Genomic DNA, 140,000 nt, shown 5'->3' with positions numbered 1-140,000 from the left:
AGCGCTAAAATAAAACTAAATGCATGGCTGAAAGAAATCAAAAATTGGCATGCCGACAAATTATCTCTTTTTGTCGCACTCACAAATTTAGATCAGACGGGCTGAACTACCTAAAATAGCGTTTCTTTCAAGCCCTTTTTTCTTAAATGACAACTTTCAGATCTTCTTCTTATAATTTGATAGAACTTCTATTAAAATCTCTGAAATTTTATTTCACCTGTACCCAATTCCACGTTCTTCCCAATTAGCTTTATAAACTTAAAAACTTTTTTTCTCCACGAGCAAGGCAAAATCTACTTATATTCCGGTTTCCGTTTGTCTTCAGTAGGTTGGTTCATAATGCCGATCATTTATTTGGGGAATTTAAGTAGCGGCAAAGGCAACGCCAACGAAAACATCAATTGAAAATACAAATTCCTGTGTTTTAGAAAGCTGTCGACATCAAAGAATCGAATCAAAATTGACGAGTCCAATCAGAGGGCGTTCATTCAAACAGTACAGCTGCGCGTATCAGCTCCATTCTTGCCCACATTGGTGAGCATGCAGTTTTCATGGACTATTTTTTTTTATTAAAAACTGGATCATTGTATAATGCAATTCCAGGGTTTTGATTGGCTTAGCGGCCATGGTATATTAGCCATTATACCATGCCCGAGAAGTAGCGACCATAACTTGTTTTCTGGTTGCTCTTGAAAAGGACATCAGCAAGGCCTACTAATATTACTTGATTGTCTTTAATAAAACAATTATTCCACTCGCGCTTGTTGGATATGAGATGATTATAGCCAACTCGGCGCTACGCGCCTCGTTGGCTATCTATCATCTCATATCCAACGCGCGCCTGTGGAATAATTGTTAAATAGGCAGTAATAATATCCAACGAATGAGAACCGGAGTTTTTGTTATTGTCCTGATAACTTTTTAGTTAATAATTAGGAGTCGAGGAGAAAATTTTCAGGTCAAGCACAAGATTCTAGTTTCTTTACAAAATCACATAACTTGTGATGAATTTTTGCTTACCCATATCAGTACTTCGTTGCTAATATTTCATTGAACTGATGTTGTATATTTGAACTAGCTGCCTGGCTCCGCTAGCCCCTATGGTTATTCCAGGCAGCCAGTACTCTAATTATGTTTCCAATATTTTTGCAATGAACTTCACATAAGGCAAGAGTACAAATAAAGATTGTTGTTGTTGTTGTTAACCGCCTTAACGGCCGTTGCGTTTCAGTTGCCTTCAGTCCATCTGTTAAAACCGATTGATTGATTCCTTGTGGTCAATGTAAGATTCTAGACTATCTGGTGATGAAACGAAGAACTGTTTGTAGTCTTTCCTTTTCTTTGGTAAAAGGTCCTCTTTTTCGTTCATGTAAGCAGCGCCTTTACCGGTACCGTTTCAGTTGTATCTGAGATGTATTTTTTTAAACTCTTTTGAGCAACTGTGCGTACAACCCCTGAAGTTTGAATACTTTTTCAAACAGAGAAAGAGAACCAATAGAATTTTCAGTGCTGCCACGAAATTCTTCGATATGTTAGTAATTTTGCACTAAATTAACGGCGGGACTAAAGGCATTTGGAGCAAGGAAGTACATTTAAAAGGAAAAACATTGCATAGGTTGATTTCAGAGTAGCTGAACGTGATTTAAGCCAGAGAGTGACGTTCAAAACAAGGAAAAAATGTGAAAACTTACGATTTGTATTCTCCGTTCCCCAAAGGCCACTGTTAAATATGACAAACTTAGATCTGCCTTTTAACCGTTCCTTTAAATAAGACAGTTCAGTTACGTTTTGCACAGTTTGTAAAAGCCAAAACAGTTGTTTGCAGTCGTTATAATAAGAATTTCAGTCTAAAACTTAGAACCAAATTTTTGCTGCTAGCTAATAACAAAAAGGGAATTGATAGTCACCTCGTACCAGGTTCAAGGGTGCGCACTGCTTGAATGTGAACATCAAATAATATTTTGTTTGTCGAGATTGCTGTCTAAATGGCTATTCAAAAAAAAAAATAGAGCTTTTGTTTTCAGTGAAATAATAGGATGATTTAATTATCGTTTTAATGAAAAAAGGGCCACTTTGAAAACAACAAATAAAGCAGAAATTAACAGTGTGGTTTTAAATGAAGTTTAGCTTTTACGAATGACGCGCGAAAATTTCTTTCGTGGGGGCGTTTTATAAATGATGGGTGAATGCAGGTTGATAGGCGCCTGGTGAATGTGCGCCTATTGTGCGGATCGTTAAAAAATCGTTTGAGTAGTCATTCACTCAGTGTTGCAAAGAGTGAAACTAATTTTGCAAATGTTTACTTACTTCTCTCAAAAGGTGCGAAAAGAACCCCGGGCAGAACATTTGCAAGTCTCTTTTGTGCTGTTAACTTGACAGTAAGGTCATATAATAACTCCTTATTGACCAAGCTTGTTCTGTCAAGATGTAGAGGATATTACACGGCGGCGCGAATATATGAATGTTATTTTCGAGTGGTGAAATATTGTTTTTAACACGAAGAAAATAAAATTCATATCTTCAAGCCACTTAGCCACCTTGTAATTTTCTTTTTTATTATATAGACAAATCCATCACTCGCCATCTTTTTACTGCCTGTTTGCATGTACAGACAACCGTGAAAAAGCGGGAAATGACGTCATAAGTGAGGATACGGAAAATACGCCACTCGGATCGCGGATGTAGTTTCGTATGAATTTTATGAGTGGTGTATTTTCCAGTAAAACACTCGTGTCTATATAATAAAACAATTCATTACAGAGATCCTCGCAGATTCCTTTGCCGCCTCTTTCATGTTACTGTACATGAAGTAAGAGTAAGTTTCTATGGTGATACCGCTGGTAGATACACCACAGGCTCTATATGACGAGCATCGAAATCGGTCTCGAAGAGTTGGTCCAAAGAGAAGCGAAGAGAAGCAGGGATTTGAAGAATCTTTTGTCGATTTTCAACGTGTTAGAACGTTTCCTGATTGCCTTAAGATGTCTCTGTTTGCCTGTACTAATTGCAACAGCCGTCATCCATTCGAACAACTTTCTAAGGGTGACCAGCTCTGCAAGGTAAGTAAGCTTAAGCTTATGTCAAAAAGCTTAGTTAACGAAGATGTTCAATTAAGCTTATGAGTGATTAAATTATGCGACATCGTCTTGAAGATTGGGTCTGATAAATTCGACCTTTAGTTTAATGTCAAATGCTGTGAAACGCCATTTTCGCTGTAAAATCTAGATTTCTTGGTGACTTACGTAATGCAAATTAAGCTACATGTAAGTTATAAAAAAAACTTTTCTTCATGTCCGTTAATTGAGCTTATGCTTTGGACACTCTTTATGATCGAATCGATACTTAAGCTTCAGTATATATAACGAACTAAAAACGCATAATTTTGTAATTCAGCCGTCATGTAGCTGTTGAATTTGCCATTTTTTGAATATTGATATCTATACCTGACTGTCTTGTAAGACCTCTTTGCTTAGCTTGTGTTGTGAAAAATGAACTTGACTTGCCTGGTGTTACCGACTCTACGAGGAATGAAATTCTTGCTTTCTTGCTGTTAATTTGTTTTTGTAGCTATTTTTAATCACTAAGTACAATGTAGGAAGCCGCTTCGTTTCTAATCACAGCCCTTATTTATAAACAGGAATAAGAAATTTAATATATTATTAAGTACGTAGAAAAGGTTTTGGTGTGAATCTCAGCAGAACAAAGTTTTGAAAATTATGAGCCACTCAATTTCTTATGTCACTGTTTTTTTTACATTACCTGGTACATGCATGTGAATATCTAACCTTGACCGTGGTTACATGAAAACACCATAAGTTTTCTCCCGGGATGAGTTTCTTCTAGGAATTAATTTTTTTTGTTTACTAGTGTGGTTTCATAGTGGGATTCCAAGACAAAATCATCTTTCCTCCGGGAACATTAACTTCATCGCACTCAAGATGAAATTCATCAAAGAACACTGCATCCGTTAAAGTTGAGAATAACACATAGTCAGTTACTAATAGGTTGAATATTTCTTTGTGGTTCCTCGGTATAACGTATTGTTTACTGATGCAGATGGAAATAAAACAATTGATGTGTTTGCCAAAGTTTCATCCTGGGACAAGTAAGTTAGTATTGCGGTTACATCAGTGAAGGTTTTCTCTTTTTTGTCCCCATGGTGTCAAGACAGGCCTGGGATGAAATTATTCCGGAAGAAACGTGTTTCACCTTAGAATTACAGTATGTAATTATGAGATCATCCATGTAAAGAGGCCCTCATTTTTCAGTGATCCACTACACAGGATATAATAACTATATCTGCAAATTATTGTGATATAGATTGCTCCAAAATTAATTCATTGGAACTATGAACTGTTGTCAGTGGTGTTTTTTCTAATGAATTTATTTCTTTTTGGATAGGTATGCCGGAAGACATATCCCTTGGTGACATGTACTTACTGTCGTTTGGAATTTCATCTTTTGAGGTCAGATATAATTTTTTTTATTTTCCATGTAGGTTCAAAAGGTCGGCGCATGCCTCCTTCTGCTTCTGTGCACGTGTTCTGCACCTATATCTCAGGATAGTCTGAGAAACTAAGGGTTTCTTAAGCCAGCTTAGGCCCATGTAAGGTATTTTTGTGTGGTTTATGACTTTCTGGGAGAAACAGGTCTCAGTGATGGTTATTGAATAAAATCCAAGAAGAAAATTAATGGTAACTGCTCATTTGTGAGAGATTTACCTTCAATTTCGAAAAAAATGCTATACGTTATTATGCGTTTTAAATCTTTTTAGAATTCTTGTTGCTAAATTATCTCTTAAAAAAATATATGTGGTTGTCTAGTCCAGTTTTCTTTCAGGCTGTAATTATACAGTCGTCAGACAGTATTGGGAGGCAATGGCCTTAAGGAATCACTATTGTTCTGTAAATGGACAGTCTGAAGTGTCAGCTTGCTTGCTCCTTGATCTAATCAGACGTAATTAATCAACGATCAATGAAATCAATGAGTAATCGATGATCAATCCATGGGTAATCAATGTAAATCGACGAACAAAACTTTACTGGCCTTTCGATTACTCATCAATGTCATTTAATTGGTTTCTAGGAACACTGAGAAGGACCCAGTCTGTAAGAAGTGTAGTTATAACTTCAAAATGTATGGCCAGGTAATGTGGAATGTATTCATTAGGTGATGTTTTTATCTAGAGCATCTCATACCCAACACATACTCCTAGATAAATGTTAATTATCATTAAAAGCAATAATTATTATCACTAAAAGCATTCTTGAGTAATGACTGCCTGAAAGTGCCCCTAACCCTTCAATTTGTTTTCTTTTGGTAGATTTCCATTTCTGTGAAGAACTCATTTTCGAAAGTTTTTTTCAGAAATATTGAATCCTTTTATTTTTACGAGCGCTAAAAGTTACGGAAATTTTAAAATTTTTGCGCGCTTAAAGCCCCGCTGGACAAATTTTTGTCTCGTGGGCTCATTAGGAACGAGCCAATGAGAAGCGACACTTTTTTAGCTGTGACGTAAGAAAAGGCCTCGGGTCGTTATCAGAAGGAATCTTATGCATGCTGATTCCTTTCTTTACATTTCAAAAGTTGCTGCATCTAAAAACCACACATTTTCCAACCATTTTCTCTGTTTACAATTGAAGCATTACCGCGAATCTTCGGATATTTTTGCACGATGTCCTTTTCTTACGTCACGCTCCATATTTGGCCGAGCAGGGGACTAATGCGAACGACAGGTGAAAATATCAGCAAGACTGCCTTCACTTCTAGCGTTTGTAAAAACAAAAGGATTCAATATTTCTCAAGATTTTTTTCGAAAATGAGTTCTTGAAAGATATGGAAATCTACCAAAAGAAAACGAATTGAAGGGTTAGGGGCACTTGAAGTAAATAGACAGAAGAATGTAATTGACTGCAGAGCAGAAGCATATTATATTCTGCCAGAGAGTTTTGTTCGACTGTTGCAATGTCGAGATAAAAAGCTACGATTTTAACTGTTGTTTGAGGGAGTGGGGCTGTAGGAGGAAGTTCATTTGAAGTTTTTATGCCTGAAAGGAGGCTTACATGTATAAGAAGGGGTTTAATAAAAAGGTTAAATAGAGGAGATATGATATACTAGAATGAGCCATGCCTATTGGCTAATGCAAGGTTTGCCATTGGCTAAAAATCTGTCATCATAAGGTTACCCGATACCTTCAGAGGTGTCTGGGCTTAAGCGATGTAGCGCGTCCAGTTTAAACTGTAGATACCTAAACCCCTATATCAAATTAAAGCTTATAGAGCTGACTATCAAACCATACCAAGAATTTTGAAATAAAATAAATTGCCGAATTTTTCATGACCCCTAATTGCGAGCGTCCAAATCACCTTTTTAAAGCTACAAGTCGAAGTGAATTTTGTTTTTTGCTAATTTAATTTGCTCCTCAGTTTCCGGACCCAAAGCACTAAAAAATGTGTCTGCGTTTTGCCATATTCAATCGCAGTGAAAAGTTAAAGAGCATTTTCGAAATAGGATGAAAAAAATGTGGAGTAATCGTACCAAAATCGCTCTCAGAGAAAAAATATTTTGAAAGAAAAAATTCGCAGACACGTTGTTGTTGTATATATGTTAAACTAGCTACTGTCTAAATTTGAAAGCAAACGAACAAATTCCTTTTGAGTTTTAGCTCGTTGAAGTGGCTCCTCCAAGTGAAAAAAATTTATTTGAGAAAACAGCGCAAAAAATTCGGCAATTCATGTTATTTCAAAATTCTTGGTTTAGTTGGATAGCCAGCTCTACATGTATAAGCTTTAATTTGATATAAGGGTTCAGGTATCTACAGTTTAAACCGGACGCGCTACATCGCTTGGGCTGTGAAATTGTGCAGTTCCAGAAAAATTTAAAATGTTCATACTGTCCCCACAGAAGGTTCTTTTATTTTTCACCCCCACTCCTCCCAGGAAATTCCAGTTTAGCTTCACACTTTGCTTCTACAATTTTGGCTTGCGAGACTCCCTCCCCCTAGGTATTTCAGATGACCTTCCTTAGGGTGAGTATGGATTTTTTTCTGGAACTGTACATTCATATTTTGAGGTATTCACAATTTGGCATTCATTGCTCAGGAAAAAAAGCCCCTGCCTCTCAAATAAGTCACTTTTCACTTAGTATCTAAGTACCCTGGTCATGGTAGAATGGTCATGGTTTCTCTGTTGATTGCACTGAGGTATAATTTCCTTAGGAACTCAGCTAATAGGCTACATGTATGTCCTGGCTATCTAACATACATTATCCACTTGAAGCCACTTTACAAGTTTGTAACAGTTGTTTTCATTTGTCTCTGTCATCAGCCGTCATGTTGTGAGTATTGTAACATAAGAGCAGCATTTGATGGAAGTAAATGTTCCAGGTAAATGGAATTTAGTTATTATTTTGTCAATGATCAATGTTTCTAGTGAGATTCTTTTTGGTGATCTTATTAATAAATACATTTTATTGTAATATACCTAGACTTTCGCTTAACAAAATGAGCACTGTGATTGGTTGATTCTTGGTCACGTGCCCCTGATCAAATACAAATGTATCCCGACCGCGATACAATTCCGCAGTTGCCGCCAGAGCTCAGTTGTTTGTTTACTTTGCTGTGATTGTTGAAGGAAAAGGCTAAATATATAACAAAGCACTTAATGTATGGTCCCTCGGGAAACTAGTTAGTTTTGTTTTCCCTCGAGTCCTGATGCAATGACTTTGTCTCAGGAAACATCAGGACTCTCGCGAAAACAAAACTAACTGTTTCCCTGGGGACCATACATTAAGTGTATGCTATTAAAATTATAAAGCATAGTTCTATATGTAAAAAACTTTCAAATGATGCTGTTTTCTTTGGAATTTACCCAAATTTACCATTATTAGATTATAATTGAAGGGGTGCCTGGAAAAAAGCCCTAAGTGACTTCTGATAAATAGTAAGATTCTCCTTCCAAATTTCATTGTATTCACTTGTGAAACAAAAGGAGAATTTAACCTTAAATTAGAAGTCACTTAGGGCCTTATTCCACCTGGCACCCCTTCAATTATTACCTTGAATGATCCTCCACCATCCTATATAGTTACACTGTACAAGTCCAGCTTCTTGGTAGTCCTAGTTCAAACATAGCCTACTAATACAGCTGAAGCTTAACACAGTTCCATTATGAAGCAACTAGGTGTATTCATTTGCTACTTGGACTCCCCCTTGGATGGGATGCTAGTCCATTGTAGGGTATGAAATGTTCTGGAACAGGAACCTATTTATATTGTGAAATTTGCTTGTTTAATAAATAATTTTGCCTACAGGTGTGTTAGTTCAGAGAAAAAGTATGGTCCACCAGTGTCCTGTGAACAGTGTAAGCTGAGTTGTGCCTTTGAGAAGCCTATGGAGGCCAGAGATAAGGTATCATTAGTTTTAAGTACCAATTAGAACACAGGGTTTTCTTAGAAATTTGCTTACAAGACAGTGATGCCCCTTTGGTTTCTGTTTTGAGATTCTACCTTGCCTTGAAGTAATTTTCACAGAAAAAGGTGCCCAAGATATTTCAGCTTTTCATATGGTCACTACGGAACATAAGAATAAATTAAAATATGGGTATAATGAAGAAACTGTGGTGCTACAGCGGTGGGGAGTCAGGTATGAATAGGGAGCTTAAGCAACGACGACGGCAGCGACAACGCCGCAAAACAATAGGTTTAATGAGCAAAAACAATTGCTCTGCATGTGCATTTTACATTTTGGTGTACATTTGTTTTTCGTCCTCTGCAAAACAACAACGTGAAATGACCACATTCAAGGTTTTGTGGAGAATGTGAACGCACGGCAGTGAATTTTTCATTTTCTTTGTTAACTTGTACACCGCTCCTACCAATTTGGTTCCTGGATAGTTTGCCACTTTTGTAAAAGTTGAGCGAGTTGAAATAATTGTGAAATAGCACAAATGAAGTAAAGTTATATTTCCAGTTGACGTTTTTGTTGCTGTTGCCGTTGCCGTCATCGCTGCTTAAGCTCCCTAATGCTTGGTTTTATCAACAGAGTTAATAACTAAAGGTAATTTGACGAACATAAAGAGATTTGAGTGCTGACGTTTTGAGAATTAGCTAGCTCTTCTTTGATTCACTCTGACGAAGGGCTAAGGCTTGAAACATCAGCACTCGAATCCCTTTATGATGCCAGGCCAAATTACCTTAATTTGAGTTATCAAGAACTCTGTTGAAACCAAAACCAAACATTCTCCTGTTTGTTTTTTACAATCATTTTTGTTTTGTCTAAAGGTGGATGGGAAAACCCTTTGCTTACTGTGTACATTATCATACAAGCGAATTCTACACAAAGCAAAGAAAGGAGAGAAAAGGACAATTGAACCAGACCAACACAGAAAAGATAGGTATGTGCATGGAATACAGACTCTGCAGTGGGAAGACGTCCACCCCACAACTCCCCCATCTTTTTTTTTTACTGAAAAGAAAATTATATGAAAATTATGTATTAATTAATCAGCAAATGACATAGGCATACTCGGAAAAAAATCCGAGTGCTCCTATCAGGAGTCGAACCTAAGACCTTCTGATCACTAGTTTAGATGCTCTACCACTGAGCTACAGGAGAAAATTATAATAGCCAGTCTAGATTAGGGCTACATTTTTTAATTTCTGAACATTTTCACCTTCCCCCACCCTTCCTCTGTTCAGTGTTCTAGGTGTGGCACCTGGGGCAAGCTGCCAACAAATTCAAGTTGTTACGTTGCTAATAATTATATTGAATCAGATTAATGGAAGACCAACTTTTTTTCCAAAATACAGTCATGTAAATTTGTGCTCTATATAAAACGGATTAATTTTTTTTTCTAAATATGTGAAGTCCAGATTTTCAAGAACAATTCCAGGATATGTTTATTTTTAATTAATAATTCTTTTGTTCTGTTACATTCTTGATGATGGTGCCAAGGTGACACTGAAACGTTGTTCCGTTTTTTTCACTTATTTTTGTAGTCAACTGTATTAAATTTAATGTTATTAGAATTCTTTTATTGTTCCATATAATATCTCAATTTTGTAAAACAGGAAATCAAAACATGCTAAAATTTTAAAGACTGAAAACACTGACAGCTCCAAAGAGGGAAAACCACCATCAATTGCTGCCGCTGCATTGGAAAGAATTGGAAGCAATAGAAGCAGCCCGCTTACCATTGGACTGTACAGTAGCATGACCAAGTGAGTTCTTGTTTTTGCTATGATTGTCTAAATTCCCTTTAATTCTCCAATAATTTTATCCTTGAAAACAGTTAAAAATTATAGGCATCCAAAAAACATTTTCATTTGATTTATTCCCACATTCTGTAGGTTGCCTTATCCAGGGGATACTTCAGTATCCTTTACCTACTTGAAATTCTCTGGCAATGATCTGATCATTCTCATATTTCTTGGCCTTTTATGCATAATAAAGTTTTTATTTATTTTGTAAATTATAATAAGTAGCAATCACTTGAACGTACAGCATTTAGTAACAAACTTTAGATTGAAGTGGTTTCAATCACTGTCATTACAAGAAAGGGCTTAGTAAATTCCTTGTGAAAATCTCAACTTGTAATGTACAGTTCCAGAAAATATCCAGGCATACTCCCCCCATGGGAGGTTTTTTGTTTTGCATCCCCCCCCCTCCCCTCAGGAAAGCTTCACATTTTGTTTCTAAAATTTTGGCTTTTAAGACCCCCCCCCCACCTAGGAATTTCCAATGACCTTCCTACGCAATATCACCGAAACTGAAACATAATGACTGATACTTCATTTTTAATTATATTTAAGTGCTCTGTGATTGTTTTAATTGATATAAACAGTGATGCTGAACCCCTTGCTCTGGAGTCACACATAACTGAACTTACAGAACTCAAAGAACAGGTATGAGTAAAGTCTTGTGCTTTAACCTTATCTTTGACCACATGTTGTTGCTGGCAACCATTTAGTCAACTGTGTAGTCAGAGGCAAAACAGTGTCTGGAAATGAAAACAACCCACTGTTCATCGTAACAAAAAAATTTGACTTGGAGTCCCCAGCAGGAATTTTACAATTATAACTGTCAAAATTCCCGCACGCTGATTGGCTCGTAGCTATTGGGCCAGTTATTAAAAGACAGTTTAGACAGTGTTTAACAAAGCCACGTTCCAAGCCATAATTTTTCAATTTTGTCAACAGTCATATCTAAGCAGTTTCTTCTGCTGACAGTAGCAAGAAGGCTTGCATCCCAGACTAGAAAACTATTTAATATCTACTTAAAATAAACCACTTATAAATAAATTTGGAGGCCCACTGATTGTTTTAAGCCACAGCCTAAGTTAAACTCTGTTAAATAACTGGCCCATTGTCTATAAGAGCACAGACAAAAATGACCTCAGACGTGCACTTACTCAACAGAAAATAAATCCAATTCCGCTGGTACATGTTCTTTTTCCATGTTAATGTAAAATGCAAATTGATAGCAGTTTGTTTTCTATGGTCTATACTCCTACAGACCATGAAATGTACACACCTTGGCAGTGGAACCACTCGCCTGCGGCTCATGGTTCCACTCGCGTTTTGAGCATTTTATGGTGTCATTTTATGGTCTGTAAGAGTATAGACCATAGAAAACTGCCTTTGATATCAGCGATTCTGTTAATTGAACCCAGTATCTTCTGCATGTAAAGCAGTTGGATAATTCCTCTACCTTGGAGGTATTGGAGACTCGTGGGAACCTAAGCCATTTTAATACTAGATTAATAGGACACATATTTTGAATACTGTAGGGACCGCCAATGTTGAAAACCCCCTGTAATGCTTACAATTAGTGATAATTATTAATTATTATAATAATAACAGTAAGTAGTTACTACTGTAGTAATAATAATTCGTAAAAATGCGTCCTCCATTGAAGACAGGGACTTGTCAAATGTCATAATGAACAGGTTAATGAACAGGGTAATAAAACTTAAACAACAGAAAACTACTGTGAGTCCTACTGTACTGAATTTTCTAATCAAGACACTTAATGGAAAAAATTCTTCCAATAAGGATTACCTTTGATATTTATTTGTTATAAATGGGGTACATTTTACATTTGGGCTTCTGGATTGTGCTTGTTATATCGAGGTTCTGTTCCATACATTGTATTGTAACTAATTGACCGGGCTGAAGAATATTGTTTGTTATACAGAGAGCTTTGTTGTATAGAGGTTCCTTAAATCGAGGTTCCACTGTAATGATGTAATTAGTAATACTTAATGTGATAATTAAAAAATAATAATCGCTATTTGAACCAAAGTTATGTATTTAATTTTTCTTCTTCATCAGGTGTTGAATCTCAAAAAACAAGTTCAACAGAAAGAGCAAGCAATGATTGAAAAGGAAAAAAAGGTAATTGGATTAAAATCCTTTGGCCAGTGCATGCTCTCGAGCCTCTTCAGGAAAACATTTATTAAATAAATTATTTATTACTAATGGAATGTGTTAAAATGTATGATTATGGGCAAGATGTCCATTTTTATCACAAAATGAAGCACAAAGCAGCAGATAAAATTTTGGGTCAATGTTTTCTGAAGGAATTGAAGCTAAACTTCACAACAAACACAACATTAAAAGCACTATACTGTATGTTGGTTAATGCCTTGTGCCCTTCAACACGCTGTAAGAAGTAGAAGTCAGTTGATGTTCAAATAATGCTGACAGTAATAAATAATTGTAGAACTTGGACGATTGTTTATTCAGGGTTCGTACTCTTTTGAGCTTTTAAAATTCCATGACTTTCCGTGACCTTTTCTATGACTTCTCCAAGTTTTCCATGACCTAAATTTGACCATTTTCTTGAAAATCATCTTTCATTTTGGGTATGTTTTTACTATTTTCTTCACAGAAAAAAAACAATTTATTTTGTACTTTTTTTAATTAACATCATTTTCCATGACTTTCCATGACCCACGTGTACCTAAACTCCATGACTTTCCAGGCCTGGAAAATGATAATTTCTAAAATTCCATTACTTTCCAGGTTTTCCATGACCCATACGAACCCTGTTTATTACTTCAAATAATAACACAAGGCCATATTTTGTGCAACTAAAAATGCTTTTAAAAGGACATTAATTATAGCCCCCTTTATTAAGAGTGAAAATATTTTCTTCTGCTTGAAAATTCTAGATAACTGAACTCAAAGCTGAACACTGGGAGAAAGAGAAAGAACTTCGGCAGAAGATTACCCAAATGCAGAAGACTCAATCAGAGCGGTTGGAAGGTCTACAGGTTTGTAATGCCATTTCTGGCACACTCTTGTTCTAGTTTCATCCCTTGTGTCTTTATTGTTAAGAGTTCCAAATGGTTTCAATCCTCAAGTTAGTTGAAAGCGTGTAAATTATTGATTGAAAATATTCAAAATGGCCACCGCTTGCAGAAAAGATGGGACGAACAAAGAACAACAAGGTTTAAATTTTATTGTATATTTTCATAACTGATGTGAGAGCCCAGACCTGTGACTAACAGCTAAAAATTGTCAGAAATTAAAAAAAAAACCAAACAAACAAACAAAAAAAAAAACAAAAAAGACAAGTGAGGCTTAAATGGTCCTACGATCACTCAACCTGCCAATCCTCTTTCAATACAGTGGGTAGTACTGGGGAGATGAAGTGAGGCTTAAATGGCCAACCACAAGAGATGTGTCCCCCATTACGCTAAACAGTGTGTAAGGTCATGTTGTTGTTTTGTCTGCTCAATATATATTGTTCTTAATCTCGTTTTAAATGTGGAGCAGTGACATGTAACTAGTTTTAATAGCTTAGTTATTTTGTTTCTTTTCAGTAAGTGCTTTTCTTAGTTTACTGAACTTTGAATTTCTTTATCACATGTTTTGATTATTTAGTTTATTTATAGATGTAGAGCATAGAGACTCTTGTATTACATGTATGGTCTGAATACTTACAATTATTAATTATGCAGCAGTGTAAACATCTATATGCTGATGAAGCTAAAAAGGCACTCTAGGACGCTATAGCAATATAACCTAAAGGCCGTTGTGAAATTTCTCCTGACCAGTGAAAAATTTAAAATTACTTCAGTTGATAGATAAAATTAACTGAAACCTAATAATCTGTAAAAAAAAAAACCTTGTAGCATGTGAAAATGCTAAAATGCTAAAAATAATACTAATCCCATTCCTAATTAAAATAGTCGTATCGTTGTTTCTGACTAGGGATCCACTGTTTATGGCGTAAAAGTTTTCAGATAATAATAATAATCTTTATTGAGATGACTTTTTCATATAAAATATGGTTTTCAAAAAGGATCTCAAAAAAAAAAAAATACAAAATACATACAATTCGCAAAGACATTAAAAATCTACAGATATCAACTGAAATTCATTTAAATTACAAAGTTAAAAAGATTACGTTTAAAAATATTCAAAATCACGGATTGACTGATTGCCTGGCTAAGGGACTCAAAATCCTTGATGGCAGGAACTTCATTTAAATTACAAATTTAAAAAGATTACGAAACAAGATCATCACTTTGAAATGGCATGCTAATATTGGTAAGGCTACTTGGGAGGATGGCCTTGTCTTTAGTAGTACCTCTTTGCTTTATTGTAATTATAATAATTATTATTATTATAATTATTATTATTAATAAATCTTGTGACTCTTTTGTATTCATTTCAGGTAGAAAACAGAAACCTGAAACGGCAGGTGGCATTGCTCTCAAAAGCGGGAAAAGACAAGCCTGCTGCCACCTCTGGCTGATTGAATGTTCAGTTTATATTAAGCTTATCAATCCTTTTTTTTAATTATTACTTTTTAATTTTCTTCTGTGGGAGGTTTTTTAACACAAATATTTTGAGGAAAGTCTAGTCTGTAAATTATTGATAATTTGAATATTTTACACTCAGGAATGGATCCCTAGAGATATTAGCTTTACTAACAGACTGTGTGTATAAAATTGGTTGTCTTGAACTTCTTTTTAAATCTATTTTGAAATTATGTCCATTTTACAATGTAGATCATCCACTTTAATCTTCCAAGTAGTTCAATCACTTGAACCAGTATATGTGAAAGGTTTAGTGAAACACTGAGGTATAAATTAAAACAACAATTTGGTTCTCTAAAATAATTGACATTTATTCGTCAGTCATGCAGACTGGTCATCATGTGTACACATGTACTGTGAGATTAGCAGTTCTAAGTTATTTATTTTTTGTCTTTAATTTGGCCTGAATTTGACCAATTGGCTTATATGCTTTTTGCATGCCTGCTGGAACGTTTACATAAATCAGCCTGACCTTTTATCTAAAGATTGTTTTTTTTTTGTAATAAGAAAGGAAAAAAATCAATCTAAAGATTGTTATTAATACCGATTATTTGTACCAAGCACAGGCCTTTAAATCTTGATCTTAAAATGCAGTGTTAGCTGTATTCTGTCAGTTCACGAAACCTTATTTTATGGCATTTTATATCAGTTTAGCAGAGTTCATCAGAAATACGTAAATTAGATTCTGCTATAAAGGGCTTGCTCTTCCTTCATTTCACACCTGCTAGCTGTAGGCAAGGAAATGTACACCTGTAGTACATACTGCAAATTGTGACAACATCTTTCAGATGTGACACATTGATTTTTGAAGCATCCCTGAAATAAGTATATTTAATGATTCAAAATCTGTTTCATAAAAACCAAAAGATCGTCACGACAATATACACAGGTGTATTATAATTCTTATAACGTAACAAGGTTTGTCCAGAAGATTATTTAGAATTTAATTATCATTTGTGGTTGCAAAATGAATCTGTCAGATGGTCAGGTCAGTATTTATGTACACTCTAGCGGTTAATTGAGAATGCAAGTGGCCAGATTAAAGCTCTTTTCTACCAGAACTTCCTGAAAAAAATCCATGCTCCTCCCAACAGGTTTTTGTTTTGCACTCCCCCCCCCCCCCCTTCCCGAGGAAATTCCAGTTAAGCTTCATACTTTGTTTTCTGCTAGCAGAGGTTACATTGATCAGATTGAATAAAGTATAATTATTATTATTATTATTATTATTATTATTATTGTCATTGTTATCATTCTTCTTCTTCGTCTTATTATTATTATTATTATTATAATTATTATTATTATTATTATTAGAGGTCTCTGACAGCTAGAAGGGAGAGAGACCTCTGCTGGCCCCCGATGCATTCTCTCGTGTAGCTGCCGACCAGATTTTTGGTCGAAACTGACCGGTTGAAACCAAAACCGGTTACCGTTAATGTGCAATGTGCATACTCTGTTCAGATTGTGCGCTGGAAATTTCCGAGCCCACAGTTGTTATGGCTTCCGCTGGTTTACACGATGGGTTTACACAAGTTTCGCACTTCAGTTATTTCACGTTTGCCATCCTCAAAGTCCTTACTTCGCTTGATTAATGATTCCACTTTGCGAAAGCATTCCTTACAGAGCGGTGAAGATTCCTTTTGAAAGTTAGCAGTGCTCTCCAACAAACCGCAAACTACAGCTTATCAATCGCTTGTCTTTAGCGATCGCCAGGTGTTCTGGCCGCTTAACTTGAAATTTACTCGGCTAGCTATCAGTAATTTCACACATCGCCCTACCGCGGCTGCTATTCGTGCGAAAACTGGTTTGCGAAGCTCGTGTTACGTGTGGCTAAAATGTCACTCGTTGCTACCAAACCCTAGCGCATGCGCCACAGAAGATTTGTCGGGGGCCGGCAGAGGTCTCTCTCCCTTCTTGCCGTCAGAGACCTCCGCTAGCAGGGAACATACTTTGTTTCTAAAATTTTGGTTTTTAAGACACCCCTCCCCTAGGAATTTCTGATGACCTTCCATGGGGTGGGTATGGATTTTTTTCTGGAACTGCACAACACCAACAAACAGACCTTTGGTATTGACAGTCTCTGAAAATTGTTTAATAGTGATTTAATTTATTATTTATTGGTATTGCTACAGTTATCATTTTTATTTTAATTATTATTCTACACTTTCTTATTTTTATAAATGCTTTTTTAATTATTATTTTTCTAATAATAATATTATTAAAAGTTGGCATATTATTATTAATTAATGATATTCAAGAGTGTACATGCATTTGTGAAGTCAACAAAATTATTAACTAATTAAAAGTGAATCTTTTTGACTGGTTTTATAATTAAATTTACTGCAGTTACAATTTTCACAGTTGCGTGGCATCGATGGTCCATGAAAATACATACACTGTAAATGTAGTTAATTAATTTAGTTCTCAAACTCACTGTCTAATAACTATTAATATTTATAACTAAAAGTTTGTATATTGTAATATTTAAATGATTTTCACGCATGTACATGCATTATTTTGTGAAGTCAACATTAACTATTAACTTAATTTTTGGCAGGTATTATCAAATTCACTGCAGCTGCAGTTTTCACATAATTATGGTAATTAGGCAATAATATTATGTGATTGTATATATCTTAGTTAATTCAGTTCTCAAACATGGTGTTATCTTAATTCTGGTATGGGTCACACAAACTTGTAGCCAAATTACCCAGGTCTTGCATCAATTCTTGTGTTTTGAGTGGTATTCTGCATCTCAGAATTATTATTAAGTATTATTTATTTCAAAAGTCTTATTTTTTTTCAAGTTCTCTTGAGATTTTTTTGTGACGGCCAAGCCCAAGTTAAGATGTCTCCTAGACTTGCTTACAAGAGCTCAGAGAGCGTGAGGCGCAATCATCAGTAATATATAGTGAGTGAGCGCCGAGCACAAGAAATTTGGGAGAAGAAAGAGACTGTTTGCAGTCTAGAAAACAACTTTACATCAAAGACAAAAAGTCATCAAATTTCATCCCAGTCAAATCTTGTTTTAGTGTTGTATATTTTCCTATCAATAAAATAAACTGTCACAGGCCTTAATGCTAGTGTTTGCAATATTATTGTGGCATCTTGTGGCATCTAGTAGTATATGGAAGAATGCATGTACACTAATGAATAACCAAGTGTTGGTACAATAAAATGGGTGACACTTCTGTCAGCAGTTGTGTTGAGAAATTTCTAAATTAAAAGATGATTAAAGTAATATAATTACTATTAATGGTAACTTGTATACAGTTCTAAAGGAAGAAGGAATTTTAAGAGTGTTATATGGCTCTTGATAGCACCAGAGAAAAGGCTTCATATTGTATTCAAATGTCAGGTGCTGTGAATCTCGTACACATCCTTTCAAGAAAAAGTGGGACAGTGAAAAGGGTAAAACATGATTTTGGCCTTAAAATCTGCAATTGAAAGGATTTATTATTATTATTATTATTATTATTATTATTATTATTATTATTATTATTATTATTATTATTATTAAAACAACATATTGCTCTGAGAGTTTTTTTATTATGACATAAGCATGGGCAGTAGCATGAATTACATCAAGGGAAAAAGGGCAAACATTAGCAAAAGCAGAAACAGAAGAAAAAGGAAAATTGGTGTTTGTGTTTATTCTCGTTTCAGGTTTGTTTCTATGTTGATGAGATAATCATATTACATGCTTTTATGCTTCAACTTTTATGCTTATGTTCAAAACAGGCTGAGAAATAATTGTGAGATTGATATTATGGACCAAACTAAATGTAAAATAAAACCAGGCAATGAACTGAGAACAAAAATGGAATATTAATTAATAAAAAGAAAACTATCAGGGAAATGTACAGTAAACTTGTCTTACTAGTAAAACTGGTTATTTTTAAAGTTCTTTAAGTTTTACTTTAAAAGTGACAACAAAGAAGTTTCTTTTTAAGCTTTCATCCAAGTTTTTCCAGTCATGGACAGATTGTTAAAGAAATGTCTGCTTTCCCCACTTACATTATGTAATTTTAAGCTAAGAAGAAAAAAGAAAAAACAAGAATGATGAGAGTTCATCACAATTGATGATAGCTCTCCGTGTGTTTGAATTAGTCAGAACTCCTTTTCAGTACAGGAGCTTGAGGGAAGTCTCGTGTCCTGTGATGAACATTTTAGTCAAATTACACGGCCGGTCTTGTAATCATGATTTTCATTTAGATTATACAGCTATCTTAGAGTCTCATTCTTCTGCTAGGCTTAAAAAGCCCCGGGCTCGCACTCAGAAACATTGCTAGACAGTGCAAGTGTCCCAGTCTCACAAAGTTTTGCAATTACCATTTGCTGCCACTCCTCATATTACGTGTAGCCTTGTACTCTCCAAGACTTGCAATTGCATTCATCCAGAGAGTAAGCTGAATTTGCTCATAAATATCCAGTAGCATCCGGATAGCCGCAGTTAAAGTTCGTTAGTACTCACATGTGTATGACAACAACCTATTTTCCATTTTCACTGACTCTCATTATGCATTGTCCTTGCAAAGTCACTGGAGTGTGAACTTTCAACTTCTTTCAAGTTGACAGTAAGCTGCCTGTTGATGTTTCACTGTTGAGATGTTGCCAGGAATCGCCTGCTTCTGACTTCCCTGTCCTGAAGAGTTTTAATTTGCGCATCTTTTCGTTTTATCTCCTCGCGTGCAGTAAGGTACAAGCTTGAAATGTTCTTCCTAAGTACAAGGTTTTCATCTCTTAGTTTTTGACTCTGAAATTACAATCCAAAATGTCCTTAGTAAACTAATATCAAAATGATACTAAATGATGTAAAACAAATACAGAAAAACCCTTGTCATGAACCTAACATTACCTTAGTTTAGATCTCTTTTATTCTGAGCTCAGTCACTCTAATCTAAAAGCTATTTACCACTGATGAGTGGCAATCCTAGAGAATAGATAGGCAAATTGCCATGACGGTAATGATTAAATTGCCTTAGGGCGTTTTAAATTAAACATGGTTCAAAATCCTACGATGTATCATTTTTCTGTTGTGTAATAATTTACATGAAACAATTCAAATATAATTTATTTTAGGCTAGTTGGCACACTGCATACAGCAAAGTCATCCTGTCAAATCAAATTCTTTTTACTGATTAGTAACGTTGGCTTTTCAGATATTTTGTCTCTAGCACCTCAGTTGCACTCATGAGTGAAAGTAAGTACTTGCTTGGAGAATTTCATTGAAGACTTTTTTCTCCTGGGGTTAGGACTCTCATATATATGAAAGGGGCGGGGATGCTGGGGCTGGGATGCTCGTTGGAAATTTTGAATTAAACCCCTAAAGGAGGCCGATCTGGGCGTGGCCCAAGCTTTTCTTGACCCCTAAATGAGACCTGCATTTTAAACACATATATTTTTATATTTCTTTGCGTGCAACCCTAAATGAGACCTTCACGGCTAAATATAATGGAGTTTTGCCAGAAGACCCTAAGTGAGACCAAAATCAGAAATTGACACCCGTCAGCAAGACATAAGCATCCCCGCCCCTTTCATATGCAAGAGAGTCGCCCCCCCCCCCCACCCCCGGGTTATTTTCTCTTTTAATGACCATTTCCTTTACTCTCACATGCATGACCTGTTTATTGTTTAATTAAATGTAGTGATGTTTTCAGTAAGATTCTGGTCAACATTGGAGCTTAGACTTACCTCAGCTTCAAGCTTTTTTATTGTTTGCAGACTGTCTTCATAGAGTTTTTTCAACTAAGGATAAACAAAGCTGAACATAAATTGAAGGGCTCTGGGCAAGAACTTCCTCCTTGATGTTTGGTTGTTTTTTATTTACATGCTCAAAAGTAACTGAAATTTAACACATGGACTTCAATTCAGTTAATAAACATTGCTCTCTTTTTTTCTGCTGGTTTCCACTTTGTTTTCAAGAAATAATGTAAAACTGTGCAAAAAAACCAAATTCTGCTGTTGCGCCTTGTGGAAATCGTTTGTTGATTCAGAAACAAAAAAAAACTTTTGGATATGTCTCTCTGGATAAGTATTGTCTGAGTCATTTAGGGCTCAGGCCTTGCAGTACATTCTAGGAGATGTACTCTCCACTCAACTTGATCAATAGGCTAATTGACTTGAGCAGGATACATTTACAATAGTTACAGTGAGTTTTAAGTGTAAAAAATATGAATATTTATTGATACACTTTTAAAACTCACCGTTTAAGCCAGATTAGCTATATGACCCAATTAGCATTAAGCAACTAAGAGTTTTGTCACTACTTTTTGTGGGTGGATGAATACTAGGCTATTGCAGGGTTACCCCCAAGTGAAGAGAAATGATATGGAGTGAAGCTTCTTGTGTAAGGTTATACATGCAGACATGAAAATGTAACATGACAATGCAAGAACTAGCCTAGCCTAGAAACAGTCCATTTGAAATGAGTCGTCCCATCTTCTGACAAAAAGTCAAAATTGAAATGTGCATTGTGCATTTAAAACCAATAGTTTCGATATACATGAACTAAGAATTTAATTTAGATGAAAATAATAATATGACAATAATGCTAGAATTTTGGGGCATTTTTCAAATAATTTATTATTAAAACCTAACGTTACCTCAGGGTAAGTCATTTCTTGGTTGAGGTCCACAGATAGGTCTCCATATAGATCGAAATCCAAGGAATCTAGGCATGCATTATGAAAACACAGAACTCAACATCAATAATATAATATTAAACACACTTCTTTTGACACAGTCTGGTTTGCAAATGTATGTTTGGCTTTATGCCAAGATATCTACTATAACAATGCACTTCACCAAGTGCATTAAGGCATGTTCTAGGAATGCCTTTGCCTGTTTGAGATCCAGTCCAGTTAGGCCACACTCTGCAGACTGGGAACTGGGCTTATTAAGAATTTTTCCTTAATAGAGCCACCAAAATATGGAAATTATGGGCTGGAGCTATAGTTACAACTGTGAAAATCTGTTAACGTCTTCGGGAGACTTCTCAAGTGCAACCTCTTAAACGAATTTTTAGAATAATTTTCTTTTATTAAGCTTATATTATTTAAATCGGACTGTCAAAACATTTTATCTGCTTTTAAAATTGCATGTGCAACTATTAACTTTAAATTTCTAGCATAATTTTAATTAACAACTTCCCATTGAAAGCTGACTCTGGTCTGGTTTATCTAAGTATATATGTTCATGTAAAGAAATCCACAATTTTTTGCAAGCCTGTGTTCAACATGTCCCCTTGCAAATTTTGCAATCTAAAAGCATTTTAAAATTAATAGCAAGCATCTCTACATCCTAACCTTCGTCTTTGACAAGGAAAGAAGAATTGTCCTTACTATCCTTTTCCTCTTTTTCCTCGAGACAACCCTCGCTAACTTCCATTTTCCTTGATCAACCCTGGTATCCGTTTGAAGCAGGCAGAAAAACGACAGGCGTTCCAACAACCTCGTTCCCAGGACGGCCCTGGGAACGAGGTTGGCGTTCCAATTGTCAGGAGTAACCTCGTCTTGGGGTCGAGGTTGCCCATTCTGTTTTTTTTGGTAGGCGGAGAAGACCTGGGACAAGGTGTCTTGAGGAGTGGACTTTTTGCGGCATATATGGCTGAAAAATAAATGTTTTGGGAGTAACAGATACTCAACGGAAACTCCAGCAGGAATGCACTCAAGGAAAGCTCCACCTTACGTTCCAGTGAACCTCGGATTAGCTCGTGCGACCTCGGTTCTAATCCCGCTGTTCGGCGCCACAAATGTCAGGGTTTCCACGTTGCTTCCGTGTTTTGCAGCAGTTGTGAACTGTAGCTATGAAAGCTAATACACCAAACATGCACGGACATTACGAATATGTGTATTCGAGGTCTCCTGACGCACGAGATTTGAAAACGAGCGAGGTTAACTTGAAGAAGCTCTCTCCCAACTTCCGCTTCGCCCGCGACAATACTCCCGGCCAAAACCCGTGGTCGCGAACAGCCGTATTGAATGGAGATTTTATTTTGATCGCTGAATTCGCTGAGAATGAAGGGCCCAAACCTGTGGTGAGTACATAACCTTTTTTTTAATTGAAAAACAGCTTTTATGTGTAACGCATTGTTATGTTCTAGCTTGTAAAGGTTTGCACGTTTGTGTCGCGTGACTAAAGTATGCCCGGCTATTAGAATGCTTGTATTGTGTCTGAATAAACTTGCTGAGTAATTAATCCCAAACAAATAACTTAATTGTATTGATGGTTTGCATGTTACGTTGTGGCGGCCATGTTGGTGGACAGGAACAACGAGTTACCTGCCATTTTTATGCAAACTTTGTGAACAAATTTCCTCTTGTTTTGTCCACCAAAATGGTGGCGGTGCAAACCAGCTATAGCACTGAATTTTACCCTTATTCTCAGAATCAGGTTTATCAGGCAGGCAGGCGAGGCTCATTGCGTCCCTTTTAGAGATTTAAATTTTAGTGGTCCTGTGGTCCTAAAATTAAGGGAGCAAGAAATTTAAACTTCTCATCCACAGCTTTAGATGTTGATTTAAAAGTTTATATCATTTTAAAAATATCAAACGTTTAATAGAAGCTCACAGTAACGTAACTTTTCCATGTTGTAGTGAAACAACTGTAAAATGATTTCAAGTTTGAAAGTTAAATTCTGTTCAAAAAAAGTTATTCAGTTGTTAAACTTTTAAACCACCATTCGCTGTGGATTTTAAAGCTTCAATGGTCAAATCAGTTGCCAGACAACCTGTCTTGGGGAGGGGCATTTCACTATCAAACCCAGCACTAGAGAATGGCATTGGAACCCAACTCCCAATTTTGGCCTAGGGTGGTGAACACACTGATCTTCAAAAGTTTAAATGGTAGAGTGGAGGGTGGGGGTGTTCATGATGCTGCATTTCAAGAGTAAATCCTGCTTAAGATTTTGTTTCAAGATCCCAGTTCAAGTACAGTTAACTAATTAATTAGTGTAGTATCAGCTCAACAGTATTGGTTCTTGTGAAGTTTGTCTTTCATTAGCATCCCAGTGCAGCTTATTACCTTCACCTTCACCTATCCACTTCGTGCCATGTGGCACATAAGGCCTCAACACAACTCCACCACTCAGCTCTGTCAGCCGCTGCGATTTGTACCTCACTCCAATTCTTCCATTCAGCCTTTTCCCTTTCCCTCTCCGCCGTCCTCCTCCATGTTGTCCTTGGTCTGCCCCGTTTTCGTCGCCCTTCTGGTGTCCAGGTTAATGCAGTCCTGCAGTCATTATTCGGTTCTTTCCTCATGATGTGGCCGATGAATTTCCATCTCCGCCTTCGCACGTCCTCACTGAGATTTTACATCTCAGCCATCATCAGGACTTCTTTGTTTGTAATTCTTTCCTGCCAGCGTATCTTAAATATCCGTCTAAGACATCTGCTTTGGAAGATGTCGATTTTGTTTTCATCACTTTTATTCATCTTCCACGTCTCGCAGCCATACATCAAGACTGGCTTTACCAGTGTCTTATATAGCCTGACTTTGGTTCGTCGACTGATGCTGTTGCTACTCCAAATCTTTTTCAATCTCAAGAATACCCCTCTTACTTTGACTACTCTGTTGTGGATGTCTTCAGTGCCTCCGCCCTCTTTGAAAACTGTAGCACCCAAGTACACAAATCTATCAACATCCTCTATTCCTCATCCATTTACTTCCACCACATCGTTGTTCCGCAAATTTATTCGTAGCAGTTTACATTTGTCTACATTGACTTTCATTCCCACTCTTTCTGCTTCATGGGCCAACTTATCGGTCTTGGTCTGAATGTGCTGCCTGGTTGATGACAAAAGGGCTATATCATCTGTAAAGTCTGAATCCTTGAGCTTTGTGGTGAACTAATCCATCTTATACCGGTGTTCCCCTCTTGCAAGGTATTTCTCATTACCCAGTCAACGACTAGAAGGAATAGTAAACCTGACAAATTGTTACAGCCCTGTTTCACTCCAGTTTTGATCTTAAACCATTCCGTTGTATCCTGGCCATCCACTACTGCGCACTGAAAGTCATCATAAAGCGCTTTCACCATGCTGATTATCTTGAATGGTATGCCGTAGCTTCTCATAATCGACCATAGGCTATCCCTGTGGACTGAATCGAACGCTTTCTCGAAATCTATGAAGTAAACGTACAATGATGACTGCCACTCTATTGACTGTTCGATGATATTTCTCAATATGAAAATTTGCTCAGTAGTTCCTCTACCTGGTCGAAAACCTGCTTGTTCCTTTTTTGAGCTTCGACTCTACCCCCATTCGTATCCTGTCAATCACAATTCTCCCCATGACCTTACTGACAACTGACAGCAGCGTAATTCCACGCCAGTTCTTACATTCCTTCAGATTTCCTTTTTTCGGCAGTTTGACAATCAGTCCTTTTCTCCATTTTCTTGGTGTCTTCTCATCTCTCCACACTATGTCTATGATCTCCCTGACTTTAGTGGTAGCATAGTCAATGTCAGCTATAAGCAGCTCTGCTTGTAAGTTGTCAATTCCCGGTGCTTTTCCATTTTTCAGATGCCCTATTGCCTTCCTTACTTCGATCCTGCTGGGTTCAGATGTATCAATTTCTTCTATTTCATCCGGCAGTTCTGTCTCAATTTCGCTTACTGGATTGCTAGGGTTCTCCCTATTTAGTACTTCAGAGAAATGCTCCAGCTTTCGTTTAGGTTTTACTTTCTTTATCATTAAGGATCTTGCCGTTTTGTCTATACAACTGCAGCACTCTGCCTTGGCCTTTCGTTGCTTAATACTTTTGTCAGGGTATACAGTGTTTTCATGTGTTGTTGTTTAGCCGCATTTTCAGCTTCTTCTGCAATCTCTTCTGTCCATCTTCTTTTATCCACCCTAACCTGTCTTCTAACTTCTCTATCCTTCTGTAGGTATTCATCTTGCCATCTCTTTTTTTGCCTCTCTGATCTTGCACCAATTAACTCCTGTTTGATGGCTTTCGTTTGGTCTATCAGAGTCCAAGCTTCCTGGCTTAACCATGGCTTGTTTTTCTTTTTCCTATACCCTAGGAAGCTACTGACATTTAAGGCAATTGGCTGTAATTGGCTACTTCCTAAATTTGAAGCTACAGCTGTAGCTCTCATTACAGCGTAATTTGGCAGCTCTGTTCATTTAGAGTTTCAAATAATTTGAAACTCTACAATTGTTGTACAATTATTGTACCTTTAACATTCAATCAAGAGAAAATTAATGTACAGAGACCTTGGTCTCTAAGAGTTTACTACTGTAGATACATGTGGCACTGTACATGTTCACGATGCTTAGGGTTGATTAAAAAACTGAATGGTTGAAGGCCTTGGGTTGAATTAATACAAGTTTTATGGATGTTTTACACCAGGCATGAGTTGATATTTATAATAGTCTTATCTCATAACTTAATCAGATGACAATTCCCAAGAACGGAGGAGGCAATTTCGACATTAATGCTTTTGCTGTTCACGTAATGTCTGTGGATTATACACAAGCAAGGTAATATTTTTTTTATTGTATAAATTACCTTTTGGCTGTTAGTTTTTCTGAAAACTAATTGTACAGCTGCCCACGTCGACTTTGAACCTCAGTCTATAACTTTTTTAATATTTGAGCAACGGCCGCCAAGCCTCTTCATTTTTTTGTAAGTTTACCTGGAAACAATTTCATTGGTGTAGGTCAGTGTTCACCAAATTTGTTGTCGCCATGGCAATGAAAGTTCGACAGGTAGTTTTCTCAGGAATAGGAAATTTCCAGTTTTAAATTTAAAACACACCTCCACCCCCCAGTCCCAGAAAACCAAAAAAAAAAAAAATAATAATAATAAATAAAGCACCTGGTCTAAATAGCCAGCTGAGGGTAATTTAACTTCAGATTTCACGAGACAAAAGTTATAAGCTTTGTTTCTATTTCAGCGGCACTAATTTCTCTATTGTTGAAGATACGCAGTTGCTTTTGTCAGAGAAGAAGGAGGGCATTTACGCTTATGTAAGTAAACTACACGTACAGGTACTATGTTATTAATAGCTTTTTGAGCTTGGGAAGTGGCCCCTTGGCCATCCCACAGGTGATGCACATACCACCATGGAGGTGAAGATTGACATGCTATAATCAAATATCCTAAATACATTTATACCTATCGTTACTTTGTTATTCATAATTTCTTTTGCAGGTTCATCATTTCACGCTTTACGACATCCATGCTCGTGGTTTTGTGAGACCATTTTGTATGTGCTATATTTCCCAGTGTAAAAGGTATGAATTAAGTAAATTTATTCACTCAGGCTACTTCCAGTTCAATTGTTGGTTTATCCTGAAGCTCTTTTAATTATTAATTTTTATGAAAGTTGTGACCTTTTTTAAGGAAAACATGTTTCAGATAAAACTTTATGCATCTTCAGTACGAAGCCCACTAGTGGGTGCATGAAGTAATACAAGAAGTATACAACATTATATAGCTATTAATAATTAAGTAGATTTTGTACTGAAGATGGATGGAGTTTCATCTGAAACATGTTTACTTCAAAAATGTTGTAACTTTCATAAAAAAATTATTTCATACGATACCTGCTGACTCTATGAAAATTAATTTTGGTTAACATCTATTAATAAATGAATATTCCACATTTTTCTTGCCAGGTTTTTTACTGTCCACAGTTAAGTCACTGCAGAAAAGTTACAAAATGATACCTTTCTGTTTTCCTGCTCTTCTAGCATGTTTTTACTGTTCTGTATGTATACTGTCTGCAAATACAGTGTGAAATAAATAATATACACTTTTTAGTTAGTACTCTGATCTCTAGGTGAAATAAATTATTTAATATGTTTGTTAAAATAACTTATTCAATATCTTATAAGTTTCAAATTTTTGATAATTTGCAGAAAAATGTATTCTTTTCTTGATCACCTAATGGATGAGTTTACCAAGGTAATGGAAATTTGAAAACCTTTCAGGTATACTTAACAGCATTAATTTAGATTTTGTTAAATTTGAATATTTTCTAAATAACTTGAAAATGATTTATTATTTAATTAATATTTATTTATCATTTTCTTTTTGTTAAAATGGTCTAAATGAGTGCAAGGTCCGAACTCTGTTCAGTGCAAGAGAGTTTTAACTTAAATGTCAACTGAACAACAATCTTACAATGACAACAACTACAACGTACAGCAATTTATTGCACAATATCACTCAGTGCAGGCAAACTTGACTGATGTCTTCACAGGTTTCAAGGCTTTTTAGACACGGTAACAGGATAACATTCATACGGGATCTTGAGCAGCGACTGTCTGAGATCTTGGCCATGAAAGACTCGTATACCTGTAAGTTTATAGCTACATGTTTGTGTTCTAATATTAGGGATTTACCCGGTAATAAGCAGATACGATAACAACTGTAACGGGAATGCATCAAACAATAAGATTTATTGAGCAAAACAATGCGCTGCACATGTGTTATAAAGTTTGGTACATTTCTTTGCCATCCTCAGCAAAACAACAACGTGAAATGACTAAATTTAAGGTTTTGTGGAGAAGGTGAGCACATGACGGCAAATTTTGCATTCTCTGTCACACCTTGAACGCCGTTACTACTTTTCCAGGATAGTTCAAGTACATTTCACAAGTTGAGCGAATTGGAAACTGCGAAGTACTGCAAGTAACGCAGGTCTGTGACGTTTTTGTTGGCGTTGAAATCGTGGTTGCTTAAAGTCCCTATTGTTAGACATGTAACCTTCCAATTTATGAGTCAATGAAGATTTCAATGACAGACTAAGACTTTTTGATAATGGTGGTGGAGTGGTGCCAGGGTGTGGTGCGGGGAGGATTGATTTGCAATCGTGCTTGTGTTTTAGTATTTCACATTGTTTTTGGAGAGAGAGAAGAGAATTAATGACAGATTGAAGCAGCTGTTCCCCTCCACCTGTCCTGGAAATGCCCCACTCTTCTGATTCTATCTGTCCAGCTTCATTCCTTGTTGTTTACTGCCGTCTACTACATGTACCGCTCTGATGCTAAACTCTGACAGCATCAGTGTCTGAAGCCACTATTGGGATCTTCTGTCTTACTTTGATTCCTACAATAAGAGGTTTGACACAACTTCCTCTTTGTTGGGTGGAACATGAAGCTCTTGCTGCATCCATTGACCCTTTTGAGATGAGTTTATGAAATTTATCCCAGTTAACAACCAGCTGACTGCATAGTTTACCTGTTTTGTCCTGTTTTTTTAGTACATGCGTAAGATATACACAAAATAGTGTTAGAATTTTTTTCTTTTTTTTCTTTTTTCCATTTAGAAAGCTAAGCAATGCAAATGGCTCCATAGAATTTCAAAAGTCAAGAATAAATTAAAATTAATTTAAAAAATTCAAAATCTTAAGCACATAACAGCAAATACACCAGCCACACAAAGAAGGCTAGGCAAGAGGGATTGCTCTGTAGTTAGTGAAGTAAACTCTCAGTTTAACTCACTGGGAAGTGAATTTGGAGGTAATGGTGAATTTTATTTACTAGGAAATCCTCTAAAAATTGGGGTGAAAGCAAAAGCATGTGGTTGCCTACTGCAGCTGAAAAAGCCAAATGCATTGAAAGATTGACGACAGTGCACAGTTTATTTCCACATTTATGGCTGTGTTTCTGAAGTTTATTTCCCATACAAAGCTTATACATCAACATCGGGTTGCTGCTATCAGATACTGAGCTTGGACTGCCTCTGATTATACGCTGACAGTGCGATGAAAAAAATAACTTTTTCTGGCCTGAGTGGGAGGGGTGGGGAGGGACGGGGAATCCTTATCCCAGGTTAGGGACACACGCAGGAGAAATGCTAAAAACGCCTGGCAGGCATATACAATTGGGAACAATTTTAGCTGCTTATTAAGCCTTATACCTTGTAATGCTTATTCTTGTTCAATTTTGTGTTGTATTCAGTTTTAAAGTCAAGTATGGAAGAACCTGTTGGCCAGAAAGGGGAGGTAACTAATAATGCTTTTTAATTATTCTTATAAATCAAGTTTCAAATCATTGTATACTCTTTGACAACAAAATTATTCTCGCCTGATCCGTCTCTGCAGGGAGATGCAAGCTTAGGTAGTCTTTTAGTTAATATAAATTGCTCCAAGTGATGCCTTTCAGGAGAATCAGTCTGATGTTTAACTGTGTCAGAGTTTTGCATCACAGCTACTTTCACAGGCTGAAGGCCTGTTATAATATTATTGATTTGAATTAAGTCTCCATTCTTGCTAGGGTTATTAGCTTCCAGTGGGTCTCTAAATTATAGTCGTAAGCTTATTTTATTAATAAAATTATATAATTATTTATACTTCATATTTACGCTGTGAAACATAGGTTCTTTAAAAGGTCTCATGTTACTCGTTTTGGAATTGAAAGAATGGCATTGTTCCAGACAAGAACAGAAACAAATTCAAAATCAAATTTGTGTACTTAGAATCAAAACACCCCATTGCAAATTAATCCATTATTCAAACTGAAGCACCATTATTAATTAATAGCATTAAGTTTTTTTTACCTCACTTTGAATAAAAAATCAACTGTTTCATGTTAATGTATCACTGATAACTCACTCACTCACCCTCCTGGCCCCCATGAGGCATAAGCTATTCTGATCTACTTCCATCTGTCTCCATCTTTGCTACTTACATATGTTCCAAGGAAACTAAATTTCCAGGGCCCAGTTGTTCAAAGCCAAATTAAGCTGATCGTGAGATAGTACCGCGCCTTTCAATAACGTGCAGACTCTGAAGCTTAAAATTCAACTAACCGTTACGCTTTTCACTGCCGTCAATCGCTGCAGTGGACTTCTTACAGGGGTTTCATTAAGTTTTGAAGTAGGGGGGCACCTATAGGAGAGTAACTGGGCAGAAAATTACACTTGAAGCGAATTTCTTTATGTTCAGTTTGAAAGTAGGCAGGTACTGAGTACTGACTCTTGTGTATCCTGGTACTGGTACCCGGGTCCCGCCTTATAATGACAACCCTGCTCTTAGGAAGCAAAAACGCTTGGCTTAACAGGGTCAAAAGGCCATGTTCGTGCACTGCGATTGGTAGATTTCGATCCACTTTGTCGGTTACTGTATTATTGCGTTCTACCAGTTGTTGCCGTAATTATGATTGACAGCAGTAAAACATGCAACTTGTTAGCTGGGGTTGAACTTCAGAGTCTGTGTGTTAGGTGCAGTAACGTGAACTCTGATAATTTTGAGTTTAATTTACTAATTAATGAAGACTCTTCAAAAAGATTTTTGTTCCTGACTTAAACTTTTCTTTACCACTAGCTTAAAATTGGCTTTTAAAAGTACTTTTGATAAGCGGGATGAAAACCTCAGCAAATTCTTTTTATCACAAATTAGTGTAATCGGCTATTGAACAATTATCTGGCCCAGGATTGTTTATTTGTTATGAGAAAATTCTGTCAGTATGTAAGGGGTGTTAAATCAAGATGGGCATTAAAATAAGAGGAGGCTTGCATGCTTTTGAGTGTTTTATTATTATTTGCCAGTCAATGGTTTATTGTTTACAAAATAAAACCACAGTAAACACATAAAATGTACAGCAACTGTGTTATGAATAAATACATTTTTATAGGTCACGGAAAAATCAAAGACCAGTAGCGTTAATGAGGAATATGAATACATCTTGAATGAGACCAAGAAGTTAATAGAAGTCCTCAAACCCTACATGGTAAGTCCAGTCCAAGGGTTTATTGGTCCATTACATCAATAGCCCACTTTGAAAAAGAGTGATGGCCTGGGTCGAGAGTAGCTGCCCAAGCGATTGTGGGAAGGTTTGGGGGGACGTTGGCTATTATCTTCGCATTTTTGCGTCCCCCCAAACAATCCCACAATCACTTGGGCAGTTACTCTCGACCCAGGCCATCACTCATTTTCAAAGTGGGCTATGACACATTGACTGCTAGCTAGTACTTTTGAGTAACTCTCAGTGAGTAAGACACTGGACTTTCATTGTAGGTTTAGTGTTAATCAAAAAAATCAAAAGTCTGGTGAAAAAGAGATACATTGTATATAGCGCTCTGGGGCCCTTTGTTTTGTGTTATTTAGTAAATAAATCCCTTCAGGCGGCTGTTATGTTGGAGGATAATGCCCAAAGCTGAAAGGTTGTCTGAAAAATGAACAGATAGCTAAGAAGCAAAGCGTAGAAGGTACAAGGACAATCTTTAAGCCAAAGGCATTATCATCCGATAACATGTACAATGTACCAGCAATCTGGAAAGGGGTTTACAGGTAATAATTTAACAACCCTCCAATCAATTTCTGAAATGCACACGCTTTACTGTGGAAAAGACAAAACAGCCAGTGATTGCTACAATGTGATTGCAGCCAAATTAACACAAGCTAACTAGATTTTATTAAACTGTGATTGGATTACAACAACTAAGACCTAAAACTGTTACATTCTTTCTTTTTTTTTCTCTTAAAAAAATCGGATGATCGTCATCAAATCAGATAACTGTTGTTATGAAATAACAGTGACGTGTTTTGTCCAACGACTATAAGCTATGTTACCATAATTTTTTTTTAATTTACAGAGCAAATTTGAACCTAGCCTAGCAATTAGTATACTTGGCTCGAGTAATTAACAGTTATTGGCATTGCTACCAGCTCATGCCTTGCGAGCAGTGGTTTCTCATAGCATAGTGTCCACAGGCTCACTGCTATGATATTTAAAAAAAAAACCACTCAGAAAACAGAGTCTAGCCTCACATGCAGGTTGAGTAATGGAGTTGTGTATTACCTTCCTCTCGACTCCCTTATAACCACTGTATATATGGTTAACAAAAGTGGAGCCATGAAATTATGCGCACCTCTAGTGGGCATCCTGAATGTGATATAATAATAAAGTTATCTTATCTTATCTTATCTTATCTTATCTTATCTTATCTTATCTTATCTTATCTTATCTTATCTTATCTTATCTTATCTTATCTTATCTTATCTTATCTTATCTTATCTTATCTTATCTTATCCTGTCTTATCTTATAACCTACAGCTTTAATGCCTGCCTCTCCTTTCACAGGAACACTTATGCACACCTGAAAAATGTCTTCTTCTTGAAAGTTTTTATATGATGCCAGCCCAGTTACTGCTTCTTTCTAAAAATGACGACAACAAACTCATTTTAAAATGTCCAGGGAAGCATTTATTAGTATTTCTGCTCTTATGTGCGGCACTTATTTAAGTTCCGCACTTCTTTGGTGAGGGGCGTTTTGAGTAAATAGAGGCGTAGAAATCTTACTGTGCTTTGTGGTGTTTGTCAGCATGATGCCATGATAGTGGAACAATTTAAGAGACTAGAGAGCCTAGCAGAGGGGAGAAGTCGCAGCTTCACTGATACAGCTGAGTCCTGTCTTATTAAACAACTAAATCTGAGTGATCATAAGATGTCATCCATTGTTAAACAACAGCTTCCCTTGCGAAGAGGTACAAATTTTATATATGGAGTTGTTCAAAGCCTGACTAAGCTAATCCTGGGTTGACGTGAACTTTTATTCAAGTAAAATTACTGATCAATAGAGATTCTTCAAAACGATTTTTCCCTTCAGTTTTGATTTAGGATTTTCTTTACCATTAGCTTAAAAAAAGTCCCTGAGTAAAAAACTGTTTATCTACTTAAAATAAACCACTTAGAAACAGATTTGTAGGCCCGTTGATTGTCTTAAGCCACGGCCTAAGTTAGACTGTTTAAATAACTGGCCCAATGTTTTTGGGCTCAACAAAAGCTAATTCCATTAAATAGGTGAAAACTGGCTGCATAGTGGAAAGTGTTGTCTTGTTTGGAGGCATAGTATCAGTAGTATTTATTTGGACTTAGGATTATCAACAGCAAGTATTAGTTTACAAGTACATTTATTTCGTTAAATTTGTTTTGCAGCTCTTTCACTCCCAGATATGAAAGATCTTCTGAGTGTACAAAAGGAAGTACATGTAAGTTGTAAACTGATGGATGTGAGTTCAGGGGGAAATTTGTGTTTCAAATTGTATTGGGTTTAACAAAAAGAACAGCTTGAAAGACGAAGCTAACAGCCTAAAACATCTTAGCATGTGAAGGCGCTGTTACGCTAAGCAATTTGTCTTGCCACTTGTCTCGTAATTTCGTTGCGCCGTTGTATCATCATCGTCATATCATAATATATTATATCTTTATTTACCCTCGGATTTAAGAGTAGCTTATATATGCATCTAATATCTCCGAGCATTTACCCACCCAACCATGAGAGTATACACACAAAGACCAGACCACAACACCGGGAACTACGTTCCCTACTCCTTACGAACAGTGAGTGGGTTCTTTAACGTCACACAGTTATTTACAAACAAGGGTTGCGAGATGGGGCCTACGGTTTATCGCCCTTATCCGAGAAGACTAGAAAGTCTAACCATTTGCAGATGTCAGAGCAAAGGCAGCACTTTTTCCTCAGTTATTTAAAGACCCTGAGTGGTGGTCCGGCCGGGTAACACAAGTTTTACAAATTTTTGTGTAGCGTAACATGCCCTGAAATGAGCACGTCTCAATGATCTTGTTACAGTCACCGCTGCACAAAGTAGAACCTACTTCTACTTTGAGCAACGGTTTCGACAACAAAATACACGTTCATTTCAGGGCACGTTACACTAGGCAACGACTCGGGCAACTTGTGTCACAACAAAATTGAGAATCAAGTTGCAAGAAAAATTGTCTAGTGTAACAGCGCCTTAATCCTGACAGTACATGGTTTTTTTTTTTTTGGAGTTCTTACTATTGGAAGGAGACAACAAGAGACTTGGGGGTGGGGTCTAATTTTGGGTGGGTTTATTTTCATCGGGGTGACATGCTGTTGGATGTTCTTTTCTCAATTGCCATGCAGATATTTCATTGATAGTATTAATACTCAGTCGCATTTGCATCTACTCTTCATTTTTCAGCTGAAACCCAAGTCTTGTTTACCTTCGTATCTCAACAGCATTAAACACTTAAGGTAGGATTCGTTTCAAAACCAGCACTGAAAACGCTTAATTAATGTGCAAAAAGGAGGAATGAAAGGTAAATTCAAGAGTCCACTTTATGATATGGTGAGAGCAGTTATTTTTCGGCTTTCATAGCCTTCTGAAACAATTTGGACTATGCGACAGCTTTCTTACAAGAAATCAAGACAGCGAAACCTGTGAAATTTCACTAAAATTGCGAGACACGTTTTTTGAAAGAGAAAAAGAGAAACAGTTGAAAATCCTTGGCTATATTGAAGCCTGGAGTAGTAGATCGATTATTAAACCTTTCAGTACCTATATATTTTAAAGGTTAAAGAGACCTATAATAACAAAGCTTCTCTAACTGAAAAATCCCGAGTAAAAATCAGTGAATGGCAGTTGACTCTTTTATGTTTGTTCTTGCCTTTCAACAGTCCAATGCCTGGAGCTAGGGAGCTATGATCAGGCTAGCAAATTCAGTGGCCGCTTTAACTATCCTGACCGAGTTAGCCTCGGCATCCCTCACACGCAATCCATTTTATGCAGTAACTCGCAGTAACTCATGTTTGTAGTGATAGAGCGGTTTCCAATTGAGTGTCGTAAAACCAAAACCAAAGTAATTTCTCTGGCCAATCAGAACAGATGTAAACAACACAACGAGCCAATCAGAATTCGAAGCAAATACATGTAACTGGCGCCAAGCGCGGGAAAATACGTGCGAGCGAGGCACGATTGCTTTTGGTTTTACATCTTATTGGTTGAGAACGTGGCGCGAGTTTTATCAACCAATCACAGCGCATAGTAATGCAAAACCAAAGCAAAAACGCAATTACTTTCGACACGCAATTGAAAACCACTCTATTGTACTTACTGGTGTTTCTTTCTTTTTGTTTACCAGACATCTTCATGAGCTGTGCGAGTGGGGAGCTAAAGAAGGGCTCAACAGATTGCGGACCATCGTGAAGGTACAGTATTGTATGTGCCACAAACTCCATTCGAATGTGACCATGTTAACCTTGTATTTGCCGCTCGCTGTTTCCAGTTTCTCAGTAAATTTGAGTAGTTTTGGGTTCCTATCAAAGGCCAGAATTATTTTGCAGTATTCACATCTATGTACTTCCACAGTTTTTTTTTCTAGAAAACACAAACGCCAATCCCACAGTTGCCGTAAAGGCGATTCTAAATCTTTCTAATGTTAAAGTTATTGCGATGTATTTAATACTCAAAAGTTGTGTAATATGTTTATTTCAATATGGTTTGTATAACCCACACGCCACTGTTTATCGAATACACAAATTTCATTAAAAGAAAACGTTGTACACACAAGATGTCATGAAGTCTTATTTTTGTTTCTGTTTTCATTGCTTGACTGTGCAGCATTACAGCAGAGAAACTGCAGCACTGCTAATAGAGCAGACCGAGAAGAGCCATCTTGGTAAGAATCAATAGATGTTTGATTTATCAGGTATTTGGTAGCCACATGAGTTTGTATAATATCTGTAACATGTATTTCTCCAAGCTGGTGGTGGGACTGGCCTCATCGTTTCCCAAAAATTGAAACGCTCTCTCTTTATCTTCTGTCTTCACAACGTGTATTCTAATCTGTCTTATGTCCTTTACTCTAGAGCGTTTTCCTTCACTTCTAACAATTGGTCGGAGTGTAGTGTGTAATGTTCTTCACAAGATTAACATGTAAGTCCATTCACGTTTCATCGGGGACAAAAGGGAAATTTAGCAACGGCGACGGCAGCGAGAACGTCACTATTAACTTGAATTCGCATTGTTTCAAACGTCGCAATTATTCCAACTTGTCAAATATAGGTGAAATTTTCTGGAGATGAATTCTTGGAGACCGCACCCAAGTTTAGAAAGAGTAAGAAAACTCTCCGTCGTGTGTTCACGTCATCGGGAAATTTCACGTCCTAGTCGTGCAGTGACGGCAATGAAATGTACTAAAAAGTGTAATGCACATGCAGAGTTGTTGTTTTGGTTACAAAACCTATTGCTCTTTTGACGTTCTTGTTGCCGTTGCCGTCGCCGTCGCGTTGCTAAAACTCCCTAAGGTGGGTTCTGGGAACACTCACGGGCCATACTAGTTACTTAGGAATAATGATTTTCAGCCCATTAAAGAATTAAAGAATAGGTGTGCTTCTAAAGCGAAACAACCAAACAGCCACTAAATGTGTACCCGATTCAAGATTGTTTTGTTGTTTGAGGGTAAGCTGCAACCGCTTCAATCTCGTCAAAAACATGCAAATAAGCCCACAGCTAAGAAAGTTAAGATAGGTTGTCTCTTTGTTTGAAAGTAGTACATTTTATTAAAGACGAATAACCCTGTGAAGTTACTGTGTTCAAGAGTGTGATGCGTCAGACTATCAGCCTCAAATCTGGTGGTACATGTAGCTCACGCACGACTCTTATCTTATTCCACGCTAGAGTTTGTAAGCCTGTCAATCGTGTTTGTTTTTTCATAGTTTAGTACTACAGCTTTCAAATTCTTATTATTTTCGGAAACGGAACGACATAGAAATAGTTTCTTACCAAGGGCTATAAGGCTTTGATCGTGAATAAATTTGTTGTTGTTGTTTTTTTTTTTTGCGAATACGGCTAGATATTTTTATATAATTTTCGTATGTTACATTCATATTTAACTGCTCTATGATCCTTCAGTGATTCTCGTTTCTTTGTGCTGCGTGAAGCGCTAGCCGTGTGACTGCTACAGTTGTGTTCTTAAACCTTGGCTGAACGTGCGGCCAAATGTCATCTAACGTCGCCCCCATCATAGTTAAATGATGGTCAAAGTGTTTGATCAAAAGCAAGAAGTTAATCCGGCAAAAACTAACATGGGATACTAAATGGTCTAAGATTGTTGAACGAACAAAATGTTGTACAGCAATAACGTTTAGCCGGGAATCCAGACTTAACTATAGCAGCTGTAATGATGTTAGTGCTGGCTGTTGTTGAGAAAAGTCATTAAGCAGATGCGAAACTACATTTGCCACTCAATTAAAAACCACTCTGAAAACCTGCTTTGTTGCCTGACTTGATCTGGCTGGTAGTTAATGAAGATGGACAAGCAGATTAAAATCCTCTTGAGCTTTGAAAACTTCTGTGGTCTAAAAACGTCTCACTTTATGAACAATGTTGTAACTGAAAGGAAATGTGATGTAGTATTTTAAGCCTGGTGAACAAGTGAGAATGATGTATTATTCAGTAATGACACAGGCAAACTCGGAAAAAGGAATTCCGAGTGCTCCTAGCCTGAGACCTTCCGATTACTAGTTCGGATGCTCTACCACTGAGCTACGGGAGACTCGTTGTAGCTAAGGCCATTTTTGTCCTATGAAAGTTTTTCCCATGAACCTAGTTTAATGGCCTTAGCTCCCACGAGTCTCCTGTAGCTTAGTGGTAGAGAAGCCGAACTAGTTATCGGAAGGTCTTAGTTTAGTCTGTTTAGTAGTACTCGGAATTTCTTTTTCCGAGTTTGCCTTTGTCATTACTGAATAATACATCATTCTCAATGTTGTAGCTCATTGCTTTTTTTTGTTGGTGTTGTTGTTGTTGTTTTCACTCTGTCTATAGGAAGTGTGCGAGCAACCAGTGGACTAACGAAACTTATTCCAATCCTGCAATCCAAGGATGTGTTACTAGACATTCGTCGGTATGCAAAGATATCATAATTTCGCTTTTCTATAAAGTAACACTTATAATAAGAGTCTGTTACGACTGACAAACCTGTGGCCCTCAGATTCCGGATCGAATTGGAATTTCGAAATGTTTGTTTTTGGGGAGAAGGGAAAACCGGAGTACCCGAGGAAAAACCTCTTGGAGCAAGGACGAGAACCAACAACAAACCTGCTCCCCCCTTGAAATAACTGTTTGTGATGGGGTTTTTTCGCAGCGTGTGTGTAAAAGGCTAGGAACGATTAATTAACAGTTATTGGATGAGGTTGAGCAAAATATCGGATATTTTGCGATAACAGAGTTCAACAATTGTTTTATCATTCGATCACCGAGTTAGTTTTTAGTAATTATTTTATCTGACTGTTCAGGGAAGCGATCTGCTATTTTCACACAAGAGCGTGGTTTCAATTACGGATGAGCAGAATATTATTTGCAGCAAAACATTAGCAAAACACAGTTGGACAGTATTACGCATGAGCAGACCATTATTTGCAGGCAGTTATTTGCAGGTCAGGTGGTTTGCTCTCGGCCAATGAAAAGGAAGAACAAAATGCATCGAATGATAATTTGTCCTGCTGTAGGTGACGTTTTGAAGAGTTTCTTTGTTTATTTCAGAATGGTAGCTTGTACAGCTTGGAATCGTTTCAGTCGTGCTTAGAAGATGAATTGGTTGGGTCTGCAAGATCAAGTGACGGAATTGTCTCACCATTTTCTCCGTCGTGAGTAATGTTTTTTACGTTTTCTTCTTGCCCAGTGAATAGAGGTTACACTTTTTTGTGGCTCAATTCTAAAAGAAAAAACCACCAAAAAAATATGAAATTAAACCCTTTGTTGGTTGGTAGCAGAAACGATGCTTTGGTGACCAAGGAAGTATTAATTTAAGCTTATTATGGTATGTGCATCTGTACGTGTGATATATGAGGTTTAAATAATTGAGACCGTTATTCACTGTTCTCTTTAAAATAAATCACTTTATTTAAGTGTAAAATGTATTTAGCGAAGAGCGCTAATTGGGGACTCTATCCAGATCGAATTGGAGTTTGGAAATGTTGGTTTTTGAGGAGAGGAGAAAAACGGAGAACCAAGCACAAAACCTGTCGCAGCAAGGATGAAAACCAACAATAAACCTATCCCAGATATGATGTGAGTTCGAGAATCGACCTCTGGGCACATTGGTAGGAGACAAGTGCCCTCACCACTTTCCCTTATCCGTTGACTGATGTCTTTTGTGGGGGAGGCAGCAAACTGGATGACCCTTTCACAATCAAACACGAAACGGTGAAGTTTTAATGAGATTGCTCGGTTAAACATCAGTTGAACAAAGTTTAGTTTTACTGTTGGTGGCCATTGGCAAAACATCATTTTGAACACGCTTTTCTTGCCGTTAGGTCTTCATTCCATGCAGATCTGCAAGGAGGAGATTCCTTAAGTTGTGGCAGCTCCGAAGATTCCAGAGTAGAGAGCAGCGATGTCATGTCCGTTCATTCAGATACGACTCTTGCTGCAACAAAGGAGAGGTTGTCTTTAGCGGAGTATGCCTTGATGGACGAGGATGCTTTGTCAGACTACAGTGATGTACGCTTTAGTAGACAATCAAGTGCATTTTCAGAAGCAAACCATAGTTTGCAATATAGCCAAAGCAGTGGGATAAGTCGAAGTTTGGAGACTGTTAACACAACATCCACAGACATTGGAAGTACAAGATATCACAAGCGCTTGAGGAAAGTGGATCATCCAATTTTGAGGAGGTCAAATCCAGTCACATTTGCAAAAAGCGAGAAGGTGACCAATAGCTGCTATCTAGAAGTGCCTCATAGAACTACAAGCAACAGAAAAAAATCGTCTGGTAAAAATACACTGAGGAGATCAAAAAGTGATGGAGCTTCTGGAAGATGTACATCGAGTGAAGAGGACAAGTTGCATCAAAAAAGGTCACCTTCCAACTTCAGGTTAGAGATCAAAACCTTCAAAGCTGGACCCTGTCATTCCCACTGTTCAATGGTAATCTTCAATGGGGTCACCATTTTAAACCAGTTTTGTTACTGATCAGTCAAGTTTTGTACTTTCCCTCTGACATACGAAAATTTGCAGTTTGGATTGTCCGTGAGAAATGCACTTGTAAATTTGATTGAAACGTTAGGTTACATGCTCTCCATTCAATCTAGGATACGATTAAGAGCAGGTCGTGATCTTCTTTTGCTGAGAATAGCTACAAAAACTGGGTTTGGTTTCTGTTTTTTCTAACCGTTTGTGTTTCATGGTAATTTCCTAACAGATGATGATGGTTCTTGGTAACTTTAAAACCAAAGCCCAAATGATATACGTTGCCAATCACTAGTTTTTGCTGTACTTGAAAAGGTTGGGTTGTGTTTTGCAAGGTCTGAGTTGAAAGATCAAGAACATGAAAGCTTTTATTGACTGTTTGTTTTTACCAATATTTTGGAATTTGCGATGTGCTTAGTAGATGGTTTCTTTTAGACCAGAAAGGATCAGACTTCGATGCTTTGCAGAGGAAGTTTCCCAATCACTAGAAGCATACACAGGTAACAGAATGCTTAACAAGTAATGGTTAGAAATAGTGAAATAAATATTTTTTGAGGCATTGTTGGGTGGTCCGTTGCAATGTGCTTTAGATTTGAAGGTTTCTGTTTAAATAGATTTGTGGATATAATACAGTATTATGAACTTAAGCATTGTCATATTACCTTACCAGGTTCTAATGTGTTGTTGCTGCGAAACAGCTTAAGCTGTGGTGTTCATTTGCTCTATGCTCTTCTTTGTGGGAGACCAGTAGTTGTCCTAGCTGAGCCCCGTAACGAAAGGTTTGTATCCTAGTCTTATCCTTTAAGGCATAGCTAAGTGACACCAGTAAGAGAAAGGTGGCTGTTTATTACACGATGGAAGGAATTAAGCGCTTCTAAAGTGTGTCAACCATTTTGTAAAGTGGGTTCTCAAACCAAAACTAATGCTAGCCGACGTTTCGGTTATACTACCATCATTATCAAGGTAAAGTGAGTTGTCAGTAAATCTCTAATTATACGAGGTTCTCAAACTCAATAACAATTCAAGGGGAAAAAGGAAATCACCACCATGAAAACGTGATCTTAATTCTTTGATCATAAAATTTGGTCAACGTTTGCTTTGAATTTCTCTAACGATTATTAATGGAATCAGAAGCTTTTTGAAACACTCAAAAGAGTGTTTCATTCGATTTTCAAACACCTCGAAGTGGGTTAAAAAAATCGGCTACGCCTCATTTTTCAATCCACTTCTCCGCGTTTGGAAATCGGATGAAACACTCTTCCTTGTGTTTTATATATTACGTGAAAGAGGATTACTACTGAGCAAAAAGAGGTTGGATGCGCCTGGTTTTGTGTTGACTTCAGAATCTTCAATCCTTTACAAGGAAGGGTTCCTTCTTTCCATGTGTTCATTATATTCTGGACTGAAAGAGTGGGACGCTTTGGTTAAGATTTGTTATCGGTTGGACAGAGTAATGGTTTTTAGGGTATCCCATGGTCTGCGCTAATTTTGTCGCATGCCATTTGGCTTGTGTCATGCCGAAGCTCATTCCACTGGGGGCTATTTGAACAGGCCGAAATTGTGCAAGTTTGTCTCTATAATATTGGATAATTTTGCCTCTTGTAAAAAACGTTTTTTTAAAATTTGCAAAGACCTAATAACAGTCAAGTTCTCCTATCTTAAATCTTTATCTGAAAGAGCTTATTATTGGGGTTAGGGTTTTTGTTAAGTATTTGATTAGGAGGGACCAAATTTAACCTAGCAGGGACCACATGGTAGATTTGCTCTCACCTTTTGTATGCAGTGTCAAAAAAGCCAGGATGACGCATATGATAGGCAAGTAATGGTCCCTGTATACCTTCTCTAACAAAAATCCTGGCGGTTATTATTTTCCTTCTTCAGGGATGTGCGAATAGTCATTTCCGCCCTGTGGATGTTTGTACCAGAAAATATGAGGTTTGTTTATTATTGAATATACAGCAATGTGTTCTTGTTCATGGAATGGAGGGAACACGCTGTCAAACTTTTCTAATGCGAAAGTTAGTAACTGATTACGGGGAAAACGTTTTTGAGTCTGCAGTCCCGAGGGTTTGGAAACTTTTGGAATCAAGTGTAAATGCCTTTAGAAATGGTTGGCCACAACCGACCGGTCGATAATTTTAACGCGAAGAATAGCATTCTAATCAAGTACTTCTTTTCTTTGCTCCTGTTCATCCTTGAATTTGTCGCAAGGGGCATTTTTAAAGATTTGACAACGTTCTCTTATAGAACTCTTATCGGGTTATGGTCAATGTAGATCTTCACTCCCCGTACTACTTTTCGTAGTGGTAATCCACATATTTTGTGTTATACTTTTGTGTATGTATTGTATGTAATACAGTCAACTCCCTTTATTGCGGACACCCTCGGGACCGTGAATTAGAGTCCTTAATAGCGAGAGTCCGTTATAGCGGGAATTTATTTCAGTCAAACTTCTGTCATTTATTTTTGCTGGGAATTTAGCGGCTGTCCGTATTATTGGGGTGTCCGTGATAGCGAGGAGTCCGCAAGGCGAGAGTTCACTGTAATACTTATTACCGGTATAACTTGTCAGGACGCTTTTTATCAAGTTTCGTTTCGCTACCCGCCTTGATTAGCTTGTCAGCTATTTGCAGGTAACATCTTAAACAATTAATGTAAAATTAAGATGAAAAATAAAGTTGTTGTTGTTGTTGTTGTAGTCATGGAAAGGCAGTAGTTCCTTGGAGAACCAAACCCCTGCAGATTGCTGATCTTGCATGGTAAGTAGACATAATTACGTGTTTCTTGTATAATTAATAAATACCACCATCACGGCAGCTAGTATATCGGATAATGATGCCCAAGGCTGAAAGATTGTCAAAATTAACAGTACTTGGCCGAGAAGCAAAGCCTCGAGGGCAACTTTGAAATTTTGAGGACAATCTTTAAGCCAAGGGCATCATCATCTGATATACCAGCAGACCGGGAAGGGGTTTATTTATTTTATAACCCTCCGATTAATTTCTGGAACGCGCGTGCTTTACTGTCATTGTGGAAAGGGTCGTCGCAAAACAGTCAGTGATATGCAATCCAACTAGTTTGCTAGATTTTATGAAACTGTGATTGGATCACAACAACTAAGACCTAAAACTTTGACGACCTTTCTTTATTTTTCTCGTCGAAAAACAATCGGGCGACAGTGATACAGTGATATTGTTCCCAACAGGTTGAAGCTGGTTGGTCTTGCGAAGACCAAAAACACGAACATGGTACCCAAGTCTGTTAAGGTGAGATGACTGACATGGTTTGTGTTTTATGAAAAAAGTAGTGATGACACACAAGAAAGTTGTCTGTTCAACACAATGAGTAAAATTATTTTTTTAAGGACGGTACCTACTTTTGTTACTGCGCATACGTTCTGCGCATCTCGAGATACTCGGGTTTCCTATGGGTGGTGCCTACTAATACAGGGATATTTTTGTGCGGTTTAAAACTATGTGGAGAAAGGAGAGCTTAGCAAGTGCTCTTGGTATCCAAAACGAAAATTAGAGGTAACCATGCATTTTTCAGAGGTAATAAAGCTTCAATCTGGAAAATCATCATCGTTATCTCAAAAAATGTGTGGTTACCCCCAATTTCTTTTCTGGGTTCCAATAACCCTTTCTAAGATCTGCTTTCCCCGCATAATCATACACCACACAAAAATACTTCCTTATTAGTAGGCATCGTCCTTAATTTATACTTGTTATACTTTTCAGAGATATGTCTCTGTCATGAACTTTGAAACAGACCTCGTTGAGACACCGCAGTATAAGGTAGGACGACTGGTATATATGTTTTGGAGGCGAGAGCCTCCCTCCTTTGCTATGTTATGGAGCTTTAGCAACGATGACGGTGACGGCAACGACAACGTCAAAAAAGTAATAGGCTTAATAACCAAAACAACAACTCTGCACGTGCATTACACGTTTGGGTACATTTCTTTGCCGTCACTGCACGACCAGGACGTGAAATTTCCTAATGGGACATGTGCTTTATGGAGGACGTCAACACACAACGACGAATTTTTCATTCTCTTTCTAAACTTGGGTGCGGTCTCCAAGAATTCAACTCCAGGAAATTTCACCTACGTTTGACATTTAAAGCGAGTTGGAATAATCACGAAGACCCTACAACAACAACAGCAATTTATTTACAGATTCAGATTATATAAAGGGCTTGTCCCGCAAATAGTGACAAAGCTAGTCGAGGCGGGACAACACGAGCACGACAACATAATGGAAAAAAATTACAGTAAATTACAAACATGCTGGAAAACGGAAAACTTAACTTTACATAATAACGCAGATTTAGATAAGACTATACATCAAAATTAAAGTAAATTATATGTAATTTTTTATTATCATTAATATTACAATAGAAAAGAGATGAAAAGGGAAAAAGATAATCACATTATACTGGCAAAGAGAAGGACATGGATGATCAGTTTTTCATTTGGTCAATTATCGTTTCCACTTCAAAATTGAAAATTCATAACGTTTTCGCTGCCTTGGCCGTCGTCGTTGCTAAAGGTCCCTTGTGTTTCCCTTGCACAAACCAAATGACAGGAGTCCATCATATTTCTGCTGATTATGGCTTCGTTTTCTTCAGGGTCATTATCTCCGTTCTTTCTGCAATTATGCCAACCAGTGGCCAGTAAGTGACGGACTCTCCTTTATTGATTCATTTTAATAGTTATATTTAATTTGATGAACTCGATACCATGTCTATATTTAACAATTATCCTGTGAAATCGCGCGGAATATTGCCTGGGATAATCAGGGATATTCCGCAAGATTGAGTGGGATAATTGTTTTATTACGCCCATTTTGAAATCACTGGTGATCCTTGCAATCTGATTGGCTCTCAACAGTGCGATTTATTCACGAATCGCACTATTTTTTGTTTTTGCTGTATATCGCATCCTTTTTAAAAAACCGGATTTCCTGAAGTGGATAAATAAATAAATATTAATATTGACAAAAAGGAAATGTGTGATTTCAAAATGGGTGTAATAAATTGGTAATTGAACTTCGTGTCATGCAATTTTGGTCTGATATCATACTTGTGATTTCAAATCACAAATTACGCGTATGATTTCAGACCAAATTGCACTCCACTCAGTTCAATCACCATTATTTACTGTTCAGCACATTTATCACAAAGCACAGTTTTATTGCAGAAAAGCTGAAGACGATCTTTATTTTGCCATTTTTCTCCGCAACACACGAAATTATGCATATCGCAGGATATTTGTTGACTTCGGACGATAAGAGGGAATGACTGAGCGTTTAATGGTTTTTTAAGCACGATACGGCCTAACTGATTTTGCACAGGCCGGTGAAATTGGCTTTTTCACAGTAACGATTGAATTCATCTAATGATAAAAATGAGCGAAAGAAGTTTCACACTATGTTTCGATGACTCCATGTCATCATTTTCAAGTGAAAATAAAATAAAATAAAATTGACAACTTAATATATACCGTGCAAGGCGATAAAACGTAAATTATGCGTGTAAAGGTAACAAATTAAAATAAATAGTTTTTTATTCTATTTTCACTTGAAAATGATTACATGGAGTCATCGAAACGTAGTGTAAAAAGACTTCTTTCGCTTATTTTTTATCATTAGATGTTTAACTAAATCTAATCTTATACGATTGACTTCCGCAGACGTATTGGGCTTCAGCGTAAAGAGCTTTTCTAACCCTAGGATTTGTACAGGGTTACACTGTGGCTAAACCTTTCCAAGAAATATCCTGTGTAAACTTCTGCACATTTAATTCATGTGAATGGTTACACCCCTGATGCAATCCCTGACTGTCTTCTTCCACAAAAATAGCTGTACCCTGGAGTATGAATGTCCTTCATTTTTAATTGTTGTTGTTGTTGTTGTTTGGTGGCTTCAGACAAATGCAGCACTCGTGGCCTTTATTCACAGGTGACTTGTTTTTATTTTACGAGACTGAATGCTAGAAATTGTGTTGCTGTAGGGGGAGGGGTTGGTAGAAATTCTCTCAGTTGATTTATGGTCCAGACGCCGGTTTACGCTCCGACCGAGTGGGCCACTTGCAGCATCATCAGAGTTGATAAGGTAATTTCATTAGCCCTTATGACGAAGGGCGAACGCTCGAAACGTCAGCACTCGAATCTCTTTACGATGGCCAAATTACCATATCAACTCCGTTGATAAAACCAAACATTCGTTTCCACTCTTTTACCGACGCAGCACCACAGTTTCTTTAGGAATTAATCCCCTTATCTATCTGTGAATGTACCTACCTACGTACTACCACTTACCTTTCTTTTCACTAACTTTAATTTTCCACCTGATGTTTTGAATACGCGTCTACAACTACCGGTTATACCCTGTTAAAAGCACTTGGTATAGTGACAACAAGGAATTCTGTACACCTCTATTGGGAATCCAATGTGACTTTTATTCCCTGAGAGACACTAAACAATCCCTGCTACTTTCCCTCAAACCCTCAAACATCGCCCTCCCTTAAATTTCAACACACACACTAAGGATGCCTGTTGTTTCTTCAACCGATCCTTAACCGATCCGGCGGGATCGGGATAGATCTCATGTACTTACCACTTTTGCCCTGAATTCTACATCGCCGCGCTCATCTGCAGAATAAATTCAACAGCGTTTATGTCACCTCCGTCAGTTTCGTGTTAGACAAACTCGACAGTTGCTGTGTTGAGTCAACGGGGAAACGTTTCCTAAGAATAAAGACAAACACGGGACCTCTGTAGTTTTCACCTTTACATCTTTATCTTTTACGTGTAGTTGTATCTGTTCAAATCAAGAGGATGCTCTTGCTAATTTTTTCTTTTTAATTACTGTTGAAGTGTTTTCTTGGAGTTGGCAAACAAGTCTTATATCTATTATTATGTTTACTGCCTCGGAGGCCTACAATGGGGCTGTAAAAGGTAAGCACATTTGTCACCCGTAGCTATGGTATGTCTAAACTGCATATCACCAAGTTCTTTTGATAACACCCATGAATTGTGGTATGGAGTATCAATGGAAAGGTAGCCAGCAGGCAAGTGGAGGCAAGCGCGAGGCGAGCGCGGAGCGTGAGTCACGCGCGACGGGAGTGGCACACGTGACTCGCGCTCTGTTTGCGGTTTGTGGGAGGGTATAAGGTCGAAAAAGTGTACTGCACGGTATTGTGTCCCCGTCCCCCAATTTTAAGCATATTCAGGATCTGGGTCGTCTTGTTCTCCACTGACGAATTTGTTAATGGCTAATAGTGTCAAACGTTCGTCCAAATCGCTGTCACCGCGTATAGCTCGAACTACTTCTCAAACATGATTTGATAGCCTGGCGCAAGATCAGTTACTATTCCAGCTCAATGACAGAGCAACTTAAAATTGTCAAGTCTGATAATCTTATGTTGCCTCTAGTGAAATAACAGAGGTATTTTACAAACACTTCGACGCTGAAATGCTAGCTATAGGGTTCTAGATGAATTCATAGTTTTCTTTAAGTATTCATAAACACTAGTTTGCACAACAGCGACAAAGAAACAACACCGACCTGGGGCGAGAAACATAAATCCCCCCCCCCCCCCCCCCTCATCAAATGTTCATCGTGGCCAAAAACACTCTTGTGACGTCTGACCTTAGTGGCCGAGCCCGACCTTGAGCTTTAGTGAACTCACCCCAGTGGATAGGGGGCGTTTCCGGGAGGGGGGAGAGGTGTGCCTGAAACCACACTCTAAGCGCGAAAAAATTGGTAAAAAGTAGAACCCCGTGTTTAAAATCGACTTCATACCGAAACTCAATATAAATTCTTTAATCGGTGAGTACACTGGTCGTTGATACGTCTAAGTATATACAGCACAGATACTGGGTAGATGGCTTTCTCTCTAATGCCAAAGTTGAAAAGCTTATGGAGGAGGGGTCTGTTATTATGCCATCTTTTTCTACCAAACGTAGCAGAAATTTTGAAAATGAAGTGTGTAAAGAATGCTTTAATCATTAGCATCTTGTTTTGCATCCACAGTAGCCAGCGATCAGACACTGGACAAGCGGTAGAAATGCGGGTAAGACAAATCGACAACATTTAGCACGAGGAAAAGTGTTTGCACCGATTTTCAGACATTTAAGAAATGGTTTGAAACAACGAGGACGAGTCGAGATTTTTTTAACCGCCTTTGAGGTGTTTAGAAATCGGAGGAAACTCTTTTCCGAGTGTTTTGTATATCTTCTCAAATCATTAAAAATTCAAAGCAAGAGTTCACCACATTTTATGACAATTTAGACCGCATTCCCAGATCTCCTTCATGGTAGTAACTGTCTTTGTTTTCTCGTCGTGAATTATTAATGAGTGTAAGAAGATAGATTTACAATGCAAATGCAATGCATACCTTCACAAAGATCGATTTTCAAATTCGTGGTCATTTCCGAAAGATCTACTCGAGAGAACAGTGATCATTTCTCCGTTATGTGATTAGATTTTCCACTTTGCGACACATTCCACAGAACACAGCACTATTCTTACAGCTTCTAGATTTTAACATTGTTGAGCTCCTTTCATTTTACATGTAATATATCCTAAATACATGTCCTAAACTCTCGCCTTGCGGACACCTAGCTATTACAGACACCCCGATAATACGGACAGCAGCTAAATCCCCGGCAAATAAAATACAGACGTTTGACTGAAATAAATTCCCGCTATTACGTACTCTCTCGCCGTCCCGAGGGTGTTGGTACCCTTAATGGCGGGAGTGTACGTAATAAGGGGAATTTATTTCCGTCAAACGTCTGTCATTTATTTTTTGCCGGAGATTTAGCTGCTGTCCGTATTATCGAGGTGTCCGCAAGGCGAGAGTTCACTGTGTCAGCTTTTCTTATATTAGTCTTGTTTTGGTTTTTCTACCATAGGATGCTTCTGAAATTTTGAACAGACTTCGCGTGCACTTTTCTGATGCTAAAATCGTTCAGGTATGTATGATTGGTTTACTGTATTATTTGTTCACTTTGTTTAAGATTTCCAGTGGCATCTTCTTTGGGTTAATTGTAACTAACTAATGCAGCTATTTATTGTTTTAGTATTTTGCTGAACTTATCAAACAACAGCAAGTTGATTTCTACCAGACCCATTCTCCGTATCAAGGTAAAGTCCTTTGGCCAATATTTAACCTCCGTCTCTCCCTTCACTGTCAACGATAGCTGGTCAACGTTTTACGTTCGTCGAGGAAATAAAAGAACCCGAGACAAGCAGAAGGATTGTTTTGGGGGCGTTGTTATTAATTAATAATGGTTTGATTGAAGTTCTTTATTAGAATACTTTTTCGAGCCACTGTCAATCTCGTACCCAGAGTCCTCAGGCTTTTTAGTCAGCGGGTAGGCGCCAGGAGAGACTCTGGAGAATTCGAAAAAATTTAAATTTTTTGATTGGCTGCTCTGAATTAACTCCGTAACGGCTTCCATTGTTTTACCACAATAATCTTGCGGTAATAAAATTCCAGTTCCCCAGAGTCTCTCCTGACGACCAACCGCTGGCCAAACAGCCTGAGGACTCTGGGTACAAAATTGAGCCAGTGTCTTTTGGAGCCTGCGTAGCAAGCGTTTCCGTTGGGGTTCGCTTTTTGACCGCGCGGATACTGGGACGAGAGAAAGAAAGAAACGTTTTTTTCGCTCTGTCCCAATTTCCGCGCGTTCACACAGCAAAAAACGCACAAACCCCAACGGAAACGGTTGCTACACAGGCTACTGCCGTGGGTACAAGCCAATTCAGCGTGTTCCTGGACAGAGGTCTAAGAGTCATGGTTCCAGCTGTTCATGTCGTTTTATTGTTTTTTTGGACCAACTTTGGTAAAGGTGTTTTCTGATTGGTTGAAATTGTGCTTTGGAAGTCTATAAATTCCGTTCAAAACCTTATTAATAATTCATAAGCCCATTTAGCTATTAAGTGGTCAATAAAACATCACATGCAGTGGCTTTAAAACCCGATAAAACCTTCTCCTTATTAGTATGCGGTGTTTAATGTTTTTCTCGTATGCTAATTTCCAACGTTCACAAAAGCATTATTGTTATGAACTCTCTTGACACACGCTTTTCCAAGAATGTTTTTGAAGCCGTTCAAAAAACCCGCAGCACGTGTTTTATCGGGTCTAAAACCACTCGGCTGCGCCTCATGGTTTGGAGTGTTTGATATATCTTCCCAAACCATTAATAATTCCTGGAGAAATTCAAAGCCAAAGTCCTCCAAATTTTATGCAAATAGCCCATTTTACAGTTGTGTGCTTAGTGACTTGGCCTTGTATTGGAAGCGAGGCTGGGGGTGACCTTGTTTTGATACAAACCTCACTGTTTTTCACATGTAGATGAAGCTGTTCTCATGCTAACTAGTTTGCATTTACATTTGAAAAGCAGTGAGGTTTGTATCAAAACAAGGTCACCCCCCAGCCTCGCCTCCAATCCAAGTCCAGGTCACTACGCACACAACTGTAAAATGGCCTATTAAGATCACCTTCACGAGAACGATTTCCTTTGTTTAATCTTCTTGAATTATTAATGAGTTTGAGAAGATAACGCTCGGTAAATTGATGCAGTTTTTACATTGCGCGCTGGTTTAATTTGAAGTTGTCGTTTTGGACGTTTTCTTAGATTTGTCAGCAGCAGGAGCTGTTACGCTTGATTCAGGTACGTTCGACGATTAAATGACATTAAATAAGCTCATGTTATGAAAGTACGAAACAAACCGAACAAGCACTTGTCAGCTGTGGAAGAGCATTGCCGAAGTGAGTAGTACTTTTCTTTTCGGCTGATCAAGATTACTAGTACATGACAAACCAGTGGACAGTGTTTTTCACGCTCTAATTGGCTACTGAAACTCCGGATTTTGCTGTTCACCTCCTAGCATTACCCTGGACTTCCCGTTCGAGTTTTGCCTGGTACATTTGCCCATAATAAATGCACAGAAAAAATCTAAGAGCTTCAAACCTAGCATACAGAATAGACACTATGCAAAAATGGCTGGCATTTTAATACTCTTTTGTTTGCTAAAAGTTAAAGGAAGCAGGCAGCCAGTTTTACAAAAGTAATAACACTAGTATAGGTCGGTACACACACAGAAATAAACACATATGCACAAAGCACACAGCGAGTGCTAAATAAAAACTGTACTAGAGAAATAATACTCGGAGAAAGTGTCCATGTCTTAGGAATGTTCCTGTTACCAAGGAACAAGATGTCATGTTCACACGACTGAAAAGATGTTTGAAATGACCTGAAATCGAAAACCTTTTTTTAAAAGTGGCGGTGGAAAGCGTTTTTCGCGGTAATTTATTTCTTGGGATTTTGTTTTCACAGATTCACCTCCAGAGAATGCATCGCCGTTGATTATCACCGACCTGTCGAAGTGCGCGGTTTTGCGGAATGTAAAACCGTTGGATTTGCCGTGACCTCGCTTTCGAACTCATGTGGAGCCAGCAAAAGCTGAGGAGAATAACACAGGCTTGCCAATCTTTTGCAATCAAAATCCTGAAATCATGCTTCGAACCTTTCAGTTTGGAAACTTCTTTTTCAGCTATTTTGGTGTTCATACTTCATAGCCATTATTTTATCGTTTAACCTCGGTTATTTAATCAAACTAGTTTCAGCCTACAGCTAGTGTCAATTTACTGAAGCATCGTCGTTATAATCGTGATTAGGGACTCAGAAACCACGACGGCAACACCAGCGAAAACGTCATTTGAAATTATAAGTTCGCGTTACTTGTACTACTTCGTGATCAGTTCCAATTCGTTCAGCTTGATACAATGTGGCCGAACTATCCAGTAACAGAACAGGTGGGAACGGCGTTCAAGTTGAGACGGATAGTGAAACATTCACGGTCATGTGCTCACGTTCGCTACAAAACCTTGAATTTGGTCATTTTGGCCGAGTACGGCAAAGAAATGTACTAAACTTTATAACGCACATGCAGGGCCATTGTTTTTCTCATTATATCCTATTGTTTTGTGACGTTCTCGTTGCCGTGGCCGTGGAGCTTCTTAAGCTCTCAATTGAACAGGGGTAAGATGGTGAGTGTGTATCAGCGGCTTTGTCACTGGTTGTAGTTCGAGAAGCTATCATTTTAGGAGTAGAAATATATAAGTACGCAAATTATGATCGTTCGGGTGAGTGTAGTCCTGAGAAGGACTGTTTGAGGTGACATTAGGGAGCTTAAGCAACGACGACGCAACGGAAACGACAACGCTGCAAAACAATAGGTTTAATGAGCAAAAACAATCGCTCTGCACGTGCGTTTTACATTTTGGTACATTTCTTTGCCGTCCTCTGCAAAACAACAACGTGAAATGACCACATTTAAGGTTTTGTGGAGAACGTCGACGGACGACGGCAAATTTTTCATTTTCTTTCTTAACTTGTACGCTAGCTACCCCTACCAATTTGGTTCCTGGATAGTGCGCCATTTTGGCAAAAGTTGAGCGTGTTGAAATAATCGCGAAGCAGAGCAAATGAAATAAAGTTATATTTTCAGGTGACGTTTTCATTGCCGTTGCCGTCGTCGTTGCTTAAGCTCCCTAACTAGGGAACTTAAGCAACGACGACGGCAACGGCAACGAGAACGCCACAAAACAATAGCGTTAATGAGAAAACAATCGCTCTGCACTCGCGTTATGTTTTTGTACATTTCTTTGGCGTCATCAGCAAAACAACATCGTGAAATGACCAAATTCATGGTTTTGTGGAGAATGTGAGCACACGACGGTGAATTTGTCATTCTCTTTCCTTACTTGAACGCCGTTCCTATCAATTTAGTTCCCGGATACTTCGGTTACATTGTGCAAATTGAACGAATTGGAATAATCGCGAAGTTATATTTTCAAGTGACGTTTTCGTTGCCGTTGCCGTTGCCGTCGTCGTTGCTTAGGCTCCCGAACTAACGTTTTGACAACCTGGGCGGAAGCCATCTTCAGAGTCAAGTCAAGTGTGGAAAGTTAGTAGATGGTATAAATTACTCTGGTTATTGACCTGGTTGGTCAACACTTACCAAGATGATCATAATTTAGAAATTTACATAATTATGACATGTCTCTAGGGTTCAAACCATTTACAGTAAAAACTTAGTTTGAATCGTGCAAACGGTCCCAGCAATTCTAAAAGACAACGTTTCTAAATTCCAATTCGATCTGGAAAGTGTCCACAATTAGTGCTCTGTACCAAACACATTGACACTTAAAAATAAAGTGATTTATGTTATTTTATTTTATTTTTTTTCTGGTAAAAAGGCCTACAACTGAACTTGAGCTGCTTTTAATGAAGTTTTTCCTCAATTCCTATTGAACTCTAGCAAATCGTCATTTTAAAGCATGGAAAGTTTGGAAAACACGGCTATATCGTTTCGTTAGTAATAACCTTTGTTTCATCATGTATATAGACTTTTAAGTTGTCGTGTAGTTTAAAGCGTGGCCATTTTTATTACTGCGCTTTTTTTTTCTATAGTAATCTTTGACACAGTGTGAGGAATTTTTGCTTCTTTCCTAAATTTATTTTATTCATAAATATAAGCTAGATAGAATTTTTTAATGAAATATATTTTGAGATAAATTTTATTATGTTATTGCATTTTCGGAAACTCGTTAAGAAGTTATGTTTTCTATATTTTTAATGTAGAAAACCAAAAAAATTATAACAAATTGGAATCACAATAGACGGACATAGTAGGTAAAAAAATTCAAGAATTTGCGCAAAAAATTAATATACGAAGTTATAATGATTAAAGATATTTATTTTATCTAGAATACCAGTCGTCGAAATCGTTTTTCTTTCTTACAATTTAAATATGAAGTTGCGAATTAGCCTGGTAAATGCGAATAACGAAAATAATTTGCTTCGGGATAAAGCAGTTTTCAATAGGCCATTTCCGAGTTGCTGTGAATCTCACTATGAAAGCAAGGCTAAGTGCAAAAGCTTTTCATATGAAAATTAGTCTTGTTTTCATGTGAATGAAAACTAATTTTCATAATAGAAACTTTGCACTTAGCCTTGCTTTCATAGTGAGGTTCACAGCAACTCGGAAATGCTGCTGAAATGTCAAACGTTTCTGTTTGGCAAAATAGGCCGCCTTGGTAAACGTTTGTGAGCTACAATGATATGTCCCAAAACATTTTTGACATACAATTGCAGGCTTGTATTGCCTTACACAAATTTTACGAATGTGTGGTTTTATCAACAGAGTTGATAAGGTATTTTTGCCATCATAAAGCGACTCGAGCGCTGACGTTTCGAACGTTAGCCCTTCAACAGAGCGAATCGTCAGATAGAAAGTTTATAGTGTCCATATTTACACCGACTACCAAGAGTGACTTACTTTTGTAGTTTTTTGTGTTCATTTGTTCGTTGCTTGTTGTTTGATTCAGGCCAGAGCGAGGATTTCAGCAAAGATTCTCCTATTCACCTCTCAAAGTAAAGTGCAACCTACCTCTTGCTTTATCTGGTGAATGTAATTAAACTGTGATGTTTTGGTAGTATTTCTGCGTCTTGAATTCGCCAGAAAGCGACGTTTAAATTATACTCCTTTCTCGCGCTTCACAAATGTAGTCGGAGAGTAAATACTTAAATACAACAAAGATTAGTTACTCTGCGTTTTCAATAAACCCAACGAAGCCACAAGCGTATAACTTTGAGATCCAGTTCGGTGGAAAACGAGAGGTATGGGGAATTATATGCTTCCGACCCTATAAACTATAATGAATTGGATTTTGTTGAGAACAAAAATTGTTACCACAGAAGAGAACAAAAGCATAAGAAATGCAAATAAATTGAAATAAGTATAGAAATAGATAACTTTTCTTGCTAGTGCCATTATGCTCTTAATAAAAAATCACTGATTTTGTATCAATCTCCACACATTGGTGTACAGTCGACCTAACTTCTTTTATGGGAGAGAGAACTAGTGGCTTTTTGTAGAACCCCAGGGGACTCTGGAAAACACTTGTTGCGGGGGACCAGGATCGGGGCGTTAGGTACGTAGGGACTCTGTGAAACACGTGATACGAGGACCTGGTGGGGCGCTGGGCACATATAGGAGCTCTGTAAAACACGTGATGCGGGGAACCGGATCGGTGTAAAATGCTGGGTTCAGGGACGTGGCCCAGTCTATGGAAAACACGGGGTGTTGAGCTGGCGTTGCTATGAGATTAAAAGAAGACGTTATCGTCCAATCAAATTGCAGAGTTCTGGTGCCTGTAGAAAAGAAACGGGCTAAAGAGATAAAAGTCTGCTAATTGCGTTACCTGATAAACACTGCGTTGCTTAGTAATAATACAAATTGTCCAATCATGGCAGAGCTTTTCTGATGACGTGGTGAATAAACACGCCGGAAATTATTTAATTCCGTGATGCTAAAATTAACACTGCCTTCCTTAGCAATAAAACTAATTATTCAATGAAATTGCAAAGCTCTACAAAAGCCCAGGTCATTCAACTGGTGTTGTGGGCGGTTCTGTTTGATTTACTTACGTCGTAAAATAATCAGGGCGTTGCTAAGGTATTAAAAAGACGACAGAATTTTCCGAAAGAGACTTCTTAAAATAAACAGGAACAAAATGGGGAATATATTTGATAATTTTTTTCGTCAGTAAACAAACAAAGCGTTTCCTAGTGCGCTACAAATCGTCATGGTAACACAAAAAGAAATACATTTAAGTTTCCAGGTAGGAATGAACCTAGGAATAAGCGGTCAATTTTTTTCAAACTCGTGTGTCAGACCTTGCAGTCGATGTTGCCTGAAAAACGTAACTTAACCTGGGATTCAAAATGGTCACCCTTACGTGCTTGTATTCAATTATTTGGTTGCTGTTTTGTTGGCGACGTCATTGAATTTAAATCGGGTTTTATGCAAATTTCCGCAGATTCTATCAATTGAGCCAGAAATAAAACTATATAAGGTTAGAATCAACGCCAAATCTAACGGTCGAATTTCAAGTAACAGAGAAGAGAGAATTCGAAGAGCATTTTCTATTCGTTTAAAAAATGAGTAAAAGAGTCGAAGACCTTTCCATGATGGAATTATGCCAGGTTGTTCAGGATAGGAACACGCGCATTTTTGGTGAAAGGCCACAACCTCGTGAACTTCAACCATCATTTAATGAGCGTGGTGCCGCATCGTTCGAAAAAAGTGAATTTTCTCGGCAGATTGCGACGAACTCACTTCACTTGCCGTCCATTGATGAGCGACGATCGAGGCAACCACCAAGCAAGTGGGAAGCTGCTTTGGAGGCAATTAAACGAGCCGAACGCCAAGAGAAAGCTAGAGAAAGGCAGTTTGTTCAGATGACATACGAACAGACCTTAGCCAAGGAAAGTGCCTGCGCTGAAGGAAGAAACGCCAGAGGGAATCGGTTTTTAACCAGAGAGGCGATTGACCAAGGCCAACAGAGAGCACCTCAGGGGGCGAGAAGGACAAGCAACGTTCACAGAATTGTTGCTGAACAGACAAGAGCGGGAGGAACTCGGTATTCAACTGCACAGCCTCAAACATCTGCTGCACTGTGGGTTACCAATCGAGGCCAGGAAAGTGAAACTCAGGGAGTTAGTGGGTTACCTAAACCCTCCTTAGAGGAACTGGACGCTGCAGAGGTGATAACCGGATATAGAGGCTCGCAGCTTCAAAATTTTCACGACAATCAGCAAATGCAAATGGACACCCAGCAAGCTGGGATGATGATGCCCAAGCCACCCTTGGCTCCACAGAGTGACCAAGGAAAAGCAGTGAATCCGATCCATGGGCGAATTCGAAGGTACAGACGCGAGGGAATCGTGACTCCGCAACGCGTGAGAGCAGGACCGGGAGCTTGCGATGGTCGAGAGGCTGTGGTCGTGGTTGCAGAACCAGTCGCAAGCATGGAGGGAGTGGGAGTCCAATACCGTGACTCCCATGCAATGGCACCAAGACATGAACAAGGTCATCAAGCTGCTGTCACAAACCAGAACTTGTTGAGAGATGAGCTGATGACCATGTCACCCAGAAGTAACAGGATTGTTATCGTCAATGGGAATCAAGGACGACAGGCTCGGCGTGTTGGCATTCAGCATGAAAGCAATGAACGCGAGTATTCTTGTAGAAGACAAGGACTTTGTAACCATACAGATGCCATTCAACGAGAACTGACCTTCATACGGGTTCTACGAAAACGATTCTAGTTAAACTATTAAAAAAGAAGAAGAAGAAGAAAACACTAATAGTTAATATTAATGTAAGGTAAATATTATGAACTGTTGTAATATTACGGCTTCGTCTCATTGTTTACTTATATTAATAGCTTAAATTTTGACGAGGCCGTTAGTGTGGTTAGAATTCAAGAAAATTGTGCAACTATGTCGTGAAATTTTCGTGGCTAAAATTTCGCAATGTTAATTATAGACTGAGTCACTTAATTAAAAATGAAAAAAACAACGAGGCTTTAGAGTAAACTTTTTAACATAAAAAATATAAAACCAAACAAAAAAAAATAACAGAATGAGAAACTAAGCTCAAAAGTTTCGGACGCGTTTGATTTTAGACGATCGTGTAATTTTTAGGTTGATTTCTTGTGATTTCGTACAAATTTATTAACACTTAGATCTGCTAGAAAAACAGCTTAAAGGGAATTTTCTACAAATAAACGAAAGTATTTTTAACTTGAATGAAATGAAATAATGCTCTTTTCTGGTAGTATTTCAGTTTTGTCCGATACAATTCAAGTTCCAGTCTAATACAAGTTTGGTTACATTATGGGAGACTCTGCATTCTGATCGAGTTTAAGGTTATTCAGGTTTCCAGGATTAGATATCAAAAGGTAAGGCATAAGTTTGTTAAAAAGTTGCCCCGCGAGAACTCGAGTCAATTGAGGCATGGGTGGTCTATCTTCTTCTCATCCTGTTTATCGTGTGCAAAGAAAGAAAACTGTGTGGACGCAATATGAATGAAAAAGGCTTATTGTAGTTTGCGAAAAGAAAAAAGAACGGAACGAAATGGAATGAAACAAACGAGGAATTAAGAAACTACGAGACCAAGCTAAGCGTTCCTGTACAAGTTCCCGGTTTGCATGTAACATCATGGCGGCCATGTTGGTATACGGGAACAATAAGCTTTTTCTCCTCTGGGAGTTAACTTCATTTTTTATGCAAACTATGTGAGCAAATTTTCTTTTGTTTTGTACACCAACATGGCGACAATGCAAACCACCTATTGACGTCATAGCCCTACTATCCCCAGCCTCCCGTCTTGCGCGGTACAGTACCCAACCGGAAGTGAAATTTGACGATTTTATACGCCTCAACCGCTGGGAAGAAAAATTTATAACGATTTTTTTTTAATTTTCATGCAAGAACAGCATTAACATTTTATCAAGCAAATTTCCAAGGGGCGCATACAAGACCGATAGTCTCGAGGCAGAAACACTCTATAGATTTAAATTTTCTTCCGCACAAGTCAAGGAGACAGGAATTTCGAATTTACAGCCTTACCAATTTTACCTTGAGGCGAAAGGAGTTCAAATATTCGAGTGAAGAGTCTCTATTGTAGTTTACCTTATTTGTCTGAAGTTATTTTCTATCCATTTTCGTTTGAAAATGCGAAGCTTTTCTTTTCTTTTCGTTTTTGCCTGTCATCCACACGTATCCGATCAAAATGGTCACCGAAAACGGAACTTTTTGAAAACGATTGCCGTTGAAGTTGACCTCGTGACGCTATCCTTTTCGAAAAGTTCAGTTCTCAGGTGCAAACACGAAAACAGCAGTTTCCAAAATTTCCTCTATGGAGAACTTTTTTGAGAAGTTGCGTTTCGGTGACCGCTTTCACCGGATATTAGAGTGATTTAGCAACAGAACGGGAACGTCAGTTGACAACGGCGCGCGCATCAGGAATACCGATATATAGTCGAAAAAGACTCGCGTCCAGACTATTCCGCGCGCTCTCACGCCCTCAAATGACGTTCCCGTTCTGTTGCTAAATCGATGGGGCCTAACACCATATTTTGTTTTATTTACTATTCACCTTTTGCCATTCCTTTATTTCAATAAAAATACAGTCCAACCTGTATTAAGCAGTACGTTATCAAGCGGCCACGCTCTATTAAGTGGTCACTTGCCAAAGTCCCGAAAAGTAACGGGATTTTGACAAGTGGCCGCTTGATAAGGTACTGCTTAGTACAGGTTCGAATGTACTCCATAAACGAAACATTTAGAATCTAAAATTTGAACTCCGTTTTTAAAATCAAACTAACACTTGAGGACGGTGCCTACTTTTGTTACTGCGCATACGTTCTGCGCATCTCGAGATACTCGGGTTTCCTATGGGTGGTACCGACTAATACAGGGATATTTTTGCGTGGTTAACACTATGCGGAGAACGCAGAATTTATGCATCAGTCAATTCCAGCTGTGCCCATCCCCTTCCCCCCCCCGGGCAATAGTGGGGCATTTTCCCACACTGTCCATCCCGGGGGTCGGGCATTAGCCTTCTACCCAATTACCCCAGGGCATTTGACCATCTCACTTTTTTTCACCCTACAGCATTGTCACTTCCTTGATGACAAATTCATCGGCAAATACAGTAAGTTTCTCATTGAATACGGCTAGATATGACATAAAATGGGACGCCAGAGCTGTAGAATGACCTATTTTTGAACTAACTACGGAAAACAAGACCCAGCTAGGACTTAATTTGGCCTGAATTAGCTTAGATTTTACTTAAAGTAAGACGAGAAACGAAGAAAATAAAACATTTTTGACGTGTTTGAGCTACCACCCCGGGGCATTTGAACAACTATTTTGTCCCGGCGGTGGGGCATTTGCCAGTTTATTTTCAAAAAATCCTAATTCCCGGGGGTCAGCCCGGGGGGGTGGGGGTGGGGATGGGCACTGTTGGAATTGACTGATGCATTAGCAAGTGCTCTTGGTATCAAAAAGAAAATTTGGTGGTAGGTATGCACTTTTCAGAGATAATAAAGCTTCAATTTGGAAAAAAAAAAACGCCATACATTGCCTTGTTTTTGACTGTTTTTTTTTTTAGAATAATGGCTGCTTAATTGTCTCTAAAAACTGCGTGGTTACCCCCAATTTTATTTTTGGATTTCAATAGCCCTTGCTAAGATCTACTTTCACAAAAATACTTCCTTATTAGTAGGCACCAAACTTAAGACATTAAATCACACCATGCTAAAACAACCACACTTTTAATAGTCTTGGTAAATAATTAAATTAAAACAACCACAAATAAGTTCTAAATTAAATACTGTACTACATACCAGTAAAATAAACCGAGTGGTTTTTCTACTCTATCTGTACATTCATTCATAAATTAATCTCCCCAAAATTTTTAGATCCATGGCCTGCATGGGGGAGATCAGTAAGAGAATCAATTCAATGTTTTCAAAGCAAAGAGAATAAAAAAAAATATTGGTATTGATCACAGTTCTGTACAAGAGATCATATAACAGTGAACACTCAAAGAATTCTGACTTACAATATTATTAAGTTCCATCATGAAAAGACCAGTGGCTGGATTTGTAAAACCCTCTTATGATGAATAGCATGCGACCACAGTGTACTAAAGCACAGCGTTAAAATCAATACTCACTACTTTCTTAGGCATCTTGCAACTTAGGAGAACTCGATGAATCCCACCACAGCCTTAGCTAGGTTACCAAGCAAAAAGTAATCAGAGCCTTCACTTAGGGTTCCACCAACCTCGTATCCCAAAGGTCTTTCTTCTTCCCAACCCCTGGAATGCTCCAAGGGTCGGGAACAAGAAAGACCCAGGGAACAAGGTTGGCCTTCCACAAGGAAAGTAGATTATAAACAAAACAAAGTTGTCATGCTATCTGTTCATTGTTTTCAATTTCATTCTGAAGCCGCTGCCAATATCAGATGGCTGTTGCCTGCCAATGACAGCCGTGAGTTCAATTGCAGTGGAACCTTGATTTAACAAAGTGCCGAGGGACTAGTGAAATTGGTTTGTTATATCAGGGTTCTGTTCCATATATTTTTGAAGGGCAGGCTGAACTAATATTTGAATACTTGCCAAGTTTGAAAGTGAGAGAAACCTTATTACAGATCTTATTTCAAACTTGAAAACAGAAAAGTATCTTTACAGTCAACATACATCACGCGTGATCAGTACAGTTTTTTTTTGAAATTTGAACAGAGTTTTGAAATTTACACGTCAGTTTTAAACATTGCCAGCGAAATTTCAAAGTTCCCGTAGAAATTTCCCTAGTTTTTTGACGGTATAAAGCTATGAATTGTTCTTCCATTACAGCATTAAGCACAAATGCTTCTTGAATGTTTTCATTTTTTTTTTTCAGTTAATCGTCTTTTTCGGAAAGATTCCAAGAGAAATGTTCAAGATTCCATTCAAATGCTGGCCATTACAAAGAGGAATTCAAATGTGCATTTCCTTCTCGAAATACTAGTCATGTGTAATGTAGGTTGACTTTAAAGTTCGAAAAAGGCTTGAAACGTGTACCTTGAGAATGTATCTGACATGCTTATAACCAGACTACAGCACCTAAAGAACACTGACCACTACACAACACAAATATCTACACTAAACCTGCACTGAGCAGCTCCTGTCAACTTATTCATAAAGAAAAATCAAACAAAGTCATGAAATCACAACTACTAGGAATGTTTCTTTTACATAATTCCATGGTCATACAAAGTTATTTGTCATTTACAACTGGTAAAAATGTTTGTGTGAACTATTTAACATCTTGACTTAACATAATGAATGATAATCAGGAGTTTAAGCCAACCATGATATCAATATTGTCTCTAAACCAAAGGTTTATGGACCAGACAGGCACTGGTTGCTCATAACGTGGAAAACTCTTATCCAGCACATAAAATCATTGAATAACATCACTGATCTTGGTTGTTCAAATCATGAAGTTATCCATCTTGGAGTTTTGGGAGCTGGGAAAAAGTAGACTGCGAGCAGTCTCTCTTTTGCTTGAGAATCTGCGGAGAAGAACGCAAGAAATTCAAAGTGCCAGTAGCATGCCCAAGTGTCAAAGCTGCACTACTTGCTCGCATGCGTGAGTTATCCCCTGAATTTCTGGCTCGCTTAGTTTTTTGCATTCTTCCCAGCGGATTCTTGAGCAAAAAACAGACTGCTTGCAGTCTAGAAAAAAGGAGCAGCAGATATGCATGGGAGTATTAAATTGGTAAAAAAGCACTATACCAATATAAGCTCTATTCAGGCCTTAAGAAGAGGGGGGGGGGGGGGGGGGCTTATTAGAGAGGGGATTATTTCAAATCACAAGTTTACAAAAAATGGATAGCTTTTCCAAAATTTTACAACACATTCAAGTACCTGAAACAAGGCACTAATGGGTTGGGTATCAGAAAAACCAAGAATGCAAATTTTATCTTATTAAAAAGTCTGACCTCCAAACTTGGGCTTGCGCGGAGGAGGGGGGTGTGGGGGATGTGCTTGACAGAGCTCTTATGATAAATCCTGGGGGTCACATCCATATGTAGAAAGCACCTGTAAAGGGATTAAAACAGTAGACAACAAGACCTAATACGTATTGATCACCATATGGTTGCTGAAACTCCCTAGTTAATGTTGTGGGTGATTTATTTACAAGAAGTCATCATCTTTGTTTTGCTCATCATCTGTTGAATTGTATGATCCATTACTACCTGGTGTAAACTGCCCCAGACCCATGGACCTGAGATGCGCGTCATGCATCTTTTTTGCACGCCGTGTTCTTGCTGACATTTCTCTAGTTGCTATTTGAGGAGCTGCAAGACAAAGATGCAAAAACAATTATGTTACCAGAGGACGCTACAGCTGCAAAGGGTTAGTCAGAAAAAGTTGTTCACTAGGTTCCAGTGTATTCCAGTTTCCAAACTTGGGCATTTAGTATTAAGAGCTTTCAGTTCCAGAGAAAAATCTCCTCAAGAATTTAAATATTTTAATCTGTACATGCAATTCTTTCACCTCAAATGACAAAACTCTATGGATGGATTTGTCTCTGTTGGAGGTTTTTCTTCTTTAGGTGAGGCGATGTTTGATTTTAACCCAACAAAGCATTTGCTTATGGCAGTCGGCGTTGGATTTGCGGCACCAGAAAATTACATTTGCTTTGGTTATCGCAGATAGTGTCTACTGTACCATGCATACAGTACAAGTGAATCAATTCTTGATTCTCAACTTGATCCTCAATAATTGAATCTCACGAGGATTGAGTCGAGATTGTCAACTCACTTTTACCTGGTACTGTATAGTAATACTGCTCTGGCTTGTAGGCTATATGTAGGGATATTTCGCAGCATTTTTGAACCCTTGATGATGTTTTTTTTTTTAAGTTGTAAAGCAGGTTCCAAGAAGTTACGGTTATAAACTCCTCACTTTTTAATTTTTAGTAGGGCATTTAAAAATTGTACAGCATTTTTAAAAAGTCATATAGCAGCACAACAGTTGATAGTCACAATTGCCTAAATAAAGTTCAACAAATTCTCAACAATCATAGTCAAACAAGTTGTATTAGTTCCTCGCACCCATATTAAATTCTAAAAAAAATCTCAAATTTTCTGTTCAATATGTGGTTCCGGAAAATATCCATATGGGCCCACACACGGAAGGTCACTGGAAATTCCAAGTTGGTGGTGGGATCATGGATCTTGAAAGCTTAAATTTCTAAAAGAAAACAAAAGACCAAGTCTTAGTTTGAATTTTCATTAGGTTGGCAGCCGGGCAATAACCAACAAAATGGTAGGGTTATGGCTATTCTCTGGAACAACACCACAAGTGAACATTAATTTTCAGAAGTGTCATACCTCCTGCCATCCGAAGTTTACTATTCAAAAGATTTTTCTTGTACACCATATCATTTTCATCTGTGCCTGGGGATTGTCTTGAGTCTAGAAAGTCATCAGGTTGACACACTGTTGAACTAACATTATTTCCTGGACTGAACCTTGGTTTATCTGAATAGGAAAAGTTGGAGCTTCTTGCAATACTCCATGATTTATGATCTGAAAGATGGAAAAGAAACATGTTTAAAAATGAGGGTGACACGTACCAGTATTGCAAATTTTAAACCTGTGGCCCTTGCAGTTCACATAAACCAAAATTAACAAGTGTCCAGTGAGAATCTGGAACCTTAGAGGAAGGCCATTAACCAAAAGCAAACTTGACAACCTGGGCTGAGTTGCTCAAAGCATGGTTAGCACTAACCATTGGTTTTAAAAGAGGTATTAAAACCTATAGGTTGTCATGGTATTTAACCCGGGTTAGCGCTAACCATGCTTCGAGCAACTGGGCCCTGGGAATTAGCTTCTAAACTAAGAAACTTTGGTGTTGTGCTGGTGGGGCAGTGGAAGCAAACGTTTGTTTTATCACCTGAGTTGTTAACTATTAAAGGTAGTTTGGCCACCGTCAAGAGAATTGAGAAGTGACTTTTTGAGCATTAGCCCTTTGTCAGAGAGAATCAAGAACTTGTGTGCAGTTTATATAGTGAACAGAGGAGCTATGCTAATGGTGGAAGCAAGCTGATGTGAAAAACAAGAAAACATAATGATTGTACAATGAAAAGCATTAGTTGATTCTGTGAGGATTAAGAGAGCTGATTTGGAAGGTGAATTTTTGCTCTAAGCTTTTGCGACTTTTTATGTTTGCATGATGTAGAGAAATGCCATAGCCTGTCATGTGTGTGAGAATAATTAACAATTATTCCATGAGCGCGCTTTGGATATGAGATGGTAAATAGCCAACGAGGCGCGAAGCGCCGAGTCGGCTATAACTGATCTCATATCCAACAAGCGCGAATGGAATAATTGTTTTATTAAATTCTCCGCGTTTGGACATTGCTGTTGAAGTTTACTGAATTTTTCTATTTTAAGAAAAAATTTCTTTCAAATTTAAATGACCGGATGTTGAGGCAACCTCCGACCAAAGCGCGCGAAACCTAATGATCACATGACACGCGCAGCGCTTTGCAAACGGAGTTGAATGAAAAATCGAAAGCGAAGAAAATCGGACACAGTCGGACATATAAAATTCAAGAAACGTTTAAATGTACGAATTATAACCTTTCTGAGACTAGCATTCAAGTGCTTTTGAAGTTCCAGCTCATCGAGAAGCGTAATAGTTGTGCACATTCGAGCAAATGTTCTGCTGCGTGATGCCGAGCGAAGGAAGAGATCAGGGCAAGGACGGCTTTGTTCATGCTGAATTGAATTCCTCGCGGACGATTTAAAACACTTCAGGCAAGTCCAAGTGTACGAGGTACAACCTCACTGAGACAAGCATTCAGTGCAAGTTTTTAAACTTCAAGCTTATTTGAGAAGCGTAAGGGCTGTGCACATTTGTGCAAATGTTTTACTGAGTGATGCAGAGCGACGGAAACGAACATTATGGCCGCCGCTCATACGGATTTCATAGATGAACCATCTGAAGTCCTCGTAAATTCGTAAAAACATAAAGACAGGCATGAAGCTCTTCCTGAGAAATTTCTTAGATTGGCTTTAACCTCTTACCGCCAGGATTTGTAAGCCATCCTGAAATTTTTGAAGGTAACCGGTTGTTATTGTTGTTGTTATGTGATCTAAAGAATCGTAAAATCTTGCAATTTTGAAGATTTTAAAGGAAACTTCAGAGATACGTACCATTAAATAGTGTCATACCGAACTTTGTGGCTTTTATTGTTGTTATATTGAGATGGCATTGTTTGGTATTTCTTTCTTTTCCTTTTTTTTTTCTTCATTTTTCCGAAGAATCTTTCGCTTCCCGCCGAAAAAAAATTTAGCTTAGCGACACCTGGGGCTTTCGCTTTCCATATAAGGTCAAACTACGGTATATGAGCTGATAACCGAGATTTAGTGAACCAATCAGAACGCTAGAAATGCAATATCCGAGGCTGAGAATTTAATAATTATTGTTACGCACTCCCCCTAGTTAAAATGTTGAGTGACTGGTTTGAATGCATCTTCAATGTTTACGAGGTTGGTCGCCCAGTCTCCTTCCCATGTCACCAATGTATAACTTTTTGCACAAAGTACATTTTATGCTATAGATGACAAGGACAGAGGTACATGTGAAATGATTGATGTGATTTTGAGAGATCACTTGGGTCCCAAAATTGTAGCTGTGTTACAAATGAAAGGGTAAATTTTGCATTGTGTGCGTGCATTTAAAACTACCAGGTTGATTATTTGATTACAGGATGCTTCTAACTAGAAAGTTACATTATCCTTTCATCACCTTTGAATGAAATCAGTGGGAGTTGCGAAAAAATTGTACCAGGTTTAGGGCCATTTTGAAGCAACTTGAAGTTTGTTAAAATCATGCTTTTGACTGCATGGTTAATATAATTTAAGAAAAATATTTTTGAGAATATCATAGCTGGCGAGCAACAAATGTTGCACGATGTTAAACCATGTTTTCACAGCTTGAGACTGGAAAACGACTGGTTAGCACCATTCAACAAGTGGCAATTCAACATAGAACTTACATCTATTTCGTTCAACTGCGTTCAACAACGGTCAACGCATTGAATGGCCTATTTCAACATTCAACACTGCATGACACACTATTCAACATTAAATTTTTTTGAACAGGAGCTGCAACATTTGTTGATCAACAAAATAAATTATGTTGAACCATGTGTCAACAGCTTAAAGTGCCCCTAACCCTTCAATTTGTTTTCTTTTGGTAGATTTCCATATCTTTCAAGAACTCATTTTTGAAAAAATTTTTGAGAAATATTGAATCCTTTTTTTTTTACGAGCGCTAGAAGTGAAGGCAGTCTTGTCAATATTTTCACCTATCGTTCGCATTAGTCCCCCACTCGGCCAAATATGGAGCGTGACGTAAGAAAAGGACATCGTGCAAAAATATCCGAAGATTCGCGGTAATGCTTCAATTGTAAACAGAGAAAATGGTTGGAAAATGCGTGGTTTTTGGATGCAGCAACTCTCGAAATGTAGAGAAAGGAATCAGCATGCATAAGAGGGGTGTCGAATGGTCCCATTCAATTTAAAAGTGCTCGCAAAAATTGGCCTTTGCTCGAATTGTTCGCAAAAATTAAACGGGTGCTCGCTTGCTCGTGCTCGCAAAATTTTTGCAACTGCTCGCATGCTCGCTCTCGTTAACATGTACTCGATTGCTCGAGATTTCGTTAATCCTATTAATAAAAGAGAGATTCCAGCTTGCGGAAAATTTACGAAGTACTCGAAGTGCTCGCTGCTCGCTATCTCTATTTTTCTAAAGTGCTCGATGCTCGCCATCTGTATTTTCTAAAGTGCTCGCTGCTCGCAAGAAAAATTTGACAACTGCTCCTGCTCGCAAAAATAAACACAGTGCTCGCATGCTCGCAAAGACCATTCGATACCCCTCATGAGATTCCTTCTGAATCCTTCTGGTGTCCTTTTCTTACGTCACAGTGTCAAATATCGGACGCTTCTCATTGGCTCGTTCCTAATGAACCCACGAGAGAAAAATTTGTCCAGCGGGGCTTAAAGGGCGCAAAAATTTAAAAATTTCAGTAACTTTTAGCGCTCATAAAATAAAAAGGATTCAATATTTCTCAAAAATTTTTTCGAAAACGAGTTCTTGAAAGATATGGAAATCTACCACAAGAAAACAAATTGTAGGGTTAGGGGCACTTTAAGACATTTCTTTTCTTTTTAAACTGACAGACTGGCCCAGTTCCACGGGGGAGAGGGCGATGGGAAATGAAATATTTCAATGGGATGATTTGGAATTAGTATGACAGAACCTACTAAGTATTTGATGCAAAATTTAATGAATTGATGAGCTCTGAACTCACCGCAAGATGGTGTGATGTGCCTAATTGAGCTAGTTACTCAGTATGAGGTCAAAACATGTACATGTATAGAATTTGTGGCAATTTATTTATCTTGTAAAATAAAATAAGATCCATCTACTCAAACCATCAATATATTATCACAACAATTGACTGTTTTCCTTCAGAAAATACAGTTTACATTCCTTAGTTTCTAAAGTAAACAAAACAGTTTTAGCGTCCTTTATCCACCGAAATCATTTACGTTGCCTAGACGGCAGGTGAATTTTAAGATTGTGTACTAGAACATCTTTGTTAATTAAAATCGACTTTCGCACCGCAGGCGACAAAAACGGTTTTCGTGTAAAGCCCAGTAAAATTAAAACCTGTCGCCGCAAAACTGAAGTTGAGAAAAAAACATTGCATGTAATGAAAACAATACTCACCACTATTTGAGCTTAAAAAATCGTCGCTTTGTCCTCTGTTCAAAACTGAACTCTCTGTTTCTCCTGAACCTGGGGAAAAAATTCTCTGATTAACCTAAAAAGGTTAATAACTTTAAGTACTAAAGCTGTTTTGCTAGTAAACACAAGGACGCCGCAACAATGGCTCAAATTAAGATTATGCTTATGGAAACAAAAAGCTTATTCAGATTGAAGCCCAAACCCCGAAATTATCATTTCTCAAGAGAAATGAAAACCACAAAGCTTATAAACTAAGTTAGAAAATAACACATTTTGCTCACCACTCAGTCCTCCGTGCCTTGAATAATATGAAGAAGTCGATTTGTTCGTGTTTAATAATACCGTTCCTTTCTTGCCTGCCTGGCTAACTTGAACATTTTTGCGTATACTCCAGACACCGTCTAGCTCGGATCCTGCAACGAAGCATGCCAATTAAAATCACGAAATCAGTTCCTCTTGAACTCATCGATTTTACAGAGACTTGTACCCACCACTCATACCTGGCGAATTGTGAGAATCTTTCGTTTTCATCAGCTTATTTTGAGGCTGTAAAGCAAGTTCTATGCCATCTTCCTGGCCCTCATCGTTCGTACTCCAGGGATTACTTTTTTTGTTTTTCCCTGAGTACAAAAATTTGCTTGGCCGGCCGCCTGCAAGGGAAACAACATTCATACTACATTAAGTCTTATTCTCGCGAATTACAGAAGGCCCGTCGCTTATAAAGCGGCACAAATATTCAGAACAATTAAGCGACCGTTGTACCGTCAAAGTTTTGGTTGCTTTGCTGTCCAAATCCCCTTTCCGAGGACATAATTTCTCCTCATGATCGACTCTTGTTGGCGTAGTGAAGAAGGTATGAGCCAAATAAAAAAATTGCCCTGGGAACCAGGCTCTTCTCAATGAGACCACAGCCATACCAACCTTCAACCAGAATGATTAGTCTTCATGTGCAAAGTAAAAATGTCAGCCAATACTTTTAGGCTCAGGAAGGATTTAGAAGTTAAAAAACCATTCCATTTGTACCCTTTTTATTATTTCATTTATTTTTTTCTCTCAATTAAAAGGACACAGAAATTTTGTGCATTGTCGTGACACTTTCCCCTCTAGGGTAGCCTGAGGATAGAATTTCGCGTTGACCATGACAACCTCCAGGACGCTGATGTAAAATGTGCGCGCTTTTATAAACCGTTTTGAAGCAGTAAAAATCGCTTGGATTTCTCATTTTTACAGCTAAAAACTGGCAATATCTAAAAGGCAGTGAGCAATGTCAGCAGGAATACCTCGAACTGCCCGACCAACTTCTGCAAATAGCAAGAAAACACGAAAAACAGTGGAAGAGAACGAAATTGTTGGCGCCAAAGGAAACGCGAGACCCCGAATTTCACCGTCTGTTATCGATCATGGATACCACACCGATAAATATAAAACGCATTACAGTGCTTGGACCCCAGTTATAAACAGCGCTTCAAACAGTCAAGTAAGACAGCCTTGTAAACAGTTTTAAGATTCCTTGTAATCGAAATTTTGCGGTTGTTTAAATTCAGCTGAATGTTTAAACAATCAATTTGAACTCTTTTGTATTATATTGTGTGGTTAAAAATTTCACAGTTTGAATTTTGAAAGCACACTTGTGATAATTGAAAGTTTATTATTGTTTTTCTCGTCTGCTTCTTTTAGATTTTCTTGGAAAGGCTAGATCTCATAGGACACTGGGTGAGTTAAGTTAACTTCTTAAATTGCGACGCTGTGGAAAGAAAACTGCTCTGTTGTATTGAATTTGTTTTTGACAAATCCTTAAAATTTATCCTCAAGTGTCCTCAATTATAAGCTTAATTAGAGCAAATATAAATTTGTGCTAGAATGCATTCGACTCGTTTCTTCTTTGCGTGTTATCCGTCGATAACAATCGTTTATTCTCGATAAAAATTCGACACTTGTATAAAAAAATCGAATACGTGAATATTTTATCGATTTTCGGTGTTACACTTCGATTCGTATCGATTTCAATCAAAAAGTATCACATATTACAAAAAGTAGTTGGTGTTGTGGGGGGGGGGGGGGGGGTTGCATAGGAAGGGTATTTTCCAGAAATCAGAAATTTGCTGCCAAACAGTGGGGACTTTTTGACCATTTATGTGGACTTCCCAACAAAGTTTCACTGACGTTAGGTAATTCAAGATCTTATAATTTCTCAGCACTGTAATCTGAAGCTACAATAAAGTGAGATTGACAAATGTTTACTAGCCTGGGCCCAGTTGTTCAAAGCCTGATTAAGCTAATTCCAGATTAACATGAACTTTGATGCAACTTTATAGGTCTAGAAATTGGAAGTGAAGGAGACATTATCAAAGTAGAAAAGCAGGGTTAGGTTAGGTAGGATTACAGGGTCGGAGCGTGGGAATGGTTAGAGGGGCAGAGTGCTGTGGGAAAGTAGATCGATCGAAGACATTGTTCAACTGTATACTGTATGCCTATGTCCCTGGCTCTCCCTGAACTCAAGGTGGAAAAACATCTAACTCCACCTGAAATGAACAGCCCTACACTTTCATGTTGAGACTGATGGTAGCATTTTAAATCCTAAGTATCGCCATGATCATTAACTAGCCCTCCCAACATTTTTATGTAACTTTTTTCATTTTTTTTTTCTGAGTATGCCTGTGTCACTTACTGAATAATTCCATCATTCTTATTTTTTCAATAAGTTTAAAGAGAATGTAGCAAATATACATACAGACATGTCTACTTCAGTTTACTATTTTAATTAACATTTATTTTAATTACAGTTCTCTATGTGGACAGATGCCCAACGAAAGAAGTTCCTAACCTTTATCCTAAAGAAGTGTACAAGATCTCAGTTAAGATTTGTCAATGAGGGCTGGTTCAAGAAGCAGCTTCCGATCCTCCACTTAGACTTTACAACCGTTCTACCACGCTTCATATCTACCTACATATTATCCTTTCTTGACCCAAGAAGTCTTTGTCGTGCAGCTCAAGTATCTTGGCACTGGAAATTTCTAAGTGAGCAGGATGTGATCTGGATGCCAAAGTGTTTACGGTTTGGTTGGTATTTGCCTTATACACCAAATGGCAGGGAAAATGGATGTTGGAAACATCACTACATCATGTGCACTGGTTCTCTTGATATGGAAGCTCCATCCAGGATGGTAGGCAAATAATTTTACCAAATCACGCAGTTCTGAGATTTGTACTATTCCTGTCCAGAAAATGTCCATTCCTGCCATCCCAACCCCTCTGGAAACTCCAGTTTAGCTTCATACTTTCCTTTTGGTTTTTGAGACCACCACCCCCCCCCCCTCCTCCCCTACCTTCAGAATTTCCATGGGGTGGGTATGAATATTTTCTGGAACTTAGTGCATTTTCGATTTAATAGCCATGAGTATAAGCTTGCAAATGAAACCACCTCTTACTCTTGGCTTATAGGACCATCACTATAACTCCCTCAATGGCAGGCAACAGAAAAGGTTGGCATTAAGGACGGTGCCTACTATTGTTACTGCGCATACGTTCTGCGCATCTCTAGATACTCGGGTTTCCTATGGGTGGTGCCTACTAATACAGGGGTATTTTTTGCGCGGTTTAAAACTGTGTGGAGAAAGCAGAACTTAGCAAGTGATTTTGGTATCCATAAAGAAAATTGGGGGTAACCATGCATTTTTCAGAGATAATAAAGCTTCAATTTGGAAAAAAAGGGCCATACATTGCTTTGTATTTTGCTGCTATTTAGTTTAATTGTTTCTTAGTTATCGCTAAAATATGCGTGGTTACCCCTAATTTTCTTTTTGGATTTCAATAGCCGCTACTAAGATCTGCTTTTTCTGCATAGTTATAAACCGTGCAAAAATACTTCTCTCTTAGTAGGCACCGTACCGTCCTTAATTCACAGGCTATTCAGTGACATAGATATCTGTGGCCATAGCAGACTGGGGTTTATTCCTCTTTTGTCAAGTAAATAATTTTTAGTACCTGAATTTTACTGATGGCATCAAGGGCATCATTTCACTGTCAGAGTTTTAAGGTTCTTGTTGGTGACCAGACAGGGTTTCCATGGCAATTTGTTTTTTTTAGACTGAGGTAGGTAGGCAGGTACCATGTTCAGAGTGTACGGTTTTCCAGTAACTGGGTCCTGGCTTTTAATAACTCCCCTATACTGTAAGCATTCCTGACCAAACTGTATTTAGACTGTAACAGTAAGGCACTAAAAAGGCAAGTATCCCTTATCGCTAGTTATTTTCTGCTTCCTTTACAGTCCTCTCAAAATTAATTGTGTAGCTAGTGATTTTGCTTCCAATCCTGCAACTTAGTTGCTGCTTATACACCAGATACATGTACCTTATAACAACCAATCTGACCTGACTCTAGCCTTTTCACATCTACCGTTTTTGTCACAAGATTATCCAGGGTGCAAGTGAAATAGAAACTGCTGGGTTTTAACAAGACATTAGTATGAAGACTCACTGTGCTTGTTGTAGTACTTTTATGCTCCTGAATGCTCAATCGACTCCTTCATATACTCGCTCAGCAGTGAACAGAAAAACTAACCCTTGCTGCTGCCTTAATCACAGAGTTCATATGCCTGGTCCTGGAAATCCTGGAAAGTACTTGAGTTTTAGTCTAGCATTTTCCAGGACCAGAAAGTCCTTGAAAATGGTAGGAGGTCCGAGAAAATCCTGGAAATCTGTAAACTCAAGTAATAACGTTTACTTGAGATACATTGAGGAGCAGCCAGAAGGGAAGATCCAACAACTTTAAAAATACTTAATGTGCAGTTCCAGAAAAAATCCGTACCCACCCCACAGAAGGTCATTGGAAATTCCTAGGGGAGGGAGTCTTAAAAGTCAAAATTTTAGAAGCAAAGTATGAAGCTAAACTGGAATTTCCCGGGAGGATGGGGGTGCAAAACAAAAAACCTTCGGTGGGAGGAGTATGGATATTTTCTGGAACTTCAATTTCAAGTTTCAAGTTTATTCAAAAATGTTTTAATTAACATAAAATTCAAAGACAACACTAACCCGCAAGTAGCTAGAGCTAATCTCGGCGGGTAGTGAGAAGGCTAATTTACAAGAATTAATTACAGTTTACAGAAATCTATATACAATTTGTCAGTGAGCCATGCAAACATTGAAAAAAAGAAAGAAAAGAATATAAGTGAACATATGAAGAAAAGAAATATAAATTGCTATACTCTAAATAGATTGATTTAATTACGATCATGTAGTAACTTTCAGTTTTGAAAACTCAGCGATAAGAGTAGGAATGCCAACATAATCATCCTCTTTTATTAAAATATGGAATAACAGGTCTTGCATTTTCCTCTTAAAGCTGTACTTGGGTAATTTTTGAAGTTCTAAGGGAATACTGTTCCATATTTTAGCCTCAAGTCGAGAAAAAGATTTAGATTGTTGGTTTAGTCTCGAATATTTAATGTGGCACAATGTGCGTTATGGGGTCTGGGATAAAAACTTTCTGTAGGCTGGAAAAGTTCGAGTATGAACCCTGTAATCAGCTATTGCTACTGTGCTACTATTTTGAGAAGGCTGACCTCATTTGCTAGACATAGATCTTCATTATATATAAGGATCACAAAGAGATGGTTAATATTTAATAAAAACAACCAGTTCAGTCCCCAAAGCAAATAATGAAGGTGATTTGTTTCATTTCCTCACAATCTACTGTTCCAGAACATCAAACCCTCCCTCCCCACAACTACCATCACAGTCTAAGGTGTTTCTTTTTTTGGCTGGAATGCCCCCACCCCCACCCTCCCCTTCCCACCACATTTGGAAGTTCCAGTTTAGCTTCATAGTTTACTGAACTTTTAAAAGATTTGGCTTAAATTAAACCCCCCACTTATGAAATTCCCAATAACCTTCATGGATGGGTGTAGAGCACAATGAAGTGCTGAGTCATAATGTTATTTAGGCGGAAACGCATGGCCAGTTTGCTGACAGCACCACCAAAGTGACCCAAGAAAAAGATGGAAGACAAAAAGCTGCAGAGAGAAAGACAAGGACCAAAGAGGCCACATACTACAGACAAGGTACATGTATATTAGCTCCTTACCCTCCTAGGTCATTATAACCTCCAAAATAGTTTGGTGTGGCCCACCATAGGGGTGTGCCAGCACAAATGTAATTACCATGTTTCCTTTCTGCAATGAGATGTGATGATGTCATGTCACATGGTATTTGTGTCATGATTGACATTAATGGCGGTCATCTTGAAACCACCATCTTGGATTTCTGGATTTCCCCAAAACATTAGGAAAGAACCAAGGAAAAGTAATCAAAAGTTAATTTAAGATGTAATTTAAGATCTTTAAACAGTAACCGCCTTAATGCTAACGTGGAATATCAACCCTGTAGTAATGGATTAAGGTCCTTTTCAGTAGCCTCACCCCAACTGTGGAATTCCCTGCCACTTGAGATAAGATCTTGTGACGACTTGAATGTTTTAAAGAAAAAAGTTAAGACTCATTTATGCATTTTGTACATTAGAAATATCAGACCTAAATATCTAAAATTGATGTCATTTTCCTTTTTTTTTTTATTCAGTGTTGTATGGTGTAATTAAATTTGTTTGCTGTAAATGTAAAGCGCGATTGGACATCGTTGGAAATCATGCTATATAAATAAAGTATAGTAAATAAAGCATTATTATCATTATTATTATTATTATTATTATTATTATTATTATTATTGTTATTATTATTATTAAAGCCACTCCTTTTCACTTCAGGATGCAGATGTAGTCACTGCACTCATCGTTCAGTAGACTTAATATATTTTATTTCCTTGTTTCCACCAGAAACACGTCGTCCACCCTGGCTGGACCCAGATCCCAGCCCCGCTGACTTAGAGCATGCAAGAAAGGCGCTGCTTTATGAACATAACCCAAACCAGCCTCACTCCCCTGACCGACTTAGAGCTGAGAGATTGGGACTGAGTTCCAGACCTCTTCACAGAAGATCGCATACAGCTCCTGCGCACATGCGCACAGAGAAAGTAAGCGTGTCCAAGGTGAGTGAGAATAACAACAGGTTTTTCGGAAGTTTCTCGATGCCAACCTTTGGTTTGCGTGCATTTAATATAATCGTATGTTAAGGACTGTGCCTCGTAATTCAGAGGTATTTTTGTGTGGTTTATGACTATGCGGGAAAAGCAGATCTAAGTATGGGCTATTGGAATCCAGAAAGAAAATCGGGGATAACCACGCATTTTTCAGAGATGATTATTAAAAGCGACAATAATTCCAAAAAGCGTTAAAACACATTGCAATGTAGATAGATAAACAGATAGATAACTTTTTTTAGACACAGTAAATCCTTCAGCAAACAATGACTTTAAGTGATGAAAAGAAAAACTAACTACATTTAACTTAACTGACTGACTTAAACTACAAATAACTACATACTAAAAGCTGCTTTCCACGAATGCCGTGTAACACACATTCAACTAATTCAAAACTGTGGTGAGTCGTGACGCAGGTTAAGTTTAAAATCATGTTAAGATGCTGCTGATCGAGGATCATTGAATAGACTGTTCCACAACCCGGCTCCGCTATAACTGGTACGGGGCTGTGGAAGAGGCCAATTTGTTTACGGTACTCTTTAATCGCGATAAGATATGATGTCTGTCCTCTCGAAAGACAAATCTGGATCTCGGGTACGCAGGAGTCATCTCATGTAAAGTTTTGAACAGCGCCTGCACGGCACTCAACCACATGCTACGTGCGTCCTTATTGACGGAGGAAGATTCGAAGGTGTAACCCGCTAGTAGAGGTTTCTCTTTGCCATTTCCGCCTGTTTTCTTCCTCTCGAGAGGAAAGAAAAAAGTAACAACAAAAAATATACGAAGCAAAGAGAAACCTCTGCCAGCCAGCACAATGGAATGTAATTTTGGCTCTGCCTAATTCAATGCGTTAAATAGGTTTTATAATGTTGTAATCTTTTATAATGTACTAGTGTTGAACTATCATCATCATCATCATCATCATCATCATCATCATCATCATCATTATTATTATTATTATTATTATTATTATTATTATTATTATCATTATCATTATCATAATTATTATTATTATTATTATTATTATTATTATTATTAAATTATTATTATCATCATTATTATTGTGCGCGAGACTTCGAGTATAGTCCTTTAGAAGTAAAATTTGTGTTTGGTTATCAACGTTTCAGATAAGCGACGTTCACGATGTTAACGGCAACATAATTGAAGAAGGAAAGGAGCCTGTGCACCCCTCCAAACTGACCCTGACAGAGGCATTAGCTATTGAATCTGCCGGTATGTTAACATTTGTCACCCATAGGAAAAGTCAAGACTCAAGCCATTCCAGGTCATAATGTTATTGGGACGTTAAAGAACGCCTGGCAAAGTTCGAAAAGAGTAGGGCGTGGAGTTCCCGGTGTCATGGTCTATCTGATTAGAGCCGTTGTTCATTGACCGTCAAAAGCCCCAAGGGGGAGTGGTCAATTACATATATACATATATACACATACATCATGCGGGTTGGTTCATTATAGAGTGCGGACTTTGAACAACTGCTCCCAGGTATCCGTATTTAAGCGGCGGGTGTCTGTAAAGCGGGGCTCCGCTGTAACTAGCTTTATGCATCAGTTAAAAATGAAATTAAAAGCAGTTGTTGTTGATTTTCTTTACGTTTGTTTACACAGCTGATGAGTCTTTGGTTGAACAGCCCTGGTCCAAGCCAATTCCGACATCACCTGTACGAAGGTAGGTTGCTATACAAGATTTTAATCACTCTGCTGTACAATTATTGGATAATTTTTTTTGCGTGGGAGAGAAGACATCTGGTGTATGTTGCTGATTACTACAATCATGGCCAATTTCTGTTGGGAAGGTTAGAAAACAAGCCCGGTGTGGCATTTTTTATTGGTTAAGCTTTTTTGTGCCATTGTTTGTCATTTTCCACACCCCCCTGTTCAAAGTTGAGTTCTCCACGAAGAATAATGCGTAAAGATTTGCAGTTGAAACTAAACAGTGATACAGGGGAGGCGAGGAACGGGAAGGAAAAGCAAAACTTAGCAATCTTCCCAAGGGTTTGGCGATGATTGAAGTCGATTGTGATAAAGATTCCCTGGTTGATCTGAACTTTGGGGTGCACATACTTTCACATATTATGCGATTGCTTCAGTATATAGACATGGATTGTTCATGTGAATGTTACAATCGGTTTAGTTACAATTGATCATTTAATACAGACAGAAAATCTCACCAATAGTGAAGCTGTCTGTGGAAACAAGGTACAGTATCGATGTCTCGTAACGGGGCACACTGCCCACGTATGTCTTGGTGGTAAAAATATAAACTCTTCAGCTCGGCATGAAATGGAAAAAAAGAAGTTTTCAACATTCCACAAGACGTTACGAGCATGGAAAAATGATGTTAATGAGCATAAAGCGTTAAAGACACATTGTGAAGAGCTTCAAAAGAGCATACAATTCACCCAAGCAGACGTGGAAGACATGAAGAAAGAAAACCAGAAGCTTAAAGATACAATGAAGGCAGTTAACGAGAAAAACAACGAACTAGAGAAGAAAGTTGACCAGTTGGAAAACAAGCTCCAGTCAAGCGTCGAGCAGGGAAATATTTTAGAGAAGAAATTGGAAGAAGCGACAAAAATGCACGACAACTTGGAACAGTATTCAAGAAAATTCAACTTAGAAATATACGGGATTCCCGAACAGGAAAGAGAAGATACAGAGGAAATCGTGCTCAACCTCGCTAAACGCTTGAATGTCAACCTAGAGCCCGAGGACATCGATATAGCACACCGGATGAAGAAAGGTAATACTCGGCCTAGGCCGATTATTGTCCGGTTTACTAATTATTACAGTAGAAATAGACTATACAAGAACAGGAAAAAGCTTCGCAGGGCAAATTTCGAAGATCTTATCGAAGGAGCTCACAAAATCTATATCAACGAGAATTTGACTGCCTTAAGATCACAATTGTTCAAAAAGGTCAGAGAAAAAAAAGGAAGTCAAAACTGGAGAATCTGGACTTTAGATGGCACAATATATGTGAAAACAGATCCTGAAGGTAGCTCTGCTACTCGAATTAACTGTGAGGCGGACCTTAGCAGATTACGTTGATAATTTATACTTCATATGTAGCTTAAGCTTAGTTTATTTATTATGCCCGCAGCCTTTATCTTTCTCTTCCTCTCGATCGTCGATCACGTTACAAAACTGATATTATTACAAATTTTGCTTCATTTGCTTCGATGACGGATGGAGGTTTAGGATTTTGCATAGCTTGTTTTTTTCACTTTCGGACGAACGCGGATAAATCCCAGAAGAGTAATTTAAGCGTTAGTGTCCTTTTGTTATTAGCCTTAGTTTAGTGTCAATTATTTTGTAGTCCGTGTTTTGTTTCCTTTTTTGGGGGGCCTAATTTTCTTTAGCTTAATTTATGCTCGAATTTTGTTTCTTACTGTTTTGTATAAACAATGTCTAACTTGAAGATTTTGTCACTGAATGTGCGTGGCCTTCGTAAAGCAGAAAAAAGAAGAGCTATATTCTGTTATCTGAAAAAACAAAAAGCTTCAATTTTTTGCCTTCAAGAAACATTCTCAAAGACAGAAGACGAAACTATTTGGCGTGCTGAATGGGGTGGACAGATATTATTTTCTCACGGCTCAGAGCACTCTAGAGGTGTATGTATATTAGTGAAACCAAACGGCTTTCCCTTAGAAACCATAGAAAATGATGAAGAAGGGCGGTATATCTTTGCTAATTTGAAATTAACAACAGAGGAATTATCATTAGTCAATATTTATGCACCAACGGATTGTCGCCTGCAAATTCCATTTCTGCAAAAAATTACCCACCTTTTGGTAACTAAAACCTGTGTTTCTAGGGTCATTATGGTAGGAGATTGGAATACAACGCTTAGCCATCTAGACAAAAGTGGTGGCCTTCCATGGAAAGAAACAATTTATAGGAATGGTTTAGTGAGTTTGATGGCGGAACTTAACTTGGTTGATGTTTACAGAACGCTTCACCCAAACACAAAAACATATACTTATGAAACCAAGAGTCAAAAATTAAAGTCTAGAATAGATTACTTCATAATCGCAAAACAATTAATCAACAAGGTAAAGAAAACGGAAACACGATCCTCAATTGCTCCCGATCATAAAGCTGTCTTTCTTAGCCTTGAAATCGATCAAACATTTAAACGTGGACCGGGTACATGGAAATTTAACAACACACTACTGAAAGACGACGAATATATAAATTTAATTAAAAACAATTACTCTTCTATTCAAGAGAAATACAAAGAAATTGAAAGCCGTCAACTGTATTGGGAATTGGTAAAAATGGAAATAAGAAGTATGACAATTGTCTTCTCCAAGAAGAAAAGGTTCAATTTGAGAAACCGTGAAACAGCCATCCAACGTAAGTTAGAAGAGCTAGATAAGGAAATTTGTAATAATCAAAATCTAGACGATGATATTCTAACGGAGTACGAGAACCTTAAAAAAGACCTGTCCGAAATTTATCATACAAAGGGAAAGGAGGCGATGTTCAGATCAAAAATAAGATGGATTGAGAATGGTGAAAAACCAACGAAATACTTTTTTAACTTGGAAAAACGGAATTATGAGAAAAAGATTATAACCCAGCTTAAAACAATAGACGGAGAAATAATCACGGATTTAAGCATGATAAATGAAGAAATAGAAAACTATTACAAAAACTTCCTGACTGCTAGAATCCCACAAGACGAGAACAATAATTTCGACGACAACTTTGCCCGCTTCTCCTCTGATTTACAAAATCCAAAACTAGCTCAAGACGAAGCAAGCGAACTTGAGCAAGAACTGACAAAAGATGAACTACTGAATGCCTTAAAAGGTTTCCAACCTGACAAAACTCCAGGTGATGACGGTTTCACGAAAGAATTTTATGAAATCTTCTTCGAGTTGCTATGGAGGAACCTCCTCGACTCTTTCAACGAAGCCTTTCAAACAGGCAAACTGTCTATATCTCAGAGAAGAGGAATTATTTCGCTAATACCAAAAGATGAAAACAATCTTATGGTTTTAAGCAACTGGCGTCCAATAACATTGCTTAATGTCGACTATAAAATATTGGCGAGAGCTATTGCAAAAAGAATAGAGACGAAGATGCCCAAACTGATTCATTCGGACCAAACAGGGTTCGTAAAAGGACGATACATCGGTCAAAATGTGAGGCTTTTAAATGACCTTATGGAATTTACCGAATTAAACAAAGTCCCAGGAATACTACTCTTTATAGACTTCGAAAAAGCCTTTGATACATTAGAATGGCCTTTTATTCATCACACTTTAAGATTCTTCAATTTTGGCCCGAACATTCAAAAATGGATTTCAGTACTCTATAGCGATGTTGAAAGCGGAGCTATAAACGGCGGATACATGACTAATTATTTTCGAGTATCAAGGGGCGTAAGGCAAGGATGCCCGCTGAGCCCTCTATTATTCGTCTTATGTGTAGAACTTCTTGCACAAAAAATACGACAAAATCCGGAAATAACAGGTATTGAACTACCTAATTCCATTGAAGCTAAGCTAAGCCAGTTCGCTGACGACACTACATTAATATGTAAGGACACGATGTCATTACGTGGAAGTATGTCAGTTTTGGGGAGCTTTGGTGAAATTTCAGGTTTAAAGCTAAACAGCAAAAAGACAAAGGCTATGTGGATAGGCTCTTTGAAAAACAACAAAACCAAACCCTTAGAGATAGATGTTCCAGCGGACCCAATTAAGACCTTAGGAACCTATCTTTCAAACGATAGAGACAAAAATAACAATTTGAATTTTTATCTAAAAATTCAAAAGATGGAAACTAAATTAAATATCTGGTTGTCTCGCGACCTTACACTTATGGGAAGAACCCTGCTTGCTAAAACTCTAGGAGTCTCTAAATTGGTGTATGCAGCCTCAATGTTGACTGTTCCTCAAGAAGTTATTAAAAGAGTCCAAACCAAGCTCTTTAATTTTTTATGAAAAAACAAAAAAGATAAAATAAAAAGGGAAGTTCTTTTTCAAGAAACAAGTAAAGGTGGCCTGAACTTTCCAAATTTTGCAACGACAGTTAAAGCACTCCGCTTGAGTTGGATTGGTAGACTGCTTAACAGTCCAACTACCGATGCATGGACAGCTATTCCAAATGCTTTTTTTGAAAAATATGGAGGTCTTAACTTCTTGCTCAAGTGTAATTATCATATAAAGAAACTAGACAAAAATTTACCGTCTTTCTACTTAGAAATGCTAGAGTACTTTAAGGAATTACGTCTAAATCGCCAAGATGAATACAAAAGTGACCTTGTTTTATGGAACAATCAAGACATAACTATTGAAGGTAAATCGCTGTTCTGGAAAAGTTGGACCGAAAATGGAATTTACTACATTCAAGACATTCTGAATGAAAATGGAAAATTCCTAACTTATGAAGAATTTACTCGCAAGTACAAAATAAAAATTAATTTTCTAAACTATTTTCAAATCCTGGCATCAATTCCAGCAAACCTCAAATCAAAGGCAGCTTCTACACCCAGACCCATGAACTTTATTCTCGATGATTGTGATACATTTGACTTATCTAGGGACAAATCGATTAAACTTTCAAAAATGAAATGTAAAGACTATTATCATCTCTTTCAAGAAAAAGCAGAAGTTACACCAACAGCCATAAAAACTTGGGCCAGACAATACCCCGATATAGAATGTAAATGGCAAAAATTATTCCAAAATATACCTCGCCTCTCTACTAACAACAAACTGAGACAATTCTCCTTTAAAATGTTACACCGTATCTTAGTGACCAAAAAAGAACTCAAACGATTTAAAATAGCAGATAATGAGGAGTGTTTTTTCTGTAATTCAGCTGATTCCTTGGAACATGCATTTCTGGAGTGCCCTGCAGGCCAAAAACTCTTTCAAGAAGCCTTAACATGGTTTAATAATAAGCACAAAGTAAATTTTACTCCATCTAAACAACAGTACCTATTTAAAGACTATGATCCACCCCCGAGTACTAACTCAAAATTAATGCGGAAATTCCAGATCCTTACTGTACAAACTCAGAAATATTACTACTCATGTAAAATGTTAGAAAAACCTCCAAATATTCTAGAATTGAAGTCAGCGCTAATCTTACAATGGAAAGTTGAAAAATGGGAAATTTAAAATTAATTTAAATTAACGAAAACGCACAAATTTTTTTTTTTTTTTCTTCCAGTGACAAAATTTCATCCTTTTCTTACTGCTTTCCTGTTTTTTTTTTGTTTTGTTTTTTTTTTTTTTTTTTTTTTTTTTTAGTAGCGTGTAACCCGCAGTTTGTAAGTAATCTAGTTACTGTTATGTTTAAGGCTATCTGTATTAAATTGTAAGTAGAGTCCTGTTTTGTTCAGTAGCGTAAGTAACCAGTAAACATGTATTGTAGGTAGAATACTGTATTGTCTAGTGATATATTTAGCCCGTACTGTAAGTAATGTAAGTAATGTGATTTTGCAAACAATAAAAAAAAAAAAAAAAAAAAAATGGAAAAATGAAATTTCTGAGTTCCCAAAAGTAGTCGAACCGTGGACTTCGTCAGGCGTCGCTTTAGTTGTGAGTGTGGGATTGAAAGCTTGTAGCTAGAAACGCTTATTCCCGCAAACTACAAATCAATTAATAAAAATGTGACGGTTGGATGAGTGGGCAAATGTAAAATTTAATGAATATCTCAAAGTGTAGGAGCAGTAGACTTTGAGCACAAAGACATTGCGCACGGTCATGAAGCTGACAGGCTGAACAGGCTGGGTAACGTGTGAGGAAAGTGTGTTTTCTGATAAAACGATTACCGGGAAAAAAAAGATTTGCCAGCAGCTGTGGGCTTGAGCTAAACGTTCACTCTAGTTTATGCTTAAGCAATTTACAGCCAACAAAATGTTTCATGTTTGCGCAAACGCGGGGATGTTTGGACAACGTCAAAATTTCACTCTTTTCTGGGGTAGCTAACTTCCTCGATCTTATAATCGAACGTCGTTCGTCGTTCGTCCTCAAGAAGTCGCTTTCGTATTTTTACCCAAACCGTCCAGAACCGTCCATACATCCCGTCTTATCGCGAACGGCAAAAATGACCACGTGATCACGATTTTCCCGCCATTTTTCGCGTTTGCCGGTTGCCGTTTCTAATGGAAAAAAAAAAAAGGCTATTTCGCATTTGCCGTCTACGTGAGAACTACGTAAAGATTTTTTTCCTTTTTTAATTGTTAATTGTTAATTGTTGAAAACAAGTACCCCAATAAGGGGGTCCGGTCCGGCAAGTCATACTAGGGCAAATTAAGTTTCATGTTTAAAAATCCTTCATAACTCACTCCTTACCTCACTTTTCTTCATGAACTCACCACAGTGAGTCGCAAAACAGCTAAATCGAAAGTCGTAAAGTTAAAGCTAAAGTCAAAAGGTTCACCCTTTTTTACGTGAAATGTGAAGCAGCAAGGTGACGTTTGCCGTTTCACGTAAATGCGATGCTAAATCTCTCTATTATTTACGTACTTGAGCACGCGATATTCTCTTTGCAGGCAAGACTTGACTTTTGGTATTCATCCCAGCGCGCATGATTCAGTATTAACAGTGAGAAGCACACAGGTGAATATAATTACGAGAGTTATTTTTATTTCTGTTTTGTACTTGTTGCTCTCGTCAGTGAGAGATGTGGTAATGATATGTGGCGACAATTGTATAGTACGTTCAATTAAGTTTAGAGCCCTGAATAAGCATTGCACTCTAGTCTAATTTACATGTTCATGTAAATTTCTCTGTTCCTTGTGCAGTCCACTTTCTTTTCTTTACCTCGTTTTTCTCTGGGAAAGAAGTTCCATGTTACAATTCAAGGCCTCAAAATGCTTGTAGAGGTGCAAGACAAACACCGACATATCTTTCTGAAGATTCATGTCCGCTCACCTGCGAAGCGAGCGTTTCAGGGGAGTTTTCTGCACTAAAAAAGCCGAAAAAGCCGATTTCCGTAGTTTGGATGCGCGCGAAATGGGGCGAGAGCAAAAAAAAAAAAAAAAGGAGGGGGGAGGGAATCCAAATTACGCAGATCGGCTTTTTAGTGCACGAAATTCCACCAAAACGCTTGCTTCGCAGGCTGCAAGTTCCCTGACGCCTGCTTCTGTACTTGCGGACATTCACCACCGTGCAGGATTTGATTTGCTGAGTTTTTCGCCAGAATCAATAACTGGCAATGAGTAGTTCAATGCTCTCTGTTACGAATTATGTTATTACAAAGTGAAGGGGGGTGTGACCAGTTTGATTTAGCATCGAGTCAAAATCCCAGGCTGGTGGCTTCGGGAAAACTAAGTCAGCGCACCAATGAACTCGAGTTGCTTTTCCCACCCTCTGCCCCCCTCCCCCTTGTGCAGGTTGTTCCTGTAACCAAGTTCTCACTGTCTCTTGTTTGAAAAGCGTTTCCACTGCAGAATTGAAGTTGCAGTTTGGAGGTAGCCGAAAGAGTTCAGTTAAAATACAGAACGTCAAGAATTTACAGAGAACCACACTGATGAGCAGCAGAATTCAAAACTGACACTAATAGTTGTACTTTGAACCACCTTGCCCCGGAGATTTCCTCAAGTTTTAATTGGTTGGTAACACACACAACAGTATTGCCAATTAACCCATTTTGCCGCTTTCACGCTATAAAAAGAGCTTCGTTTTAGTAGAGTAAATCTGGCTAAGAATCAGAGTTTTCTTCTCAGGGAAGCCGTTGTTTTGCTGTTGTCGAGGATTTGCCTCCCAACATAGAAAACAAGGTTAACGGTCTTTACAATTCAACACTTTTCTTCTTTGTGAACTGTAGGACCTTCGAAGCTGCCCAAGTCCGGCGGTGATATTTATCTCTTCTGAAATACCAGCTTGTGAGGTAAGAATCATTGCTGTGCTCCTGAAACGGGATGGGTTATCTTTTTTCGCTCGCTATCGTGCGGCGGTCAGCGTAAGGGGTGTAAATCATTGGTCAGTGCATGGGATAACTTTATAGCTGATAGAAGTTTGACTCTTTTGCTAACAATTGCATATAAGGAGTATTCTTAATTTGTTGTTGTTGGGTTAAATTATTATCAATGGTAAAGATTGTGTTCGTGATGATAATCTCCTCGACTTGATGTTATGAGAGTATTTCATGAATGATGTTTGTACAGTCAAAATACGCCTCACTTAACGGTAATCCCATCAAGCTTACGCTAGATCTACGAGCTGCAGTCTTCTCTTCTATTCAAGGATAGTCGCTTGAGGAGAACACGCGAGTAAACGCGAGTTAGACTCGTTCTTTTCTTCTCCAGGCGATTTTCGTGTGTCCTCGCGTGTTCTTGTTGCCAGGCTATGCCTTAGCGGAAGAGGGGACTATTCTGCTGTAAGCTTCTCGAAAACCCACATGTAATATTTCAAGTATCTGGAGCTGAATTCTGTTATTCTGTAAATGTTCAGTTGTTATTGGAAGCTGTGATGTTTGGTGTCATTACAATCCCGTACGAGTACGAAGGTACAACGCTTGACGCCTTGATGGAAAAGTTAAGACTAGCCCTACAGGGAAGACAAGCAAAGTGAGTGTCATCATTACCTATAGCCATGCATGGTTTTAGCCGAGGGCGATTTTAAAAGAGTCTTTGGAAAGCCGCCGAACAATTCTTTCTCGTGGTACTACTTGTTTGTGTTGTTTTGAATTCTTAATTTTGCAAAATGAATTTATTACTTTGAATTCTCGAAACAGCTATAAACTTGAACTCTTATGGCATAAAAGAGTCAAGACTATAAACTTTGCCGGAACACTAGTATTGTTTACCCGTGGACATAATTTCGATTTGAAAGATCTTTCGCTTTAATACATTTTTCCCTGGTTTGTTGCGCAAATAGTCAGTCGCCCTCTAGTAGGGCTTTTCCAACCAGTAAGGTAATCACAAATGGATAAGGTGGTTGATTTTAAAGAAACTGTGGTGCTGTGTCGGTGGGGAGTAGAAACGAATGTTTGGTTTAAAACGGAGTTGATAACTAAAGGTAAATTGGCCAATTTACCTTTAGTCATCAACTCTGTTGATAAATCAAAAAATTGTAAGTTAATCATCCTGTTTTGTGTTTTTGTAATCCAGTGCATTTTCGTTTTAAAAACTAAGGATATCCTGTGCCCTTTCCAACTCACAGTATACTCCTTTCAGCTTTTCCTTTTGGTTATCTACATGGCGTTAATGGTTTCTCTTTTGATTCTCACAGGAGCATAGGTGTCTTTGCTTGGGGAGACTCTGGTACAGTGCGCCTTGTGAAAGGTAAGGGTTGGTTTCACTAAGACATAAGCATAAGCATAAAGATAAGTAAGTGAGAACACTAGCTACATAAGCATAAGGGCAGACGCACGCGCAGAAAACCATTTCTTGACGGAAATCTCGATTCTAGCTTTTCTCGGTGTTTAGCAGTGTTGCGGGCCAAACGGTTGACTGCCTTGTTGAGTTCTTGTGCTAATGTCACCCCCATTGTCATCAGTGAAAACTGCGACATAAGCATAAACATAAGCAGAAGAAAAACGACGTGTTCGTTCTTCTTGTGCTTATGCTTATGCTTAGGTCGCAGGTGTTCTCACTTGCTTTATCGGCGTTTGTACCTATGCTTATAAGAAACAAAAGAAATGGTGAACACGAAATGCTTTTCAAAACCACTCGCATTTTCTTCCACTCAAGCTCGCCGTACACGAACTCGTAGACAACTCAGTACTGCTTAATTCCCTGGCTACGGACTTACGGACTGTTCATTTCCTCCACTCAAAATAGTTTTTACTCGTTCCCCACCCCCCCCCCCCCCACCCCATTCTCCAGCTCCCCTGAAAGTTTCATTTTCTGATGCGCAGGCCGCCATGATGTCGCCCCCCACAGCCGCCCCACCCACCAAGAAGAACGGACAGGGAAAGAAAAATGGATACTTTTGTGATCGAATTAAAAGAGTTTCTTTTTTCCGTAATGGAAATTGAATCAGTGACCGTCGGACAGTTAAGTTCCTTAATCTTTACAAGCCCCCCCTCTCCTCCCTCTCCGTTGAAGCCATTTTCTGGTATACCCCTGCCTCCTCCCTCCACCTCTCCTCCCCCCGGCCCCTAAAAGAAAGGTTTTACATATACCACTTGATTGCGTGGATCTGTTTCATAACATGGTTTTATGGATAGACTATAAACTCCTTGTTCACAGGTCAAACGTTATCGGAGAAGACGATAAACCAACCGAATATGCGACACTTCTGGGAAACTGTGACTACAAGTGTTACTGCGCGAGAGTCTGGAGGCCATGTCGACATCTTTATACCTCTGGTAGAAACAGGTAACTGGAGGGGAGGGGAGGGGAGGAAAGACGATGGGAGGGGAGGGAGTCGTGACAATTACAGTAGGCCATACTAAACATGGTCTACGTGGATGCTTATGAGGATTCATATCTAATCTGATCTTTCAATAGTATTTGGGGCTTCAAATGATTATTTTTTGACGCCTAGACAAATCAAATTTATTGGAATGAATGCCCTTCTTTTTAAATGCTGGTGTTAATTCAGTGGGTCATTACTTGGAAGGAGTCTCCCTACAAGCGATCCCAGTAATCTATGTGCCCGAAGAAGTTACTGCCCAGACTATCCATTGCTTCTGAAGTGGGTAATTGCATTACATTTAATTGTTCCTTTTTATATATCTTGTAGATATTAAATTGTATTTACCCTACTTTTATTTCGATTGTTAAAACTCACGTCTGCTGAGTCTGATTTTTTCAATACTGAAGACTTCGTCCGTCCGTCCGTTCGTTCGTTCGTTCTTCCGTCCGTTCGTGCGTGCGTTCGTTCTTTCGTACATAACAGAGCCTGATCTCCGATCGCATTTTAAACCAAATCAATGCTTTGTAACTCATAGACGGATGGGGGAGGGCTGGGTTGATAGCAACCTAAAAATAGTAACTAGGTATCAAGTAACAACGCTGTGTTTTATCCTCGGGAGGCAGCATTTTGAGGTAGAAGAAAATAAAATTACCATAATAAATTTTCACTTGTGACTGGGCAATTTACCAATGAACCACCACTCCATGAATTTACAGTAGACCTAGACCTTTCAAAAGCTCTGCGTTCACTGGACCCTCATGACCTGCATGCGACTGCATTGTTTTTTAGGGCAGGGAACATGCATTGTTCTGTTGTTCGTTCTTTTGCCCTCTCGACCAACCATGTAAGAAGTTGCAAACGGGGCTGGTCGCCCTTGCATTTAACACGTCAAAGTAGTTTTCTGTAAAGTTCATTACTGGCTGTAAAATTGCTTCACAATAGGTATGAGAAAAGAAAGAAAGGTAAAATTATTTGTGGAAAGTTTATTGCGTCGCGGAGGAAAATCGATGATATGAAAGATGAACACGCTGCAATAGTGATCTTGCAGTTTGATCCCCCGTTTGTATTGCACTTGTTGTAACACAGTTAATGCGCCAGTGGTAAATAGAGACAGTTATTCAGACCTAACTGGAAATTGGAAAGGTTCTTTTCATCAGGGAGGAGCACGGATGGCGCAGTATTGAGAGCACTTGCCTCTCACCAATGTAGCCCGGGCTTGGTTCCCGGACTCAGCGTCATACGTGGGTTGAGTTTGTTGTTGGTTCTCGTCCTTGCTCAGAGAGGTTTTTCTCCGGGTACTCCGGTTTTGCCCTCTCCTCAAAAAACCAACGCTTCTAAATTTCAATTTTATCTGGAAAGTGCCCCCAATTAGTGCTCTACCCATAATACATTGACACCAAATAATTTGGTTTATTTTATTTTATTATTATTATTTTTTTTTTTTAAGTGGGGGTGGGGAGAAAAAAAAAGGAGAAAAACCTCTCGTGGCAACAAGGAGAACCAAGGACAATCTCAACTCACACGTGACGAAGAGTCCGGGAATCAAGAGACAACCAAAACGTGTTCCCATTGTTCATTTCTGTGTTTTATTGTTTTCGTTCTTATCGTCATTTTTGGGAACAGGTATGTAAAACCGAGAGGTTAGTTTGTTAATTTGAAGACTGTTCTCTCTCTGTTCATACAGAGCAAGGAATGGATCTGTTGGCTCAGCTTGGTATATTAACAGACATGCAGTTTTCATGTCCCACTGGGATGACAGGATCATTTGCTAGAGGTTTGTGAGTCCTTTTGCTTTGTTTTTGAATAACTGCACTATAAATATTTTAGTAAAAGTATCGTTATTTTTTTTTAGTAACACCACCGAAAATTGAAGTTTCAACCTACGTTTTGTACGAAATTTTTATTGGCAGTTCCTACACGTTTAGTTACATTCAGCCGATGAAAAAGAAATAAAATAAAATAAATTCCTTTACCACTTTAGTCACACACTCAATACTGGGTATTTTCGACCATAAGAATTTTGGGCAATAAAAAAAGTAAAACAAAAAATAAATAAATAAATGACTTTTATTTAAGCGTCAAAGTATTTAGCACTGTAGTGCTAATTGGGGACACTATAACAATGTGAAATAAACATACAAACTGAAAATAACATTGTTGAAATCCCAACTGGTGGGAGGCAAACCAGTTGGGTAATTACAAAGCGTGGCCTTGGATTCCTTGGATTTCTCGGTTTTTTGACCTAAGAGCCCTCTTGTATATCTAATGGAGTTACCCACTCTGTCATCTATGTACGATGTTTTCGTGATCTCATGTCTATTATTTGGTTTTTCACAGTTGAAAGTGAGTGGCTGTTTGTTCCTAACAGTGTCACACCTCCTGCTCTGTATTTTAATATGACAAAGCTTGGCGCTTGGTCACAAACCGTGGACTATATTGAGGTATGAAAGTTTTACGATGAATAAACCTCTCAGAACTGTTCCGTTTGTATGTTTGACACTATGCTTTGTTTCTCTGTGCACTAGGAAAGTGTGGATGTTGTGAAAAGGAATCTTAATTCTTTCTTCAATGAAGAACAAAGGAATCTAGCCAGGCGTCTTGTTGGTACGTGTTCGTAAAATTCACCTGGTACGGGAGAATTTTAGTTTGCATTCGACAGGCGTGTATAACCTCCACCCGTTGTTTCATTGTTTGATTGATTACTGACTGACTGACTGACCGACCGACCGACCGACCGACCGACTGAATGAATGAATGAATGAATGAATGACTGAATGAATGAATGACTGACAGACTGACTAACTGACTGACTGAATGAATGAATCAATCAATGAATGGATTAATGAATTTTTCAGTCTGTTGATGGATCGATGGATGGATTGATTGATTGATTAATTGAGTGATTGATTGATTGATTGATTGATTGACTGATTAATTGATGGATTGATTGGCTCCTTGATCGATCGATCGATTAGTTTATCGTCTGCTTATACGGTTGATTATTTGATTGATTGATTGATTGATTGATTGATTGATTGATTGATTGATTGATTGATCGATCGATTGATTGATTTGGAAATTCTGTTCCGGATACAAACTTAGCGAAAGAAAAGGGTAAACTTAAAAAATTCTTTCAGGGCAAATAACGTTCGAGGCGTTAGGGATGTTTGAGGTGTACAAGATCTCGGAAGTTGCTTCTGCACTGGTGGATGCCGTCATTTCTTTGGGAAGAAACAACGCATCGAGAAAGTGGGTATGGAAACTAAAAATTACTGTTTTAACACAATGGTAGAGGAAAGAAAATTTGCTCTGATGTTGCCATACTTCAAGCTTTCTTGACGTGAGTGCAATTAACATTTTTTCTACTTTCTCCTCAGAGTGATCCAATCCAGGAACTTGTCGATTATCTATAGAATCATGGCCACAAAGAAAAGAGATTGTAGAAAGTTAAGAAAACTACGGTAAGTTCTATTCTGTTCATTGTTAACGGTCCAAGTCCCGGCTTGATGTGGGAGCATGCTTTTTAATACACAGAGCCTTCTTAGTTCGGCGTTTGTCCCTGTGCTCCTCCAACGCATTACACATTAAACAGGGCCGGGGGCCTGGATCTACCGTCTATTTAGAGCGCTCTTAAAAGGCAGCGCTGGTCACAAACACGTGACCGATACACTTACGTTTGAGGAAGACGTTGCGATAACGTCGAAATATTTCGTTGTTAGTTTGTGCGCGGTAATAGAACATTTAGTTGCAAACTCCTTGCATTCTGTTGACAGTTTTCTTTATTTTTCGTCCATACTATTGCTCTTTATACTATTTGTTCAACACTCACAACAAAAGAGAGATGTAAAATGTTATGTTTGGTCATAAAGTAAGGCTGTTGTAGTGCTCAGCATAAGTCATAAAAACCATAGTGGAACCCATGACCTTGCTACACTTGTAAGATGCCGAACACTGCACATTTTCCTCAACACTCGCAACATTCGCTGAAGGAAAATACAATGTCCCACAAGATATCCCTAAATTCGCTTCTGTAAGCCCTGTTCATTACTGCATACAGCACAGGGTTAATCAGACTACGGATGTTGAAACCATACGTTACTAGCATCGTTACTTCCCTTGGCATGGTCACCTGATTGGATCGTGTAACTGCAACGAACGCAAATAGAGGAAACCAGAGGAGAACAAAGGCCAAGACAATCCCGAAGAGCATTTTTGTAATCTTCGCTTCTTTTGCCCTCATGACAGCCCCGGCCATTTTCGAGTTCTCTGGTTTTCGTCGTTGATTCGTGGCATGCGTTCCTGGTAAGCGATGGACTTTTTGTGCCTCTTGGTGTTGGTGGACATTATCTGGTCGCTGAGGCTGATGGGTTGCCTGTGGTTCTTGTAGTTGTTGAATAGCCTGTGGTTGATTAGTTTCCTGTGGTTCTTGTGTTTGATGACCACTCTGTAATTCTTGCAGTGGTTGTTTTGCCTGTGGCTCTTGTGGTAGGTAGGTGTCATGTGGTCCACGTGTTTGTTGACAAGTCTGTGATTCTTGCAGTTCGTGTGTGTCCTGTGATTCTTGTGGTTGGTAGGTCGCCTGTGGTGCCTTTGTCGGTTGGGGAATCTGTGGTTCTTGTAGTTGCCTGGCCAGATTCCAGGTCTGTGGTTCGGTTGACTGACGGGTGGTCTGTTCTAATTGTGGAGGAACATTTTTCAATACCCTATAAACCTTGAAATAGTTAGTAGCTTCTATTAGTTCATAGGTTGTTTGTGGTTCTTGTAGCTGCAGCGCTACTTGTGGTTTTTGTAGCTGGACCCGGTAGTGGCAGGAAGGTCTTTTCCGTTGTTGGGTTACCTGTGTTGGTCGTGGTTGAACTACCTTCATATTCCGATCCACCTTGAAGTGGTTGGCACTTTTCTGTCGATATTTCACAGCCTTGGATTCCCCATGCTGATGGGTGATCTGTGGTTCCCTTGATTGATGGGCAGCTTGTGCGTCCTGTGGATGTTGCGGTACTTGTTGTTCTCGCTGTTCTATGTCACGTGATTCTTCCGGTAGAAGGTGAGGTTGTGCTTTTTTGGATCCTTGTGCGGCCTGTTGAGTAACATGTATTTCTTCCGGTTGATTGGCCCCCTGTGGTTCGTTGGGTTGATGGACCTCTTGTAGTCCTTGATGATGTTGCAGTGCAAGTTGTTCCTGTAGTTTGTGTGTATCCTGTGGTTCTTGTAGCTGCGGTTGCTGTTTGTCCTGTGGCTCTTGCTGTTGATTTGCAAGCTGTTGTTGTCCTGGTGGCTGGGTGGCCTGTGGATTGTTTGGTTGATGGGCAGGTTGTGGATCTTTTGGTTCTTGTGGCTGCTGTTTGGCCTGAAAATCTTGCTGTTGGACTTGCTTGAAGGCACTATACACCTTGTAATAGCAGACAGCTATTATGACCAGAGAAGCCGTCATGAAAGAGACATGAGTGATCATATCATAAACTTTAAGTTCATCCTCTAACAAAGGGACGCAGAGAGCGTAACCAGGATGAAAAACGAATTTGGAACCCCCAGAGATAAAGATCGGCGAGAAAACCATGGCAACAACGATCCACAGGCAGACCAATATCACAATAGATGGTTTTGGCGCGAAAATCTTTTGGAAAACTTCTGGCTTAGTGGCCTTGATGCATCTGTTGATGGCCGTGAGTGACATTGTTGTCACGGTAACGTAAACCAGGGAACGAAGGGACCATACACTAAAAGAACAACCGGCATCTCCAAACGGCCAACTTCCGGTTGTGAGAGTGACTCCTACAAACACACCACCGGTAGAAAAGTTGAGAATGTCGCTGATTGCCAGAGCGATGATATATACGGGCGTCAACCTGCGTAAAACTGGGTTGCGAAAGAAAGCAGCGCACACTAGAATATTGCCCAGCAAACCAGCAGTGGCCAGAACTGTCCAGGAAAAGGATTCTAGAACCACCCGCTCTACAGTGCGCGGCGGGAGTTGGAACGATTGCATCGCTCCTTAATTCATTTCTTTCCCTCTCAACATCTGCAAATGAAATGAAGTAAACTGGGTTAACGCAATTCACCCCAACGATTGTTCTTTTTTACTTTTGACAACCGTACAACCCCTTACATATCGTCAGGGAAAGGAAGGAAGGAAATTCAGCGAAGTTCGCTTTCGAATGCTCTCTGTGGCCAATCGGGAAAGACCGGTAGCAATGTAATGTGAACTTCTTAATAAAATCGTCCCTTTTAAAACATCGCCTTAAGGGGAAGGTCTAGTTCGCGGTGCCTAAAATCTTTTTCTGTTTGTTAAACGGTACGTGGGTGAGAATAGAAGATTTTATGTCGACGGTTCATTTTCATGCTACATTTAAAACTAGAAATTCGTGTGTAATTTCACCAAAAACCTGATAGATTAGATAAAGCATGTGCAAGCTTAGTTTCCTTGTATTCCTAACAGGTAGACTGCGAGCAGTTGCGCGCGCAAGCGGTGAAGCCGCGAGTGTGCGGGCGCTACTCGCGGCTTTACCGCTCACGCGAGGGACTCGTGCTTCGAATTTCGTGCCCGCTCAGTTTTTTGCGTTCTTCCCCGCGGATTTTCGAGCAAAAGAGAGACTGCTCGCAGTCTACCTGACAGACGTTCGCCGAGAGAGTCTGAGGTCTCAAATTAAACGCAACGGACTGAAAATGGATGTCTCATCTCCGGGACTGTCGCGTTTCGCATCCTTCCCACCCAGCCCTGCGCCCCTGTTTTCCAGCTCTTTCCGCGAAATGCGTTGGCGTCTAGGAAGAAGCCAGCTGGGAGGGATGTTGAAACGAATAACGACTGTGAACGGAGCTTTTTCGAACATGGTGAAATCAAAGAAGTTTTGTCTTCACGGCAAGAGAGGATTCATCCTCTCTTGCTTCACGGTACAAAGTTTTTGCGATGAAACTGACAAAAATCCCGAAAAGTCGAGGATATTTCAATCCTGTGATTAGATTTGACACCTCGCTGGGAAACTTGTGCTCTTCCTCCTGAATAGTCCATTTCCGAGTTGCTTTGAACCTCATTAAGAAAGTTACCATACAGTTTCCCCAAAATCTATCAATCCCTCCCCCATCTTATGACCTCAGGGCTCCTATTGATAGCACAGATGCTTTGTAAGCTCCCTGAAGGGACTACCCTCAGGTCTTACCTATTTATTTTGCTTTTAAATAAAGGTGCCAATCAATCTTTATAAACATCCTTATAAGCATTAGCATTAATAATACTTTGAAAGATTGATGTAGCAAAGCAGTACTGTTGACCGTAAAGGGTTGATACTCGGTGAAAAAGCCTGTGATATTTTTTCCTTTGTTTGTTTCCTTCCTTTTACGACACTTAAGTGTTTGTCAGGTTTTCACAGCGAAGATGAGCTCCATTATTGGACTGATAAAATGCTGAAAACAGACTTACAAAATCATAGCATTTAACTAAAATCCCCCTCCTTTGAATTGTGATCCCAGGTCATTGTGGTCGAAATAACATAATTTTACCAATTATAAATTATCAACATGATTAGGACAAAATCCAGGGCCATCTGACAGAGGACGAGAATTGATATCATTGTAGAGACCAAGGTTTGGTTTATTACAAGATAGTTGAAACTTACAATATTTCGGCTCTATTACAGAGTCATAATAGTTAATATTACGTAATATAATTAGAATTCTAGTTAACTTAAGGCTGGTTTTCATATGATCGCGGATCGCAGATCGCCAAAGGTCTGCGATCGTGTGCGATCATATGGAAACATACTTCTGCGATCGTCTGCGATCCTGCGATCGCGATCGCAGACGATCGCAGCAGATAGAATCATGTGCTATCTCCTGCGATCGTCTGCGATCATCTGCGATCAATTGCGATTGTGCGATCATATGGAAACCAAAGTTTTGGGATCCGCGATCAAAACGCATCCCATAATATTTCGAGTTCTCTCCCACGATTCAACGCTCGTGTGCTCGATTGTAGGAACGGTCTGCGTAGCAACACTCATTTCGTTGTCATCATGGCTGAGATTGAACATGTTTGTAACGAGGAATTTATCGAGGAAGTTGCACGTCATGAATGTGTTTACCATCGCAGAAGCAAAGATTTTAAAGACAATTAGAACAAAAAGGCCAACTGTTGGGACAAAATCGGGCAGAAGTTTAGGCCAAATTTCACAACAAAAGAACTGCGTACGGTCGTTATCAAATCCAAAACCGATGTTTTCGACGGTTTTGGTGCTGACGACGACGTCGCTTCATGACGAACAGACATGGTTCGTACAATCTTGAAAAGGTCTTGAATTTTAGTAGTCGTCTTGAAAAGTCCTTGAATTCGGTTAAGGTCCTTGAAAAGTACTTGATTTCTTTATTAGGGCTTGAAAAGTCCTTGAAATTCCGTATAATTTGTTTATTCCATATCACTTTTCTGAAAAATTACATGATTTTGCCGGGTTAATTTGTGCATTGACGACTAATAACTGGCGATAACAATGGGACAAATGGTCGGTTTAACACAGGCAAGTATAAATAAAGCGAACTTTGATCTTTGCCTCAATTTCATGTACGTCTCACCAGGTCATGTGGGGTTTGTCCACCACATGCGTTTGTTTTCAGGGGTTATGTGATCGGTCAGCGATCGGCAAATACGTACATGATCGCAAATGGTTAACTGGTGCGAAGTTAAGCTGGGTGAAAGGATTCAAAAGCGACAAACACAAGACCATGTGTTGTGTTGGCAATGAAGAGATCAACACAGAAAGCATGGAAGAAAGTGCCTTGAAGTCTTACACGAAAGGGGAGAAACACAAAAAGAAACGCTGGAACTGGATATAGACTCACTTGTGAAGTCAACAGATGATTTGAGTTTCAAAGCTGAAGAAACTGGGCAGCTGACTCTTGCCAGAATTCCAATGCTCTTTAATAGAAAAGCAGCCAAAGATAAGACTCTTCAACTGCAAGAAGTTGAGGACAAACTAAATGGAAAGTTGGAAGCTCTAAAAGGCTGCCGAAACAAAAAATTTTATCGTTTTTGTTGAACAATATTGTATTGCTGTATCTGCATTTCAAAATTTATTTCTGTACCTTAGACGTAAGTGCAAGTAAAATAGCCAGTGGTTGATCATTTTACAGAATTTCATTACAGAGACTAACTTCATCAACCAAGGCTGAACTATCTGAAAACCGGAAATAAGTTATGACTGAATTGAGTGTTTTAGATGTAAAAAAGGGGACGAAAATGTTGATATACTGAATAAACATTGGTCCTTGAAAACTATTTTTTCTCCTTGAAAAGTCTTTGAATTTTGTTTGTCTGAAGGTGTACGAACTATGAACAGAAGAAGTAAATTTGCTTGCAGCAAAATTTCCGCTCTTCCACGTTCGCGATGTTGTTTGCTCGTCAGCCCACACGCGCGTGTATATATTTGACATTTCTGCTGACCAAAACGTATGGCTACAGTCGGCTCTGCGATCGTTGCGATTATATGGAAACAGCCTTTTTTGCGATCGTCTGCGATTGTTTGCGATCTGCGATCTACGATCGTCTGCGATCATATGGAAACCAGCCTTTAGTGATAAACGTCTTTAGAAATGGATTAAGCCGTTTACTTGCTTAAGTTGAATTGAATTTCACGTGACTTTTAAGGATAGTTTAAGGAAAGGGTTAACCTTCAAAGTGACAACACTAACACAAAATGAAAATAAGTCTTGCCTTACTTACCGGGCCGTGCTCTGAAGGGAAGAATCTTCTTTCGTTTGGCTCGCTAAGCAAAGTGGCAACTTTTATGGAGATATCTGTGGGACGTGACAGGATATCCTGTAAACCCTATATGGAATAAAACCACTTTGAAAGCCAAACAAAATCGCGTTGAAGTTGCTGTTTGCAGTTTTTTGGTTGGCAATATTGACTCCAAATATTGAAAAATGTTTATACATTATTTTAAGTAGCTCCAACTTTTTAAAAGCGTGTTCACATACTTCCTACTTCTGATTTACGATGTTGTTTTAAGACTGTAAATTCGTGCAGATAATAGTTTTGTAAAAATGTGTCATGTGCGCTGGTTTGAATGACAAAGCACACCTTTCGATGAATGCAAAACTGCTAGCACAGCTGCGCGTGGCTACTTAAGGTTGTGTTTTCATCCGTATGTAATCGTAGGGTGGCCTTTGAAAGATAAACCTTACGAAAACTTAAAAAAAAAAAAACATCGAATACTCACTCGAGCAGGAGGAGATTTGCGTACACCTAGAAATTGTTTCTACACACTGACGCAGAGAGCGTATACATTACTTGCAAAAAATTTCGGACTAAAATAGTGTCCGAAAATAAAACCGTTCAAAATTTTTACAGTATAGTATAAAAAGTTTCTGGGCGACGGCATCACATATTCAAAGCCAATATACATGATATGGCTAGAATTCGGATTAGGCGGCTTTGCTCAATCGTTCTTTTTATCACTGGAAAGGAAAATATTTGTTTCTTTATGAAAGACAAAAACATAGATAAATTCCATTATTTTCTCGTTGGTGTATCCGGCTGGAAAACCTTGAAGCTCTAGTAAAACTATCATTTTCACAGATTTTATTTCAGTCTAATTCAACTTCTTAGTCGTAAATTTACTTTAGGCATGTTTCAGTGCAGTGTCTGAAATTTTTGTCCGAAAATTGTCCGAAATGAGGGAAAAAGTGTCCGAAAATTAACCTTCCGCAATAAAACGTCCGAAATTTTTTGCAAGTGATGTATTCTGTTGTCGTTTCCATAACAACAATGCACGTGTGATGTCAGTATTATTCAGTGAGTGACACAGGCACATTTATTCCAACAATGCACATATTCAATTGACTCTAAAAGGATTCAAAGTTCAAAAGGATGAAATGGTGTAAATGCGTTTTCTCCCAACGCTGCAACTGTTTCAACACCTTCCGTAGTCTCTTAACAAAACGGATTGAGTTTTGTGCATTCGATTTAAAAGATGCGTTTAATTTGTGTACGTGTTTTCCACAGTTTTAAATGCTGTATGTTGTGGTAGTTTTGCAATAACTTTTTCCAGGTCAAATCAAATTAATACAAAGATTTTGTTTATAGAATCAAATAACAAAACGGCGGATGTACAAAAGATGTAGTTGTTATGCTAAATTTTTTAAAAGCTTCCTAACCGTTAGCGCAAATGTTTGGTATTGTCTAAAGCGCGAAACATTCGTGTTCAACCGTCAACCTTAAGGTTTGTCTATTTTCCTGTGTGGGAAGGAGGGAAAAGAGTAAAATACATGATGAATAATTAATCACAAGTGACATTGTTAATAAAACAAAGGTTTTTGCTTTTAATCAGAAAATTGAAAGTTGCCGTGAAAACGTGTATCCGAAGCTTTGTTACTTCACCTGCCAGTTTCGCTTTTTATAATCTCTGTCATGGGCGTTTCATATCGATGTAAATTTGCCAGCATATAAAATAAATACAGTCGAACCTCCGCTAACGGACACCTCTCGTACGCGGACACTTGGTCATGTCCTCAGCTACATACAAACACTACATTTTTAACCTCCTATAAGCGGACACCTTTTCTGGCCCCAAGGGTGTCCGTTTACGGGAGGTCCGCCTGTATTTGTGTTGATTATTTAACAATCAACAATCCAGCAAAGTCGACGAGGCCGTAAGCCGAGTTAGCTGAATTGGATTTCCCGCGAGATTGAGCGGGATAATTGTTTTATTATTCAACAGTCCAGGGGTACCGTGTGTTTCATTTCGGTGGATATCTGTTCGGGAGGCCTTGATCGCCTCAGAAATTCGGATTTAGTTTTAAAGAAAGTGTAAAGGTTTCTTCAGCAATATGTCAACTAAAAATTTTGTAACACTATAAAACTTCTTTCTTTCTTTTTTGACGGGGCAAATGTATCGTTAAGAATGCGTAAAAAAGTCAGCTAACATTTTCGTAAAACAAACAACAGCTCGTTAATTCGGGGAATAAAATTCCGTCCCCTAAAACTATCTGCAACTTAAATTTTCAGGTAGAGCATCCAAACAGATGAAATTGTGATCTGTGAACACAGAAGACAATATTTGAAGTATTTTGGTTAAGGACAGTCCGCCTACTTTTGGTAACACCGAACAAAAGAAAATAAATAAATAAATAAAACAATCGAATGACATACTAAGCTCCAAATTTTCGGACGCGTCTGATTGTAGACGAGTAATTTTTAGGTTGATTTCCTGTGATTTCTGACAAACCTGTTAACACTTACATTTGCTAGAAATACTGCTTAAATTGAACTTTCTACCTATAAACGAAAGTATTTTTAACTTGAATGAAATTAAATACTGTTCTTTTCAATTCTGCTAACATTTCAGTTTTGTTCAACACAATTCTAGTTCCAGTCAAATACAATGTTGGTTACAATACGGGAGACTCTACATTTTGGTCGAGTTTTAGGTTGTTCAGGTTACCAGGATAGTACTGCGTATATGTTCTGCGCATCTGGAGATACTCGGGTTTTCTATGGGAGGTGCCTACTAATACAGGGATATTTTTGCGCGGTTTAAAACTATGCGGAGAAAGCAGAACTTAGCAAGTGCTCTAGGTATCCACAAAGAAAATTTGGGGTAACCATGCATTTTTCAGAGATAATAAAGCTTCAATTTGGAGAAAAACGCCATACATTGCTTTGTATTTTTCTGTTTTTTAGAATAGTTGTTGTTTAGTTATCTCTGAAAAATGCGTGGTTACCCCTACTTTTCTTTTTGGATTTCAATAACCCTTGCTAAGATCTGCTCTCCCTACATAGTCATACACCACACAAAAATACTTCTTTATGTGTTCTCGTTGCGTGCCCCCTGACAAATTATCACCAAATAGTATATTCAGAACAAGGAAGGTCGTGGTTGTTTGATAAACACGCCTTAAGTTAACACGACAAATAATCCAAATAATATACAGGGCGACAGAGTGGTACGACTTGAGTTTACAGTTTCCCTTAAAACAAACAAATTTACAAACTTATGTTTTGTAAAAAATAGCAAAGTGAAGAGATATTGTTCCTTTATCGGGAAGACTTTCTAACTTGACAACTTTCCCTGGGAAGGTGAATTTGTAGCATACCATTTCCTCGTCTTAATTCTCGAACAGCTTTCAGATGTAAATGTTCTGTAAATAAGAAACTATTTCCATTTGAAACCAGCAATTCGAGTAGGAAGTGAAATGGGAATTTGATGTAGCGTGATATGAATAACTTTTATTTCATTATTATTATTTTTTTTCAGGAAAAGGAAGAAACGTCAGATGCAGAAACTGCTGATGCTGATTTCGAGGAGGAGTTTGAGGCAAATGAACTTAAGGTCTTGAACACACTTTCTCAAACTCATTAATAATTCATCAAGAGAAAACAAAGAAAATCACAACTGTGACCGTGGTTTGGATATGTGTTCCTAATTACCATAAAATTTTGCCATCTTTAGCCTTGAATTCCTTCAAGAACTATTGATCATTCGAGAAGCCATATCAAACACTCGAAAGTGTGTTTCATCACATATCCAAACACCCCGAAGTCGATGAAAAACCTACTTCTCAGTGTTTGATATATTACTAAATTTATTGGAAAATGGAGATTCGGTTATGTATCAGTCGATTCCAACAGTGCCTGTGCCGACCCCATTCAGAATGCCCCACTGCCGGGACAAACTACTTGTTCAAATGCCCCGGGATAGTGGCTAAAAAATATTTTATTTTCTTCGTTTATCTTCTTACTTTCAATACAATCTAAGCCTAATTCACCCCAAATTTAGTCCTAGCTTGGTCTTATTTCCTGTGGTATTGTAAAAAATTGGTCATTTTTCAGCTCTAGCGTCCCATTTATGTCCTATCTAGACGTATTCAATAAGAAACGTACTGCCAATGAATTGGTCATTAAAAGAAGCGACAGTGCTGTAAGGTGAAAAAAGTGGGATGGTCAAATGCCCCCGGGGTAATTGCGTGAAAGGCTAATGCCCGACCCCCGGGATGGACAGTGTGGGAAAATGCCCCACTATTGCCCGAGGGGGTGGATGGGCACAGCTGGAATTGACTCATGCATCAGGTCTTTCATTCACACATAAATGGTTAAAAACGACGATTTTTAAATTTTAACTGACACTACTCTAAACATAGTTAATTGAGGGACTGGTTAGGAAGCCTCGTCATAACAAAAGTGGTGCTGCAATTTATGTTGGAAGGGCCGCGACCCTGCACAATCCTTTGTTTTAACGTTCACGCCACAGTTGAATATCTTAACAAAAACGTGTCGACTGGTCAGTTGCTCCAACACATTCCAAATTCTATTGTTGTTTGTACAAGGTCAAGGCCAAAAAGGCAAACAAAAACGTATAACAAAGAAGTTTGTCAGGTTTCATAGCCATTGCCTTAAATTAACCATGCTCTAAATGAGCGGAGATTTGTCAATCAGGTGGAAGGGACTTTTGAAAGGCGAATTCTCGCATACACGGACGATTTCTAGCGCTTTGACGAAATCGTATTTAGCCCATCACTTGCTGTGGAAAGTTAGACTAAGAACAGTCAACTATATTAAAATGAGTGTGTTTAATTCTTGAGTTTAATTTTCAGTTACCTTTCGTCAACAGGAACTGGCACCTAAGCTAGGCACGTCATTCGGTGAAAAGAGGATATTTGTAGCCCAGGAAATATTGTCAAGCGAGTTGGAGTATATGAAGTCTTTGTCTATAATTCAAGATGTTTTCAAGAAGCCTCTTCAAGCTGCCGTCGCTTCAAATAGGTTTGCTTTTCCGTTTTTGTCTTGTTTTTGTTTTTCTTATTGTCCTTGCGAGGTATTCGTCTTTCATCCAAAAGCAAAAGCCGATTTCTATGTTAAAACCGGCAAAAGTTAAGCTGAATTCTAAGCTGAATGCGTTTTTTTAATTCGGTTTAGGGTTTGTTACAGTGTAGACGGAAAGCATTGCCTTAATCTAGATAGGTCTAGATAGTCATTCACGTTAATTCAAGATGTTAATTTGTAGAAACACAAATATAACAAAGAAAGAGTATCTTGAAAAGGAGAACGTGAAGCTGGCGCAGTGGCCTTACAGTCGGGAGATTTAGCGACCTAATTACTTCAGTAAGCGAAGGAACAAAACAAGCTCGGCGAGACTAGAGCGTATTAGGGGATGGAAAATCCTATAGGAAAGGCGAGACAGAAAGGGCCTTGTGTGCCTTTATCTCTTTCCCTTCTGCTTGTTCGCTAGCTCGAGTGTGCGGTCAAGCTTGTTTCGCTCTTTTGCTTGCTTTCATGATCAGGTCGCTCACTAGACCTAATAGGAAACAAATGTTTGGTTTATCAACGGAGTTGATAACTAAAGGTAAATTGGCCGCCGTAAAGAGATTCGAGTACTGGCGCTTGGAGCGTTAGCTCTTCGTCAATTCGCTCTGACGATGGGCAGACGCTCGTAAGGTCAGCACTCGAATCTCTTTTCGGTGGCCAATTTACCTTTAGTTATCGACTCCGTTGATAAACCAAATATTCGTTTCTTCTCCCCACCGACGCAGCACCAGAGTTTATATAGAAACTAACCCGCGCCCCTCATCCAGTTGCTAATAAGAAAGTGATTTGCCAGCTTTGTGGAGATCTATCCGTTCAAGAATGAAAGACAAAAAGCACTTTTACAGAAATACTCTTAAGCGAGGATGAATCCTGTATTCAAGTTGACGCTATATTTAGTCCTGGATTTTATTCACTGTTGTGTATTCTGTTTTAGAGCCATAATCAGCTTGGCGAACATTAAAAGTTTGTTTGCTGACAGCGAAACGTTACTGGCACTTAGTGGGTATGTCAGTAAAATATTATAATGTATGTATCATAATAATAGATGCATGAAATTTGTCCAGAATGCAGGCATTAGGCTAGTCTGCTTGAGTCAAGAAGACCACATCACACCTATTTTAATGAATCTATGCTTGCTACTAGTTTCTACTGTGTTGCTGACAGCGTAGCACAAGGCAGAGGTGTTTTGGCGAGGCTTGAGGCATAACAAAGCGGGAAAATCAGATCGATGGGTAGCTAACCCGGCACTAGACCACCGATCCTCCTCTGTGTATGTCAAAGTCCAAACTTCATTCAACTCTCAACTTTTATTCAAAAATATGGGTTACAAAAAGATAATTATAAGTTGACCCGCAAATAGAACTTTCGAATCTAGGGGTCAGACGAAAATGGGTAAAAAAAAAAAATAGATAAATAAAAAAGAAATAAATAAATTAACAAATTAATTAATAAAAGGAGAAGCTAAATGAAAACGACAGTAATATAAAAGAGAGAAAGGAAGAAGAGCACATTACAAAGGGCTGAGAATATGAAGTTTATACATTAGTGACTATTTGAGAGATTTTAACATTTTCAATAAATGCGGAGATAGCTATATAGGAATCTTCTTTTTCCAAAGCTCTGGTCAAATGGACGTTCTCTTAAAGGAGTTTACGCTAATTCTGTCTCGCTCTTTTTTAGCCTCCTATCGAATGACTTGTCAAACCGGTTAGATGAATGGGATTCACATCAGGTAAGTCCAGTTGCCTCCGGGGCTTAGAAATTGACAGAATTGGAATGTTTTGGTTTTTTGGATTCCCATTGGTTGAGAAAGTGGTGCGAGTTTTGTTAACCAATCACAGAGCGTAGAAATGCAAAACCAAATCAAACGCGAAATTGCTTTCGACACGCAATTGAAAACCGCTCTAGAATAACAGCACTTCGTCATCTTTAGAGAACCTAGAGGACCTATAGAGGAATTCCCCATTGCAGAAACTACGAGGAGACTGTTACGAATGAGGGGTCGGTTGGGTAGACGGATGGAAATTGCGCCGATGAATAAGTGCATTTCTCGGCAATCAGTTGTATCGGAAATACTCTTTTAGGTGAAAACTTTTAACAAGAGCTGCGCTACTCTGAGAAAATGCCGAAAATGCACTTATTCGAACTAGTCTTCTGACAGTTTCTGAAGTAGGAAATTAAAGGACCAATATCTGTCAGCTTCTTGGAGTGTAACATCATTGAAAAGTCAAAAGCCACTCACATCTATGAAAACCGACAAATTATGTTCCATTTTTCTTCATCTCTATTTTCAGATGCTGGGAGATATTTTTCTCAACTTTACAACACAACTGCGTGCTTACACCAATTTCCTAAATAATTATCCTGTTACACTGCAAACGCTGGAACGGGTGAGTGACTTTGTTGAACAAGCGTTTTGGATGTTCTAATCCCAAGTGTCTTTTTTAATGTATAGGGATGATACCTTCATCGCTAACAATATAAAAATATAAGTACGTTAATTATGATCATCCGGGTGAGTGTAGTCCTGAGAAGGACTGTTTGGGGTGACTTTGACCGCTGACGTTTCGACAACCTGAGCGGAAGTCATCTTCAGAATCATGTGGTAAAATAGTAAGAAATAGTAAGATCTATTACATACTACAAGGTTGAAAAAGATAAAAATTACTAAAAGTTTAAGAATAACACTTCATAAAAAGAAACGTCTTGAGTCTACTTTTAATAATCGACGGTGTTTCAGATGGAAGTAGGTAAAAGTGTCTGTGGTTCCAGAGTTTTGGAGTTTTCATTTCAAAGAAAGCATTCGATTTGACGAGATAGTTAAATCATTACTTCATTTCAATGATACATTTATTGTATCAGCATTTTGTGACTGAGAGTCACCGATGATAAACAGTACTTGTTGTGTTTTTTTGTGTAATGTTTAAAAAACGAGCAGGAGTGTTTTATCAGTTTTAGCCCCGATAAAACACGTGCTGTGAGTTTTTGAACGGCTTCGAAAACATTCCTGGAAAAGCGTGTGTCAATCGAGTTCATAACAATTATGCTTTTATGAACGTTGGAAATTAGCATACGAGCAAAACATTAAACACTGCATACTAATGAGGAGTGTTTTATCAGCTGATAAAACACCGCATACTAATAAGGAGGAGGTTTATCGATATAAAGTCACTGCACGTGATGTATTATCGACCATTTGATAGGTCAATGGGCTTATGAATTATCAATGGGTTTTTGAAAGGACACTAGATAAACTGGGTAAAGTCTTTGCTGTAAACTCATTTTCAATTCATCCAACAGTGTAAAGAACAGAATCCTCAGTTTCGTTCATTTCTCGGACGCCACGAAAAACAGCCAAGCACAAAAATGATGAGGTAGGCTTTGTGTGTCTGTTCGCACTACTGAGTTAGATCGTGATTTGTCCTCCAAATCATGTCCTCAGCAAATCAGTGAGATCTGTTGGATAATCAAATCTTGAAATTACCTGAGTGTGTTCTCACTACCGGGTTTATCGCGATAAACGCACGACGCGAACTACAGTCAAACCTCTTTATTACGGACACCAAGGGAACAGGAGTAAGTGTCCGTATTATAGAGGTGTCTGTTTTAGAGAAGTAGGCTTTATATGGATTTCGGTCACTCAGGGACCAAGTGAACTGTCTGTAATAGAGAGGTGTCCGTAAGGAGAGGTTCCACTGCATTGTTTTATTGGAGAGATTTCGAATGACGTTTAAAAATTGAGTGGTTTTGCGTTAGCATCAAAGGCCAGACTTCTTTTGCACTATTCCTATCTTTGTACTAATTATTTCAAGAAAACAGAAACGCGAATTTCATGTTTGCCGTTTGCCACAAACGCGATTCTAAAGCTCTTTATTATTCTCCTAAGATGCTGTTCAGTTCACGAAACGAGTGGGCGTTGATTGTTTTGCGTTTGTGACCTAACTTTAAAGCTTGGTCTTTAAGGTGATATCTTTCGCCATGTTGTGCCCTTTTCTTGAATGCCTTCCTGATCAGTTGTGGTGATGAATGGGAAAGTAACCTGCATTAAACGCAGCTAGTGCTCCCATTGCACTGTAGTTTGACGTTTCAATAGGTTTTGGAACACGAACATTTGCTAATTAATTGTATTACTTCAAACTTGAAGTAAGTCTGCTGTGATCAATTTAGTCAACTTTATGCCGTTAAATGTAAAGTTTTGTATGAGAAATGTAAATGCCTTTCACGAATACAGTCCTTATAAAATCTGCTTAGGATGCCGACTGGGCCCTGGTAGGCAAATTTCTAATATAAATCTTGTTTGATGTCGGAAAAGTTAACTGTTTTTTTTTCTTGTAACTCTTAGTTTAGCAGAATTGTTTTTCCTTCCGGGAAGACGAATAAAAAGGTCAGTGAACGTTCCTTTACACCGTCATGTACAAATCCAGATCAGATTCTCTGCTTTGGTTTTTTGTTCTTTGATATTATTAAGATGTTAGCTTGCATGGGGTCTCAGGCTGTTTTTATTGATAAACCCAACCAATTTTGTAACTAGCTGTATTTGTTTCTTATCCGTTTGTTCCAGTTACGTTGAGCTTTTGGAATCATTCTTGAGGTACACTCCAGCAGATCACATAGACAGAAAAAACCTGACTCACGCGATTGCCAAGTTCAAGGACCTTGATAGTTTATTCAGACAGGTAATAAAAAAGCAAAGCATCTAAATACGTGCATAACCGATGACGCTTTCGTAGTTCACCCAATCTCGCTTTCTTACGCAGACGGGATTCTGACGCGTCCCCCAAAAAACTCTCTTACTGGACAAAACAGACCAGGTGGTACAAAATCTTATGACGGTAATTTGGTAAATAAACCCCTTTAGGAGGCTGGTATGAGGTTTAATGTCCAAGGCTGAAAGATTGTCCGAAAAATGGACAGTTCGCTTCCTCAAAATTTCACAGTTGTCCTGGAAGCTTCGCTTCTTGGCCAACTACTCATTTTTCAGACGATCTTTCAGCCTCGGGCATTTTCCTCCGAAGGGGTATATTTCCCGAATTAACAGCCGTCCGATTTTGTACCACCTGACGTGTTTTGTCCAATGAAAAGGCGTAGATAGTTAACGGTATAAGAACCAACTAAATTCACGGGTTTGTAACGTACCACAACAATAAACTTTTGTAAACTACTAATCTTTCGTGTGTCATTTTGATCTGTCTTAGTACAAGGAACGTCTGGAAAGGGAGAGGTTTCTACAAGATTTACAAAAGAGGATAGTCAACTGTCCAGTAAGTATTACCGCTATCTTTGATTCAAGTATACTTGTCGAGAATTTAAAAGGAAAAACTGGAGGTACCGTATTTTGGTTTTATGGCCGGCATTTATTTTAGAGCCAAGTTTCTATGTGTGTAGTGACAAACACAGTTGTGTGGGCAAGGGCGTGAGAAGGTGCGACGTCTAACGCCTTGGTTGGTCGAGAGGACAAAAGAACGAACAACAGAACAATGATCCCAACCCTAAAAAAAAAAACAGTACAGCTGCAGTTTATCGGGGTCCAGTGAAAGTAGAGCAATTCAATTCAATTCAATTCAATTTATTAAAGCACATTTTTCACGAAGGTAAGGCAAGAATGCACTAGCCCGCAAATAGCATAGGCTAATCTAGGCGGGTAGTGCAGTTGATTAGTATATATATTTACAGAATATAATTTAAAGATATACCAATAATTAATGTGTGATAAGTTAAGTAAAAAATAATGACTGTCTAAATTAAAATTAAGAAAGTTTCATATTAGCTAATCATACCTCTGATATTTGAAGTTTTTAATCAGAGTGTTGACGTCAACATAAATATCCTCTTGATCAAGGGTGCAGGTGTACTGTGTGAGAACAGAGAAATTTAGAGTTCGTTTACGGCAAACGGCAAACGACAGAAATGAGCACATGACCATGCTAACCCTATCTTTGCCACTCGCTGTTTTCAGTTTATTAGTAAAATTGAGTATTTTTGCGCTAGCATCAAAGGTCGGATTTATTTTGCAGTAGATCCTCATCTGTGTGCTATTTTTTTCAAGAAACCATAAACGCGAATCTCACGTTTGCGATTCTAGATCTCTCTATTATTGCAAGCACAAAAAATGTGTTGTTGTTGTTGTTGTTGCGCCTGAGTATTGCGGATCGGATTGAACATCCAGTGCGCGACTCAAAAGTCGTCTTAGACTGACAAATATCTACTCCAAGGATAAGAGTAATCACATGGACTTGCCAACTGTAAGGCAGCATGAGCATGCGTAGTGCTGTTGAATTCTTGTGTTTAAAGCTGTGTTTATCTCCCTGTGGTTCACACTTGTGAAATGAGCACAACCAATCCTGTGGTCTGATTGTTGTTAATTTTGTCCGCTTTACAGGTTCTTGCAGAAAAGAGTCGTCATTTTATTCGTGAAGAGGATGTCATCTTGCTTTCCACTCCAAACATTGGCAAACAGGTCAAACCAGAATTCAGGCAAGACAAACAAAACGTTCATTACTATCTTCATTTGTTTTTCTCTCTTGGTCTCAGAATAACCTCGCCACTGAGCAAGTCAGCTTAGGCCTCTGCTTTCTTAGGGGTCGAAGAATATCGGGCGCTATATCTCGGAAGGAGCGCGGAACTGCCCCGAATGCCCCAGTCGGGAAAGAGAAGCGAGGATGTTCACACGTAACGCGAATGCAAATACAAGTGTAAAGAATGCCATGCACGCGTGCGTATTTGGAGTGGTTGTCCAATATGGTGCATGTAAGACACGCTTCATTTCCTTTCACTTGTTTTTTGTGTTAGCGATTTTCACACGTGAAACAAATGCAAACGCATTTGGACATTTCTTGTGTCGGCGCTTGCGTTTGCGGTGCGCTAGTTTGCATGTGTGGTTGCTTGTATTTACGCTTTTGCTTGAGTTTGCGTTGCACGTGTGAACCAGCTGTTTTGAAACTTTTGAGAAACGAAAAGTAGTTCATGATTGATTGATCGGACTGTTGTCCACAAAAATAATAAACAGTAGTAGTCTTCAGATTTTTCTTGTTTTTGGTAAATTTGGGAAGACGCATCCGATTGATTGACTGATTTACTGATTGATCGATCGATTGATTGATCGATCGATCGATCGATCGATCGATCGATGGATTGATTGACATGCGATATTCAAGTGCCATTTTATATTCTGTTCACTCCAAGACCTTCCTTTGAGGGATATTTTAGTAATCATTGTATGTATTCTTGTTCCGGAATGCGGCTGGTTGAAGGCACCGTTAAATGAGGCTGTTTTGACTAAGGCCCCCTCAGAGGCTCTATTTATCAGTTACCAAATTATTCTTCTGTTTCTGATTTGGCAGAGTTTACCAACAAGTTGGAGATCTTGGGTTGTTTCTATTCAATGATGCCTTACTGGTAGCCACATTGACTTTCAAGTTTGTTCCTTTCCAACGACTGGTTCAACGGAATTATAAGTATGTACCATCAATGTTTTATATTTTCTTTAATCTTTATTTACTCGCATGCACTTTGATTAATTACAGGAGAAGTATCATATGCAATACAAGTTGTCCATAAATCTTATTCCAAAATGGCTTCCATTTTAATATTCTTTTGTTTGCATTGAAATCAGCCCTTCTTGCCTCGTTTAAGGTAAAATATTCTTTTGAATTTGGAGCTTAAGAACGAGGTAAGGAGGGCTAATTTGAATACGAACAAAAGAATATTAAAATAGTAGCCATTTTGGAATAAGGTCTATAATAGAGTGGTTTCCAATTGAGTGTCAAACCAATTGAAAAACCAAAACCAAAACCAAAGTAATTACTGTGATCAATCGCAACAGATGTAAACAGCACAACAAACCAATCAGAATTCGAAGCAAATACATGTAACTGGCGCCAAGCGCGGGAAAACGCGTGCGGCAAGAACACGATTGGTTTTGGTTTGGATTCCCATTGATTGAGAAAATGGCGCGAGTTTTGTTTACCAATCACAGAGCGTAGTAATGCAAAACCAAAGCAAACACGAAATTGAAAAACCGCTTTAATTGGAGCCTAGAGGCTATAGGTGACTTCAGAATGTAGCCTCTTCGTAGTCTAGGGTGCGCTTTCCAATTGTTTTGGAGAGTGTAACAATTTGAGGGACTAATTCTTCGAATTCTTCAAAATGGCACATTCTGAGAGTACTGTGCGCTGTTTTGAAGGAATTCCAAAAAGTGGCAAATAAACTGTCGTTCAAATTGGTGCATTCCATTTGCAAAATGATCTGTCTGGCTGGCCGGTTCTGACAAATGGAAAGCGCCGTACGTAGATGTCTACTGCCATGATAAAACAGACCCACCGAGTTCTACATTTCACGACTTTGTCCTCATCACGCAAAAAGAATTGTACGGTTCTTATTTGTTTAAAAATGTTCCAACAATAGACCATTTTCGAGTTGTTGTGAACCTCATTATGAAAGCGAGGCTAAGTGCAAAGCTTTTCATGGGAAAATTAGTTGTGTTTGCATATGAATGAAAACTACTGTACTTTCACTTAGCCTCGCTTTCATAATGAGGTTCAAGGCAAACTCGGAAATGGCCTATTGTCTCGAATTACGAATTGAGATGAAACAAGTTTCTTGGCGAAGGTACTGGCACGTTTACACGATCATTTCAGTTGTATGCTAATTCGTATTATGGGAAGTGTTTTTGAGTAAAGCAATTGATTAACTTTTCTCCAAGGTTTCAAGCGTGTATGTCACTGAAGAAGTTGAGAGTGGAAAATCTAGCTGACTCTAAATGTAAGTTTGTTAGCTTATTCATTGTTTGTGTTTTACGGGAGAAATAGTCAAGAGTTGGGCTGTAGTGCATTCCTATGTAACACGTAATTATCGGTTAGCTCAGTTGGGAGAGCACCGTATTACCGTGCGCTTGGGAGATCGTGGGTTTAATCCCGGTCGGACGAACACTTAGGGTCCTTTATAACTGAGGAGAAAGTGCTGCCTTTGTAATGACAACTGCAAATGGTTAAACTTTCTAGTCTTCTCGCATAACGACGATAAACCGTAGGTCCCGTCTCACAACACTTGTTCCTAATAATCTGTGGGACGTTAAAGAGCTCACACACTGTTCGAAAAGAGTAGGAGAAATTGTTCCCATTGTAGTGATCTATCTCTATCTTATTCTTTCACATTCACGCTTGGGTTGGGTGGATGAGATCTAAATATGGACTGATAGCGACTGCCACTGGCGCCTTTACATGCTGACGTCCGATCTCACCCCACAGATGTGCGGTATATAAATATATTACCATTGCCATTTATAGTTGCAAGAATTTTTCAGAGAAGGGCGTTTTATTTAAAGTAGAAAGTGAACTTGATAACATCACGTTATGGTTGGTTCATTGGGAAAGCGAATTTTGATTCAGTGCGTTTGTTGTGTTGAGCCAAATGCATTCTCGATTTACGAGGTCATGAGCATAAGAAAGTGGGCTTTTTGAGACCAATACGCTTCGAGTATGCGTTGTTGATAGCCGTACAGCGCTGTGAATGATTTGAAAAAAGAATTGTAGTGATATTTAAAAAAGTTCCATTGCATTTGCTCAGATTTCCGTTTCATTTGAATTCTAGACGTAAAGAACGCTTTCTCCATAGTCTCGCCAAAGAGACTTTGGCTCTGCCAAGCGCACTCATGGGACCAGAAGTACCAGTGGATCTCAGTGTTGGAAAGTTCCATCACCGCTGCGCTAGAAAAATCGTGAAACCACCAATCAGCTGCGAGCATAACAAAGCGCTCAGAGCAGATGGGCATTTCGTCTGCGCACGGTATCTGCTGACATGCGCCTGCTCAGTGTGCACGCGCGGTTTTCCCGCCATTTTGCCAGATCAACAAGTAGAGAGAATGGCGCTCCGCCATTTACAAGCTCAGTGCTCAGTATTTACAAGAACAACACAGAATTTATTTTTGTTTTCGTGTGTTGTTTTTATTTAAAAAATAGAACAATTGACACTGTCGTAGCAGCACAAGCCGTGGGCGGGTATTTTCACTGCTTTTTCGAATTTTTCTAGAGTTCAATTCTTTAGAAACACGAACAAAACGTTTCCCATTTTCATTCCAACGCACTTTTCACCTCATTAAAATTAATGGGGAGAAAACAAAGAGAAGCACTTCCGTGATGGTGGTTTGGAGATGTGATGTTAATAATCATAAAATTTGGAGAACTTTGGCTTTAAATTTTTTATGGTTTGAGAAGTTACTTCTCAAACTCATTAATAATTCAAAAGCCGAAGACAAAGGAAATCATGCACCGTGACGTGTTTGGATATCTGATGAAAAACGCCTCGTTTTTGCATCCTTAATGTCCCCTTCAAAGTCATTTTGTTTGAGAAGTTATATCAAACACTCGTCACATTGTTTCATCGCAGTATCAAAAACCTCGAAGTTGACATTTTGACATTTCACATTTTTTATTTGTACTCTCCACTCTTACTCTTAAGCGCAAAATATATTATTACTGGCTAGAAGCTCGTCAAAAATACCCCGCTACGCGTCGTATTTTCAACTCTCTTCTCGGTGTTTGATATGTGATGAAACTCGAAAGAGTGTTTCATCCTCCACGTTGGTTAAAAAAACTCGGCTGCGCCTCGGTTTTTTTCAACCTACGTCTAGGTTCTTGAAAATCGGATGAAACACTCTTCCCCGTGTTTGGTCGAATTCACTTAACACTTTAAGTCTCAGTAGGGACCAGTGTCTAATTTCTCCCAACAAAGCCGCCACTTAATCAAACTTACGGCTAATGAAAATAGAGGAATTGATCAGGCACGATGGAATGTCTTAATGATTGAACAGAATCTCCCAGAATCTCCCATAAGAAATATGTGGAGTCCAGCGATACAGAGGTGCGAGTAAAGTGTCGAGGTTACTGGCTAGAATATTTTTATACATACGGTTTATAATAATGTGTTTACTCTTAACACAAATAACAAGTTTTTTCAATAAATTGTTTTCTGAATAAGTTGTATATATGAAAATAGACAAAAATTTTACGATGTCGAAAAGTGAAATGTATAGTAGAGAGATATATTTTAAATAATTTGGTTATTGTTTTGTATGACCAATGGATTATTTCCTGTTTGAGAATGCAATTTTTTTCCATTAAAGAGAGTGTTGATATTAAAAGTTGTGTGTTCATAAATGGCACAAGACTATTGTTCGCGTGTAATTTTTTAGGTCCCATCAGGAAGATCGTTAATCTTTTTCCTACATATCCTGTATCTCCTAAGTAAAACATCATTGCATGTATCCGAACTCGATCGAATGACCGATATCCTGGATTCTCTTTTCTTAACATTCTTCATCTTTATAATTATCATTACCTTAACTGAATATCCCTTCTCTTTATAAAATTTTGCCCAAATACAGTAAAAACCCGCGTATAAGAACCTAGTGGTTTAAGAACCTGCTGGCAGAAATTTGCCATTTTTAATACCCAAAAATATAAGGACCTGTTTAGCCAAGCAAGATCAAGCAGGTTCTTATATGTGGGTTACAGTTAAATTATGATAAACATTTTAACCAAGGAATTGACTTTGAGATTGCAAATTTATATTGCAAGAAAATACCAAACTTAAACAGGTTTATAAAAAGTACAGTTGTGAATAAATACTGTATATTTAAGGACCAAACCCAAGTTTGTTTATTTTTCTGGTTACACACAACTATATCTCCTTCATAGAAACTGGTTTAAAGTAGCCTGCCTAAAATAGCTCTGCTAACTGCGGGCTACAAAGGCCTTTTTTTTCAGTTTGTAAAAATAAAGTTAATGTTGTTGTTGTTGTTACCCTAAATTGACAATAACTACCTCAAAATACAACAACCTATTTTGCCAGACTTAAAAAAATGTAGGTTCTTACACGCGGGTTTTTACTGTATACCGTATTTCGCCCTCGTCCCAATTTCCGCACGGTCAAACAGCGAAACACGCACAAAACTCCACGTAAACGATTGTTAGGCAGGCTAGCGTCATCAGTGAGTCAGCAACCTCGTTCCCACGGTCATTGAAAGACCCTGGGAACGAGGTTGGTGAGTCGGAAGCCACGGTGTAAACCGTGTACAACTCAAACCCTTATTTGCACTGATTTCAGTGATTGTCCGTCATTATTTGTAATGGTAATAGGACTGAGTGGAGTACAATTCAGGGAGTAATCGGGTGAGTAATTTTAAATCGGCCGGGCGCGTAGCGCGAAGCCGATTTGAAATTACGAGCCTGATTACCCCTGAATTGTACGACACGAAGTCCTACTTTTTACTTGCATGCATACATACATACATACATACATACATACATACATACATGCATGCATGCATGCATGCATACATACATGCATGCATGCATGCATGCATACATACATACAAACATACACTCGATTGCAAAAACGTTGACACCTAAAAAACATAAACCGTGAACGATGAGGCCCAATGGCTTTATGGGTATAAGTGTACTAAATTTATTTGCATAATATTCTATTCTCGTGTGACGGTTGATGACCAAAATTAGTTGCACGTGGTGAATGATGGAAACTGTCCAAACTTTCATTAAAGTGTCCAATTTGGCCAACAAGGGCCAATTTGAGTGATATACCATTCGCGATTTTCCTAAGTTCAAAACAGGACAGCAATATTTGGTAGAAAATTATTCGGAAGATTCAAGAATTAAGTCAGCACTGTATTGTTTATTGCAAAGAATGAGAATGTTTAATTATTGGTTATGGAAATGCATGAGGTTATTGTTGAAACACTACCCACAAATTCATTGGGTCTCATCGTTCACGGTTTATGCTTTTTAGGTGTCAACGTTTTCGCAATCGAGTGTACATACATACATACTTGCATACATACTTACTTACATACTTTGCTTACATATTGCATACATACTTGCATATGCGTTGCATACTTTATAAGCCAGAGAATTCAGTCATTTTACTCAGTGGCAACGTGGGTTTAGAAAGACGATGGTTTCGTCGGAAGAGGAAGGATTATTTATTACACAGAGCTCTGCGAAGGGAGATATTTCTGCAGAAATCGAAGGTAATGTCGTGTAACGTTTGGACGTTTCTGTCAGTGCTTTAATTCTTTATCAACTTCTAAAGGCGGCGTTTTCATTTTCTTTTTTAAAATAGAGCAAAGATTTAGAGCACCAATTACAGCTTTAGAATGCGAGACTGAGTGGTACTTCGAAACAAAAAATTAAGTCGCAATGAACGAGAGTTAAACGCAAACGGTACTGTTGACAATGTTGTAACCTATCAGTTTTTGTGCACTTTATACATTAAATTTCCTAAAACAGGCTGCAATATTTTTAATAATTGTAGCCTACACACTGCAATATTTTTAATATTGCAGCATGCTTATTTAGCGCGGGCGTTTTTTGCTGGCTTTTAAAACTACCTGCTCTGAATAAAACTATTTCAGAATGGAGGAAAATTTCCCCTGATCGCAGGTCGATTTATTAAAGCGCCGCTTGTAAAACCACGCGTTCTAATGGTTTTAGAAGTCAGACGTTTTGACCGTCAGATTCCATCGAGTTACATAAAAATTTCGCTGCACGCGAACTTTTGGATAAAATTCTTTCAAAGAGTGCGGCGCGCCTTTAATTAGAGCGCTATTGTTAACTTCATCCCACCTTGGGATTTACTAAGCGCATCCAACCGTTTGATTGACAGCAGCTGAAATGTGCAAAGGGACTTACGTATTCCCAAAGCTAGACCTGTTGACCAATTGCAGCCGAGTAGTTCCACATACGCAAATTATTATGCCGCCCGTTGATAAACTGGGCACTGCAAGTACATGTCGCCAAAGACAATAGCATTCTGGGCGATGTATATTACCCCTAATATTTTCCCTGCTGACAAAAAGGACCGCCTCTGTTTTCCCCAGACAGTTGTTTTGTCATCTTAAAGACTACAATCGTTGATTTAATGCAGAGAGAGAACAATACAATTTCATGGGGATCAGTAATTATAAAAGTCTGCGAAGGAGCGCTGAACCCAACGGAATAGCTCAGCTCGCTCACCAATGATTGATCATGATTCGTTTGCGCTGCCCCTATTACCCTATTAGAGGTGAGCCTGATGTCCGACAAAAAGTAAACGAAACGAAATGTAAGTAAGTGAACTATATTTAAGACAGGGTGGCCCAATCAGCTATGGGGCTGTTATCCCGAGGGGCCCTGTATACACCTAAAATCGTTAAAGCAAAGTAATGAATTACAATGAACGCTTGTAGTCTAAAAACTGGTGGTCTGAAAAAAAAAAATGCAATATATATGATTCTAATAAACATTTTTGGGCTAAAATATTACAAGATAGAAAAAATAAATGAAACATTTGCAAACTAAGAAAAATCTATGCAAAATCGTGTTTCATCATAAGTCGCTTCAAAGCCTCCAAGGACGCTGCCCGTTTGTATGTTTCAGGTAACGAGTTAAATAAAATCGATCTGGAGTATCTAAAAGTTCTCTTTCCGAGGCTAAGTTTGGGTCTTGAAGGATGAATGTCTTCACGCCGACGTGTATTGTAACTATGGAAACTGTGGTTTCTATTAAAATAATCAGAAAGATACTGGGGCACTAAATCATTAAGACATTTGTAGACTAAGATAGATTTGTTACTTTCCTGATAGTTTCTAAGTTAGGCCGTCCTAGTGTCTTCAGAGAGCTTTCTGTTTTTCATCCACTGTTCAACTCTTTGGAGGTCTTCTTGGAGTTCCGTCATGATGCACTCTGACTGATACATGCTGATATTGGATCGCAGTAAGAACTGTGGGAGGTCGTTAATATAAAGCACAAAGAGTAGGGGGTCTAATAGTGAACCCTGAGGTACACCATAATCCAGGGGAAGGCTAGATGATAATTCCTTCCCAAATGTTACTCTCTCTGAGAGGGTGCAGAGATAATCCAAGAACCATGCAGTTATAGCTCAGTGGGCCTCGAACTCCATAATGTTCTAATTTATGGAGAAGGAACTTGTGATCCACGAGGCCGAAGGCATTTTTTCAGTTTTTTAGAAATTGGATGAATGAATGAATAACAATTTATTACAATACAAGTACAGTACAGACTAAAGTTTCCCTTATTGCACATATTGTTCCTTTCCCCATTTTGCTGGGATCTCGTTATCTCATTGCTGCCATCTTGTTTCATGTTTTATTTGGCATGCTCGTAATTCGGCGACTTTTAGGAATTCTTACCTTCCTCCGCGTGCTATTGTTAACAGAATTATTAAGGATATTCAACTTCGAATTCGCGGTGAGCCTATTGATCATGTTAGGTATTTATGGTCGGTTTATAGCGTTGTTTGTCAAGTTGGCACGAATGACAAGATTTCTTTTCTGTTTTAATTTTATTTCTATTTTTGATTTTTCGGCCAGGTCGCCTTAATTGGTCGTACTGGGTCGTTTCCCGTTTCCTGTTTTATTTCTAAATTTCCCGGAAAGTTAGAAATAAAACGGTTTTCTTGACCTGGTCGCCTTCATTGGTTGTAGTGGGTCTTGACTATTGTATATAGTGTATACATATGTGTTTTTTTGGACGGGAGACGCTTGGCTGTGGACTGTCTCCCGGGGCCTCTTTCGCTTGCTTTGTAATTAGTTGTTTTGTTGTAGTTTTTGAATTTACTTGTCTTGTAACAATATTGTATTTACACTGCTTGTAAATAGCATTTTGCATCTTTGACTTTTTGTATATAGTAATTCACTTTTGTAATCTACCTTTTGTTATTTAATTTTGTGCTTTACATCTCGTAGTTTTTGTAGCTTCCTAATCTACTTCTCGTATAGAGATCATTAGCTTTTCTTATTTAAGGCTGGTTTCCAAATGATCGCGGATCGCAGATCGCAATAAGGTCTGCGATCGTCTGCGATCATATGGAAACCAGCCTTTGGATAGAACATGGTTCTATCTTCTGCGATCGTCTGCGATCGCGATCGCAGGATCGCAGACGATCGCAGAAGTAGTTTCCATATGATCGCAGACGATCGCAGACCTTATTGCGATCTGCGATCTGCGATCTGCGATCCGCGATCATATGGAAACCAGGCTTTAGTTACGCAGTTATTTCTTGTCATTGATTTTTCCTTGGTCATTAGCATTGTTCCCGCTCTTTTTGCGTTTTGTATTTTGCATTTTTTCGCGCCTTTTTAGCTGTATGACTGTTTTTGTGCATATTTTACATGCCTTTCTGTATTTCTGTATTTTGCATATTATTCGCGTTTGATTTGTGCTTGCTTAAAGTGCTACTGCGACGAAAATCAACCTTTTTCTTTACTAAATTTTTGTTCCCGAAATTAAAGTTCAGACGTAAAACTTCAAGAAAAAAATACTTTTTCGACCAATCTGACGAAGCAGTTCCCTTCCTTAAGCCGCGGAAATGTGGGAAAATTATGTCCGCCATTATCGAAACAGCAACTGCTTGAGCCTACAAATTTCCGTCAGCGGCTTTCAACGGTTGACGTCATGTTATCATCAAAATTTTGGCTTGGCTTTGCTTTAGCCACTGTTGTGCACCGTAATATGTCAATAAGTTCAAGTTCTTCATCCAATTCTTGGGGAGACAGCTCTGATTTGGGTTCTAAAGCGAACTTAAGTGAAATAGAAGACAGTGAAGTTAATTTTATCCCGTATGACGAGGAACTATAGCCGATCGCGACCCAAGAAGAAGCCGCCGCGTACGAAGCATGACAGGGTTATCTAAGAAGAGTAGGAGGAACTAAAGTTTCAAAGGCGCTTTGCTGGCGAAGTAGATGTCAGTACCTGGTAGGCAATATAACATTTATGTTTTTGTCATTCTTCGTTCGTCGTCAGTTTATTATTCAAAGCAAATTGTCTTTACAGTACTTAATTACGGTACTTACTTGTTTTTAAGTCGTTCGAACCTGGTTTCTCAGCTCAGTCAATTTCTTTAAGACCTTAAAGGTGAATAGGCTACTGTATTTTGTTTTTCAGGTGCAGTTGTGGGAATTGTTCTATTGTCCTCTCAACTAAACCGGGGGAATGCATTTGTTGCATGGAGATAGATCGTGTGGGAGAGATTATGAGCTGTGAAATGGAACGGGAAGGTGATTGTGTAACAATTCATCCCTGTTTTTAGGATGTTCGCTTACACCGATGGGTTCTTGAAGTGGCATAACTGATTTTAAAGACCAAAGATGGCAAAAAATCACCGGACCTTGTTCAGCCAAGGGCTAAAAACCGAATCAAAGTGAGTTATTCTTTGTTTATATTCTGGAAATGTTTATTTTTGTGTGGCTTGGTAACCACATGGCCTTGACTTGTTAAGGAGATTGTACATGTACGAAGGATTAGCAGCAAGTTACAGGTTTTAGAGCGACACAAGCACCTGTTCCCTGCTCACGCTAAAAAGAGGCTGTATTATGCTTGTTTTCTTTCAAGTTGAACTTACTGTTTAGTCGTCTGGGTCCACTGTGGAAAGCATGTTGATAAGCTTGAGAGACTTAGGCCCAGTTCAGACGCCGAACTTTTCATGAGCCGAACTTAATTCAAATTAAGGTCGGCCCAAATCACGAAAATCCCGCCTTTTGATTCAGACGCCGAACTTAATTAGCCAAACTTAATTTACTTGAAGCAAAACCAATCGAAATGTCTGCGTTTTTTTTATTCATTTTATTTTTTTGTTTGAAATACGTTATAATAATTTATGCATTAGGTTCGGCTCATGAAAAGTTCGGCGTCTGAATCAAAGCCGTTCCAAAGCTGAAATTCCCGGCTGAGCCAGGCGGGAAGAACGGCTGAGCCGTTCCAAATTGAAACAGCCGTTCTCAACTGATTCAGACGCCGAACTTTTCATGTACTTAATTCGAGGTATTAGGTTCGGCTCATGAAAAGTTCGGCGTCTGAACCGGGCCTTAATGAATCCATCCTTTATTTAGTTTTTAATGATTTAATAATTCTTACCAATCATTATAAAGGATGTAAATCAGCCAAGCTAAAGAATTCAAAGAATAAATGACATGCTCATACTAGTAAATTTTGCATTAAACAATGCTGCTTCTAGCTATATATTTCTGAGGGTCACTCCAGCATTAGTTTACGGGGCAAACTGAACACAGGCTAGTTATTCTCAGTGTTATACAACTAAGTATGGCATTCACTCATATGCAAGCAAACTACGGAACTCATTGCCATATATTGTTTGTGTGTAGACCTACTTCTCTGTCTGAGCCGTGTAGCACCCATGATATTAGCATATTTGCTATCTAAAATTCAAAGTAAAATAAAGTCTTTGATTGATGGATTGATCAGTGATGATTAGTAATAAGCTCAAATATAAATGTTGTTATTGTGAAAGCCTTTTATCTAAACAAAAGAACTATGTAACACTTAACTTTCGATAGTACCCTTTGGTTTAAGCACATGAAACAGAACTATTTGAAGTAGAAAAGACCAGGCACCAGTTGTTCAAAGGGCAGATAACTTTATCCAGTGGATAAGTCACTATCCAGTGGTGCAAAATGTACTTCAAACAACGCTTCTGGCAAGTTTTCCATACAATCCCATACTTAAATTAGACATACGCTTCTACTCTATACACATATTGTAGAATTACAGGGAAATTCTTGACACATTTATTTGCCGCGTAGCGACCTATCCAGTGAATAAAATTATCCGCTCTTTGAACAACCGGGGCCAGATGGGGATGAATGGAGTAAACTATTTGTTTTTGTTTATTTATACATTTCTTAGTTCAGTGTCTTACAGACAATTTACTCAACTTCTATGGGAATTTGCTGGTCACTCCAAGCACTATCCTTTGCCATGCTGTCCCTACAAAGCAATATGGACAGCCCTTCCAAGTGAAAGTGGGCAATGTCATGGCTTTGAAGATTATGAACAACAAAAGTTGTTCATTTTAACTTCTAGACTCCAGTCATTAAACAATGTTTCAACGGTTCTGATTCAAAAAATGATTAAGGAACACATGAGACTAGGTGTCCCATGTGACTTGAGCTTATCATGTATTTTGCGGGGGATATTCCTTGTCTTTTAATTATTAAAGCTTTATTTATTCAAGCGGTGCATTTATGTCCTCTTCGTGGCTGTCCACATTTTCTGCATGTTTGAGCTCGTCCTCTTCCCCTTCCACCATTTGTTCTTGATGGACCAGGTTGGTTTCCCCCGCTCAAGGTCTCTAATTCAGCTTCTGTAGAAAGCCGGTAAAAAGTAAGTGCTACTACTTTTTACAGAATAGATTATGGTAAAAAACTGTTTCTGAAAAACCAAAGACAACCTGACTTGAAATTGGTAGTCTAGCAGTGAGTCAGGGTTGTCATTAAGATTTCAAGTTGCTGGGCATATGAAATTAGTAGGCGGGGCAATGAGTGGCGAATGTCGTCTTTTGGTTCCATTTTACTATGAAAGTAGCCAGGGGTCATGTTTATAATAGCTGGGGGAAATGCCAGGTCCCCAGCTCTTAGTGACAGGCCTGAGTGAGTGTAGAGTGTTGTACATGTTATGTTTTTTTACCTGAACATGTTGGAGGAATAATCACCGTTTCCTTCTGTTTCCGTTCTTGATGCTTTTGTATGGCTTCCTCTTTTGTCTGCTTATCAAGCATTGAATGCAGAGCTTCAGGAACAATTTGTTTGAGCTCATCAGCTACCAGCTGTAGATCTTGTTTTGAGCTAGTGACCAAAGTTTGGTAGATTTCAGCTACATATTCTGTGGAAAATATAGCAATGCCTTCACAACCTTTCTTTTTTTATTAGCTGGTACATAATTTTGAAGAAAAGTGCTTTAAAGTTTAGTCTGTCTTCATATGTTTTGGAATGAAAACACTAAATTGGTCAGTCAAGTAGTCTTCAGTAGTATTTGACTTTTTTAAACGCCAGAAAGTATAGGGTGCCCTCATATTTTGAATAAAGTTTAACATAACTTCTACACTGTTCATTTAGCAGAAACTGACCATAATTTGAGGCAACCCTGGCTTCCCTGACTGTTGCTTCTCCCTCCTTGTATTTTTGGTAGGTAACATGAAGTCGTGCTTGGCCTTGATTGTCCATCCTTGTGTCCCTTCGAAGGTTATAATTAAAATGGAGTGCAGCCAGTATTGATCTTGCAACCAAAAAATTAAAACAGTAAGTATTGTGTATTTATGTAATTTCTAATAATATTGGTTGTTACTGTAACTTTAATATTAAAATTCTCCCAGTCATCAGGCATTTTTACATCGTAAAGCTTTGTAGACCTTTTGACAAAGACAACATCCGGTAATATTTTTTTGACTGCTTTAGTGCTACTTTGATGTAAATAAGCCTTTTGTTAACCTACCTGCATAGCATACCCAGGTATGAGTAGGCAAGCATCTTAGGGGCAAAATGGTTTACTACTGAATGGTAGCCTTCTAAGCAACTTGTTTGCTCCACTGATGATGCTTTTTCAATAGCTTTTGTGAGACTGGACTTAGTAAGGGCTGTGCACATCTTATCATATGCCTCTGATACTACAATGAAAGCAATTAATTTTGGGCACATGTTATGTATTGACTGTGTTGTTAAGTACTTTTGAAAAAACAAGGCATAGACAAAGAGCACAAGGAGTATATGTAACTTGGAAGCTGTCAGTAGTTATTAAGGGAAATAAGAAAAAAAAACAGCAGCTTAATATTTCTTCAATGTTGTGAGTGCAAAATGACAAGTTACATTGAAAAGATTGTGTAGACAAGATTTTTTATCCCACAAATATTTTTTTTTTATATGAAGTAACATTAACAAAGATTAGAACAGGAAAGAACTGTGATTTTCAATGAATTGGTACCTTTAGACATCCACAATTTTGGCCTGATGAGGTCACCATGAGCACAAGCATTGAAGAGTATATTTGGGAGGTCTTTGTGTTTGTTTATAACGTGACTCAGGAAGGCGTGGAATTTTGCAACCTTCACTTTGCCAAGGGATTCTTGAGTTGAAGTCACTGCCCAATAAAAATGTCGAACACAAGCGTTCCTCCAGCAGCCAATTATTTCACAATTTTTTTCTTTACTTAGTTTTGTGAGAATTTTCTTAATTTCTGTAGGAGTAACAGAACAGTTCAGTACATTTCTACATAAAATACATTATTCATTCCTCAGAAAAGGAAAAACATTAATAATTAAAGAGTTCTTTACACACAGCCAAAAAAAAAAGTTAAGTATAATAATTGACGGTTTCGATGCCTACCATCTTTTTCTCAAAATTAAACACGTCAAAGGTGTCAGGAGCCTTAAATGGGCTCCTGTAGTTGTTAATTATGCAATTATTATCAATTATAATACTGAACTTTTTTTTTTGGCCTTGTGTTAAGAACTCTTCAATAATTGATTTAAATTATAGCTTAATGAATTTCTTCAAGAGGAAAAAAATTGATGACACTATTCAACCAATCAGTAAATTTGTGAACAGTGCCTTAGACCTAAGACAGTAGTAATAATAATAATAATATTAATAATAATAATAATAATAATAATAATAATAATAATAATAATAATAATAACAGCAATTTAGGAATGAAACCAATATTGATGCAGATGGTAATGATAATGTTTAGTCTGCATCCGTAGCTATTTTTTGAAGCAGATAATGTTATCGATGTTTATGTAACTTCTTGTGTTGATTGCTTACTTTTGCCAATGTGCCACAGATCAAAAAAATGATTGATTACTGGCTAGCCCAGTTCAGCACATTTCCTTCCACATTCCTCCCGCATCCACTTAGCAATGGAAGCATGGCGGTCAGATATAAAGGATTTGATGATGATACCAGTAGTGAGAAGGTACGCCATGGCCTCCTTAAAGGCCATAAACTCAATGCCTGAGCTGCTCCCTGCCTGATTAGCCTAAGGAACATGAAAAAAAGAATAAAGTGAATTTCTAACACTAATTTCTAAGTGTGTTTTGCCAACGAATGTAAACAGGATTTATTTTTGAGTGTGCTCTTCCAATAATATTAAAAGATTATCTGATCTTGTTTACAAAGCTTTACCAGACTTTTCACTTTGACCTGGTTTTTCTTCATTTAGTGATTGTTTAGAAGATTATTTTAAGAGGTTTACTTGCCTGTACCAAGACAATATGAATAATCAGGCCAACAGTACAGCAAAATACAGTATAGGTACCATATTTTGCTGAGTGACCCATACTATCATGGCGCCCATCTCCTGCGATAACAACTCCTTTTCCTTTAAGAGAATCCAGCAATTTTGCTTGGTATTTTCGCCAGAAAGAGATGATGGCTGGTATGAGCAGGTGACGTTGGTGGTAATAGTAGGTGGGCTCATTATACACCAGTATGCCCATGTGCCGGAACACTGTCAGCACTTTTTTTACTGAGGCTCCAGCGCAGAGAATTGCAAAACTAAGGAGGAGGTTTCCAGCAGGAAATCTCCCCATTAGTAATGGCTGGCTTTCCCAGGTGAATATCTCTTGGCAACTGCTGCACTTAGCTTTAATGGCCAGGAGAGTACCAGTTTGCGTGCATGTTGTTTCTGGGTTTGGGGCCAAGCAATAATGACAGTACTGGAACAGTAACAGTAACTTTGAAATGAAGACAATTCCTTTAGGTTCCTCACGTTCATCCTTTCCAGTGTTATCCAGCCTGTTAAAATAAAATGTCTCTTGGTCATACAGACATAGTCATAGCTTTTTCTCTGAAAGCAAGCAATAAGCAAGGCACGCTTTAAGTTGATATTGCTGGTGCATTTTTAGAAGGGTTGTAGGGAAGAAGGTTAAACTCCATGTTTTAAGTAAAGTAATACAATATTTATAAAGATAATAGTTAGGTATCCTTGCATGTTTGTCCTTTGAACTTTCAAGTTTACCTAGGCTTTGTTGATTGGCTGTTGTTCATAGAATCCTCTCCTAACTTCTGATATGCTTCATCTATTTTTTCAGGAGTCCAATTGGGGTCCTCGTTCTCAGGTTCTTCTTTTTCTTCATCATCATCATCATCATCATCATTGTCACTATCCTCTGCCAAGTCGTCCTTAAGATCACAGCCAGACACAGAGGGTTCAGGAGCAGCTGGTTCTGCAGTAGCTAAAGGAAAGGAGACAAATGATCCAGCCATATCTTGGCTTGTTCTCTTTCCATGGAAAATGAATTGGGACATTATTTATTTGAATAATTTAACAAAAATATAATTACGAACTGTTTCATCAACAATATAAGCTTGAGGTAAACTGATGAATAGAAATGAAATAAAAATTAAACTTGTTTGATGTTGTGCATAAAATGCGTGGGGTGGGGGGGGGGGGGGGGGTGTGGGCCAATAAAGTTTTTTGTAGAGGGTCCCCGATCTCACCAGCATTTTCATTCTACATACCGAGGAAATACTCTATTACATTTCCGGAAAAAAAAAAACATGCCACCATTTAATTGTTATGTTTAAATGTAAGTGTGCACTTTCTGTTGTAATTTGTGCTCAGACTTATTATTTTTTTGGTTGTAGCCTCCCACTATATGGCTCCCCACCCTAAAACTGGGTAAAAAAAAGACTTACCACAATCTTGCTGTAAGTCGTGTTGGTGTGACTCTTGCTGTAGCTCCTGTAGTGTTTCTGCCCATTGCTTCTGGTTTTTCGCCATCTTATTGTTTAGTCGCGTGACTTTGAATTTTAATACTTTTATTTCTTTTTTTAGGTCCCCGCACATTTTGCACTCAGTTTGATTTTCATTTTTCTGCTGAATTTAAATATGCAGCACATTAAAAATAGTGTAAAACTTTCAGGACTAAGTAGCGATTACCATGCCTGTTCAACGAAACTTACGTTTTGGGTTCCAGGGGTTGATACAGCGACAGGTAGTAGCTCCGACGCCTTTGAAATCCGCCATCCTAAAAACTGAAAGACGAGTTTAGATGGTATCGTAACTACTGTAATACAAACGTTTGTTCCCATTCCTTACCATGGAGCTTACAGGGTCATCAGTGTCCATCAATGGAGGCTCTTGTACCTCTGCTACGGGTAGTTCTTGTTCCAGCTGAGAAAAAAGAGAAGGGACGTCTTATAAAGCCTGAAGAGGCCAAAAATAAGCCTATAACTGTATGCCTGAAAATACATCTACCGAGCTCGACGACCACATTTGGTCGGTGATGTCCATCCCTGTTTCCGGTCCATCCTCCATTTGTGGTGTTACAATATGATTTTGCAATTTTCGCTCAAGCTGAAAAATATATAAGAGGATATTGTATGAAGTGAGCCATTAGAAACTAAACAGAAAAGGGGTAGTGTAAAAAAATATGTAAGCTTACCTGCATCGCACTTTCCGCGCTTGCGGGTCTGCCTGATTCTTGACCTTTCTCAGCTCTGTCAGTTTCCGACGACGTTGTGGAAGTTTGGGCGCCATACTCGGCAATAATTTCTTTCATTGCCTTCAAAACAGCAAAACAGAATTGTTTGAATAAAAAAATCTGCTAGATTGCTGACGTAACGTGACAATGTGCACTGCCTACACTTTCTAGGGTTTAATTTTACCCAAGGTCAGGCGACAATAACCAAAATTATTTCGCATTTTAACGACAGAGTGAATGAAAAATTGTTAGTACATAAAAATAAAAACAGAAAGCGGACAAAAACTTAAAAAAGTTAAACAAAATCTCGATGTGAAGGCGACCGGCCAGAACACAAACGTATTTCTTCATTCATGATAAAATTACTGGCGCAACAAACAAATGCTTCTACAGTCATCAAGGTTTACATAAAAAGGAGGACAGAAAAAATTATGAACAGTTGAGAAAAGTAATAGTTTTTATACCATTCAAAGCTACGGTGATCGAAACACGAAAAACTTAATCATTAATTCATGTCAACCGACAAGCTTACTAAGAGCGTCAGGGAAGAACCCGACAAAAGTAATAAAGTTTTTACTATCCGTTTTTCGTGTTTGTCATCCCGATTTTTATTCGAATGTTTGTATATGAGCTAGGTTCGACCGAGTTTCAGAAAAAAAATTATTGTAACCTAGTCTGCGGCGTCTGGCGACGTGCTATGATCCCAAAATGTAGCTAACAGTCAAAGATCAAGAGTGCACTTACCTGCCGCCGACCTCTGGCCGTCATGGAAGGGGAGTTATCCTCTACGGACTTTTTCCAAATAGTGGGAATAGCTCCAAGAACTAGATTTCTGGGTTGTCCTTCTATATGGACTTGTCTTTCGAAGTACTCGGCCGCAAAATGAATAGAACAGATTTTAAAAAGCCCTTTCGGGTTGAAGTTAGCACGGTGTATCCTCACGAAAGCTTTCCACTTTGCGACCTCCTGGCTAGACTTTGGCCTATGCAAAGAAATTCCAGCTCGTGGATTTGACTTGTTGCTACAGTCTTGCACACTGACAGCGGCAAGCAGGCATCTTTGCGTGATCAGAACTTTCAAGCGCCGAACAGGAAAAAAAAAATTCTCCCTCTTTTCCACGTGTAGAGCTGTCAATTCCTCTGTGCTCAAGAATTTTTGATGATAAGATGACGTCAAAGGCGACCTCGACCCAATCCTCCACATCTTGGCCCGGCATTTTTTGTTTCAGTAATGGCGGACGTTAACTCGAGAAAAACACGGTTCAGAAAATCGGACTTTTAGTTGGAATTTGGATCTCAAATTTGGCGTACGTAATAACTATACCTCAAACTTTCTAAAAACGTAAAAACAAGACAAAGCCTAAATTTCGTCGCAGTAGCACTTTAAGTTTAGGCTCCCTTGTAACACTTGTAATCAGTATTGTAATAAGGGCTTAGTTTTCTTTTTCTTTACTTGTACTTGCTTGTAATAGTTGATCTTTTTATCAGTGGGCCCTTTGGCTCACTGTGTAAGTAAACTTTTATCACAAAAAAATATGATCTAAGGGCCGACTTTTCCCCCCCCTCACTGTCTTGTCATGAGACAAGTTATCGGACTAAGCAGCAAGATTCATCTCCGCTGGCATAAGAGATCTGCGTTGTCAGAGGTTTCTTTTGTCAGCTGTTGTTTTATTTCAAAATAAAAAGTAGCGAGATTAAAACAAGACGTTTCGGCGACGACATGTCACCATTATTTTGTTTTAAGTATGCCATGTGAAAGACAGGAACTACATTTTAGTAACAGGATGATCACATTGAGTTAAGCTGAAAACCTTGTTGGCTTTCGCTGATGACCGCGTTAGCCCTGAAACGAATTTGTTCAACCACGTGACCAAGTGACGAGGCGAGCAAGTCAAGCGAGCGTATTCGAAGCTTTACCTGTTGGTTTTCTTTTTTGCTTGAAATATTTTTGGCCGTCTGGTGATGGAAAGGCATCATTAAGCCTGGAAATCTGCAAATCACTAGCATCCCTCAAAGAAGCGAGGCATGTTTTGCCTTTTGACTGATAAATAGTGCTTTTTTCAGCGCTCGAGGTGACAGTTTACAGTCGGAGGCAAGCCGAGCCAGACGATAGTCTATTATTACCTCTTCTCTAAAAGCGGACGGTATCAATCGGAAAATGGTACCAACGTGAGTTGTGGCTCATTTGCCAAAGCGTGCGGTAGTCGAACTCTGCAAATGAAGAGGTGATTTTAGACTTATAATATTTTTGAATGAATTCGAGGTATGGCATTCCCCGCTCAAAATTGTCAAAGCTATCCCATAATGCATTGCGATATCACTATATTGTTTTTGAGATCAAGCCGAAACAAAGTGCACAAAAAGGAATGAATTGAAAGACAGCTAGCGAAAAGACGTAGACCTCTTAACCTGCATAAAAGAAACAGTGGTTTTGGCCGTCTTTGCGATGTGCGCGCGGTCAGTGGATGAGCGATTCAGGTGATCGATGGAACGGTATCGTTTGTGACTTTGCTGAGGAGCGAATGGACCTGACAGGAAAACAACTTAAAGGTCTCAGTAAGTGTTGAACAATCATGTTTTATTCAGTTAATGTTGGTATTTCTCTTTCACATATCGCTAAGTAATCAAAATGTTTAGTAACGACGATGTTCAGTTCTACCGGCATTTTTTTTTCGTCTGCTGTTCAGTGTACTGTTCTTGTGTTTACTAGATTCAGTGAACTTTGTTCAGGGTCAGGGGCCCCCTAAAATGCACAATCGACTTAAATAAACTGGTTTACTCCAGTTGTTACTATGTTGTTTCTTTTCACTGTCGTGTTTGCTTCAGAGCGAGAACGAAACATTTTCGAATTAGCGATGTCATTGATTATTCTAGCTGTGAACTTGTTCGTTTCAAGAATAATCGCTTAACTTGTCTTGTTATCTTCGCACCTCTTTGCGAGAAAACTTCCTTTCAGTTAAATACCGTAAATTTACCTAGCTAATCAACACAATCAGACTTTCCGCGAATGCCTTTGTTACTTTCTAGAATTGCGAGGATATTTTGCTTAGCCCGTCGCTCGAGATACTCGCATTTGTCAAAACTAATTATATGACGAGTGGTTGTCAAAATGATGTTTTTTTCTCATTTTAAGTTGAATTGTTCAGAGAAATCAAATTTTGGGCCATTTCAGTTAAAAGAAAAGCTATTTCTCGTTAGTAAGATATCGTTCTTGCAATCAACAGCCCTATTTTTTACTTCGCGTGCTGGTTAATCATTAACTAGTATGACATGTGACTGGAAAAGACTCATTTTTGATGCCAGGGCGTGAATCCCTATAAAGTAATAGAAAAGAACTTTGCCGGAAACTTTTACCAAACAAATTAACTCTTTGGGTGAAAGACCACCTTAACCTTTTAAGCCCTAACAGTGATCAGCATCAAATTTCTCCTTGTAATATCCATGCTTATTCAACCCATAAAGTTATGAGAATTAAGGATATGATCGCCCAAGGTGAATTTTCTTGATATTTTAATAACTTCTCCACAGTACTTTTATAAGAAAAGTAACGGGACAAGATAGGAGAATTTTGTCTCTGATATTAGAGGTTAAAGGGTTAACTGAGATAAAAAAAAAAAAAAATGAACTACAACGTCGATCTGTACGGATGCCAAGGCTTGGGTAGAATGAACAATCACAAACATTGAGCGTTTTTTTTTTAAACAAAATTAATATAGTGAAAAGATTCCCTTGTCGTTAAGTGACTTTATAGACTAATCACAAGTGTGTTTTTTCCCCCTAGCTTTTCATATTTTTGATCATTGCCTGATCATTTTGTTGAAATAAACAACGAGGTATTTATCTATTCGTTATATGAGTTTTAGCAGTACGCATGCTCCTGAAATGCAAACCTCAACACGTACCACGTGGAAGACACCTGTCCATGTTATATATGGATGTACGTTATGTCTTGAAGTTGGATGTGAGCGCTAGTGGCGAAAGGGGCTGTCTTAATATTCGGCTTAGGGGTCGACAGTTCACCTCCCTCACTGTCTTGTCGTGAGCGACAAGTTATCGTACTGAGTGCAAAAGTCATCCCCCCTACATAAGGGACCTTCGGTGCATGGGGTACCTTGTGTCAGGTGGTTGCCATTATTTCAAAATAAAAAGAAAGGAGCGAGATTAAAACATGACGTTTCGGCGACAACATGTCACTATTATTTTGTTTATTATTGTTGTTTTAGTGACAGGATGAGGACATTGACTTTCAGGCCGTCTTTGCGATGTGCGCGCGGTCAGTGGATGAGCGATTCAGGTGATCGATGGAACGGTATCGTTTGTGACTTTGCTGAGGAGCGAATGGACCTGACAGGAAAACAACTTAAAGGTCTCAGTAAGTGTTGAACAATCATGTTTTATTCAGTTAATGTTGGTATTTCTCTTTCACATATCGCTAAGTAATCAAAATGTTTAGTAACGACGATGTTCAGTTCTACCGGCATTTTTTTTTCGTCTGCTGTTCAGTGTACTGTTCTTGTGTTTACTAGATTCAGTGAACTTTGTTCAGGGTCAGGGGCCCCCTAAAATGCACAATCGACTTAAATAAACTGGTTTACTCCAGTTGTTACTATGTTGTTTCTTTTCACTGTCGTGTTTGCTTCAGAGCGAGAACGAAACATTTTCGAATTAGCGATGTCATTGATTATTCTAGCTGTGAACTTGTTCGTTTCAAGAATAATCGCTTAACTTGTCTTGTTATCTTCGCACCTCTTTGCGAGAAAACTTCCTTTCAGTTAAATACCGTAAATTTACCTAGCTAATCAACACAATCAGACTTTCCGCGAATGCCTTTGTTACTTTCTAGAATTGCGAGGATATTTTGCTTAGCCCGTCGCTCGAGATACTCGCATTTGTCAAAACTAATTATATGACGAGTGGTTGTCAAAATGATGTTTTTTTCTCATTTTAAGTTGAATTGTTCAGAGAAATCAAATTTTGGGCCATTTCAGTTAAAAGAAAAGCTATTTCTCGTTAGTAAGATATCGTTCTTGCAATCAACAGCCCTATTTTTTACTTCGCGTGCTGGTTAATCATTAACTAGTATGACATGTGACTGGAAAAGACTCATTTTTGATGCCAGGGCGTGAATCCCTATAAAGTAATAGAAAAGAACTTTGCCGGAAACTTTTACCAAACAAATTAACTCTTTGGGTGAAAGACCACCTTAACCTTTTAAGCCCTAACAGTGATCAGCATCAAATTTCTCCTTGTAATATCCATGCTTATTCAACCCATAAAGTTATGAGAATTAAGGATATGATCGCCCAAGGTGAATTTTCTTGATATTTTAATAACTTCTCCACAGTACTTTTATAAGAAAAGTAACGGGACAAGATAGGAGAATTTTGTCTCTGATATTAGAGGTTAAAGGGTTAACTGAGATAAAAAAAAAAAAAAATGAACTACAACGTCGATCTGTACGGATGCCAAGGCTTGGGTAGAATGAACAATCACAAACATTGAGCGTTTTTTTTTTAAACAAAATTAATATAGTGAAAAGATTCCCTTGTCGTTAAGTGACTTTATAGACTAATCACAAGTGTGTTTTTTCCCCCTAGCTTTTCATATTTTTGATCATTGCCTGATCATTTTGTTGAAATAAACAACGAGGTATTTATCTATTCGTTATATGAGTTTTAGCAGTACGCATGCTCCTGAAATGCAAACCTCAACACGTACCACGTGGAAGACACCTGTCCATGTTATATATGGATGTACGTTATGTCTTGAAGTTGGATGTGAGCGCTAGTGGCGAAAGGGGCTGTCTTAATATTCGGCTTAGGGGTCGACAGTTCACCTCCCTCACTGTCTTGTCGTGAGCGACAAGTTATCGTACTGAGTGCAAAAGTCATCCCCCCTACATAAGGGACCTTCGGTGCATGGGGTACCTTGTGTCAGGTGGTTGCCATTATTTCAAAATAAAAAGAAAGGAGCGAGATTAAAACATGACGTTTCGGCGACAACATGTCACTATTATTTTGTTTATTATTGTTGTTTTAGTGACAGGATGAGGACATTGACTTTCAGGCCGTCTTTGCGATGTGCGCGCGGTCAGTGGATGAGCGATTCAGGTGATCGATGGAACGGTATCGTTTGTGACTTTGCTGAGGAGCGAATGGACCTGACAGGAAAACAACTTAAAGGTCTCAGTAAGTGTTGAACAATCATGTTTTATTCAGTTAATGTTGGTATTTCTCTTTCACATATCGCTAAGTAATCAAAATGTTTAGTAACGACGATGTTCAGTTCTACCGGCATTTTTTTTTCGTCTGCTGTTCAGTGTACTGTTCTTGTGTTTACTAGATTCAGTGAACTTTGTTCAGGGTCAGGGGCCCCCTAAAATGCACAATCGACTTAAATAAACTGGTTTACTCCAGTTGTTACTATGTTGTTTCTTTTCACTGTCGTGTTTGCTTCAGAGCGAGAACGAAACATTTTCGAATTAGCGATGTCATTGATTATTCTAGCTGTGAACTTGTTCGTTTCAAGAATAATCGCTTAACTTGTCTTGTTATCTTCGCACCTCTTTGCGAGAAAACTTCCTTTCAGTTAAATACCGTAAATTTACCTAGCTAATCAACACAATCAGACTTTCCGCGAATGCCTTTGTTACTTTCTAGAATTGCGAGGATATTTTGCTTAGCCCGTCGCTCGAGATACTCGCATTTGTCAAAACTAATTATATGACGAGTGGTTGTCAAAATGATGTTTTTTTCTCATTTTAAGTTGAATTGTTCAGAGAAATCAAATTTTGGGCCATTTCAGTTAAAAGAAAAGCTATTTCTCGTTAGTAAGATATCGTTCTTGCAATCAACAGCCCTATTTTTTACTTCGCGTGCTGGTTAATCATTAACTAGTATGACATGTGACTGGAAAAGACTCATTTTTGATGCCAGGGCGTGAATCCCTATAAAGTAATAGAAAAGAACTTTGCCGGAAACTTTTACCAAACAAATTAACTCTTTGGGTGAAAGACCACCTTAACCTTTTAAGCCCTAACAGTGATCAGCATCAAATTTCTCCTTGTAATATCCATGCTTATTCAACCCATAAAGTTATGAGAATTAAGGATATGATCGCCCAAGGTGAATTTTCTTGATATTTTAATAACTTCTCCACAGTACTTTTATAAGAAAAGTAACGGGACAAGATAGGAGAATTTTGTCTCTGATATTAGAGGTTAAAGGGTTAACTGAGATAAAAAAAAAAAAAAATGAACTACAACGTCGATCTGTACGGATGCCAAGGCTTGGGTAGAATGAACAATCACAAACATTGAGCGTTTTTTTTTTAAACAAAATTAATATAGTGAAAAGATTCCCTTGTCGTTAAGTGACTTTATAGACTAATCACAAGTGTGTTTTTTCCCCCTAGCTTTTCATATTTTTGATCATTGCCTGATCATTTTGTTGAAATAAACAACGAGGTATTTATCTATTCGTTATATGAGTTTTAGCAGTACGCATGCTCCTGAAATGCAAACCTCAACACGTACCACGTGGAAGACACCTGTCCATGTTATATATGGATGTACGTTATGTCTTGAAGTTGGATGTGAGCGCTAGTGGCGAAAGGGGCTGTCTTAATATTCGGCTTAGGGGTCGACAGTTCACCTCCCTCACTGTCTTGTCGTGAGCGACAAGTTATCGTACTGAGTGCAAAAGTCATCCCCCCTACATAAGGGACCTTCGGTGCATGGGGTACCTTGTGTCAGGTGGTTGCCATTATTTCAAAATAAAAAGAAAGGAGCGAGATTAAAACATGACGTTTCGGCGACAACATGTCACTATTATTTTGTTTATTATTGTTGTTTTAGTGACAGGATGAGGACATTGACTTTCAGGCCGTCTTTGCGATGTGCGCGCGGTCAGTGGATGAGCGATTCAGGTGATCGATGGAACGGTATCGTTTGTGACTTTGCTGAGGAGCGAATGGACCTGACAGGAAAACAACTTAAAGGTCTCAGTAAGTGTTGAACAATCATGTTTTATTCAGTTAATGTTGGTATTTCTCTTTCACATATCGCTAAGTAATCAAAATGTTTAGTAACGACGATGTTCAGTTCTACCGGCATTTTTTTTTCGTCTGCTGTTCAGTGTACTGTTCTTGTGTTTACTAGATTCAGTGAACTTTGTTCAGGGTCAGGGGCCCCCTAAAATGCACAATCGACTTAAATAAACTGGTTTACTCCAGTTGTTACTATGTTGTTTCTTTTCACTGTCGTGTTTGCTTCAGAGCGAGAACGAAACATTTTCGAATTAGCGATGTCATTGATTATTCTAGCTGTGAACTTGTTCGTTTCAAGAATAATCGCTTAACTTGTCTTGTTATCTTCGCACCTCTTTGCGAGAAAACTTCCTTTCAGTTAAATACCGTAAATTTACCTAGCTAATCAACACAATCAGACTTTCCGCGAATGCCTTTGTTACTTTCTAGAATTGCGAGGATATTTTGCTTAGCCCGTCGCTCGAGATACTCGCATTTGTCAAAACTAATTATATGACGAGTGGTTGTCAAAATGATGTTTTTTTCTCATTTTAAGTTGAATTGTTCAGAGAAATCAAATTTTGGGCCATTTCAGTTAAAAGAAAAGCTATTTCTCGTTAGTAAGATATCGTTCTTGCAATCAACAGCCCTATTTTTTACTTCGCGTGCTGGTTAATCATTAACTAGTATGACATGTGACTGGAAAAGACTCATTTTTGATGCCAGGGCGTGAATCCCTATAAAGTAATAGAAAAGAACTTTGCCGGAAACTTTTACCAAACAAATTAACTCTTTGGGTGAAAGACCACCTTAACCTTTTAAGCCCTAACAGTGATCAGCATCAAATTTCTCCTTGTAATATCCATGCTTATTCAACCCATAAAGTTATGAGAATTAAGGATATGATCGCCCAAGGTGAATTTTCTTGATATTTTAATAACTTCTCCACAGTACTTTTATAAGAAAAGTAACGGGACAAGATAGGAGAATTTTGTCTCTGATATTAGAGGTTAAAGGGTTAACTGAGATAAAAAAAAAAAAAAATGAACTACAACGTCGATCTGTACGGATGCCAAGGCTTGGGTAGAATGAACAATCACAAACATTGAGCGTTTTTTTTTTAAACAAAATTAATATAGTGAAAAGATTCCCTTGTCGTTAAGTGACTTTATAGACTAATCACAAGTGTGTTTTTTCCCCCTAGCTTTTCATATTTTTGATCATTGCCTGATCATTTTGTTGAAATAAACAACGAGGTATTTATCTATTCGTTATATGAGTTTTAGCAGTACGCATGCTCCTGAAATGCAAACCTCAACACGTACCACGTGGAAGACACCTGTCCATGTTATATATGGATGTACGTTATGTCTTGAAGTTGGATGTGAGCGCTAGTGGCGAAAGGGGCTGTCTTAATATTCGGCTTAGGGGTCGACAGTTCACCTCCCTCACTGTCTTGTCGTGAGCGACAAGTTATCGTACTGAGTGCAAAAGTCATCCCCCCTACATAAGGGACCTTCGGTGCATGGGGTACCTTGTGTCAGGTGGTTGCCATTATTTCAAAATAAAAAGAAAGGAGCGAGATTAAAACATGACGTTTCGGCGACAACATGTCACTATTATTTTGTTTATTATTGTTGTTTTAGTGACAGGATGAGGACATTGACTTTCAGGCCGTCTTTGCGATGTGCGCGCGGTCAGTGGATGAGCGATTCAGGTGATCGATGGAACGGTATCGTTTGTGACTTTGCTGAGGAGCGAATGGACCTGACAGGAAAACAACTTAAAGGTCTCAGTAAGTGTTGAACAATCATGTTTTATTCAGTTAATGTTGGTATTTCTCTTTCACATATCGCTAAGTAATCAAAATGTTTAGTAACGACGATGTTCAGTTCTACCGGCATTTTTTTTTCGTCTGCTGTTCAGTGTACTGTTCTTGTGTTTACTAGATTCAGTGAACTTTGTTCAGGGTCAGGGGCCCCCTAAAATGCACAATCGACTTAAATAAACTGGTTTACTCCAGTTGTTACTATGTTGTTTCTTTTCACTGTCGTGTTTGCTTCAGAGCGAGAACGAAACATTTTCGAATTAGCGATGTCATTGATTATTCTAGCTGTGAACTTGTTCGTTTCAAGAATAATCGCTTAACTTGTCTTGTTATCTTCGCACCTCTTTGCGAGAAAACTTCCTTTCAGTTAAATACCGTAAATTTACCTAGCTAATCAACACAATCAGACTTTCCGCGAATGCCTTTGTTACTTTCTAGAATTGCGAGGATATTTTGCTTAGCCCGTCGCTCGAGATACTCGCATTTGTCAAAACTAATTATATGACGAGTGGTTGTCAAAATGATGTTTTTTTCTCATTTTAAGTTGAATTGTTCAGAGAAATCAAATTTTGGGCCATTTCAGTTAAAAGAAAAGCTATTTCTCGTTAGTAAGATATCGTTCTTGCAATCAACAGCCCTATTTTTTACTTCGCGTGCTGGTTAATCATTAACTAGTATGACATGTGACTGGAAAAGACTCATTTTTGATGCCAGGGCGTGAATCCCTATAAAGTAATAGAAAAGAACTTTGCCGGAAACTTTTACCAAACAAATTAACTCTTTGGGTGAAAGACCACCTTAACCTTTTAAGCCCTAACAGTGATCAGCATCAAATTTCTCCTTGTAATATCCATGCTTATTCAACCCATAAAGTTATGAGAATTAAGGATATGATCGCCCAAGGTGAATTTTCTTGATATTTTAATAACTTCTCCACAGTACTTTTATAAGAAAAGTAACGGGACAAGATAGGAGAATTTTGTCTCTGATATTAGAGGTTAAAGGGTTAACTGAGATAAAAAAAAAAAAAAATGAACTACAACGTCGATCTGTACGGATGCCAAGGCTTGGGTAGAATGAACAATCACAAACATTGAGCGTTTTTTTTTTAAACAAAATTAATATAGTGAAAAGATTCCCTTGTCGTTAAGTGACTTTATAGACTAATCACAAGTGTGTTTTTTCCCCCTAGCTTTTCATATTTTTGATCATTGCCTGATCATTTTGTTGAAATAAACAACGAGGTATTTATCTATTCGTTATATGAGTTTTAGCAGTACGCATGCTCCTGAAATGCAAACCTCAACACGTACCACGTGGAAGACACCTGTCCATGTTATATATGGATGTACGTTATGTCTTGAAGTTGGATGTGAGCGCTAGTGGCGAAAGGGGCTGTCTTAATATTCGGCTTAGGGGTCGACAGTTCACCTCCCTCACTGTCTTGTCGTGAGCGACAAGTTATCGTACTGAGTGCAAAAGTCATCCCCCCTACATAAGGGACCTTCGGTGCATGGGGTACCTTGTGTCTTGTGTCAGGTGGTTGCCATTATTTCAAAATAAAAAGAAAGGAGCGAGATTAAAACATGACGTTTCGGCGACAACATGTCACTATTATTTTGTTTATTATTGTTGTTTTAGTGACAGGATGAGGACATTGACTTTCAGGCCGTCTTTGCAATGTGCGCGCGGTCAGTGGATGAGCGATTCAGGTGATCGATGGAACGGTATCGCTTGTGACTTTGCTGAGGAGCGAATGGACCTGACAGGAAAACAACTTAAAGGTCTCAGTAAGTGTTGAACAATCATGTTTTATTCAGTTAATGTTGGTATTTCTCTTTCACATATCGCTAAGTAATCAAAATGTTTAGTAACGACGATGTTCAGTTCTACCGGCATTTTTTTTTCGTCTGCTGTTCAGTGTACTGTTCTTGTGTTTACTAGATTCAGTGAACTTTGTTCAGGGTCAGGGGCCCCCTAAAATGCACAATCGACTTAAATAAACTGGTTTACTCCAGTTGTTACTATGTTGTTTCTTTTCACTGTCGTGTTTGCTTCAGAGCGAGAACGAAACATTTTCGAATTAGCGATGTCATTGATTATTCTAGCTGTGAACTTGTTCGTTTCAAGAATAATCGCTTAACTTGTCTTGTTATCTTCGCACCTCTTTGCGAGAAAACTTCCTTTCAGTTAAATACCGTAAATTTACCTAGCTAATCAACACAATCAGACTTTCCGCGAATGCCTTTGTTACTTTCTAGAATTGCGAGGATATTTTGCTTAGCCCGTCGCTCGAGATACTCGCATTTGTCAAAACTAATTATATGACGAGTGGTTGTCAAAATGATGTTTTTTTCTCATTTTAAGTTGAATTGTTCAGAGAAATCAAATTTTGGGCCATTTCAGTTAAAAGAAAAGCTATTTCTCGTTAGTAAGATATCGTTCTTGCAATCAACAGCCCTATTTTTTACTTAGCGTGCTGGTTAATCATTAACTAGTATGACATGTGACTGGAAAAGACTCATTTTTGATGCCAGGGCGTGAATCCCTATAAAGTAATAGAAAAGAACTTTGCCGGAAACTTTTACCAAACAAATTAACTCTTTGGGTGAAAGACCGCCTTAACCTTTTAAGCCCTAACAGTGATCAGCATCAAATTTCTCCTTGTAATATCCATGCTTATTCAACCCATAAAGTTATGAGAATTAAGGATATGATCGCCCAAGGTGAATTTTCTTGATATTTTAATAACTTCTCCACAGTACTTTTATAAGAAAAGTAACGGGACAAGATAGGAGAATTTTGTCTCTGATATTAGAGGTTAAAGGGTTAACTGAGATAAAAAAAAAAAAAATGAACTAC

At 38.4% G+C, this 140,000-nt stretch overlaps 7 protein-coding genes, 3 long non-coding RNA genes and 2 pseudogenes across 14 annotated transcripts; 7 read left to right on the top strand and 5 right to left on the bottom strand.

Moving 5' to 3' along the window:
• The first annotated feature begins 2,868 nt into the window (after window positions 1-2,868).
• LOC146458858 (protein FAM76A-like) lies at window positions 2,869-18,021 on the top strand. Its single transcript, XM_085090226.1, has 11 exons — window positions 2,869-3,059; window positions 4,402-4,466; window positions 5,086-5,146; window positions 7,326-7,384; window positions 8,311-8,407; window positions 9,280-9,392; window positions 10,069-10,218; window positions 10,842-10,902; window positions 12,331-12,393; window positions 13,173-13,274; window positions 14,684-18,021. The coding sequence occupies exons 1-11, from the start codon at window positions 2,982-2,984 to the stop codon at window positions 14,762-14,764; spliced, it is 930 nt and encodes a 309-aa protein (XP_084946352.1). The 5' UTR covers window positions 2,869-2,981; the 3' UTR covers window positions 14,765-18,021.
• Window positions 18,022-18,837: 816 nt separating this feature from the next.
• Window positions 18,838-22,267, bottom strand: LOC146458857 (uncharacterized). Its single transcript, XM_085090228.1, has 4 exons — window positions 22,133-22,267; window positions 21,431-21,498; window positions 20,520-20,573; window positions 18,838-19,581 (listed from the first exon to the last, which is right to left on the bottom strand). The coding sequence occupies exons 1-4, from the start codon at window positions 22,212-22,214 to the stop codon at window positions 19,423-19,425; spliced, it is 363 nt and encodes a 120-aa protein (XP_084946354.1). The 5' UTR covers window positions 22,215-22,267; the 3' UTR covers window positions 18,838-19,422.
• Window positions 22,268-22,378: 111 nt separating this feature from the next.
• LOC146458856 (guanine nucleotide exchange protein smcr8a-like) lies at window positions 22,379-55,037 on the top strand. Of its 2 annotated transcripts, none has more exons than XM_085090223.1 (31): window positions 22,379-22,863; window positions 26,228-26,313; window positions 26,730-26,802; window positions 26,987-27,069; window positions 27,697-27,742; window positions 28,041-28,137; window positions 29,743-29,786; window positions 31,417-31,512; window positions 33,107-33,269; window positions 33,721-33,773; window positions 34,752-34,804; window positions 35,692-35,758; window positions 36,171-36,228; window positions 36,419-36,485; window positions 38,376-38,454; window positions 39,093-39,196; window positions 39,866-40,426; window positions 40,956-41,020; window positions 41,191-41,299; window positions 42,402-42,455; window positions 43,220-43,279; window positions 43,726-43,786; window positions 44,258-44,314; window positions 45,150-45,194; window positions 46,449-46,480; window positions 47,398-47,478; window positions 48,557-48,596; window positions 49,441-49,500; window positions 49,609-49,672; window positions 51,169-51,204; window positions 51,874-55,037. In XM_085090223.1, the coding sequence occupies exons 1-31, from the start codon at window positions 22,633-22,635 to the stop codon at window positions 51,963-51,965; spliced, it is 2,817 nt and encodes a 938-aa protein (XP_084946349.1). In that variant the 5' UTR covers window positions 22,379-22,632; the 3' UTR covers window positions 51,966-55,037. The 2 variants fall into 2 exon arrangements, with proteins under 2 accessions (XP_084946349.1, XP_084946348.1); XM_085090222.1 differs by having other exon boundaries at window positions 22,386-22,863; window positions 26,733-26,802.
• Window positions 55,038-60,712: 5,675 nt separating this feature from the next.
• LOC146458855 (uncharacterized) lies at window positions 60,713-69,673 on the bottom strand. The gene is made up of 7 exons (XM_085090225.1): window positions 69,536-69,673; window positions 69,274-69,423; window positions 69,055-69,186; window positions 68,756-68,824; window positions 64,342-64,539; window positions 63,112-63,303; window positions 60,713-62,484 (listed from the first exon to the last, which is right to left on the bottom strand). Exons 1-6 carry the CDS (start codon window positions 69,582-69,584, stop codon window positions 63,140-63,142), a joined length of 762 nt encoding a protein of 253 aa, XP_084946351.1. The 5' UTR covers window positions 69,585-69,673; the 3' UTR covers window positions 60,713-62,484; window positions 63,112-63,139.
• A 242-nt stretch (window positions 69,674-69,915) lies between these two features.
• On the top strand, window positions 69,916-114,145 carry LOC146458853 (epithelial cell-transforming sequence 2 oncogene-like). Its single transcript, XM_085090224.1, has 30 exons — window positions 69,916-70,250; window positions 70,451-70,486; window positions 71,557-71,937; window positions 74,714-74,831; window positions 75,599-75,810; window positions 76,989-77,094; window positions 77,484-77,544; window positions 84,394-84,460; window positions 85,671-85,733; window positions 86,297-86,412; window positions 87,077-87,129; window positions 88,039-88,167; window positions 89,892-89,981; window positions 90,545-90,648; window positions 90,733-90,811; window positions 91,345-91,460; window positions 91,585-91,668; window positions 101,449-101,523; window positions 102,802-102,953; window positions 103,930-103,998; window positions 104,676-104,727; window positions 105,290-105,385; window positions 106,296-106,369; window positions 107,338-107,379; window positions 107,557-107,671; window positions 108,191-108,256; window positions 109,375-109,469; window positions 110,336-110,449; window positions 111,697-111,755; window positions 112,584-114,145. The coding sequence occupies exons 1-17, from the start codon at window positions 70,038-70,040 to the stop codon at window positions 91,618-91,620; spliced, it is 1,980 nt and encodes a 659-aa protein (XP_084946350.1). The 5' UTR covers window positions 69,916-70,037; the 3' UTR covers window positions 91,621-91,668; window positions 101,449-101,523; window positions 102,802-102,953; window positions 103,930-103,998; window positions 104,676-104,727; window positions 105,290-105,385; window positions 106,296-106,369; window positions 107,338-107,379; window positions 107,557-107,671; window positions 108,191-108,256; window positions 109,375-109,469; window positions 110,336-110,449; window positions 111,697-111,755; window positions 112,584-114,145.
• On the top strand, window positions 102,886-112,714 carry LOC146458854 (epithelial cell-transforming sequence 2 oncogene-like). The gene is made up of 11 exons (XM_085090236.1): window positions 102,886-102,953; window positions 103,930-103,998; window positions 104,676-104,727; window positions 105,290-105,385; window positions 106,296-106,369; window positions 107,557-107,671; window positions 108,191-108,256; window positions 109,375-109,469; window positions 110,336-110,449; window positions 111,697-111,755; window positions 112,584-112,714. The coding sequence occupies exons 1-11, from the start codon at window positions 102,886-102,888 to the stop codon at window positions 112,712-112,714; spliced, it is 939 nt and encodes a 312-aa protein (XP_084946362.1).
• A 1,699-nt stretch (window positions 114,146-115,844) lies between the features above and the next one.
• On the top strand, window positions 115,845-137,124 carry LOC146458847 (uncharacterized). 3 transcript variants are annotated; one of them, XR_014858103.1, is made up of 7 exons: window positions 130,583-131,118; window positions 131,509-131,657; window positions 132,883-132,934; window positions 133,325-133,410; window positions 135,147-135,289; window positions 136,515-136,566; window positions 136,957-137,124. It is a non-coding gene; the product is annotated as an uncharacterized LOC146458847 (long non-coding RNA). The 3 variants fall into 3 exon arrangements; XR_014858105.1 differs by lacking the exons at window positions 130,583-131,118; window positions 132,883-132,934; window positions 136,515-136,566 and adding an exon at window positions 115,845-116,040 and having other exon boundaries at window positions 131,536-131,657; window positions 133,352-133,473; window positions 135,168-135,289; window positions 136,984-137,124; XR_014858104.1 differs by lacking the exons at window positions 130,583-131,118; window positions 132,883-132,934; window positions 136,515-136,566 and adding an exon at window positions 129,653-129,841 and having other exon boundaries at window positions 131,536-131,657; window positions 133,352-133,473; window positions 135,168-135,289; window positions 136,984-137,124.
• Window positions 119,320-121,834, top strand: LOC146458852 (uncharacterized; annotated as a pseudogene).
• On the bottom strand, window positions 120,874-122,815 carry LOC146458851 (uncharacterized). The gene is made up of 2 exons (XR_014858106.1): window positions 122,492-122,815; window positions 120,874-122,168 (listed from the first exon to the last, which is right to left on the bottom strand). It is a non-coding gene; the product is annotated as an uncharacterized LOC146458851 (long non-coding RNA).
• Window positions 122,827-126,664, bottom strand: LOC146458849 (uncharacterized; annotated as a pseudogene). Its single transcript, XR_014858107.1, has 7 exons — window positions 126,499-126,664; window positions 125,819-126,035; window positions 125,058-125,595; window positions 124,624-124,837; window positions 123,782-124,033; window positions 123,296-123,467; window positions 122,827-123,079 (listed from the first exon to the last, which is right to left on the bottom strand). The product of XR_014858107.1 is annotated as an uncharacterized LOC146458849 (transcript).
• On the top strand, window positions 122,937-126,217 carry LOC146458850 (uncharacterized). The gene is made up of 3 exons (XR_014858108.1): window positions 122,937-123,102; window positions 124,643-124,774; window positions 125,892-126,217. It is a non-coding gene; the product is annotated as an uncharacterized LOC146458850 (long non-coding RNA).
• Window positions 126,851-128,336, bottom strand: LOC146458848 (uncharacterized). Its single transcript, XM_085090232.1, has 3 exons — window positions 127,248-128,336; window positions 127,061-127,159; window positions 126,851-126,976 (listed from the first exon to the last, which is right to left on the bottom strand). Exons 1-3 carry the CDS (start codon window positions 127,362-127,364, stop codon window positions 126,851-126,853), a joined length of 342 nt encoding a protein of 113 aa, XP_084946358.1. The 5' UTR covers window positions 127,365-128,336.
• Window positions 137,125-140,000: the final 2,876 nt, after the last annotated feature.

The sequence above is a fragment of the Pavona decussata genome, unplaced genomic scaffold (genome assembly GCF_977016875.1).
Source record: "Pavona decussata unplaced genomic scaffold, jaPavDecu1.1 SCAFFOLD_226, whole genome shotgun sequence".
Classification (NCBI taxonomy): Eukaryota; Metazoa; Cnidaria; class Anthozoa; order Scleractinia; family Agariciidae; genus Pavona; species Pavona decussata.
This window is presented reverse-complemented; position numbering and strand designations above follow the sequence as displayed.

Coding starts and splice junctions, on each gene's coding strand:
- LOC146458857 (XM_085090228.1), bottom strand. CDS start 22,214: ATGGAAGTTAGCGAGGGTTGTCTCGAGGAAAAAGAGGAAAAGGATAGT. Junction 21,499..22,132: donor TTTCCTTGTCAAAGACGAAG/GTTAGGATGTAG, acceptor ATGCATGCCTAG/ATTCCTTGGATTTCGATCTA. Junction 19,582..20,519: donor TAAAAAAGCTTGAAGCTGAG/GTAAGTCTAAGC, acceptor TTGTAATTTCAG/AGTCAAAAACTAAGAGATGA.
- LOC146458854 (XM_085090236.1), top strand. CDS start 102,886: ATGAAGTCTTTGTCTATAATTCAAGATGTTTTCAAGAAGCCTCTTCAA. Junction 109,470..110,335: donor CAGGTCAAACCAGAATTCAG/GCAAGACAAACA, acceptor CTGATTTGGCAG/AGTTTACCAACAAGTTGGAG. Junction 111,756..112,583: donor AAATCTAGCTGACTCTAAAT/GTAAGTTTGTTA, acceptor TTTGAATTCTAG/ACGTAAAGAACGCTTTCTCC.
- LOC146458853 (XM_085090224.1), top strand. CDS start 70,038: ATGTCAGCAGGAATACCTCGAACTGCCCGACCAACTTCTGCAAATAGC. Junction 70,251..70,450: donor ACAGCGCTTCAAACAGTCAA/GTAAGACAGCCT, acceptor TGCTTCTTTTAG/ATTTTCTTGGAAAGGCTAGA. Junction 89,982..90,544: donor GACAGGATCATTTGCTAGAG/GTTTGTGAGTCC, acceptor GGTTTTTCACAG/TTGAAAGTGAGTGGCTGTTT.
- LOC146458848 (XM_085090232.1), bottom strand. CDS start 127,364: ATGAAAGAAATTATTGCCGAGTATGGCGCCCAAACTTCCACAACGTCG. Junction 127,160..127,247: donor GCGCGGAAAGTGCGATGCAG/GTAAGCTTACAT, acceptor TATATTTTTCAG/CTTGAGCGAAAATTGCAAAA. Junction 126,977..127,060: donor AAATGTGGTCGTCGAGCTCG/GTAGATGTATTT, acceptor CTTTTTTCTCAG/CTGGAACAAGAACTACCCGT.
- LOC146458858 (XM_085090226.1), top strand. CDS start 2,982: ATGTCTCTGTTTGCCTGTACTAATTGCAACAGCCGTCATCCATTCGAA. Junction 5,147..7,325: donor ACTTCAAAATGTATGGCCAG/GTAATGTGGAAT, acceptor CTCTGTCATCAG/CCGTCATGTTGTGAGTATTG. Junction 10,903..12,330: donor TTACAGAACTCAAAGAACAG/GTATGAGTAAAG, acceptor CTTCTTCATCAG/GTGTTGAATCTCAAAAAACA.
- LOC146458855 (XM_085090225.1), bottom strand. CDS start 69,584: ATGTCCTCGGAAAGGGGATTTGGACAGCAAAGCAACCAAAACTTTGAC. Junction 68,825..69,054: donor AAGGCACGGAGGACTGAGTG/GTGAGCAAAATG, acceptor TTTTTTCCCCAG/GTTCAGGAGAAACAGAGAGT. Junction 64,540..68,755: donor TTTTTTAAGCTCAAATAGTG/GTGAGTATTGTT, acceptor TCCATCTTTCAG/ATCATAAATCATGGAGTATT.
- LOC146458856 (XM_085090223.1), top strand. CDS start 22,633: ATGAAAGCTAATACACCAAACATGCACGGACATTACGAATATGTGTAT. Junction 27,743..28,040: donor TAATGGATGAGTTTACCAAG/GTAATGGAAATT, acceptor ATGTCTTCACAG/GTTTCAAGGCTTTTTAGACA. Junction 39,197..39,865: donor GTCTCACCATTTTCTCCGTC/GTGAGTAATGTT, acceptor TCTTGCCGTTAG/GTCTTCATTCCATGCAGATC.